The sequence below is a fragment of the Tinamus guttatus genome, unplaced genomic scaffold, assembly GCF_059628265.1.
Source record: "Tinamus guttatus ecotype Peru unplaced genomic scaffold, ASM5962826v1 Tinamus_guttatus_pri_ptg000038l, whole genome shotgun sequence".
NCBI classification, from domain to species: Eukaryota; Metazoa; Chordata; class Aves; order Tinamiformes; family Tinamidae; genus Tinamus; species Tinamus guttatus.
The window spans coordinates 4,022,305-4,153,534 of record NW_028288572.1 but is presented as its reverse complement, the minus strand read 5'-3'; the positions used below and the strand labels follow the sequence as shown (position 1 = coordinate 4,153,534).

General features: G+C 41.7%; 2 protein-coding genes across 2 annotated transcripts; one reads left to right on the top strand and one right to left on the bottom strand.

Moving 5' to 3' along the window:
- The first annotated feature begins 9,603 nt into the window (after positions 1-9,603).
- CCN4 (cellular communication network factor 4) lies at positions 9,604-41,801 on the top strand. The gene is made up of 5 exons (XM_010223931.2): positions 9,604-10,055; positions 33,909-34,188; positions 39,160-39,417; positions 40,697-40,890; positions 41,430-41,801. The coding sequence occupies exons 1-5, from the start codon at positions 10,008-10,010 to the stop codon at positions 41,727-41,729; spliced, it is 1,080 nt and encodes a 359-aa protein (XP_010222233.1). The 5' UTR covers positions 9,604-10,007; the 3' UTR covers positions 41,730-41,801.
- An 8,716-nt stretch (positions 41,802-50,517) lies between these two features.
- On the bottom strand, positions 50,518-87,785 carry NDRG1 (N-myc downstream regulated 1). Its single transcript, XM_088535120.1, has 16 exons — positions 87,748-87,785; positions 76,313-76,391; positions 73,651-73,686; positions 66,621-66,726; positions 65,000-65,120; positions 62,738-62,800; positions 60,788-60,848; positions 60,267-60,353; positions 58,665-58,721; positions 57,647-57,750; positions 57,234-57,290; positions 56,376-56,427; positions 55,579-55,626; positions 53,959-53,994; positions 52,603-52,654; positions 50,518-51,389 (listed from the first exon to the last, which is right to left on the bottom strand). The coding sequence occupies exons 2-16, from the start codon at positions 76,373-76,375 to the stop codon at positions 51,124-51,126; spliced, it is 1,209 nt and encodes a 402-aa protein (XP_088391246.1). The 5' UTR covers positions 76,376-76,391; positions 87,748-87,785; the 3' UTR covers positions 50,518-51,123.
- Between the last annotated feature and the right edge of the window lie 43,445 nt (positions 87,786-131,230).

The following is a 131,230-nucleotide window of genomic DNA, read 5'->3' as shown; positions in this document are numbered from 1 at the left end:
TGCACAATAGTATGTACCTGAGAATATTCAATATCCTATCCCAATTCAAAAATGCCTCCATTTTCAGGGAAAGTGTGTTTAAGTGACATTGGTAACTGAATACAGAGGTCTGATAGCTTTTGCCATTTGATGACAAAACAACTTTTTCTTAGGCACCCCCTTTCTTCACCCGTGCATAACACTGAGGTTACTCTTCAGTTTCCTTGCAGAGACAATATTTCTATAATATTTTCTTCTTAGTAGCCGCATCCTGGTGGAAAGGAGCTGGTAAATGATTCTGGTTTCCCCAAGCTCCAGACTGGAGGTGAAACACAACCCATGCTGGTAATGACTGGCTACAGCACACATCAGACAGCTGGTCGACGAAGACATGCAAGAAGTGGAAACTAGGTCAATTTACTAAAGATGCATATAAAAGAATTGCTGGAGCATGTAGGGACAAAATCAGAAAGGCCAAAGCGCAAAATGGGATACAAGTAGCAAGGGACGTTAAAGATAAAAAAAAAAAAGAGTTCTATTAATATTTCATCACAGGGAGGAAGACGAAGGACAAAGCTGGTCCTCTACTTAGGAAGAAAGCAGAGCTAGTAATGTCTGGAAGGCTGAAGTGCTTAATGTCTCTAACATGTTAGTGCTCACTGAAACGGCTATGATCTAATGACACTAACACCACTAGCTGGGAAGGAAGAATTCAGCCTACGTACAGGGGTAAAAGGGAAGCTAAGAGACTGTTTTGATAAGACTGATTATTGTTCAAATCAAGGTACTGGCCAGGCTCAACTAGCCACTATCTTGAATAACATGTGAGGCTTAAAAGAGGTGGTTGGCAGCAGACACAGATCTATCTATGCTGAGGCAAAGTAAGACCTAGAGAATTACAAACTAGTCAGTCTATTTTCAGCACCTAGAAAGATGCTGATACAACAAATGAAAAGATTATTTTGAAATCTCGAGTCTGGAAGAAGGATAACAACACCAAGCACATGTTTGTTAAAAATAAACAATGATTGAAAAAATGCCAAATCTACGGCAGATCTAGAGGATATGACAGATCATATACCATAAAAGGAAAAGAAGTTGCTCTTATTTGGTTTGATTCTGACTTTAGAAAGGCTTTTGGTACTATCATCTCATGTGAGATTTGCTCGAGTGAGATGAGAATTCAGTCTAGATTAAATTCTGCAGTGTGAATGGCCATCTAGTAGGAGAGTTATCCTCAAAAGGGGTTGCCCATCTCACTGTGGAGGAATACCTGGGGTAGATTTTGGGGATCTGGCCTGGCGTCATTCAAAATCTTCCTGTCTTGCGCAGCAGCATATAGAAGGTACATCTGTAGACAATATGAGTTGATGTTAAAAATCAAAACAAAACTGGCGAGGTTTTCTGAAACAGATTGCTGAGGTAACTATAGGCATGGATTTGTTCAAGCTCCCTGGTCACGAAGGGTAAAGAGAGAGGATTGAAATGCCTATGCCATAAGAGAATGAACACAGGAAAAAAAACAGAGAGGGACAGGAGTAAAGCCCTGTAGAGACAAGTTACTTCTTCTGCTAGGGGATTTCTGGGGTCTGTATCTGCTGTTCTTGGGATTTTTCTCCTGTAGTCAATCATTTTTTTCCCAACAGATTTAACTGATTTCACAGATACCCTCCGTCACCAGCATGAGTAGCACCCAGACTTGCTTTACAGGATGCTAACTGTGGGGCTGTGGTCGTTTAGGTGATTGCCTGTTTTGACTGTGCCTGACTAGGGATTTGCTTGCCTCTATAGGAATATGTGGCTTCTTGGGGACCCTGCAGGTGAAGAAGGTGATGCTCCTGGGAGGTTTCTGGACAACATGATGTGTAAAAATGAGGTCCATGCCAGAAACCAGGTTATCTTGCATATTAAAGATTAGAGAAGCGCAGGAGATGTGATCAGAGAGCTAGAAAAGATGATATCAGAGCAAAGAGGGAGAGAACCAGGGAAGAGGGGGCTGCAGGAGCTGCTCACTATTTTTAAACTGGATCAACATTGTGATGAAGAAGAAAAAAACAATTCCAGCGACATGTTCTAGGAATAGTGGACTTAAACTGTAGTGAGGGAAATTTAAAGTAAGCATGAGGTAAACTCTCCAACTCTTAAAACAGTACAGGGATGGAAAAGGTTGCTGGAGGAAGAGTAGAGGGAAGGGACTTCCCTCTGTGGAGGCTTTTGAGATAAGATTATACAAACATCTGTCAGGAAGGGTTTAGTTAGTGCTGATCCTGCCTCGGGGCAGGGGAGGGGTGAGAGGACCCCTTGAGTCTCTTCCAGCTTTCCCTGTGACTGTGCCTCAGCTGTATTCCCTTGCCTTCCTCCCCCTCACATTCCCCTTCTACAGCTCCTGGCTCTGCTTGACAGAGACTCAGAGCAATGGTCTTGCTCTCCTGCCTCAAAAATGAGCAAGCCATGGGTCCTGAGGAAGGAGGGCTGCTGTGATGTCTCCCTCACAAGGAGGTCTCTGGCCAGAAGCTCCACCCTGTCACTCATACCTAGCAGGACACAGGCTAGACACGTACCCCATCATGACACAAGCTGCACAGGTGCATCTCAAGGAGCCTGAACCAGCACACCATGAATGAATAAGGCCACAAGGCTTCCAAAATGTGAAAGCTTTCCTAAACTGGCCACTCCATAGTCTCAGCAGACACCTTGATGCCCTAATTAGGTGAGAGATTTTTTTTTTTCTTAAGATGGGGACTATAATCAACACCATGCAAAAAGAGTGGATTTTCCAGGAAACCCTTCACCTGCACAACCTGGAATAACGTGGAATAACTGAAAATAATGAGGGAAACCCACCGCCTCCAAGGTCATTGTAGTGTTTGAGACATAGCACCAAGCACCAAGTTTTCCTGTTTCTGTGCTGTATCCTGTTCTGTGAGAGGTGCTGGGAGGGCAGCCACTCAGACCAAGGATGCCATGTCAGAGAGATGCATTTGAGGATAAAAAGCCTCAAATAAGGTATATAGAAAATAGAGAGAAGAGGAGGCTTCCTTTGTTAAGCTGGAACAAGGACAGTAAGTGGTGGCTTTTGCTTCAGACTGTAGTTTTCTCCTTCAAACCTGAACACATGTGCTGCTCATTCTGGCAGTTTTCTGTGGGGTCCCCAGAGGACAAGTCTGAGATGTGTGCGCCACATTGTGAAGGACTCAGCAGAATTCAGTGAGTCAGAGTGAGTGGGAGCAATGGAAAACATCCCACGCAGAGCCTAGAGGCCCCAGAGTGCAGAGAGGCAGCTTCCCTGTGGCTGAAATCATTCCCACTGTACTGTAGCCAGAAGGCACTATTTAGAGATTGAAACCTTCTATGGTAGGCCCTAAATAAATCCTTAGCTCTGCAAACTTACCCTTTAGAAAGATTAGTTGTAGTTAGAAAAGAGTAGTTGAACTAAAAAAAATAATAAAAAAGAGTGATAAAGGTCCATGTTTCATTGGAATCTGTTCCCAAAGTCCTGAGTCTGTAACATCCAAGGTCAAGTTGGTGTCTTCTGGACTCTGAGTCAACAAATTTCTCCCTTGTCAAATTAGGAATGGGTATTATGGCAGTATTAGGGTAGGACTTGAAAATGAGTTTTTTGGACCTGGCAGAGTTTTCATTTTTGACATCTGGCTTGCAATGCTATTAACATCACAGTGATTTCCGGATAGTGAATGATAGTTGTAACATCCCAGGAAAACTAGAGGTTTTTCAGGGCTGATGAATGTACAGTTTGCATTTCTTTTAAAAAGAAAGGATGGTTGCACTTTTTAATGGCTGTGAGAGATGCTTAGTCTGATGATTAGAGACAAGAAGTACCTGAGGCAGCCTGAAGTGTCCTCTCTCACATGCGGTTTCTGTGTTGTGCCTGTCTCTCCATCACCAGTAACCTGAATCTCATGTCTTCCTCATCCAGACTCATCTTGGGAAACATATTCTGAATGTATACAGCCTAGCAATTGTTCAGGGACTTAGCAATTTTGGGAGTGATAAAAGAGATAGACTGAAGTCATACAAAGGGGAGGAAATACTGCCAGGTCCATGAACCCTCTTTGCTCCTTGATGTAAGGAGAAAACCATGTACTGCTTCCTCAGCTTCAGTTGAGTATTCCCAAGCTGGTGAAGAAGTCACTCACAGCCTCGGGGGTGCTCCCCAATTCCTGATGCCCTTGCATCAAGATAGGTATCTACTTCTGGGCTTCGTCCAGCTTTTCTTCTGTGGATGTAGGTTGGTAGCCTTGTCCAAGGCATGCCTTCTTTCTCCTTTCCCTCAGGTTGAGTCTATATTATCCCATCTGCCCCAAAATGCTGACAAGAGGAAGGAAAAATAAAAACAACCCCAGAAGGAAAGCTGTGCATATTCTTCTTACCCCAGATGAGTGCGGAAAGCCTTCAGCCTTGGTTGTACTGCTCTGTTTCCTTTCTTCACTTTGGGATTGTCCTTCTAGTTTGGCACACTATCGTGCTCCAAACAAAATCACAAAACAAAATCTAAATGCTCCCCATCTGTGACGAATGCCTTGTGGTCAGCACCATGCCTATTAGTGCTCATTTTCCTCTTATCAAAGTGCTTCAAATGCACTTATTAGTGATCATAAACACAAGTCTATCCAGAATGCTTTCCAAATGTCTCTTCTGCTGAGTTCCCTTCTAAAGCAAGTCTAAGAACTGCATTTTTACTGTCTGTATGAATTCACCTTCCTGATTCCATATACATCTGTGGGAAGGTGATTCCGTTGTTTGCACTTTGAAAGATGCCAGGGAAGAATCTATGAGAATTTTAATATTTTCCTTCCCCAGATGGCAATGTGAAAGTGGACACCTTTGTTTTCCTCTTCTTTTGCTTTTATAACTAAAACTAAATTCAGAAAAAATATTGATGTGGGCTGGGAGGGGAAGACTCTTAAGTGTTCCTTGCAAGAAGAAAAAAAAAAAAAAAACACGATAAGACCTGCAGAGCACGTGGACTGTGTGTAGCTGAAGTAGCAGTACTTCTGTGAACTCTACATCAATAAAGCCGCTTTCCCCACAGATTTCTGTCTGGTGGCTGACTGCAAACTCCAGCTGAAGTTGTTTTCTTGCAGTCAGTCGACTGAGAAGGCTGAACTGTGGCTTCTCTGGTGTCTAATAGAGCATGAATAAACACGCCACTTTTCCCAAGGGTGTCTTACTGGTCCCATCTTCCCCAGTGCCTCTTTTCACAAAATGTACAGGAAAGTAATAATCCAAGAGCCATCTCTCTGTGACAATTATTGTTTGATTTGGCCAAGAAACTCATAAATTACTACAGAGGGACACAGACAGACAAACATGAACATGTATGAAACGATTGCATAAACTCCATTTCCCCAGGAAACCAGACTGAAAGCAGCTCTGTTGAAAGAGAAACTTTTACTAACCAAATACCGAAGGAAAAATTGAATAAAAACTTACCAGAGCTAGAATGCAGAATTTGGATACTCGGGCCTTAAAGGGAAAACTGGTCCTTGAATATTTCATGCTTAAAACTGAAGTTTAAGTAAGTTCTTGGGGGTCCTATCATACCTCTTATAAACACCTTGTAAGATTTATTTCTTATTTTTCTTAATATGAAAAAGTATATGTTGTTAATAACGAAGACAAATGATAAATACTACAAAGCGACAGTTATGGGCTAGAAAGGTACAATCAGTTACTTTTGAACAGAAAAACAAGCACAGCTGAGGTGACTGGAGATGGAAATGCATTTTAGCTCTAGTTCTTTTCACTTTATGAAATTTTTTTTTTCAGCCAAAAGTTTACAAAATCTAACCGAACCTTGGAAACACACTGACATGTTTACAGCGTTGACAAGCCTTGGTGTGTGACCAAAATAGACCAGATTCTGAATTTATCTAAACCTGACTGGGAGCAATGATATTGGACACAGTGGGTTTCCAGCAGGAGAGAGGAGTTTTCCCTTCTCATGCACCCAACCCCATCTCAAAGTCTTGAGAATATTGCTGAACTAGTGGAAGAAAAAAATCGCTCAGATGAATGAACAGTTCTGCAGTTCTGTGGTCGCTGATCTAGAGAATAGAAATACCAGGGAGTGCACATAACCCACAGTGGCTGAAGTCATTTTTTTGGCACGTGTCATAAAATTGCTTGTCAAAGAGACCATGATATGAAACAGGCCAACCTATGAAGGCTGCAGCCTGTGCTTCTTCAGGAATGTCTGCTGGGATTCTTCATCCTTTCATCCTTTCTTAGGTTATTAGTGAATATATTTTCCTCTCTTTTCATGTGCATCAAGAAAATCAGCAGGAGGCAGGAGGCAAACCCAAAGGTTAGTTCCTCTTCCTGCACTTCCCACATTTGTTCAAATAGTTGAACTAATATTTATGAATAATGCATTGCACCCATGAATGCCACAAATCAATGCGCCTCCAAGGACTTCATTTTTATAACAGCTGAGGCCTAGACTCCACGTGTGTTATTAATCCAGCCCCTTTTACTGCCTAGCAAACAGTGTGGTCACCTTTATTATCAGCAAGGATTTCACAGAGCTTGCCCACATTTCTGACAGGTTCCTGATTTTCTGTAGCTTTTTCATTTTGAACAGAAAATTTTCATAGAATGTGGCATCTGAATTGTGTGCTTTTTTATTTCCGCTTTTTTTTTCTTTTTTTAGCTCTATTTTTTTCTTGAAATCTTTAATTAAGAAATCATTATTTTGAAAGTAGATATTGGGAAATACAGTTGCTCAAGGAAAACATATGATATTCTTGAATACTGTCGCCATTCTCATGCATGAATACATGGTACCTGCTTCAAAAACACTGAAACATCATTTTTGCCCACTTAACGGTCAGATAAATAGGATCCAATAGAAAACTGAAAATTTAAGACTATATGAATATAATAGGTAATTAATTTTAATTAATTTTCAGGGTAAAATACAGGAGAAAGCAAGCATGACATTATAAGAAAAAAAACCACAACCATTTAAATTATTAACATCAGTCTTTGCAGATCTAAAATTATGCATATTTGTGAATTGACATAAAGTTCTGCCGCTTTTTAAACTGGAAGCTATAAAAGCTCATATTTCAATGGTTCATGTTTTTTCTACTGTCATTCATGCACTAGATGTTTTTATTTGCAATGAATCATCCGGATTAATACTATTGAGATCAACAGAGTCCGCAGATTGACACCAGCTGAAGAGCTGCCCTAATAGGTCTGAGTCTGTTTATGGGGAATAAAACCATAGTCATATCTCCCTGAAGGCAGTATTCACTTGAGTACAAATGATTGAGCCTGCATGAATGAATTACATTTTGAAGGCTCCATTTATCAGACTTAGATAGCTGCTACTTCACCCATTTCAGTGGATCTGATTTATACCAGTTCATCAGAGAAATAATCATTCAGTCCTAGAGTGCCGACTGCAAGCTTGATTTACCTGAACTAGCAGAAATACAGCTGCTGGGTGTGTTGTCAGTCTTAGTTCTATGCCAGTGCAGGGAGTGCAAGCCATACAGCACCATACGTTCCTCCTCAGTAACGGTGTGTTTCAAGGTGCATCTCTTTGTATGTTGCTTTTTAAGGGATTTTTAACATAGACAATGAAGAAATACAGTGAGAGATTTACCACATTAGCTCGTCCTGACACACAAGTAGCAGCTGGTACCATCTGATACCATGTGCACCATGGAATGCAGGTCTCCATAAAAGCTCTTGACTCTCTATCCACTGTGTGGGCCAACTGGGCCAACTTCTTTGCTCAGACTGTTTAGAAAGCAAGAGGGGGAGTCCTCCTGCTGTATTTCTTGCTTTCCATGGTGTCAAGTCTTATCTGCAAAGCCCACAAACTCCCTTGAAATGAGATACTCACCTGGGTTGAAGTGGGGCTGGCTGAGTGCTCAGATGCTTGATGCTATCAGGAGTTGACTAAACAGATGTTTTCAAACCCCTGCTTCTCAAGTTCCTTTGATATTTCAAAGGGCCAGGCTGATGTAACTCTCCTTCCTACAACCCAGTTAACAACATCAGCAATAAGAGAAGATGGGGCAGTGTAACCAGCCCATAACATCCTTTTGGGAAGGGTGAGGCTCCCAGCCTTGCTGTGGTCGCGGGCACGGTCGTGTCCCCAGGTGCAGCAGACAAGCTCTGCAGAAAGGAGCCTCCTCTGCCAGGCTGGCTGTGCTGAGAGGCAGAACAAGGACACGGCTGATGAAAACGCAACACCGCTACTTGTTTGGCTTGTTCAAAAGCCAGGCTCATGATTCTCAGCCTTCACCTTTTATGAGTCACTAAATACCAAGATGCTCTCTTTTTTTTTCCCCTGGCCTTGCAGACAGGCTCTGATCTCACTTGCATTAGGGTAAATCCACTGCAGGCAAGGAGCTATTCCTGCCACGGAGTTATAGGCAGGATCCATCCTCCCTGAGCTCTTTGTATTCCTGCTAGGTCCTGTTTTCTTTGGCCAGCCATAGCCCCAGTGAAAGTGTCAGACACACTAAATGGCATAAAATAAATCAATCCATTTCCCAGGAAAAAAAAAAGACTGTAAAATTGAGTCAAATTGAGAAATCACTTTATGTGGCTGAGGGATCTGGAGGACCTGTTGGGGAAGGAGCGATGTTGCAGTGTTGGGCTACCATCACTGTCACTTTAGCCTTAATGAGGTAGCCTTTCTCACAGTCCCATACCTGCACCTCTAACCTGGAGCTCCTTCCTGGTCGATGCTAAGACAGTGCCACAAGGAAGAGGAGCCACAAGCAGCCAGATCTGCACATCACAGGGGCCTTCCAGACATGCTCAGCTGCAGCATCAGCACAGGAGAATGACATTCAAGGAGATGGTCTGAAGTGGGTGGAATGACCAAGGGTTTGATAGGGAAAAATAATTGTCATTTCTGGTATGACTTGCCGAAATGCTCTTTCCTTCAATTTTTCAGCCAGCCTTGAACTCTTGTTTCTTTTCTATTTGTAATGCTACTCTCAGGACCCCTTCAGCTCTTTCCAGCTCCCTCATAAGAGGCATTTGCCACCCACTTTGCCTCTGAGTAGTAACCCCAGGCTGATCTGCTTTTACCTCTCTTGTGAAGGTGAAAAGACTTCTCACATAGGTTGGGGGAAATGCACTCTCCCTTTGGGAGCACTCATTTCCCTTTTAGTATTCTAGGGAAATTGGGTATTAATGAGGAAGACTTTAAATGCTTTCCAAATTAGATTTAGAGGTGTGAGGGAAATTATTATGCCTGTGCTTAAGTAAGAAGAGGAGAATACGTCAGAGGTAATAGAGGTAAAATCCTTCTGCCAGGCAGAACAGTTATTTCAGGGCACAGGGGTCCGAGTTTGGCTCTATCTGCAGGGGTGATGCACCCCTATGTAGCCCGGCAGTGTTTCTGGTGTACATTTCTGATACAGAATAAAAACAAAATATTACACCAGGGTCCCCAAAACTGATCCATACTGTGATGCACACCACCAAAATCACAGAAGGGATATGAGCTTTCATATCAGTGGCGGGATACTCTATAAAAGCGCAGGGTCCCTTGGAAATGTGGCTAAATACCTCCATGGGACTTGCGGGACAATCTTTTTTCTGGTCTTAAATGAAGCCATTGATTTTTTGTTTTTAAAGAAGAGTATATACACTAAGCATCTGTATATGGTTGCATACACGTAAAGCATTTAAACAATCTCAGCCAGCTGGACCACTGCACTGTAACTTTCCCTTTAAGAGCCCTTTGGCTAAGGGCGATGCACTGAAATGCAGGAGGTGGGACAACAACACACACACAAAAATGAAGAAGTGAAGGCAGGAAAAGTTTCTCCAGAGGAAAAATGCAGGGCTTGTCCTTCACCCTGACGTCAGATCTGTCTTTAATAAAATCCCCAAAGAGCCAAGAGAAAAAGGCAGACTGCCTAGGATAGGTTGCCAGTTCAGGATTGCTCTGAATTCCCCACAGTGGTATTTTTGCGCAAAACGGCTTGAAATCTGGGTTCAATCAATGTATTTAATCCCGGCTTCCAGGGATGAGGTGGCTTTTGCCCTGGATTCTAGCAACAAGCAGCATTTTGCAGGTGAGTGTGGGAACGGGAGGAGAGGCTCGTCTTCTACAAACACACTCGCTGTCTGTGCAGTGTGGGCTGGGGAGCCTGGAGCTTGATGCCTGTGGTGCCCGTGGAAAACTAGGAGCAGGGAGCCCGGGGAGCTGGGAGTCAGGGAGTAGGGAAGGAAAGGTGAGCTTGAGAGGGGAAGAAAGGAAAGGAAAGGAAAAGAAAGGAAAGGAAAGGAAAGGAAAGGAAAGGAAAGGAAAGGAAAGGAAAGGAAAGGAAAGGAAAGGAAAGGAAAGGAAAGGAAAGGAAAGGAAAGGAAAGGAAAGGAAAGGAAAGGAAAGGAAAGGAAAGGAAAGGAAAGGAAAGGCAAAAGGGAAAGAAAAGCAAAAGGAAAGGAAAGGTAAAAGGAAAGGTAAAAGGGAAGAAGGGAAAAGAGAAACTGGAAAGGTGCAAACGTGTCTCTGAGTTGAATCTGTCTATGTGCAGCATCCATATGGATCTGCACAGAAAGCTGTGTTTGTTTGCTTTAATTGCATTTATCCTTATTGTGGATATCCACAAATGTCCTTATCGCGGGGCAGAACAGGGAAGAGATTGCTGCTGGGGACAGGACAGCCAGGTCCTGCTCATAGGGGAGCTGCTGTGAAATGCAGGGACAGGTCCCGGCACCAGGGACCGGGTCCGTGCTGGGACCAGGACCGGTCAATGCCAGGATTGGGGCTGGATCCGCACCGGGTCTGTACTGTGCCGGTATCAGGTCCATGCCCATCCAGAGTCCATACCGGGTCTGTGTCGGTACCGAGTCCATGCCCATCCCGGTCCATGCCTTCCTGCCAGTCCTGGGGCAGGTCACCACTCGCCCGCTGCAGCCCCAGGCACCAGCAGGGCAGGAGGGTTTCCGTGTCCCCTCTCCTCCAATTTCTCCCTGTATCTGCCCGATTCCGCAGTCCACGCAGGCAGCAGCTGTTTCCCTTCCCCTCCCCTTTGGGAAAACCTGTGTAGGAAAGGCACTATTTTGGGGGATGTGCCGTGTTTTTCTTGTCCTTTCCTCGGACATGCTTGTGGCTGGTGTAAAATGCTGGCTCCAAGCAGTCGGGATAGGGGTGATAAACAAGGCAGGGAGCAATGGGTCGAATGAAGGCTCCTTCCTCGGGCAAGAGCGGTTGAGCACCAAAATCGGGACCTCTGGTGCCCCTCACATCATCCCCATCCCCATCCTTGTCCCCAGAGGGGATGGACTCAGGGTTTGGGGAGCCCTGGGGAGCCAAACCTGTATGAAGTTGTGCCTGAGCATTGCTCCTGTTCAGAGGGCGGTAAAATCAGCTGCGTGGTGTGAAGGGGGTTTTGCTTTGCAGGGCTGCTAGCTCTGGAGGTCGGTTTATGCCTTAGGCAGATAATGTGGGGTTTTACACCAAAATGCGGCGTGCACGATGTGGTGCGCCAGGTGCACCCGGTGCATGCAGATGGCAGAGTGATAAGTGCTGCGTGGACGTGGAGATGGACTGATATGGTCCTCCTACTAGAAAAGAAAAGAAAAAAATGAAAAGAACTAACAACAAACAAGCAAAATGCACCTCTCAGCTGCTCTAAAGTAAGACTTGACTTTGGCTTTTGATAACTAAGTAAAAAGTCACACAGAGGGAAGGGTAGTTACCCCCCTCCCTACATCTCCTAGTGTTATTACCAAAGAACTGTGTGAACCCTATACATTTTATAAACATTTTATGTATATATATATAGTGGCTATCCTGGATTCCCTTGATATCACAGCTATCTGGGAAAAAAAAAAAAAAAAAAAAAAGAAGCAGCCGTAGCATGAAAGTATGCAAGTGCATGCAGACACACGCGACTGCTGTGGGGATGAGTAAGTGCACTCCAAATAACACCAGTGGTATGTTTGGGCTAATGAGTATCTAAAAGAGAGTTCAAATGAGTATATAAAAATAGTCTTAAGAGAGTCCTGGGCCTGGATTGTTTCCTATTCAAAGCTTCAAATCCTCCACTGAGTACTGCAGATGAAGCTCTGTTTTTTGGAACATCCCATGAGCATAAAGCCAGGAAAAGAATGGGAATGAAGAGTGTGACCAGGTGCACAATGGATAAAAGGAGTTATGGAGGGTAACTTGGAGAAGGGTAGTAATATTAAAAATAATTGAAGGATTTGGTAACAAGAGCAGGGTTGGTCTGGTCAGCTAAAGAGCAGGCTGTCTGCAGGAGCAAGGGATATTACTAATGGTATGGTATATTGTGAATGTTTAATGTGAGTGGCCATGGTGGTCATGAGAGATGTCTTGGGTAAATCACACAGGCTGTAACATATGAGAGCTGATAAAGCCCTGACGCAGCCTCGCCTCGCTGTGTATTTTGTTGGCTCTTTGGTAGCATCATCGCAACAGCGATGAAGATCTGCCCAGTGTCCAAGATGCAATGCATGGAGTGATGGTGCTGGGCAGACCACACCGTCTATACAAAGCCCTGTGGCTACCACAGGCACCTTCCTGCATATGTGAAGAAAGATGGAGAGGAAAAGGTGATATATGGAGTTTGACTCTCTAGTTTTAATCTGTGTAGCTGGGATGTATGAGTTCGTTCCAGAAAGAAAGGAGAGAAGTTAATATGGGATAGTCAGACAGGTCTTACAGGGCATTTAGAGCACAGCTACCAGGTCTGTAAGAGCTTTTCCATCCCACACCCCAACTCTGTATCAAGCCACAGTTACTGAGTTCTTGAACAATTTTATTGGTAATGTTCTTATTGAGGAGAATGTTCTTATTGGGGAGAATTGAGAAGAGGAAAAAAAAATGAGTATACTTAGAAATTCAGGGGCAAAAAGCAAGGATCTTCTGCCTTTAGCCCTGACAGCTCAGTAAATATGAGATCCCTTATTCAAATAAAGGAATTTCTGAAATTCCTTTAGGAATTTCTGGGGTTTCTGAAACATTTGAAGTGGGGGAATGCAATCCTGTGGACTTTTCCTTTAATGGTGCTGGTAAATAGCGGGTCAAATAGCAAAGAATGACATTGCTGGTTCCCAAATAAAACAGTAGGCAATTATTAACACTTTTATATGATGTAGATGCCCATTTCAGCACACATACTTTGGCTTTTGTCTTTAGTGGGGACAAGGAGGAAGGAGAGACATGCCCCAAAATGGCTTCAAATAAACACCATCTCCTCTATTTGATTTGATTTAGTTAGAATGTCCCTTGCAATGAGCCAACCTCAAGGCTGCCTCAGGCCATGTGGAAGGTGGCTTGAGAATTGTAATGTGTGTTTTTTCCTTCTCCTTTTTATAAGATTTATTGGTACAAGTTAGATGCCAAGAATTTCATTTGCAAAATGTTTGGATTTGGTGGCAGGAAAAACTGATTACATTTCTTTAGGCTCTTCCAGGAGAAACCACATTCTGACCAAGCTTGAAAAAAAAAAAAAAAAAGCTATGTATTTATACATTTACTTATTTCTACTGTTTACTAGCAGCTTGTCTGCTCTTTAATAATAATGGTTCCGTGTAGCTTTATCCTGGTCTGCAAAAATCCCATGGCTCTCCAGAGGAGGTGACCTGAGATGTGAAAACCAAGTACATCTCAATGTAAGGTCATAGTCTGGCAGCTCCTCATAAAGGATAATGGTGCATGGATTATTTTAGGCAACGTAGGCTGCAAGTTGATGTGATTTACCACTCCAGCCTTCCCACCAGGAATGATGGTCAGCATCATTCCTGAGGGATATGACTGCTTTACATACGTGGTTCTTGCTAAGCTAGTCTTTGATTTGTCAGTTCCCTCTCAAAATCCTCATGCCTAAAGAAAATAAAGCATTGCCATTTCGGTGGCAATGTCTTGAATGTAGCACTGAACAGTGCTTTAGAGGTCCTCCAAACCTGTTCTTGATGAACTGAGAATACACTGCAAACATAGACTCACACTGAATTTGTTGAGAGCAGCAGGATTTTATGTGTTATTTTTCCTATCTTCTGCCATCAGTCTCTGAATTTGCTTTGGTAGCCACATCTTTTTACATTCTCCTGCCTTCCCAAGCTGCTAGGCAGAGGCACTGATCAAAAATGGTCAGCAGTGCTCCACACCTTCATGGGGCATTTGGCTTCTTTTTCAGAGGCTTATGGCTCCCCTGAAGGGATGTTGTGCCATCCCTGTAGAGTTGTTCTAGCATCTCACCAGTGCTCAGCTTACTGAGAGCTGCTCTTTCTGGATGACTCAACTGTCCAATGGGCCCTGAACATTCCTGTCTGCCTGGCCCTGGCTCTCATACATGAGTGGAAATGGAGCTGTTTTGAGAGAAAAAAAAAAAAAAAAAGAAGTATTCTGCATGCGAACATTGGCAGCTGTGGCTTGGTGAAAGCTGAACTCTCACAGTTCAGGTGAAGATGCTTTTGAGAACCAAACCTGCCAGCATCCTGTGCTGTGGACCAGAAAGCAGGGTAAAATGGCATCTTCATCCTTTTGATATTTTTTGTCACTTGATATATTTAGGCACCTTTTATTAAATATCCCCCTGTCTCTCCCTTCATTTCTTACAGTATAGCTCTACCATTCTTGTTCTTGTGTTGAAAGTAGAATTTTCTATTTCTTTGAAGCTGACATCTTCACAGTGACTGGCCCCAAAACATCCCACCCATTTGTTGGATTCTGAGATCTGATGCTCACTAAGACTTCACTCCTCCAGCCCAGCTAGCTCCTTGGCCTGGGTTAGGACACTCCATTTCCCCATTGATCCCTCCTCCAGGTGCTCTCCTACCGGCAGCTTGCCAGCTTGGGCGATGAGTTCAGCCTGGCATTGCTGCATGCTGGCTTACAGGGTTTATTTTTACAGATGTGTTCTTGGGATGAGGGACTCTTGAGTGTGCTGCTTTAACAGCTCTGTGCAGATGTTCTCCATTCGGTTTCTAGCTGTGGATGCGGATCACCAGTTCTCCTGCACCCTGGTGGTCTCCCAGCTCTGTGAGATACCTCCATCGGTGCCTGTTATTTACTGCACTTAAGTTGGATCTGTACGTGTTGCCTCTTGGTTGCTGCTTATTCTGGTGTCCTAGTTGAAGCTTGAGGACTCCTCTTAATCTCTTGTGCTTTCTAGTAGATTCCTGCTGGGCTTTGGCTGTCATCCTACCACTTGGCCCAGGTATGGGAGAGCAGAAGGGGAAAAGGCAGTCCCTGGCAGTCTGGGTGCTCCATGTGCCATTTTTCTTGAGGTTGGGGAAGAAAAGGAGAGTCTTTTGGCTGAAACAGCTGTGGAAAAAGATAATATTTAAACTAAACTTTGCAGCACAACCTGAATAATGAATTTCTAGTACTGGAGTGACGCATTCCAGGACTATGCAGTCATCTCTCTGTTCCTTTCTCTTTCTCAATAGCTCTCATGTTGTTCTTTTGTTTTATTAGCCTGAGTCTGTCATTCTACTTAACCTAGAAAGCAAGTGAGAGATGAGCATATTGGAAGGCTAAGAATTGTGAACTCCAGGATGGTTTGTAATGAGCCCAAAGGGAAACCTGAGATGTTTTTGTAGAAATAATTGTGGATTCACGCATCATCCATGGAGGGTTGTGAGTCAGCCAAGCACACCTGAATCCTGATGTTGTTGGGCACATGCACTTTGCTGTTATGGAGCAATTCCATCCTTGCAAAAGGATCTTATCCTAAGAGCATGCTCACCTCCTTGCAGCTCCTTTTGAAGGGATCATAAGAAAAAATGACTCACGCTTGGTGTGGGGGGACCGTAACAAGGTCACTTGGTCCAGAATTGATTGACATTCAAATGAAAAGAACACACAGTACCTGTAATACTTTGGCAGCCCTTATACCTTTGTTTCAAAGCTGAAGCACACTCCCCTGATTCAGTTTATAATCACTGATATTTTAGGAAATTTCCCTTCTTGGGTTATTGATATTACCTTCAGTGAAATGGATCCAAGTGGAACATTGATTTTATTATTTCACCTCCAGCATGTGAGAGTCTAGCTAGACTGATTTAGTAGCTATTCTCGGTATTATCTGTGCATAATGGAAGGAAGGTAGTAAAGTCAGCTGTAGAGCAATCATGTAATTCTCTACATTACCTGACACACAACTTGCTCCCCAACGCCAGGAACAGTGCAATCTATATATACTTAACAATTTTGACCAAAATTGCTCTGGATGACTCAGAAAACCTTTTCTGTGTTAAAGGCAGCATTTTTGTTTGTTTGTTTGTTTAACATGTGCATAAGTAGCACTTTCCCCTTTCTAGCATTTACGAATACATCTCAAGCTTTAATTTTTGAGTGATTTAAAAGTTTCAGTTCCTTTCTTTGTTCTACTGACTTTCCAGAGTCTCATCCTGCTTTCAATTTTGGTGTTTTTGTACTAAAGGTGTTTGAGTAACAACAGACAGTGAGGTCAGCAAGGGCCTGTTTCTTTCTCTTGCTGAAGTTTCCTCACCCATAAACTTAGACTACAACAGGGTGATTATAGAGAAAAGAACCAGGCTGGGTTTAAACCTGTTTGGTCCCTTCTGGAGACAGCACCAATGACCTGCACAGTGGTTTTGGTGAACTCATTTTGCTTCATGGAAGAGCCAATCTTCTTGCATTGGGTGGACAGTCATGTACTAGGACTCTGCAGAGAGGTATCTTCCCTAAATTGTGCCAATGCAGTCTTAAAGCATCTCCAAACTGTGCTCTGAATACTGGTGCATTTTCCCTGCCATGCTCTGAGACAAGAGCCCTTGGCACATATTTGTAGTGCAGGAGGCTCTGCCTCGGTGTTTTGCACTTTTGAATCCTCTTTTCTGAGTTGTATATGATGTATATGATGATCAGGAAAGCTTCGTCTTGAATTTGTGATCACCAGATTATAGCTGTTGTGACAACGGCAGCCACTCCTATCTGGTTTGATAAGAAGGCAGAGACCCAGAAATCCATCTGTGGGGAATTAAGCGCCTCTCTGAGTGGCTGGCACAGCACTTGGGTGCCTGGGGGCAGCCAAGTCCCTGCTTCTAAAGTAACAGTTGGGTCATTTTAGCTATTTAGCAGGGACAGATCAAACCACAAAAACTGCAGCCAGTGCTGAGAATCTACAAGTGGATTACACTGTAAAACTCTTTGATTATGTGTTTATGAGAAAAAAAGAAAGAAAGATGGAAAATTAATTATGAAGATATCCACATTCCATTAACTAGCCTGGCCATTTAGCAGGCCATTTCTAAGTATTGCCAGCAATATTTCCTACTGGCTTTTGGTTTTGAAGGACTAGGTCATACCCATAGCATGTATGTGGGAGCCAGTGTACTGATATGAGAGACTGGGGGCAAATTCATCTGTCTTCCTTCTGTCAAGTCTTTTCCTACTTTGAACTCTAGGTATTGTAGTTACCATCATTAATTTAATATACAGTGATGTTCTTGCTGTTTAACACTGCTGCTTATTTACAGAGATCATTTGCTGTCATTATAACTGTTTTATTACTGTGAAAATTGTACTTTTAAAAATTGCATTTAATAGACCTTTTGTATAAGGCCTCACTCTCCATGGGCTTGGGGAACAAGGCAGAGCTGCAAGCTGACATCTAGGAGGTGGTAGATTGCTGGAAGTCACCTGACTTATTTTTCCAGATTTTTGCATCAAAAAACGAATAGGTGAAATCCCAACACCCAGAAGGGCACTAGGCAGAAGGGGGCTGGTTAACTTCTGAGCTCACACCATGACTACCTACCAATCTGATTTCAGGGCTCTGATGCTTCTAATTCCTTTAGATGATAGTCTAAATTCTGTATAATTTACACTTTTTAAAAAATATGTAATGTATAGATACATGTATACACTTTTTTCGCGGTTTGTGTTGGCTATTCTGTATGTATTGCATATGCAGTACACAGTTGGTGCCTGACTGATTTTTGACTGATTTATTTGCTGAAAGCCTCCTTCTGCATGCGCTTTCTGGGCACCAGGAACAGACTTAGCCTCTTGGCATGGCAAGCAGACATGGGCTGCTGCATTTGGGGACAGTCCGGGATGGTCATCCGCATCTCAGCACTGCCCTCGCGTGTCCACAGCATCACCCCAGGCTGTGGATAAGCACAGCTCCACTGCGGCGGCTGCGTGCAGGCATCCCTAAGCTGAGCAATTTGGGGATAGACAGAAACGTCAGTGCTCGTGGAGCTGGAAATGTGTTTTTATCTTCCCTGAGACGAAATGGGTAGCCCACAACAGCGTCAACTCATTGCCTCAGTGAGAAAGTGGAAGCATTAAGCATTTGAGAGCGGAGATGTTCCCTTTTACCAGTTTGAGGTTGCTTAGGATGGGGAAGTAGCAGAATTTGCACATCATGTTTTCTGGGGGGAGCCTGAAAGCTGGGGAAAGCTGAGTATGACCAAGTCTCAGCCACTTTTTCCTTGGAGTGCAGGACACAAATGCAGCAGGGTGCAGGCTGCTGATCCTGCTGACTTGCTCCATCTGAAGGTGCTGCAGAGGTGAGGGAGTCTTGCCCTCTTGTGGAGGGAAGGTACCCATGGTCTTGAGAGAGAAAACACAAAACGGGGAACTGGTAGAGCACCACAAGTCTGCTCAGTGGAATCATTTCTTCTGCGCGTCCAGGAAGAACCAAACGACGTGGTTTATTAGCTGTGTGTAGGAGGATCGTGCTACAGTCATCGTGTAGGAGCAAGAAATCTCATTGCTATTTCTGGCTCTGCCACAGACATCCTGTCTGTCATTTCATCTCTCCGGCCTCAGATTGTGCATGGATTAAAATGGGGTCATTCAACAATTTCCTCCTTGAGGGCTTGCCAGAGGTGCTGTTTTCCACAGCGAGTGATTACTCCTGAGAGCAGAATACGTTACGCTCTGGTTGCCCTTGCAAGTGCCATGTGTGCATTCCCACCTGGAGAGCTGGTGCCTCTCCGAGCGTGTCCACCTTGAATTTTATTGCTCACACCAGTTATTTGAAATTTTCTAGTTGGCATCTTTTTTCTTTTTTCTTTTTTTTTCAATATTTTAGTATTTCAGTTCTGTTTCCACTGACTTCAGAGCCAGGAGGATTTGTTCTGAAAGATACATAACTTTCCTACACTAATAACTTCACTCCTTTTCTTTTCTTCATGAATCCATGCCCGAAGGCGTTCTAGTTTCACCGTTTGTTATTTCCATTGTATTTAATTTGAAAGCAATGGTTTTGTCACAAAAACCTTGTGCAAGCCAACAGCTGATCTACTGCCCTCTTTTTTTCCTGCCTTCCCCATGTGTTTTCATTCACGTGCTGGGGATGGGAGGAAAGGCATGGTAGCTTTTGGGGGCTTTCTGTTGCATATGGAAAGAGCATCTGAGCTTCAGCCCTATCTGCAATAGTGCTTGCCCTGCAAGACCCTGGCCAGTCTAACAGCTGGCTCTGACCTTTTCCGAGGCCCCATCCTTCCTTTCCATCATACAAGGTCGCTCCTTTTGCTCCCGTTTCTGGGACAGCTGCTGAGGAACAGCCTGTTCTCTGTTCATCGCTGCCCCCTCCTCCTTTTTTATAGCGTGTTGGATTAAGATGCTGGATAAGACACTGTCTGCAGCATCTGGCTGCTGACTGCTGCCCTACAGTGGTTCCTGCAAAAAACATGTGTCCCTTAGAGGAGCCATTTGGATCAGCCTCCCGAGCAGCAGGACGTGCAGACATGGGTGGTCTGTCCCCCAAGCCCCTGCATGCTCTTTGCTCCTTCGCCTGCAACCAAAAAAGGGTCGAGAAGATACATAATGGAGGAAAGAACGGTTAGCGCTGCCCCAAGATAGCCTTTATCCCACCCAAAATCTAGCACTGAGCATGGGGGCTGTGGTGTTATCCTGGTGGCACCAAGGGCTCTATCCAGAGCTGACTGAGAAGAAAGTTGGGCAGCATCGGGGCTTCACCGGTTCTGTCTGAGTCTTGCAAGCCATTCAGCACCAGGTCCTGTGTATTTTCAGTAAGGAAAGGAGTTATGCTCTTAGCAACGAGCTAGAAATCAAAAGAGTTCAAGAATCCTCTTGTACCTTATATATAAGCTATAATATATATGTGTGTGCCAGCTTCTTTGCGTTTTAAATGTGGTGATCCAGCACAATGAGGACAAGATGCAGAGTTTTTAAATTCTCTTCCCACTGATACCAAATAAATCTATATTAGGTATCTGAATATTAATCATTCTGAATGTACATGTGGCTTCTTGGCAGTTGCCAAGGCCTTTTTGGCCTCTGCACATGGAAAGCCCCAATTCATTTGTACCTGTTTTCATTTCTGAAGTTTTTTTCTCTGGTCATCTTGTTTCATATTAGCTCCATTAATGCTCAAGTGGTGTGTACTCCCTACAGTTTTTACTCATGTTTTGCTGAGCTGCTGATACAGCTTATCGGATGCTATTTGCTATGTAAAGTTTTAGTAGATGAAACGATATATCAACATTTACCCATCATGGGGTAATCACCTAAATAAAACAAACAGGATATGGGATGAAATCACTCTTAAAAGACAAAAAATAAGGTAAAAGTGTGGCAAGTGAGCTCAAAATCCAGACAAGCTCCGTTAAGAGGCCACTAAATGTGGTTATGCTTTCTTCTGTTTTCAGATGTTAGTAGCTGCGTGCTCCCTGTATAGTGGGTGCCAGCTCTTGGTTCCCAAGGGGCAGCTCTGAAACTCCCATTGACCACAGTGCAGTTTGTAACAACTTTGAAATCATGAGTTGTTGGTAAAAAACAGAGCACACTATTAAAAAAAAAAAAGAAAGAAAAAGAAAAAAAGTTGTTTCTTCTCCTTTTGCATCTTTACCAGGAGACTGCTATTTGTAAAATGGTCTCTTGTTTGCGTTTTGTTTCTCTCCTACAAGAGGAAGCTGACAAAGAAAGAAATATACCCTGAATGTAATGAGTAACAAACCTCAGATTTGTTTGCTCACCTCGTGACTTAATGATAAAGCCAAATGCATTTTCTTCATGTGTTGATGAGCCAGAAGGCATTTAGACCATGAGCAGTGCACTAGGTTTACACAGCTTGTACAGCTTGCACAGCTTATACAGCACATTGCCTATTTATCAGCCCAACAAACAATTTTTAGTACACAAATAAAAGAAAAAAAATGGGGAAGGAGGGGAGAAGCAACTTGTGTAAACTTGTATACTACAGTTAAAATGCTGAATCCAGCTGTTTTCTTGGAAAGCTAATGGGAACTCACTAGAAGGTCAGGAACCCGAGGCCAAATCCACGCAAGCATTTTAATGCTTTTTTTTTTTTAAACTGTGTGTCTGGATCCAAACTGAAATCAATGAAACTTGGACGCTCTCTCATCTGAGGACAGGAGTTTGGCTGATAAAAGGGAGAGATGAAAAATAAAGGGGATGACTTTATCATCTTATTCAGGCATGGAGAGTAGAGAAGAAAGGAGAAAAGTGACTTAGAAACCCAGCTCTGTGCAGGGGTGTATGTTGAGTGAGATGGAGAGTCATGGGAGGTCCAGTACATTGCACTTTGGCCTTTTCTGGCTCAGCTCGACCCTGGGGCCTGGCAGCCATCCCCAAGCCAGTAAATTCCCACTATGTGACACTTCCCTGAGTCTTGCGTGGTATTTGTTTCCTAGCCGTGGCCTGGGAAGTGGATGCTCTTGCTAGTAAGTGTTGTCCAGCTGCCAGCCCCTTGGAGCCGGTGCTCTGCCTTCCCTACACATCGTTACTGCAAAACTTACGCGGCAGATCTCTGTGTTATTAGTATGAAATCTCAATGGTTAATCTTCTTGGTGGGTTTGTGGAAGAAAAGGACAAGTTAAAAAATGCGGTTTTGACTCCAGATTCCACTTTCCTGTTGATACAGCTGTATGTTTCCTACTCAGTGCCTGGCTGAAAAGGAAGGAGACCAGAGGGCAGTTTAACTCTTTAAATCTTGTGATGGTTTTGCTTTAGCATCACAGAATGCTTTCCATAGAGAAGAGTTCCCTTCTTGCCTCCCTCACAGCAGCTACCTTTTTTTTTTTTTTTTTTTTTTAATTTCACATACCCTTACACATTTTACATCCTGTTGCAGTTCGACAATTTATTCAAAAAGAAGATTTCCTCTGGTGTTTGGTGAAAACACTTCTCACCTCTATTGAGAATTTCTGCAATCTCTACTTTCTGATGTTGTGTTCACAGGAGAGAAAGCAGTTAAGCCTTTTAGCTGTACTTTAAAGTAATTAAAATTCAACCAATTACTTCCCCTGGCAAAGGGACTGTCAGACGACCAAGGCACTAAGCCAAGGATTTTGCCTCTGTGTGGTGAGAGAGTTTGTATTGGAGATCAGCCTGGGATAAATTACATCCCGAGGAAATTTCAGCCATTCATATTAGAACAAAATCTCAATCAAATTGGTGTTTCATTCTGATGTGGGAATGACTAATTGGTGGCATTGGTGGTATGCCACGTGCTGGAGGTGAACTGGTTGTGTTTGGCTACTGCGTCCTGATCTAAGCAGCTTTGCTACCTGTTGTGGCCACAACCAGGCAGAGGAGATGCAAATGCTTTGTAGCAATGCTGGCTATTATGTAGTCAAACCTCTAAAGTCAGGAAAATGGAGAAACCGTTGTGCTGCCTTTGTGCTCATATAGATGGTTCTGAGGGTTCGCTTATGGTATCCCCTTGTATTTTTGCATCCACCAGACAACTTTGAAAGTCATAACTAGCAAATGTTCACATGCTAAACACTGAATCTTGTTTTTTCTATAGGAAAGTAGAACTAGAGATAGAATATGAGATTCTGGGCCCATTACCAAAATAGCCACAGGCCCTAAGTCTTTTAGCATCCTTAGCTTTGATACTTCTCTTTGTCAACACAGATATCTTCACAAATAAATTATTTTAGCATGTCCTGATTTTCCCTGCTGGTAAAGTTTGTCTTATCAGAATCCCTCTTAGGAATAGTTTTATTGTTTGTTCAATTAACTGGAAGTAGTGGTGAGATTGGTTTCTAACATCATCTGCAGACGGAGTTCCTTCAGGTAGGGCATGGGCCAGAGATTTGGGGCAGATCATGGGCAAAGTGGCCTCTAGCTAATTGCCACAGCCCTGTTAAAATGTCTCATAGTAATTTTTGCAAGATCAGCTCTAACTTCTAGAGTTAAGAGTTAACGTCTCATATAAGCACCCAGTGATTCAGTATTTCTCAGCCGTTGGTTTGCCATGTTTTTGGTGAGATCTCTACCTGCTGTACTGGGGGACACAACAACAGGCCGTACTCTGAGCTCTTCTGTATGTCTGACTTCATCCAATGGTTGCAGCTATATTGTTACTGAACTTCATGTTTTTTTATTTAGAAGTCCATAGTGATTTTTATATTCTTGATCTGTGGATTTCTGTGTTTTTGTTGGTTTGTTTGTTTGTTTTCCCTCAAGTCAAAAGACAAAAGTCTCAGAAGAGTTTGTTTTGCATTCTACTGCTTGTTCCAGGTTTTGGACCTCAAATCTCATTGTCACAGGGGTTTCATATTTCTTTTAGAATTCCCTCATGGCACATTTTAAAACACAGTGACCAAAAAAAAAGAAAACTAATTAAATCCATTGAGGGAGATTTTAACAGGCAAGTGTTTGACATTGGTAACCAGTAATGTAGCTGTAATGTAGCTAAAGGCTTGATATCAGCCTTAGCAAGAAAATAGATCAGAAGATAATGTGTTTCCAGAGAATTCTTCATTCCCTTTCGGAAGTGATTGAAAGCAGCATCTACTCTATGACATATATTCTTTGCTACTTTTATTCAGATCCCTGAACCTGAAGAAGATTATTGGGCTCTGTTTGTGATTCTTTGTGTGCATCAGTTTATATCACACAGACAAATTTAAAGGAAATATTTACAAGGATTTTGAAAGAAGCAGATAGGATTTAATGTGCAGAGTGAAGTGAGAAAAAATGATGATTAAAAGCAACATAGGTCAGGGTGCTTTATCTGTTATGCTGCCTGTGCTGCCTCTAATACCCCCTCATCATCCAGGAACTCTCTATGCAGCAGTTCAGCTTTGGCATTTTGCTGGTGAGTGGAAATGTCTCAGTCCAGGAAAAAGAAAGAAGGGGTCACATTGGATTGCTGAAGTTCAGAAGCTGTCCCAGCATCTCCAAGGAAATCATGTTGTCTGTGTAGTGAGGAGCTAATGAGAGGATGGGGCCAGAAGCATAGCAGAGCTAAGCTGGAGACCAAAGAATATGACTGATATTCCCATCACAGCAATCACACTGAGAGGGTTTAGCATTATCTTTATGTACAACTGCAGTTTTACCATTACTCTGTGTTGCTGCCCAGCTGAACATCCAACTTGACACTACCTGCCTCTCACACTGGGTTTCAAATGGTTTCTGGTGTGGTTTTCTAGCAAATGCTTTGGGCTCTTGTGCGGTACTGGTTGCATATCTGGTTTGCGTGTTGCTACGAGGGTTCACTGCTTTCATGGCAGTAGCAAGGCTCCACTATATCCAGATCAGGTCATCAGTCTGTGTGAGATATCTGTGTGGATGCGTTTATATCAAACCTGCTAATGCTGCTTTACTGATCTCTCTGCACACACATTGCTAATAAACTTTAGATGCTACAGGAGACTTGTCATGATTTTGCTTGGCAAAGAGTAAGAGATGATATATCATTACAAGCTTGGCCATGCTGTTTGGCAGTCACACTCGGAATTAGCTTCAGGTTCTCCTGGTGTCTACAAAGTCTGATGTCTCCTGTTGGTCCTAAACATGTTGCTGATCTACATCCCTTTCATCCACATTGTCTGTGAGAACTTATGAAATTTTACGAGATTGAGGTATCCGAATATGCCACACTGGAGCACAAACTCACCATTTGGGACTCTCTGCCCAGAGAAGCTAATGTTTATTCAGTCATCTTTGTAAGCTCCATCTGTTTTTTACATAACTAGAAGAATTTGGCAATGCAATCTTACTGCTCATCTTTCATTGAGAGTCTTGAGGTGACTTTGATATAATGATATGACACTGTATTACATGATAGTTGTTTTTCTTGGATGAATCCACACATACCAGGAGTTCCAAAGAGGCCATGAAAGTTGCAGTAGTAGCAGCAGTTTCTTTTCCTTGTATTATCTTGAAAGATACTAGCTACAAAAATAGACTTCTGGTAGGTTTCCTGTTATCAGATAAAGTAATAATTATGTTTTGAATATATTTATCAGCTATGCTCATGATATGAGAGGAGATGGACCTACAAGATAAATTTCTTTTGTCTTCATTAAATGTACTGCTTAACAAAAATAAATAAATTAAAATAAAAAGTTTTTCTTTCTCTGCACAAGAACCAGACTTTAGATAACAGGACCGAGCTTGTGAAGACGTAGTGTTGGTTGTTTGGCTTTATGGACACATCCCAGAAGTGGTTTTGATTAAGGTATGCAGGCTGAGGAACCTAGAAGTGTTGGTTGTCAGTGCCCTCTGGAGGTCTTCAATCCGATATCCAAGAGGGAGATTCCACAGCCCTCTGCATGACCTGTCTCAGTTTTGCACTGCTCTCCTGCTGTTCAGGTTAAAACTCCTCAGTTACATGTCTGGCATCCCTTATTATACCCTCTGCTACCACTGAAAAGAGTTTGTCTCAGGTGTTTTTAGCTCTCAAGCAGCTGCTTTGGAACCTCCTTTAGTCTCGTCTTTGGCAGACCATACAAGTCCAGCTCCCTCAGCATCTCCTCTGAGCTCATAAGCTTTAAGTCTCTCATCAGCTTACTTGCCCTATTCCGGCCTTCCTATTTTCTCAATATCTCAAAATATTCTGGAAATATTGGTAGAAAATTGTTGACACTTGAAAATGCAGTTTTGTATTCTGAATAAAAGAAATGTGGAAACAAAGATGATTTTAAGAAAAGCCACCAAACAACACTATTTTTGTCTGTGAGGTGAATGGGGGGAAGTATGTGGGAAAAAGGTATAGAGTCTTAATTGTATTTTCTTTTTTTTTTTTTTTTTTTTTTTTGCCCAGCTGGGAACAGATTCTCCCCAAGTGAGTAATAAGAGCGGGTGAGTCATCCCCTTTGAGTTCAGGGCCATGGTTGAAAAATAAGAGACAAGTGAGTGCAGAGCATGGTTAAGCGCAAAGTAAAACATCTGCCAGAGCAATTTGGTCTTGTCCAGAAGCGGGAGCTACGATAGTGCTTTTGTTACGCGGCTCAAGTGTCAACATCCTGTTCTGCACAGTTTTGGGATGATTTGTAACCCCATGACCTTGCGCAGTACAAATACATTCTCATTTGTTCTCTCCACTTTCCTAAAATTAAAGTCTGTTTACTCCATCCTTCTGCAAGCCCTTCTCTGCTGCCCCTCCAGATGGTCCATGCTACTTTTCAAACTCTGCTTGTTTTACCAGATGAGCTCATTAGCTGCACAGATTAAGCAGGTGCAGTGCAAGGTGTTGAAACATTCTTGGAGCTCAGAGATGATGCTTTCTAATAAACAAGCGGTAAAACCCACGGTGGTGCTGTCAATTTGTCAGTGATGCCTCAATATTTTTAGGTGCATTTACTCTAAGCATGAGCTGTTTTGACTAGGGTATTTATGATACACCAGGTCACTTTCTAGTAGTAAAGTCTGTCCTTTCTGAATGTTCAAAAAGATGGGAAGGGAGAGTTTTATGGAAAAAAAAATGTGAAAAAGTGTGAGGTCACACTGAGTTTGGCAGTATAAGCAATATTTTGGCAGAGATGAATATATACAATCTTTACTTTGTAATTGTCTGAACTGAATTAGAAAAGACTATTCCAAACATCAGCTTACATTCTTCCCAGAGATGTATTTCCCAAATAGTGCTATAGGAAGTTGATTGTTCCTCACTCTCAGATGCATAGAAGTGGTTACCTAATTTTGGATATTTTATTTTCTTAGGATACTGAATTTTATGCATCAGGCATAACTTTCCTTTCTGCTGAGCATAAACAGAGCACAGAAAAAAAAATAAATCTGCCTGGCACCTGTAAGCCATAAAACTGTCTTCTATTTTCTGTGTTCAGTCTGTTATTTTGCGATATCTGGGATCTATTTTAATAGAGTACTTAGAAGATCATTTGTGTGTTGGGTAATTTGAGATCCTAACAATCATAGCTTCCTCCTACAATTGCATGTCTTGTGGAATTTGGTTTATATTTGTTTGCTGATACTACTTTGCTTGTGACTAGTATCATATTGTGACAGAGTTTCTGGGTGCTCACAGGGCCTTGGGGATTTGTAGCAAGAGTATAACAGCAAGTAAATGCTGATGGTGCTGTGATTGCTGCTGCTTTCACTGTAAGAACTGTCTTTTTGACAGCACATCCATTCTGGATGAAATAATCATACAATAATATCTAGCTCAGTCTAAAGTCAGATAGGTAAGAAACAAACTTCTACTTTGACAACCAGGTTTAATCCCTGTTTTTTGTCACTGATGTACATATCACTGACTCAGAAAGACACGTTGCTCTCTTGACTTGTAGTGGGTACAGCTCCTCTTTTCACACCTCAGCCATACGTAGTGAGATACCTTCTGTCTTGAATTACACCTAAATTCATACTGACCCATGAGTTTTCCTGACAAGATAAGCAGTTGCTCCAGTAAACTGACACATTTGCTGTAGCAGTGGTGTTCAGGTGCTAGAACATCCCTTCCCACAGAAAAACCATATCCACTCTGGACTTCTAGAGTCATTTTGTTACTTGCCAATCATGTAGTGAAATAAAAGCTATCCCCTTTCCATGTTTTTCTTTTCTTCACCTTACCTGCATGAATATTTCTTCAAGATGGAAATTCCACTAGTGCTGTGGAATGATGTTTGATGGGAGAAAAACAATATGAAGTTTTACTCTTTGTAGGTTCAAAAGCTCCAAGATTCCCAAGACCTTCCAACTAACTGGGTTATGAATACAGCTCTCACGTGTCAGTCAGGGTTGATATAAATTTGTCTTCCCTCCTGTGTCGTTATGTGGTGGCCATCCACATACTCTGTGGACAGGAGTGAAAATGCTTTGATCTACAGTATCCATAAGCCTGAGATTCACCAGCCGTAGCTGCCTTTTTAGCTAGAGATGAGATCTAAAGATTTAATATCATTAAAGCAGATGAACAGTTGAGATGATTGTGCTCTATCACTTGTTAGCATCTTTCTACTTCGGGCTGAAACCAAGTTCAGCCAGTAGGTGGACCCAAAAGAAAGCAGATGTGTTTGCCATCTTGTCGACAGTGCAAACGGACAGTGCTTTCCTGGAACATGTGTCCCTACATCTCCAAGTTCAGTTTATTACTTCAGGGTTTCAGTTTAGGGCAGCCAATCTTGGGGAAAAAAAAAAATGCATGTTTTTAAACAAAGGCTGATGTTGGCACGTCTTGGCTCCCACTGAAAGGCTGCTTGGTTCAGGCTGCAAAACAGCCGATTTGATCGGGTGATCTCCTTTTTATCGTAAGGATGACACTCTAATAAATATTTCCTCAGTGACTGCTTCTCCTTTGTGAACATGTCAGAGAAGCAGGACAGGAGATAATCCAGATCACATTGCATTCCTCTATGAATAACATCTGGAGCTTATCCTGAAAGGTAACACCGAAAACGTAGATTAAAAATGTGCCTCTCAAGTGTTTTGCTGCTTGGAAATTAAAAGAAGTCCATCCCATCATATGGGCCCTAAAAGCAGCAGCTCATCCTTGTGCAGATGAGAGGAAGATCTCAAAAGTCCTTCTTTTATACCAACCTGCAGGAACCAAGAGAAAATCAATGAAGAATGATATAGTGCTATAATTTGAATAGACCACTGCTCAGCAAATTCTCATAACGCCTTTGCCGGCTATGTCAGTAGAGGATGAATTGAATTTAGGAAAAAACACTGACCTTTCCGAATGTCAAAATTTTCCCTATCAGTAAAGCTCTGGGGTAGAAGAAAATGGTTAATTTCTCCCCAAGCCCCTTCTCCATGTATTTAATCAGGAATCACATGAAGGTCTGTTAAAGAATAATGATGCTCCCTATGAGTAGGAGCAATTCCAGCTTATGCTGGAATTTGGTCTGATAAGTAGAGAGTATCAATGTTGTTTACCCAGAGTTATCTATCTTTTCACAGACTGCACATGGAAGGAATAAATCCCATCAGTCACTAATCATGGACATAGTAGTTTAAGCTCATCTCAGTGAGAGAGATGTCTGAAAGAAAGAGAGATTTTAAGAGTAAAATCTCACAGTGCTGAGATAGTGGAATGAATGTGCTCATATATAGTTTTAAGCATGAGTAAGATCTGGAAATACAGATTTTTTTTTGAGTGTGTCTGAGACCTTCACTGCTTAAATATAAAGCTTAAGGTTTCCTTATGTATTATGTAAAAGCACAGCTATATCTTTGCTTGGTTTGCATTTGGACTATATCCACTTATTTCAGTGCTCTAACTTGCTATTTCAAGGCTTCAGCCCTAGAACAACCTTACAATTTCAGTATTTTCCAGAAGACTAGAAATATATGTTGCCAGGAGGTAGAAATTTCTGCTGAAATGTTCCCATCTATTTTATATCTTTAAGTCTTTTCTATTAAAACTCACACCTCTTTCTAATACTGAGGCTGTGGTCGTGTCAGGATGTCATTTATTATTTTCTCGTTCTCTCCCTTGGAATGTGCACACATAAATTAGCTGAAAATTGTTCCCTGAGAAATATTATTCTCCGCAGGTGCAAAGAGAAAAGCCTTTTGTTTTTTGCCAAACACAAGTCATGAGTGATTTTAATAGAGAGTTATCAGCCATGGCAGGGCATGAATAGTATCATCCTGATTTAATGAGAATTAGTTCATATCTAAAAAAAAAAAAAGAAAAAAGACAGTATTAGCGCTCATAAATAACTTGCAGTGGAATGTTTTTTTCTTTCCTTTGGCATCTAAGATAAGTAATAAAACTGCATATCTTGATTGTGAGCAGTAAGTATTCAAAACAAATTAATGAGTACTTGGAAAAAAAAATCCTTGCAGACATTTTTATTAATCTCTGTCATATTTTAAAATAAACCTGGCAAACACTCTTCACCATGGTAATTGTTTTAAAGCTTCTTTTCACTCTCATTGTGAATTTCTTAGAGAATCATTGTTGAGCTTTGTTTTATTTTTTTTTTTTTTACTTTTTTGCTTTTTTTAATAACTAAGAATGGCTGTGAATGATCATAGAATCATAGAATCCTTAAGGTTGGAAGGGACCTCTAGAGGTCATCTAGTCCAACCCCCCTGCACACTCAGGGTCACCTAGAGCACGTGACACAGGACTGCGTCCAAGCGGGTTTTGAAGATCTCCAGAGAAGGAGACTCCACAACCTCTCTGGGCAGCCTGTTCCAGTGCTCTGGCACCCTCACTGTTAAAAAATTTTCCTTAAGTTCCTGTGGAACTTTTGGTGCTTCAGTTTGTGGCCATCACCTCTAGTTCTGTCGGTGGCCACCAGTGAAAAGAGACCAGCACCATCCTCCTCACTGCCTCCCTTGAGGTACTTCTAGACACTGCTCAGGTCCCCTCTCAGCCTTCTCTTCTCCAGCTGAACAGGCTCAGCTCCCTCAGCCTCTCCTCATAGGGCAGATGTTCCAGGCCCCTGATCATCCTTGTGGCCCTGCGCTGGACTCTTTCCAGAAGTCGTGTCCTCTTCTCATGAGGAACACAGAGATCCCAGGGAAAGCCCCACTGCTTGAACACAAGAATGATGACTGTTGCAGTGATTTTTTCTTAACAGCATCTGAGGAAGAAGTTGTTTATGTTGTGTTTTTTATAGAGCATTATTGTTCATGGTGTCTTACTGTGGTAACTATTAATAGGAGAGTGTCCACATCTCAAAACATTCTGGATTATTGAAGTATTGTGCCTGAATGAATTTTCCATAGGGATTTGGATATTCAACTGGTGACAGAAGACCACAGAAGAGGATATGACAAGAATTTTATAACTCTGCAGAATTCTTTCTGTCTTGGAGAGGCTTAAAAGGGCAAAGGAAAGGAGTGAGGATGAGGTACAGGTTTTGTGCTTGTGCTGGTGCCTGGAAGATAACAGTTCACAAAGAAGTTCTGAGGGTGACAGAGCCTAGGACAGGATACTGCTTCCATCTTTCCATGTTTTGCCTCTTTGTAAAATAAGAGAATTACAATATTTCCTCACTTGTCCACTCTGATTAGTATGAAGATGCACATTTAACTCACATAAAATGTCCTTCTTATGGCTTGCATGAGTTTTATCTATACATCTGGATTGGATTATTAAGTACCTTCTTCTTTTTTTTTCATTGACAGAGCAGATGATAGGTTTATTGCATTTGAAGAGGCCTCTCTTCTCAAGTGATAGATAATTGCATCTGCTTAAATTGTTGGGAGCACCGTTAAAGGGCCTGGGTTTTTCACTGATTCAAGTATTCCTCTTTTAACAACTTTGGCACCATCAAAGAACCTTAAAAAGGGAATAAATTATACTGGTATGTGTTAGTTTAAACATGAGTTTAAATGTGATTTTTAGACAACTTTAAGGCCAACTCTATGTGAAGGATCCTTAATAGAACTGGGAATTATGCCCAGAGAAAACATACTGCGTATTTGGCAGTGATTAGCAATGTGTTAACAATTTAGTTTTTGGAATAAAGGGTAATTAATTACTAAGATACTTAAATACATTTTCAAATACTGCAGTAGCAGGTTTAGAAATGTGTTTTAATTAAATCTGAGACTGTTAACAAGGAAGCTGTAGAAGACAGTAAAAGAACAGCTCATGGGCTGTGGGATGGCAATTCTTGGGGGTACATTTCCTTATGGTGCCTTGAGTTGGGCCACTTGCTCCATGGTGATGGAAAGTTTTTTGTTTGAGGCATCTGAAAATGCAAAGAGGACGAAGATCTCAGCAATATATAGCACAAAGCAGGAGAGAAAGGATGAGTTTGACCAAGTAGTCTCTAGACCCTGACTTTCCTCCCTGTGTAGCTTTTGCAGGTGGTGCAATCATCTTTGCAGCTTGCACCTCCTTGCACCAGGAAGGGGACTCTGGACTGTGTGAGGACAGTCAGTGACGTCTTCTAGATGCTACTGATAGCCTATAAATAACTCGTGTTGCCTCAGTGCCTGGGCTACTGTGCCCTGCTCGACACACATGGACAGCTAAGCTTTTCTGTTCAGTAATCCTGGTAGAAAAGGCACATCTTCGCTCTGTCATAGGGCTGATTTTCACCCTGCCTGTGCCACAAGCATGGCTGATGGTGTTTGAAGTCACCCAGAGCTTAGTCTTCAGGGACTGGATGGGTGCAAAAGGTGATAACCTCTGCTCTCTGTGGATTTGCTCCCTGATTTTCTGTGAGCTAAGGTATCCCAGGCCTTCATTAATCTCAGTAATAGTGGCTTGAATTTGTGTATTGGAGCAGCATCACTGCCTAACACAAAATCCCTTCCCTACCTCTATGTGCAACAGCAGTTCTCAGATATTGCACTGTTTTGCAGTTTTGTTTCCTCTTTTATTTGAGAAGAAAATGGGGAATGGGAAATGGAAACTTGGCAGTATCTTCGCCATAAAACTTTTCCTTCCTGGCTCACCATGTTAGCAAAAATTTGTGTGCTGTTAATGAGAGAAACTCTAATATTATGAAGTTTCATTTATACTCATCAGAGTGCTAGCTCTCCTCCACCTAGGAAAGAGGAATCTGCCAAAAGGCAGAAAATCACTATAGAAATTGTTTGATTGGGTGGGCCAAGGCAGTATCATGGGAACTGCAGTGTGAAGCCTGGAAGAACTCATCACCAGGCAATGTACAGACCTAGAGCCTCGTGATAGCTTTAGGATTCACAAATAGCATCTCTGCTGTATCTGGCAGTCTGGACACTGCAAAAGAAGAAGGATGTTTGTTACATAGTGCATGGAGGAAATACAAGGTGGGAGGTATTTGCTTTGACTATTATAGCTTTAGGACTAGGAGCTGAGATTAGGGAACAGAATTGTTTGTGCACTGTGTTATAGCAGTGGAGAGAAGCAAAATATTTTCCACACAGAAGTGGGTGAAATTGTTCATTAATTGTTCAGTGCCAGTTAGCCAGATATTGGGTTCTCACTTTATTGGTTTTTCCCTTTCCCTCACCAAGGCTCTATCCAAGTCAAAGGGCTTGGATATTACAGGAAGGCAGTTGTTGCAGCATTAATGGTATTGCTGAAAGAGCGAAAAAGGCCAAGTCATCCTCAGGAGGTTCATAATCGAGTGTTAGGCCTGTGGGTTTCGGACGATCCTGGTACCAGCAGTTCATGCTCAGATGTCTGTGAGGAGCACTGCTGTCACTCCTGTTTCCTTGGGATTTATGAGATCCCATGTTTTGGACCCACCCAAACATGGATAAGCCTGAAGAGGAACACAAGTAGGGCACATCTCAAGTGCTTGCACACTGCGATACTGCACATGGCCCTTATCTTCCTCTGTGACTTGAAGGGCCAGTTACTGCTGGGTGGTGAAATCTTTGCGAGGAGACGTTCCTCAGCCAGCAAGCACAACAGGTTTTGCGTTGCATGATCCTCTCCCAGAGACAAGCAGCATGGGGTGGCACTGACAGGAGGCAGACACATTGCCTCATGCTGTCACGCCATGTCTTGACCCATGTGCTTGTGTTCCTGCATGGAGAAAGACCTCTTATTTAGGGAAGAGGGGCACTCAGGTCTGGAAAAGGCTGAGCACCAACAGATTGGGGTTGTGTGGTTTGGGTGCTGGACCAAGCTGCAGAGTGCTTGCCCTTGGCTGCTAGGACAGGGTGTTTGTAAGACAGCAGTGACTGCTTCCTTTCCATTGCTCTTTGACACTTATTCTTTGGGTTCTTTGAAATCTCTTAAGATATGATGGGGGATTTTATGACCACCACAGGGTTCAATGTTCCCTTTTCTCTGGACACGTTCCAAGCTCTGTTTCTTTGTTCATAGGCCATTGCCCAGACCTCCACCGACATGACTCCCACCGTCCCTGCCACGACAGAGGCTTACACGCGGACTCAGTACTGCAAGTGGCCATGCGAGTGTCCAAAGTCACCACCTCGGTGTTCAGTAGGAGTCAGCCTGGTCACAGACGGCTGTGATTGCTGCAAGACTTGTGCCAAGCAGCGTGGAGAAAGTTGCACGGAGGCCGATACCTGTGACTTCCACAGAGGCCTGTACTGTGACTACAGTGGAGACAGACCTAGGTACGAAATAGGAGTATGTGCACGTAAGTGATGTACATATATTTTTGACTTAGATATACAGCACTGGCAGCTCCACTCAGTCTAAGCACCGCTGAATTATATCTCATTAAATACATGACTGTACATTTTTCAGCTTCTCCATTCATCCTCTTCTCTATCCTTATAGCTTATCTATCTGTTTCATTCTCATGACATTTGGCTGGATGAAAAATGACCTCCGAATTCTTGCTGTTTGAGTTGGTTACAGCTAAGAATAAGAAGGAAAACAGCATTTGAAGGTCTTCAGATTTGCAACAAGATGATTCTGGAATACCCATAACAGGAGGATGTGATGTAGTGGGTTGGGGATAAAGGAAGGATAGTCAAGCAGTTGACTTTAAAGGCAAGTAATATGAATGTCTTCCAAAGGAAAAAAAAGCCATGAAGGAATGATATTTATTTCCAGATCCCAAGCAAGAAGAGAATATGGCATCCTATCAAGAGGGTCAAGTTTCTCACTTAACTAGTTGCAGCCTTAATCTTGTAATGGCTTCAGTCATGCTGAGTCGGATGAAGCAGAGGGATTTCTTCATAACAACCATAGCAAATACTTGGTGGGATAATTCATATGACTGGAATGTTCTTATTCTAGAATAATAAGGGAAAAAGGAAATGAGATGGTGTTCTGTGTGTCAAGGAGGTGTTCGCATGTTCTACGGACTATAGAGGGAATTAGACTTGATGAGAGCCTCAGAAAATGATGAAAAGAGAAAGGAAGACAAGGGCTCTTACAGAGACAGATGATCAAAAAAGGCATAGACTGTTTACTGTTACTGGAATTTACAAGTTGTAGTTTAGATTCATAAACAACATAAAGCAATTAATGGGCAGGGTCTTCTAGATCAGAATAGAACTTGGAATGAGGTAATAATTGAAAATGTGAAAGTGGAAGGAGAGCTGACTTTGAAATGATAGAAAAATTAATGCATGAAAAGGAGAAAACATTTTCTTAAAAAAAAAAAGTTAAGCTCAATAAACTTACTTAGAGAATCAGTAGAAAAAAATGTAATATGGGACTAGTCTGAGAAATAGTCTGGGAAGTTTAGGGCAGCTGGCAGTTCCTCAAATAAATTATACTAAGGGGACAAATTCTTAAAGAGGAGAAGAATAGGAAGTGTAGTAAGAAATTAACTTGGCTTTGCATTAGCTTGAATACCAAAAAAAAAACTCAAACAACCTTTCAAGAAGTTCACTCTGACCATGTTTCTGTGTGATAAATATGAAATAGCAACAAGAGAAAATATGTGTGAAAACAAAAAGGGCAATGCACAGAACTATTGGAAACTTCCAGGTAAAAAAGTCTTTTTGCAAAACACTAGCAGAAAGCAGACAAGCAAGGAAAACATTGATATGCTAAAAAGAAGAGAAAGGATGCAGTTAAAAGGTGATTCCAAAAATTTTGAAATGCAAAATGCTTTCCTTCATCAGCACCTATTAAAAAAAAATTCAACTGCAAGTAGAATGCATAATGAATGTAACATGCTAATGGTAACAAGCACCACTGTGGGGTGAAACCCACTCCAGAACAAAGAACACATTAGAGAGCTTGAAAATGTTCTTAGACTAACTTAAGTTGATAATATTTCTATGAACTGTCTTATGTACTACTCCTTATGTACTCCTACCTGCTGGGTCTTTGAGAAATTATGGAATTTAAATATGTAGAGGGTGGAAATGGTAGAAAGGAAGAAAGAGAAAGTGGAGAATAATGAATTGTCAATTCAATTTCATTTTCCAGAAAAAAAAAAGGCAAACAAAAATGAACCATAGAAATGTGGGAAATAAAAATATGTTAAATCTCACAACCAACCTTGGAAAATGTGATTTTTATAAAAATTCCCTTGTGTGGGTGCAAAATATAGTGCAATAATGGTATCCAAGGGTATTTATCAGTGTTTTACTCTCAAGATGGAGGACATAACAAGTGAGATTTGGCAGATGCATTTTGTGTGTTTTTATTCCCATTCTGGTTGGTAGAGCAGTAATTTCATTTGTTAGATTTCCATGAAGTTTAAAGAGATAGGCATTGCAGAGGTATTGGAAGTCATGAGCATATTTTGCAAATGAGAGTGATGTTTGGGAGGGAAAGGAGGAAATTCAGTGGCGAAGCGCATAGTACTACATTAAACAGGAATAAAAAATTCACATAAATATGAAATGGGAACAACTGGTTCAGAAGCAGTAATTTATAAAATCTGAGAGTGGGGGAATAAATCACAGGCTAAAGAGTAGTCAGTAGTTTGCTGCTGTTATCTATCTATCTATCTATCTATCTATCTATCTATCTATCTATCTATCTATAAAATACTGGAAGGAATAAGTGGAACAGTCGCCCACCAAATGCAGAAAGTCTTCCCACTCCACTTCACTGAAGACTTGTGGGAGAGCTGGGTCTAGTTCAGGTACGGAGCTGCAGGAAACATGGGACTGAACTGTGGAGAGTGAAGGAGAGTAATGAAAATGATCAGAGAGCAGAGAAGCATAACTGAAGAGGAAATTCTGAAAGAACCAGAGTAGCTTCAACAAGGTAAGATGGAGGGAGATTCAGAGAAGATTACAAAGGAATCTGTATAGATTTTGAAATACAAAGAAATTTCTGCGGAGACAACAGATGCTGTTCCCCATGTTTGTGGTAAACAGGGCAAAAAAAAAAGCTTAAAAAGCATTTTTCAAGATTAAAAAAGATCTAAAATTAAGCAAAGAGGATGTAAGAGCATTTAAATGACTTGTATGGGCTGTGCATGGAGCCAGCAAGGGAGGTCAGTAAGAACATTTTAAACAAGCATCTGTCAAAAGTGATATGGTTACATCTGGCCCTGCATTGGGCCAGAAACTGGATTTTGTCTCAAAACTTCCTTAGCCTTTCTAGGCTTTTTAAAATACCTTCAAATTCCTTCTCTCTCTCTCTTTCTCGCTCTCTCTTTTTATTTCCTCTATTTGGATATTTTATTTGTATTCAATATGCCTGCTGCAGCCAGCGTTGTGATGTAGGAGGATTGATCTCCAGTTTTCCCACTGAGATCTTGAAAAATTCCCGGTCCAATGCACCTTTTGGGTCCCTACTGTCATGACAACACATTCCCTACAATGTGACATTTGGGGTTATTTGGGGATGGTGTGCATTGTGCTGTGCTTGGCTGAGGGTCATTGGAAGTAGATCCTTGCCTGGCTCATTTCTGGCTACCATAGAAACCCGTGATCTTTCTCTTGCTTTCCTCAAGCAGGTGGATGCAGATGGCAGAATTTGCTGACCTGTTCTTTCTCATAAACTAGGTCATTTGCAGACTGAATCACTCCAGTCTGACCGCACAAGCTATTGCTCTGACTGCACAGTGACTCAAGACAGGGCTGTAGTGCTGGTGTAACTGTTGTGGTGAATTTACTTTTCCACTAGATGACAAAAATTGATTAAATGCCAAAAAGTAGGAACAAAATGCACATACGTTCCCTGCTTTTTAAGAGCAATATAATTCAGGGAAAATAAGGATACTGAAGAAGCTAGGAATTGGGGTTAGTGAAAGCTTTAGGGTGAAACTGGGGAAAATTCAGGTTTAGTCTGGACTGAATTGCTGAAGTATGACCCAGGTCCCAAACCACAGATGTCAAATGGGAGGTTGATGGGCTTCACCGCAGTTCTCCCTGTGGGTTCCTGGGTTTCCTCCACACTGTACCAGAGACAGCAGGGTGTTGAGTGTACTTCAAGGCAGCCATGAACACCTGGAACTGAGAGCGGGAAGTGCTTGAATCCTGAAAGTGTATGCAAACTCAGTGCAGTTCTGCACTATGGCCTTCAGTAGTATCTTTTCTCAAGATGAACCTTTTGAGTCCTGTATGAGCTCAAGGCAGCAGCAGACTAAACTTGGAGGAAAAAAAAAAAAAAACACAAGAAATAGGACACTTTCCTCAAACTCTGATATTCTATGTGCTCAAATTAACTGAATTCTCTGCTCCAGCTTCAGTGCTAATTGTTATCTATCAAACCCAAAGACTGAACCTTCTAAGAACTGAAGATGTGCATGAATGTAGGATCTGGATTTGTACTTCAGATTTCCCAAAGTCTCATTTTGTGGGTTGGAAGGGATTTGGGTTTGGTGGTTTCATTCAAACCTCTCTAAAAATAAGAAGGTTTTCTTCAGAATTATAATTGAGCATTTCAGTTTGTGTACTAGCTCTGAAGAACACTGTATTGCAGATCTATTTCTGAGCAGACTTCAAGTCTAAGAGGTTAGATCAGTGCGTACGCACTGCCTCCATGTGATCAAGTAAAAAACTGAAGCTTGAAATTTCCATCGGAAGATTCAAAACAAAAAACCTTGCTGCCTTGTACAACTTGTGTCCTATTTCGTGGATCAATGCAATTTCTTCTTGTGAGCAACAAAAAGAAAGCTCAATCTTTCACAGGTTTATTTAAAGACATACTGTAAATATTCATTTTCATGGCAATAAAATATATTACTTAATTTTCTAACCAGAGTTTTCTGTGATAAACTGGGTGAGACCTAGTCATCTATATGAACATCTAGGTGCTTTTAAGTGCTTTTTTTATACCTTGGTGTCTTGCTACTGCTGCTTCCAGAGGATACAGATGTCCTGCTTGTGCCATATTCGCAACTCCATATAGTTGTCTCGGTGTAGGAAATCTTGGATGCCACATAGTTGATGTTTTAATTACTTTGATTGTTCCTATTGCAAGTGTCCTTTGCCACAATACCATGAAATATATATGTATTTTCCAAAAAATATTATAGTTTAATTTTGCTGTGATTTAGACAGAAGACATTTTCCTCCATTATGTGACCATGTTTGGCTTAGCATTTCACTGAAAACATCACTCCATGGAGAAACAATGCTGCCATGTCTTCATGCTGGCTCTTCTAGCCCATAAAAGAAGAAACACAGTATTTTATTATTATTAGCATTATTTTAAGGATGCTCTGTGTGTGTCTTTCTTTCAGAGATTCTCGGTGTTGGATGTGTCCTCAATGGAATCAGGTATAACAACGGGGACAGCTTCCAGCCAAATTGCAAGTACAACTGCACGTGCATTAATGGGGCTGTGGGTTGCATTCCCATGTGCACAAACTCACGCCCTCCCTTAGTTTGGTGTCCGAACCCAAAGTTAATTAAGATGGCAGGAAAGTGCTGCGAGCAGTGGATTTGTGACGACTCCAAGAAAATCAGGAAGACGTCTCCACGCCACATTGCCTCTGCAGGTATCGTGGGAAGGTCACAGGCCTCTCCTCTGTTATTCAGGGACCAAAGCATCAACCCATACTGTCAAGCATCTAGTCTTTATGTGAATCAAGTGCAGAGACTCCTGTACAGCACATCTCAAAGAAAAGGACATGCCAGTGCCAGGAATGTGCTTAAATTCCTTACCAGCAACATGAGATTCACCAAAGGTCCTCATGTGACAGGGCCTGCTCTGCAACACACACCTGCACTTGGGAGATATCAGAAGTCCTTCTTACTTTACAGTTTTTCTTGGTCTGGGCCCTCTGGAAAACAAAAATGGGTGGTACCTGGTTTGGAACTAAGACTTTATTGCTTGGCTTTATTGCTGTAGTATTATAACTTAAAGCCCCAGGAGCCTCAAATTCAGATGCAGCTTGGAAATAGTTATTGTGGAAGATTCACCAGCAATTTTATAACTGGTCTAACTAGTCCTTATGTCAATGTAGCTTTTTAGCAATTCTGTTCACCTGGGCTGATGTCATTGTTGAGCAACCTACTTTGTGTATCACATGAAGTATCTTCTTCCCCTTTCCCACATTCACTGTGTTGGATCATATAGCCCTCAGCTAAAGCACAGCAGGGGTGGCCCACATGCTTCTGACATGCTCCCAAAGCCTTAGGATATGCTCACATTGCCATGTCATTAATTTATCATGAATACTGCCTGAGAGGCCAAATAGTGACATTAGCCTCACTTCACAGATAACTTCTGCAGAAGCAGAGGAGCTGAAATTTTGGTTCCAGGGTAGCTGGGTTTGTTACCCAATCACTGGATTGCATTTTTGTCATAAAAAGCAAAGGCCTCAACTCCACTTTTTGTGTTAAAAAGACCAGAACTTAGTGTTTGCTTGTATCCCTGGTAACTTTGAACTGTGAGAGCATCTGCTGAATCATCAAAGAACTGAACCTTCACGGTGAGAGCAGATCTCATCTTTTTTTTTTTTTTCTTTTTTTTTTTTTTCCATGCTGACTGGCACAGCATTTTATAATTACGTGTTTGTATTGTGGAGGCACCTGGAGGCTCCAGACAAAGGCCTGCTTGTGCCTGGCTGTAAAGAGAAATAACGAAATGAGTCCCATCCCTGAGCATTTGCAGTACTGGAATGCTGGCACAAGCAGGGTTGCAGAAATGCAGAGCCTCTGTGCTGTGATTTAATTATTTGTGTTCGCATCCTGAATGTGGCATGGTCTGGGGTAGGAGTGTTTATATGGAAATTTGCCAGTCTGAATAATGTCCTGTTAATGTGGTCTCCACAGCATATGAGGGAGAGGAGGAATCCTGGCAGAAAAACTGCATCGCTCACACCTCACCCTGGAGCCCCTGCTCGAAGACCTGTGGGCTGGGCATATCCACGAGGATTTCCAATGACAACGATCAGTGCCGACTCCTGAAGGAAAGCCGCCTGTGCAACATGCGGCCCTGCGAGGTGGATATAACCAAGCACATTAAGGTGGGGGCTGTCCCTAAATCCTTGAGTTGGCCTGGGGCATGCGGCCGTCCTTGTTTCTCAGCGTTCAGACCTCTGAGAGCTGCTCTTCTGAACTCAGAGGTCATTAGCAAGAACATACAGGCTTGCTGTGTGGCAGAGAGGTCAAAATGTCTCCTTCCTCTCCTCCAAGAAACCATCACAAAAGCCTTCCTCTGAGAACTTTAATTTTAGCCAAAAGCTCCTTAAAAGTAAAAGAAGGCCAAGTCCACTGTGTTCACTGTTAGATCAGACATATATGTGCCTCAGCTAATGGAAAAGCAATGGAGCAGTGTGGGTTATGTGTGCTAACTGTATTTTGCAGCTATTCTACTTCTACCCCAGCCAGTGGGTTCATATGTCTAGCATGTAAATCTGTTCCATCCTCTAGCTCAGAGGCTGTAAAATGCCTTCTAACAGCTTCAAACCCTTAAGCTTTCAGAAGAGGGGTTGCACATGCTACCTTTTGTCAGTGCAAGCATCCAAGAACAATAATCTATCTTTTTTTCTGTTCCCTAATTTAGCCTGGGAAGAAGTGTTTGGCTGTCTATAGGGACAACGAACCAATGAACTACACTATCTCAGGATGCGTGAGCAAAAGTCCATACAGACCCAAATATTGCGGCGTCTGCACAGACAACCGGTGCTGCACACCTTACAAGTCCAAGACTATTGAAGTGAGGTTTGAGTGCCCAGATGGAACTGAGACTTCCTGGAAAATCATGTGGATAAATGCTTGTTTTTGCAACCTGAACTGCAAGAACCCTAATGACATCTTTGCCGACTTGGCTCATTACCATGATTACTCTGAAATCGCTAATTAAATTGGCTGAATGCTGGAATTGACCCATTGCTCTGATTTTACAGAGGTTTTAAAATAAAAGGAGAATCTTTCATCCAGTGCCAATGTTCAATTTGTTTTTTTCCTGAGCTCGGAATTTAAATTCCTTTGCTTTGCCACACTGTTCTTGAAGAGGCTTTAAACAACCAAGGTTTTCAACTGTAGGAGACCGACATCCACTACTGACAGCCAGAAATTCCTCTATGCGCAATTCCAGGTCTTCAATGACAGCCTTGTTGGCACTGATATTTATTAGGCCAGCAGTTTAATTGCCCAAAGAAAAGCAAAATATGCTATTAAGATAGCAAAAGTGTGGCTGCCAGCAGTTCAGACATGAGAATATTTCAGCTTCAGAAATCTTTACTGTCACTGCTTGAGTACTGTGAGCTAAGATGGAAGATAAGCACTGAAATATGTATGTGTTTGTGCATGTATGTGTGTTTGGTGACCCTCAGGATTAGATTCCAGCCTGTGTCTCTTGGAGAGCCGTCCTAGAAACCTTTTGTGCTATCATTATCATCCAGATCCAACCCCATGGTGAAATCCATGGGAAGAACCTAAGAAGAAGAGGATTTATCATGAAAACTCTATGAAAGGGGCCCTTCTCTTACTGCACTTGGTTGGGTCAAATGTCTGTGTGTCCTCTGTTTCTTGGGCACACATTGACCTCTTGTAGTATGTTGTGCCAAGGACATTTTTGTAGGTTCTCTACCAGCTCTAATCTTGAACAGCCTGAGTTTGCCGGACTCAAAATAACCTCCTCATAGGCTATACCTTCAGGATAGATCCTATTGCCTGTGTCTTATTTATTGTTCGTAGTTTAGTTTTGCAGATCTGGAGGAGGAAATGTAGCAAGTCAGATATGAGAAGAGGGGCACTAATTTTCTGTGCTTCCTTCTTCAGCAAGAAATGATATAGCCAGAGTCCACTGCCTCCTCCCCATGCTGTTATCACAGGCAGGTCCTGCATTTACCCCTTGCCATGGGTACTTATCTGCATTTTGCATGGCCAGAGTAAACAAAAAGCAAAAGAGCAAGCAGGCCTTCACTTCCCATCAGCTCTGTGTAAAAGTGGGTGTGAAAGGACAGCCCGTGGCACAGACTCTGGTGAAACTTTTGCAGCTGCTCACAGTCAACACCAATATAAACACTTTCTGTAAGAGTGGTTTCACACCCAAATGATAGATGAGAGAAAAGAGAGAAAGAGAGAGAGGAAAAAAAAAAAAAAGCCTGTTATTACCACAGACAATACATTTCTCATTACTGAAGCATGTTGCAGCCAGTTATTCTCTAGCTCTTGCTAGAGCCTCTCAGCCCCCTGGCACATTTGCCATGGCTCCACTTGGGTGCTAGAAAGATGTTTTTTGCCTGAAGTCTGCACAGGGAACCATAGTGTCTGCTTACAGCCCCACTGGTGATGTCTTAAATGTGTCTTATTTTGCTTATGTTCTAGTTGGCAAGCAGTCTTTCTTCATTCTAAGCCAGAGGATCAGAGATTAGTTCCAAGACTATTATTTCTTGCCATAATAATTTTATGCTTCCTTGGAGTAGGTGAATTATATATATTACATATATGTTTGAGGGGGTTAGATAAAGTATATGTGAACGTATCTGTGAATATACAGGTGTATATTTACATATACGTATTCCTATGGCATGGCAGCCTGTAATACATGAAATAGAATGTATATATAATGTGTATGTTTATATATGCAATCAGTCTTTTTCACTCTTATGTGTACCCACAGGGAAACAAGAAAACAGAAACAAAGGACACCACAAAAATTGTGGCATTTAATGTGTTTGCTTAACTTTGCAATTAGCTAACACTGTCAGAACTCAAATGCTTCTGTAAGTGAAACACACAGCGTTTATTGAGAGATAAAAGAAACTATTGTACGCTAATGAATGACCAGCAGCTACAGTGCATGTCGGATCTTAGTGAATGCCTAGAAACCCCAGATCTTCCCCCCACGCACAGGAGGTGGTTCTGCTTCTCGCCTGGTTTCCTAAGGAAACAAGGCACATGCAGCCACGGCCCCTTTGATCATCTGTCAGGCCCTGTTGAGAGATTTCAGAATAGCAGGCAGACAAGGAAAGAACTCAGAAGCACTAGGATTTCTGAGTTCAACAACAACAACAACGAAAGAAATAGAGAGAGCTCTGTCTCCATCAAGCACAGGCACAACTTCCAGCCAGCACATTTGTAGTGCAGACCAAACACATCAACAGCATTAATAACTTTTGAGCAGATAGGCTAATGGGAAACAGTCAGCCATGGAGGGAGCTGAAGGCATCATGGAAGGGTCAGGGATGGACTAGGGATAGTGGTTATCACAGTGATAGAGGATTATGTAAGGACATTAGATAGATAGAAATCTATAGTAAACCAAGCATCAATAGCTGTGATTCTTGTGGAACTACTTGTCTTTCCAGTGATAACTGCGAGGGCAGGACTACTACTTGTAGACAGTGAACCTAGCTTGTAGTTTGTGGTGTATTAGCAATGTTATTGAATGCTTGCAAGAAAAATAGCCACATGACTAAGGCAATGAACTAAACTTTATTCTCAATTCTTGTAGGCTTGAGCAAATCATGTGGCTAAGAGGCATCAGGGTGCCATTTAAATTCACTGAAGGGCTAGATGCTCAGATACTTTGGCGGATCCAGCCCTTTGCTTTGCTTTTCCTCATTTCTTCATTAGTGGAGCCAGGACAACAATGCCCTACTGTTCATTGGCTCTATTTAGACTGCAAACTCCTCCAGCAGGAACTGATGTTCATTGTACATTTGTACAGTGCCTTGTACAATGTGATCAGGTCTCTGCTGGGACATGAAAATGCTATCATCCTACAAGAAAGTAACAATGATACCATTGAGGTGATGCCAGGATCCAAGTTGGTGTGAGATTTCTTTGGTGCAGTGCTCCAGGGAAGGAGAGAAAGGAGGGGAGTGGCCATGCTGAAATCCATGCTAAGCTTAGACACATTTATTAACCCAAATCCCAGTAATCCCAGTCTTGTAGGCTAGGACAAGCATAGAGGATGAGATTTTTAAGGGTTAGCTCATGCTGGTGGTAATAACAAGACTCTTGTTAACTCACGTGCCCTTAATATGGGCCTCAGCCAACACGATGGCTCGAGCTGTTGTGTTTTGGAGGACCAGAAAGCTGGGCTTATTGCAAGAAGGAAAGAATCAGGAAAGAATCAAGTATGCTACTTTAAAAGATGCTTTTGCATTCAGCATTGACTAGAACTGAAAGCACCAATTCAGTGTACATGCAGCAGAAAAACAGGATGTAGTGCAGTTGCTTTATTTCTGATGTGCTCACTAAGGTTGTGCTGCATACAAAAAGAACACCAGGGAGACTGTAACATTTTGGAACACTATGCCACCTTGCAAATTAGATGTCTGTGATTTTTTGTCTCCCTGTTTTTGGAAAAATTTTTAAGATCAACAGTTTATTGAACTGATGGGGAGAGAGTGTTCTCATTAACTACAAAAATATCTTCATCCATACACACACTTTATCAAGACATGAATTTTCTATTTAAATAGTCTTAAAGGACCATTTTTTTAAAGTTTAATATAGCAAAACATATGAAAAATTTATGGGCAAATGGGATTGATTTGGCAGCGGGAACTATCTATCAACAGTACCAAATGTGTCCTAGAAGTTACTTGTTTGGAAAGCATCATGGTGAGGTTTCATAGGTAGCATGCTGCTGTTACAGTTTATCAATATTTAATAACCCCCTGTTACTATTTTGTAAACGGTTAATGAATTTATAACTGACACTTCATTAGGAGCTTAGGCAAGGCAAAATGTTTACCATTGACATTTTGTTCTTCCTTTTCCAATCTACTTGGTTTGGCCAGTGTCCAAGTGGGAGTTTGCCATGTGTGAAAAAGCTCTGAACTGGAGGATGCATAAAGATAAAAATAAATAGGCATTAATATGGAAACAAAGGATGCCCTGGGAGCATTTCCTTTAGCATGAATATTCTGGCAGCTTAGGAAACCCAGGTGTTCCCCAGCTCACATCTTTTTGCTTGCTGATCTACTTGTGACTCTAATGTTTTTCTTAGCACTCCCCCCAGACTTGAGCTACCCAACTTAGACTCTTGAGTGAAGTCACGTGAGTTGTTCAATCTCTGTGAGAATGTCTTCTTTGTCACCTCTCTTGAGAGGTTTCAGGAATGACCTCTTTGCAGCTGCCATGTGGAAAGAAATTATCCAAGGAAGATTATAGAAGATGAGGGGAAACACACTTAGTTAAATTAGGCACTTACATACCTTCAGAACAAGCAATCCTGGTAAGGATTCTACTACTGAATTCTTGAAAAGATAAATGATCATCATATATACCAAAGTTTTTTACATTTCTTCAATAAAACAGGTTTGAATTGCAGCTTGAAGTAGGTTACCAGTCTCTCTAGTCACTTAAAGATCTACAGTGGTATCCTGTCCAGTGCACTGGCTGGTCTATGCTAGGTTTGCTTATGGCTGCTGGGGTCATTAGGTAGGAAAGCATCTTACCATAAGCCTTCTCTTTCCCTATGTTTTTTCTTGGCTGGGGAGAAGAATTTCAGCAAAGGTAACACATCTTCCTGCCATCTCTGCAGGCATCAGAAAACCCGACTGCTTCTTTCGCTTGCTCGTGTGGCAGCCTCAAGAACAACTCATCTTGCCTGTAGGGCTTTCTGCCTGCTCTCTCAGCCACTGCATTTGGACTATTCTGGGAAACCCATTCTCTGCTAAGTAGTGACCCTGCCATGGTAGTGGCAACCATGCCAGACTTTCGTCCCATCAGACCTTCCTCACTGAGCCTGTGTGAGTGGCAGACAAGGACTCACTGCTTTAGCATCGGCCACTTGTGGTAAAGAACAGTTTGGTTTTGGATTTGGTCACAGGTTTTTTTTTTTTTTAAATGTAACCACATTACTATCAGACAGTAGCTGACTATTTCCCAGGTAGCAAGAACCAGCAAAGAGGTCTATTTGGGTCAAAATAGGGTCCCACATTTGAGACATCAGGGGGAGACCTTCTGGCCCTGTTATATTGTTGATAGGATCTGTGTGCACCACAGCTGCAGACCAGACGTGGTGGTCCAGGTGCTGAGTTTGCTGGGTGCCCATGTGGTTGGCCACCTCAGTCTACTTGCCATGGTCCAGAAGATGCAGTGCGGGACGAGAGCAGCCTGAGCAGCTGGCCAAGCAATGAGCAATCCTAGCTCATAAACCAGATCTCCCTCCCGCCTCATGGTGGCTGCAGCTGCTTATGGGATTTCAGCCAAGCTGGAGCACATTTCTGTGGCTCCCTGGACTCACACGCAGTTAAGGGCTGCAAACCTTCCCAGGACAGTGGTGGCTCCCGCAGTGTTTCCAAGACCCCTGGGCAGCTCCCTGTCATGGCTGCATGGTGCAAAGCCCTTCCCTACCCCCAGCCTCTCCACGCACTGACCTTGACCTCAATACCATAATCCACCCCAGCACAAGCAATTGCAGAGTTTGGCGGGTCACCTGGGGATATATCCATTATTTTTCCCAGCTATGCTGAAATCAGTGTGATAGGGCTGACTGCTCTAAGGGTGGTCTGGGAAGGAAAAGTTGCCTGCTGGATTCTCTTCCAGCCCTGGAGATAAGCAGTCACATCCCCATCCAGTGTTTGATGGATCTCCTACATCCACAGTGCTGGAAAGATGCAGGCTCTTTTTCAATCAAGAGATGCTTCTCTGGCTGCCAGGAGGTGCTGGGTGAGCAAGCCCATCTCACACTGGCTGGACGGACACGGAGCTGTTTGACTGCAACAACCAAAAGACTTTTTTTTTTTTTTTTGGGGGGGGGGGGGGTCTAACACTGGCTAGCAGCTGTGTTGTTCATAAAATGAATGCAGCCCTTAACGAAGCTAGAGGGAAAAAACAGTGAGAGGCTGTGTCTGCCTGTCTGCTGCAAGGGGAGCGGTGGGGAGGGACTAAGCTCTTTAAAATACCCTGACATCCTTTCTCTCGGTTATTTAAACACTAGATAGTGCAGTTATCAGCTCACAACATAAAGCTTGGCTTCAGGGGGAGAACTAAATCCACATGCTGAAACAGCTGTTCATATAGGCAGACCTGCAGGGAGAGAATTGCATGAAGTATAGAATAGGGAGGAAAAGAAAGAAAATAAAAAGCAAAAATAAAAATTAAAAAATAAAGGCAGGCCCACACACATATTACACAGAGAAGGAGGAGAAAAATTTGCTGTGCTGAAAAGGAGCAAATACGCTAGCAGTGCGCCAAGGACTACGACAGAGACACTGCCCAAACAGCAAAAACAGGCGGGAAGAGGATTCCAGCACTGTAGAGAAAAATAAGCAGCTTTGCTATAAACTGTTTTTGCTCCAGTTCAGTCCGTCACTTGCAATATGTGACCTTAATCACAAATGCCCCAAACATCTGGGTTAAAGTTTCCAGCTGTTTACTCTGCAGAGACTTTTAAAAAGGAAATTACATCCTTCAGCGCAAAAGTCCCATTGCATCAGCATGCTGTTTGTCACCTCCTCTTCCACTGCAGCTCTGCAAGCATAGAGAGGGAGAAAAATATGCTGAGATTTAGGCAGATTATTTCATAGCAAATGTTGAGAAATGTTGAGGTGGAAATTACTCCAATTTCGGCAGTTAGGATGCAAGAAAGGCAGGACTGCAGATGAGGAGCTATATCTCCTTTTAAGAGCGGACCACCCATCTTCTGAACTGTCCTTGAGGCTTTCTGGACAGGTACATGCTGTTCCTCACCAAGCAAATGCTTTTTGTTTCAAAGCTGACATTTACATTGGTCCTAGCAACTGAGAGCCATCAAGAAGAGCTAGCAGACTTCTGTGCTGCAAGGATTGGATGTGTTCCTCCTTGTTAAACAAAAATTGACTGCTTAGGGCTGACAGGCACACCATGGTACCATTGCAGAAGGAATGATTTAGCCATTCTCAGAAGAGCTCAGCCAAGAACATCCCTTTACCCTTCTTTTGTAAGATGAGCTGGCACTGGTTCCTTCAGTTTTCATTGGCACAGGCTGTGGTTAACCAGATCAAGCTTTTTGCTTCCAATCTGCTGAATAAGCACATTCAGCAGAACCTGTGCCCAGGCATGCCAAATATTTGCTTTTGTCTCTTCATTTTTACATATATATATATATATTTGAGATGAGGGAAGGAAAAGCCCAAAATCATCCCAGAAAATCCACAAAGCCGCTTATCCCTGAAAGCCCCATCCCCAAGGAATGAACACCACATTCTTACCAAGGTTTCCATCCAGAAAGGAAAGTCAAGACACTTTGGTGACTGGGCTCTGTTGTTTGCTATCCTATTCCCTGTGCTGAGCAACAGTCCTCCCCAGCATCCCTTCAGCACATGGAAGGGATCTTCCCAAACCTCCCAGAGATGGTCATCAGCCAAGGGAAGCCTATGTCCTTGGGAACAATAAACACTCTTTAACAGGAAATCAACTCAAAGCAAATAACACTTAAGGTGAGCAGAAGGATCTACCAGCACTCAGACTGACATTAGAAGGGAAAACTGCACTTCTGCATAAAATAAAACAAGGCCTTAATTCTTTCTTGCAGGTATAGATTTTCCTCATATTTTGGGAGTCCTTTCAAGACTTATGTGAGAGGACTGTTACCCCTTTCTGTCTCTGAAGGTAGCAGTTCGATTCTTGCAAGAGGTCAACCAGTCTTTAGAAATGTAGTAACAGAGATAGTGACAAGAAAATAAAATTAATTGCAACAAAGGGTGAGAAGGAATATATTCCTGTGGAAAAAGGCCACTATATTCATACTGGGAATGACACAAGACTTTGCAAAGTTACAAATTTATTTGTTTTGAAATAAATACAAATACTTCATTAAGAAACTTTTCTTGATAGACTTTACACAATAGCTTTATTCTTTCTGAAAATTGTCTGTTCTTCCCACAAGTCATTATGGATATTCTACACAAGAGCTGAAGTTAGTAGTAAAGTAATGGAGATGGTGTTCTTCTGAATAAGCAAACCCAAAGTACTAACATTTGCTATTTAACTGCTCGGTGTTTGTGTTTTCATGTTTGTGAGAGGACTGCAATGCTGCAAGTATGCACTGGAGCCCAGGACAACCTGTCCCACTACATATAGAAGGACAAACTGAAGACCACCCAGCTGTGACAATCTGACTGGTAGAGAGGTATCAAGCCACTAGCATCCAAAATAAAAGTAGACCAGGATAGCAGGAGGCCACATAAAGATGAAGAACTATTAAACACAATATTTCTCAGTTACAACTTTGTTGGTTCCATCACTTTTGAGAAACACACTGCTCAGCACCAGCAAGTCTAATCAGAGTCCCCAATCTGGTAATTAGTGGCAGTTGAATTTACAATATCTAATTACACACCATCCTACAGTTACTCATCTCTCTTGTCGAAGAACAGCTGGATCTGGCTTTGCTTACTGAATTCTAGATTTATGATTACAATTGTGCTGGACACAAGTCGCAAAGATAAGAAGCTGTCTGAAGTAGAAATCAAGCCGCTCCTGCTTTGCTGGCATGTTACAGCTACTCTATTTGTTAAAACTACGCCAACACTCGCGATGTTGTAAATCCTTTGGCCCAAGATCCCCAGAAGGAAGTGCTACCTCGCTTACAACACTTAAATCTTGCCCTCTTTCGTCTAAGCAGGTGTTTTTGTTTGGGGAGGGGAAAAGGAGGATTGGAACTAAATCTCCAGAAAGTGAAATAAAAAAAGCATAAAGATTTAGTTCGTCTCAAAGTCACATTGAAATTGCCTATTTTAGTATTATATTATTGTACATAGGAAAACAGGCTTGAATACTAATTAATTAGAAGGCCTATAAATGCACGATACATTAACTTCTCTATCATTTGAAGTCAAGCTATATACAGTGAATTCAACTCCTTCAACATGAGGCCATAACATATTTTTGTCTCCCTTTTAAAAGAAGCCATCCACAATAGTGATTTTTCTCCCCCCTCTAAAACTCATCTCAAATTGTGCCAGTTTACTTCAAGAGAATAAGAGATAAAGGGGCATGTAATGGTTTTGATTTTAAAGGAGGATATTAAACGAGTCTGCTTTGACTCTGAAGTGTTTACAACCACATCAACTTTTGGCAAGTATCCCTTAGAATTTGGCATCCATTGAAGGAGGGTACAATAGCAGCAACTGTCTGAGTTAGGAGATAGAGCAAATGAGATGCCTCTTTTCTTTGGTCCCTGTCAGACCCTGGTGAACAGAGTTCATCCTACGGAAAAAGCTCAAGATTAATACCAGTTATGCTTTGTGATACACGGGGGGTATCCGTTAATATTCCCAAGTGCGATCAGTTTAACCACCCGCACACGCTTAACACGAGACCTCCATGGACTTGGGGCTTGATTGTTCGGCGTTGCTCGCGGAGTTCGGCGTCAGCTCGATGCGCGTGTCTGTGTGCGAGCGGTTCCTGGCCCCGTCGCCAGTGTGGGACCGGCTCCTCGTGCCCTCCCCAGTGTGAGACCGGCTCCTTGTGCCTTCCCCAGTGTGAGACCGGCTCCTGGTGCCTTCCAAAGAGGTTACGCTGGAGCCGGACGCCGTACGGGACCTCATCAGCCTAGTCATGCTGGCAGAGGGGACTGAAAGGAGGGCCTTTTATTAACATCTTGTTTCATAAGCATGAAAGGAAGCCCCACCATTGCCTCCAACCCTAACCACCCTTGGAGAAGCCTTTGGGGTAAAATGTAGTTTTCGGGCTAGCCTGATGTGTAGACGCACTCCTGCTCCAGGCAGTCAAGGAGGTCAAATCACTCTGGCAGAGGGATCCGGGACAGAACTATGGTATGTCACTGAGGCTTCAACAAGCCAGAAGACCAAACTCATTAGAAAGTGACTCATTAGACTTTGCCTTACTCTCAGGAGCTTAATCTTTTCTGGCAGTGCAGGCAGGAATGCGCCTATACAACAGCAGAGGTCACAAGCACACATATGAAATATAGACAGCTACAGGTTAAAGAGGTCTCACAGCTAATGAGGCCTGCAATGAGCAGTGTATGAATCATCCCCCTTGATGCAATATGGAGATAGTCTTACAAATATCCACTCAGAGTGTGGAGACAAAGTAACACAGATATTTGTGGGCATAGGACAACATGCATGGTTTTCATGACATATAAAAACCCACATAAGCGCCTGACTTTTGTAGAGCCCAGTCTGGTTAGCAAGCTAGTCTAAGTTTGGCACAGAAAGGGACAATTATTTCTAGATTCAGCTTGAAAGTGGTCAACATTGTGCAAAATTAACTTCCAAACTCTACAGAGCAAAATGGAACATGCCAAATGGGGACACACTGCAGCTCAGAAATAATACAATACTATCCATGTTGCAGGCTCAAGTCAGGCTACACACCTAGAGACAGATATTCTGTGACTTTAACAAGTCCTGCCTACTGCACTCTTTGAAATAAAGCAGTTTTATTTCATGACATCTTCATAGGAACTTTACCTTCCATGGTCATTAAAGAATTTACAGGCTAGGATGTATATTATGTGCACCAGAAAACACAAATTTAACTAAGTGCCTGGAAATCACACACACAAGAATATCTTCAGTCTCACATTAGAGAGCTACTTGCTGATATAAGACTATCTACAAAGCTCTCCATTATTTAATAACACCACCTGGCCTGCAAACTCTTTCTTCACACACCATAGGTATTTTGTCCTATTGCAACCACATAGCTGTCAGGGAAAAGAAAAATAGGGTATGCCTGGGATCAGAATTTCTGATTAGATTAGATTCACATAAAGTTTTGACAGCTGTATGAAAAAAATACACAAAACTCATACTTACTGTAGCCCATTCCCTGAACAAAATATTTGAAGGCTTCTGCAAGTTTTGCAGGCTGCAAAAGAGAAGTATTTTTTAATATATGCAGCACTCAGCAAGTTACATTGCCACCTAAGAGAGACCACATATGCCTATGGTACCTTAAACAGTCTCTGAATTTTGCTGAATTTTTCTAAAATTTCATTTACAAAGAAGAAAATTCCAAGGAAATTTTGGAGAATAAGATTACTTGGAGAAACAACTGCAAGTGGCCTAAGCCCAGCCCAAGTTTTGCTAATGCAGTTACTGAGGCAGAAGAGCCAAAGTAAAACAACCGACCTCACAAAATATACAAGGCAGTTTGTACGGGTCAGTAATTTGGCAATTCCTAATCAGTAGAGAACAAATTCAGCTATTCCAAGCTGATAGTTATGTTTTTAGGGCAACAAAAAGCTGCGCAGTAATACGCAAGCACAATTACATGACTGATGTTCTTGAAATGCACCCTTTTTTGGTCCTACTCTCACAGCAGCCAAATAACTCCCAATTTCAATTACTGAACTTGCAAATGGTGCTTATATTTTGGTATAATTTTATGTGAACCACTACAAGGAATGGAATATCTAGAGCAGAGATGCAATGCACATTCTTGCATGTTTTTTAAAAAGCCCTTCCTCCAGTGCTAACACTCTAAGAGAGCAGATAGCTGGCACAAACACTTCTGCTGCAGGAATATGCAAACTTTTTTCCTTAAATTCTAGAATTCCCACTCTATTGCTTATAAGTCAGATTATAAAATTCTACATACAGTTACCTAAAGTTAATTTTCATATCAGATATTTTGGTGAAGAAACACTAGAGCACAGGTAAGTTTAACTCCCCTCTACAGTTTTTTTTTTTGCTACCAGCCTGGCAATTTATGTTTAAACATATTTCAGAAACTCCAGTTCATTCTCAGCCAAGCCAGGTTAGTGCATGCAAAAACATAGTGCAGTTATTTCCTGCCTCCGACTTTCCTAACCTATCCTAAAAATAGCCCAAATAAGAATATGTTTTTAAAATGCTTGTGCACAAACCTTAATTTGTGTTAGCATAGTAGATAAGCATAAAATAGTATCTACATGTTCCCACCTCAGATCTTTACTTAGTTAATGCTTAATTAGATGGAAATTTTATTCCTTTGGAATCTAAATTTTGTGCTTCATTGGTTTTAAAGAAAAGGAGCTCAAATGACCAACTGACATCATGATTGGTGAAATCATAACTATTCTTTTGGCTGACTTTTGGGAACAGCAAGTACCCCAGAGGAAAACACCCATTTGCTGGAGGCCGACAAGCTGCGGCACAGGATTGGGAGGATTTCCGTGGGTCAAATTGTACCTGGGAAACTTGAGGGAGCCCACCACAGTCAGCCATCTGAAACGGGAAGAAGAACAGCAGGTTAGTGCAATGCCAGAAGAACTCATTTAAGCTCAGGATATATTCAAATGACCTTTCTGGATATCTGGCACAAGAATGTTTCCTTTAGTTGTCTGAATAACATACATAGATCAAAGCACCTAACCAAGTAGTGAAAGGTCTAAAAAAGCGAGGACTACACCCCAGAAATCCCAGAAGTCTTTCAACCCTCAGGCAGAGCCAGTCAGAGCTACAAATAAATGTTTTTGCTAGGAATTGATTACCAGTTTCTTAGAAACCAAACTATTAGTCCTGGCTAGGGGTTTCAATTCTGAATTGCAATAGTGTGATAAGGTATTGAATAACCCGACAAACTGGTGAGAGAACAAACACCTAAGTGCTGGACGTGAGAGGGAAAGAGATTTGCTGAGATTGTGGACGGCAAGCAACAGTCAGAGCTGCCAAGAGAAGCAGGGAAAGCCGAATTAGAAAAGCCAACTTGAGTGCATGCAATATTTTTGGAGCATTTCACTTTTCCTGCCACCCCACCCCACAAAGTCAACCCAACAAAAACAGTTCTGTTCCAAGGGACACCACAAGCTGAAAACAGTAGACTTGAGAATTACAGGAAACCCCAAATCCTATCTAGGATTAGCTAGCAGCAAAACAGTCCTGTAGCAATGTCTGGCATCTGCTATATCCTCAGATTGAGCAAAGGCTGGCCACCACAAGAGCATGTGAAATAGTGTCATATCCTTTTTCCATGGGGCGAGTCTGCCATTTCTGTGTTGTAGGTAACTTCTCAGCGTTAGGACCATAAAAGCATTCAAAAAGCCCATTGCTTATTAACATTTAACAGTTTAATAACTGAATCCTAGAGGCATGCACTAGACATTCCCAGGGGAAGCATGAGCAAAGTAGTTTCACCATTTGTGGGGTATTACACTCATTACATCTTACTTCATTAGTAATGAACTGAAGACTGGATCCACACTCTGAATATCAAGTGTCAGCTAAAGCATTTGCAGGGCACTTTGCTGTTTTGAAAACCATTTTATCAACTTTACAGAAAATATTTTACTTATCTTGGAGTGTATTTGTGTCAGAGACATGAGATGAAAAAGCCACAGTTGATGTATCAGCTATCTATTCATCTTACCCTCTTGTTGAGAGAAAGGCAGGCACAGAAACAGAATGATTTGGTTTGCATTTCCAGTCTGCTGAAGGCTTTTTCAAACCTTTCCAAATACCTCGAGATCAACTTTGCCAGCTCTAGTCAAATTCATTATGGGTATGTGAAATAGCCAGCATTTCATGTCTCACTTCTAGTGTTTTAAAATGATGGAGCTGGAAAATTCCCTGTTGTTAAACAGGGACAAAAAGCCCCCAGATTAGGTAAGAGTATTCTAGTGGGATGAACCAAAGGAATTACCCTTCCAAATCACAATAGTTCAGACTAAGCTCCCATACTTCCCTTAATCTCCAACTTCTCTGACCAGTTTACTGGTACTTGGTGACATTAGCCTGCTTCTGCTCTTACTTGATCTGACTGATTTTAAACAAGGGGAACATTTTACTGTAAAAACCAGCTTTTGCTATTACCTTCAGAAGTGTAGTCTTTGTTGGGTCCAGCTTTGAGTTGCATTCAACCTGCATTGGAGAAAAGCAGCATGAGGCATCAAACACAGATGATATTTATCAGTTATTAGATTAAAATGGAAGAAATATCATATTTTCAGGCTTAGTATGAACTAAACTGTCGACATTAGGCTTGTCAATAAAGATTCTTTAAGCATACATATATACAGATGGAAAACCAAGTTCAGATATCTGACCATATTCTTTTTCATATGAAAAGACACTATATGGGAATTAGAGGGGTTTTTAGTGTGTTGGTGAGCTCTCCTGGCAAAACGTGTTTCTTATCTCATGATTTGAGCTTATATGATAGACTGCCAAGTGGTTAAGCAGCCATATGGCCAGTGACGAGGAGCCTGGCCATGCCCATTCAGGCATAGCATCTGAAGTCATCACATCCAAGGCTGGTTATAATGGTCAAAAAGAAGCTTCTCGCTTCCACAGAGACCCTGGGCAGAACTCCAACACCACAGAACAAGCTAAAATGCCAGCAACAGATCCCTCTCTAAAGGAAAATATTTGCGGTTCAGTGGAACTGCTGGGGCGATTGCTCCTAACACGGCAGCTATTAAATAGTGGCAGGCAGGCGAAGGGTACAAAATGCTCAGAATAATGGCATCTCTCCCATGGTCTGAGAGAGCAGAGTCATCTGGGCTGGATCCATAGCCTCAGTCTGCCAGGCTCATGCAGCCTCCTGGGTTGTATACAGGTTAAACTCAACAGTGAAGAGTACACTGCTATGGATTGCTCCATGTACACACCACAGCATCCACAGCCGGGGAGCTGTCACCAACCACCAGAAGCACAGGGCACCTGCAAGGAAATAACAAAATGGGTGTTATTTCTGTGAACCAGCCCAAAGTTTTACTAACCTTCATTCCAGAGCTTTTCACAGTCTACTGACACTCTTGTACCCTATACTAGGACCTGCTCTTTTCCTGACTTCTTGGCAATCATGCCTTCTTGTGCCCATATGCCTTGTTTCATAAGTAAATGAATGTAGGTAGGCATCAGCATCAAAATCTCATTCGCCCGTTGCCTTCAACTTTTGGACCTGCTAGATGAGTTGATCCAGTTTGGCAGAAAAGCAGAGTCAATGTCCCGTGTGGGCAGAGGGAAAGTGGGACTTGAAAGTGGTTTTGTGGTGAGAGTGCAGCAAAAGTGAAAGGTTAGATACCAGAAAACCTGATAGGTAACTATTCCATATCTGCTTAATCTGCATTAAATTTGGGGGTTTTCTGTAGTTCATATTACATTTCTTGGTTGCATAGATATAGCTACAGGCACTCAAGGCTATAAGTTTCCTTAACTAGGACAGATCTCCAGGTTAAGCTAAGTGTATCTACTTTTCAAACAGTAAGTTCTCCAAGCCCAAATTTGCAGACACACAGCAAGTGACAGGCACTATTTAACTTCATGTTTGCAGAGGGAAAGTCTTCCTAACAGAGTCCATGACTTACAGGAACCTCTATTTCCTAGAGTAAATTTCAAGAGCTTTTGCTAGTACATAAGCACAGTAATTCAGCTACAGTTCTGGAGTGTGCATGTAATACATCCACAGGTTGAGACTCTTAGATAATATCACATACAGGTGAACAGGCAGAAAACATAGTACTTACTGCAGGGTGACAACATTTATACCAGGAACAGGCCTCTCAATCTCTAGATCTCGACGACTTAAAAAAAATAGAAGAAAAGTTTTTGGTACACTTAAAATTTAGAAATACTTCCATATTCATCCATTTCAGAGAAAGCAAACATTCACATGTTAATCTCATATTAGCCTCCAGAGCTGATGGATAACCAGTTTTAGCCTGAAACTAATATCATTTTCTTCATCCAGTCCAAGTCTACCTCTTCCCTCACACTGCACAAGGACGTTCTCCCACAAGCAAACACCCAAGATGCCTAAGGTACTGTCAGGTCAGACTTATGTTGGAGGAAAACAACTCCATCACAAGCAATATTGAATCAAAGGTCTGGACAACATCTTCAAACAGTTTTCAGTTAATAATCAGATAAATGTATTTACCTGTTGTAGGAATTGACAAAGAGATGAAGGTTGTTTTGATTCATGTCATTAATAATATGTTGACGGTAAGTATGGATCAGGTCATGGTTGCTGTGAATCTCATCCTACAGTGGAGACAGAATGGTTCAGAATAGGTTCTATTTTCTGCAAGGACCTGAAGACATGGCAAGCAGTTATCTATCAGACTCATATCTATTCAGCAGGAGTGTATCTTTAAGGAAGTGACAATTCACACTCTGTGGCATTACCCAGAATTAACATTTTTCCCAATTTCCATACTGCTTTTTTTGGTTCATGGCTTCAGTACATTGTAACATCAAGACCTTACAATTGCAAAACATGGAGCTGTAGTGCAGATGTTTGCATTCAAGTACATGTGAGGTTTTAAAAGCAGAAAAAGTTCAGAGAAACAAGTTCAATACCCGCTTTTAGGATGAATCAGATGCTTAAAGCTTATGAACACATGTGGAACTCAGTTTCACAATAGTAAATAACTAAGCTTCAAGGACTTAAATCACTGACATTTTCAAGAAGCTTGTTACTACAGCCTTTATAGATTAGTTCCTTGTTCTGTTGTGTTATTTTCCATTACATCCACTAACAGTTTCAAGCAAAGCAATGTAGCCTTAGGAAATAGTAGAGCACTTCCTATTGAAGTAGACTTATGCTAAAAAGCATAATTTATGAATAACTAGTTCTTCCAGAGTTACAAGTATATTACACTATAAAACTTGGTGGGCATATTCTCCCTAGAACCTGAGGACATATCATGCCTATTGTTGTCTATGTATCAGCTATCTAAACAGGTTATCTCTACTAGGGTTGCCATGACTGAGGTGCACAACAAACCCCACTGCAACACACCAGTTCTGAAGTACTGGGAACACTATCACTAACCCAAACTTCAAGTCTAACTTTGTGTTTTAGTGCTAAAGGGAAGCTCTCTCCCCTTCTCCCAGCTTCAGGAGGTAAATATAGATGATTGAATATGCAAGAGGAACATTTTGAATGTGCTTACCTTTCCAAAAAGATGTGAAATGACCATGTCTGGTAAAGCATTTGTCCAACCTGAAATCTGAACAGTGAGATTTAAGTATTTGATATGAAAACAATCCTTGAGCAAGAGAAGACTTACTATCTATAATTAAACAAATAGATGTTCTTACATGTGCAATATACTGGATTGACAATTCCCTCCCTAATCTAGCTGTAGTATTAGGCATTGCTTATGTCTGAGTTGTTCTCATAGGATGTATTTACTACTGCAGCTATGCAGGGAACACATTATTAGCAGTATATACACAAATGAAATTTCTCCCTGCGAGAACACTGGGTAATCCAGCCAGATACATATAATTTACTCAAATGTTCCATTTCCTCCCTACAACCCATATGGACAATATTTTGGAGACAGTACCTAAGGGACATGGAGCTCATGTCCCAAAACACGTTCTGGTTTTGTAAGGACAGAAGGATACAAGACACCAGTTTTAGACTTAGGGTTGGCAGTGCCTAAGTGCCTGCATAGATGAAAGGCAGAAGCAGGGATATGAAAGAATTTAAATAAATTGGAAGAGGTAACCAAAACAAGCCTCATGAGAGGCTCATTGTAGAAGACTTACTAAATATACTTCTGGATGAACTAAACTTACCAAAACAATCTGGTATGCAAGATTGTTAAAGAGGTTTGAAACAATTCTGCATCCCTGCTCTGGAAAGTTTCTCTTACTGTTATGAGGTTTTCATAATAAATATCATTCTATACACTTTCAGTGTGTTTTCTCTCAGTGTGTGTGTGGTGGGGGGCTTAAAAAGATGACCATGTAATTTGGGGCTTTTTTTTTTTTTTAATCTATCACAACTGCTATTCACTTGGACATGAGCCAGAGTGTCACAAAGTCTTCCATTACCTTATTCTGATATATCTAGCCTATCAAAGCACTTAAGTGACATTTAATGTATTAAAACACTTAAATGACAAGTAATATAACACATTCACACACAGGTTCCAAGGATTTTTTTTTAAGTGCTTTACCACATTGTAGGATTACAACTGCAAATAAATGTAGTTAACAGGAACCTTTTTGTACATTAGCTTTCATTTAATTCTAGGCAGACTGTTCATAGCTGCTGCAGCCAATGCTGTTTTCAGTCTTTTAGCATCTAAGGCTCAGATGGATCAGTAAAACCTGGACTAATTTGTTTTGAACATTTTTCAGTGCTCCAGTTCACATTTTGAACTGTGTTGATAAACAAAGCCACAGCAAAGAATTGAAAGCTTTAAATTTACTTGAAAGAAGGCTATTTCCAAATCTATATTGTGTTCTGGGTCAAATTAGGTTTTCCCCCCTGCCCCCCGGCAAAGTCACAAGCTCCTATAAATTGTAGCCATACCCTGTAGTCTCATTGTACCATGGATATCCATTTCTTAGAAGTACTTAATTTCATGGCTAGCCCTACTAGCTAGTGATGCAGGTAGATGTGTAAATACAAGAGTAGACTCAAAAGGAATTGGCAATATTTTCCATCTGCAGCCATTCCTTAATGCACAAACTTGCCCAGCTTCTCATGCTCAGCAGGTTCATGGTATGACTGACTTCTTTAGCTTAAAAGTGTTTACCTTAGTTGCTGCCCAGTCCATCCAGCCCTCAGCACAGGGGTTTACATTAATGAGAACTAATCCTTCCACCATATCCGAGTGGTTTAACTGGAGCGGCGGGGGAGGGGAGGAAGAAAAGAAGAAAAAAAATTAAGATCTATCACATATCCTCTGCAATCTGCCAGTCAGCATAAAGTTTAAATTAGCAAATCATCTCCTAGGAACAGAGGTGGCAGGTTTAGTTGTCTTGTATAAAACAAGCATATGTATGGGGAAAAAAATCTTCATTAAAGCAATTCAGCCAGCAGCTGGAGAACATTAAGATTTAACTTCTCCACCCTCAGTTTAAATAGAGAACTCCCATTAAAAAAACCTTCTGCAGATGAACTGGGCAGAGCCCAGGCCTTAAAATGGAAAGTCTAGATCTCCCGGATGAGCTATCCCGCAGCTCATGGTATTTCACTCAAAGTCCAAACAGCATAAGCTAGGGGGGCCGCAGCGCATCCGGTAAACTAAATTTGAGAAAGCTCAAGGAAGCTTACAGCAAATCGAGTTAAGATGTAGGCACCTGCTCCTGTTCCCATTCCAATAATGCTCTTCAGCCTGCACAGAAATACAAGAGAAGCGAGAAATCCTTAAGAGCACTGAAAACAAATACATCTCCCACCATTGTCAGCCTTCCTCTTTCAAGTTTATCTTGCAACAGGCCACTTCAGTGGCTGGGTGGCTTCATGGGATGCAGACTCTCATGCAGTGCTGTGCAGCAGTAATTTTAGCTTATCTTAAGGAAAATACACTGAGCAACTCTAGTGGAAGGGTTAGGGTTCCCTGAGTGCTGCTTGCCTGCAAAATGTAGAAGACACTTGTGAAATCTTGACTGTAAATACAAAGCCCCCATCCCCAGCCTGCCCCTGCCCTCCACGGTGCAGACACCAACTGCTGTCTCCGATCCCTAGAGAGGAGAGCTGGCATGGAAAGCTCTCACCCCATCCAGCCACCATGCTGATTAAGTTTAAACTGCATAACTAAACAGGGCAGAGACAAGGCAAACATTTGCATTAACTATGATTGGTTTTAAAGCATCAGCTCCAAGGCTTTAGAAAATAAATGGAAGACTGGACAAAACTGCTGAGATGGGAAAAAAGTCTACACAATGCTTTTAGGAAAATATCTGAAGATAGATTTCGTGTCTATAAGTACCTCAAGGGAGGCAGCAAGGAAGATGGTGCTGGCCTCTTTTCACTAGTGGCCACCAACAGAACTAGAGGTAATGACCACAAACTGAAACACCAAAAGTTCCACAGGAACCTAAGAAAAAATTTCTTAACAGTGAGGGTGACAAAGCACTGGAACAGGCTGCCCAGAGAGGCTGTGGAGTCTCCTTCTCTGGAGATCTTCAAAACCCCCTTGGATGCCACCCTGTGCCACGTGATCTAGGTGACCCTGCTTGTGCAGGGGGGTTGGACTAGATGATCTCTAGAGGTCCCTTCCAACCTTAAGCATTCTATGATTCTGTGATTCTCATTAGCAGTATTAAAGCTAGGTTTTGGAAGCTCCCTTCAGTTAAACAGATTTTCTGTTTAGGTACTGACATTATTATAGCATTTTTCCCCCACCAAACAAGAAAATAATTTGTAGTATCATTGACCTTATACTAAGTAGTAAAAATATAAACAAACAAAAATAAAACCTGTTTTGAGAAGATAGTGCAAATGCTGGGTGGCACAGAGTATATCTAGATCTGGCCTTAACTCAGACACTAGTCTGAAAGTAAAACCACAGTCAACAAGCCTATCTAGGCTGCCTTGCCTTGAATTCCAGGTTTTCTCTGCTTAACCTGAAAACTCCTTGGGTGCTATTGGGAACATTTATTCTGGGCACACAGGCACCTTTCTCACCTCCTGCTCAAGCTAAGCTTTAAAGCAGGATCTACCTAAACTTGTTGTGAACCTCTCACCTTTGACACCAGGGCAGACCACAATCTAGCATCTGCTGTTGGGTCCCTCCACTTCGGGAGGCAGGAGTGGCCTCTGAGGACACTCAAACAATACACTAAGTGTCTTTGGATGGGAACAGTTTGCTGACCGCACAGGAAAAGCAGGCTGCCAAAGCAGGAGGAACAGACTGCCAGGGCACGGCCTGTCAGGGCTACACACAGAAAATGCTGGAGGAAGCCCCTAAACTAGGCACATGGGATTCCAACCTAAATTGCTTCCTGTTTAAAAATAAACAGACATCTCTGGGGGGGGAAAAAAATAACCCTGTTGGATGCACAGGCAAAAGCAGTCCAACCATACTGGGGAAAGATGGGGAGAGCTGGAAAAACAACAGTAGCTAATTCTATTGAACAAAATGCTGGGCAGCCAGAACAAAGCTGCAGGTACTTAAGAGCACCAGCTATTCCCTGATCTCTGCTGTGCCACACTTTTTGATGCTGTTTTAGAACTGCATCAAGACAAGAAAACTCAGTAAAATAAGAATTCTGCACTCACCCAAACTGTTTCAGGATTCCAGGAAGCATTTCAGCCAGCTGATCCATGGAGGGGTATACATACCTACAACAAATACGTATTTTTGAGTTTGCTACACCACTTTCAGTGGACTGGTACATTTAGGGACATACTGGTCACCCTAAATTTAATACCAAATGTGTTCCTTATCAGAGCAGTAACAGTATGAACTAAATTCAAATCAAGAGCAAATCCTAATGAGTGATTTAGCAGAAGTGTGACTGTATTCAAGATGGGTACTTTATGTGCATTACAGGATGGCAGATGTCTGTTCCAGCTGAAGGCAAAAGAGACTAAAATGAGCCTCTTCCAAAAAACGTTAACCCTTCACAACTTATGAACAAATTCGGATATGTGAATAATATAGACTTCAGAGGATCATTCCCAGCCCCATGCACCATATTTATACTTCTGATCCACCATAGAAAAAGTTTAATGAGATTGGAGAATGACAGACTTGAAAGATCTTTTGTAAATAACTTGCGTGCTTGTTTTCAGGCACAGACAAGGTCCTATAGCTTTAAAATGAGGAGAGCTTTCCATTAGCATTGCTGGAGAAAATTAAGTCATAGGCAAAGCTATGAAGCTGTTGAAGTTCTACAAAAACAGCCGTAAATCAATGCTTCTGCTCATCTGCAGAGCAGAAAATTTTCATGGGAGGAATTTTGAACAAAATCCCAATGGAGCAGCAAAAGGGAAAAAGAAAATCACCCTGAAGTACTTGGAGAACATCTGCTCAGGAGGTATCAATCTGTTTCACATCAAGATTTGGATAAAAGCAGTCTTTTTTTCCTCCCTACACCTACTTAAACACCCTAGCCTTAAACTTTTATCATGAGTAAGTATTTTTACAGAATTCCTGACTTGAATGAAAACTAAGTTCAGAGAGAAACCAGCTCTGAAGCTTTGGAGTTAATTCTTCATTGGGAACCAATTCCAAAGCAGTGGCTAGAGAAGAGTATGTCAAAAAATGATGTCAGCTTCACAGTCAATCATCTTTATTTTCTACACTTTGTCTTTCAGGACTAATTTACTACTATCTCTGACAATCTTCAAACAGAAAAAGAGACAGAGCTGGGGGAAAAGGAGATCAAAAGTACAGAGAAATTTTAGGTATAGTCTACACATTCCAAGAAAGAGCAGCAAATTATTTTAAGCTCTTCTCTTAGTATTCGCTGTTAGAAAACTAAACTCTGTCCTGACAAAAGCCCAGATAGCTCAGGGAGAGCACAACTCTGTGATACCATGATGCTGCCATTAAGTGATGGACTTTACTAGAACAGACCATAATAGTTGCTCTAGAATGTGGTAACACAGAAGTGTTAATATCCATATTTTGGACAGGTGTTCTGACATTTAATTCAAACAAATTCAAAGGGGAGTGACAGAAAAAGCTTTGCCTGCCCTGCTAGTAGAAAACTGGGCCACTCTTGTTAACACAAGCCAAGAACCTGGCCCATGGTGACCTCCGTAGCATCAGACCAGCTTAGAAATTAAGGAGGGAAATAGAATAGCACATGCCATAGGAGTACCTATAAGCTCCTTAATACCTAGTCCTTATAGAACAACTGTTCCTTGCCTTGGCTCACTGGCTGCTCCCTTCGTCAGGGGACATGAACCTATCCAAGGGTCATCTTACGGCAAACCTGTCACATTTGACTAAACAGGGCATGCATTTTGGCCAGGCTCATGGCCATGACACAAAACTTCCAAGATGTGGCATCATATGTTACATGCACTCAGGAGCGTGCAGATATTTATGATAGGTGGAGGAACATGACTTTGTTATAATTAGGTGACTTGGACTTCCCACGTAACTTATCAGTTTTATTCCTCAGTGTCTTCCATTCTGCCCTTTAATAAAAATTCCAGACTTACAAAAGACGCTGTTTAGCGGCTAATGATCCACTTGCTTTTTGGGTCAATTTAACTCTGTATTTGCACTAAAAAATCAAATCATTAAAACAAGGTGACCTTATTTAAAGTGGCACCTGTCAAGGAATTGTTTTTTAAGCAGTCTAGCCAGAGATTAAACATGAAATTATAGCCTCAGAGTCTACTGTGAACTGCCAAAACACAACAGGGCTCCAGTAACTTAGAAATGTGGAGCCTCAGGATTTAAGTTCAGAGCCAACTTGTGTTTTCTTTCAAGTGCTTTTTAATTAAACTGCAGATCGAGACTCTTCTTCCAACCACAGCAAGGGGATAGCTGTGAAAGCAGAGGCTGTTTCCCTGTCAACTCACCCAGCTGGGAAGGATGCTGCTCCATCCTGCTGCCCAGGTGCATCCACGTGGCAAACTGCAAAGTGCTGGGTGATCTCCTGCATATCCTCAAAGTTGAAGAGAGGATTGAAGCAAGTTTTATCTTAAAAAAGAAAAAAGAACAATTAAGCTCTTTCCTCATGGCCAGTTGACCTTTACTTAATAGTTCTTTTGGCATTTCCCAAAAGTATTTGCACGGTGTACCGAAGTCCCTAGGAATTCTTCTTTGTTCAAAGTTAAAACAGCAATAAGCCCAGTAAGGAGAATTCGCCCCAGGATTTGGCTTCGGTAATTTTTTTCTATTGACTTATCTCGTCATTTTTTCTTTGAGTTATGTCAAAACAGACGGAGAAAAACGTATTCATCTCCAAGATGGAGACTTGTACTTTTGCCCAAGTATTACAAGATAAATATTACATTAGCAGCTGCTGCAGACAGCTCAAGACAAAAATGTCCAAATGTGATATTTAAGGCTTTAGGCCCAAAACTGAGATGATTTGATTTCTGGTGTTTAAGGAATATTAATGTGGGAGAGCATTATCACATTTTCTTCATGTAGAAGACATGAATTCTGTAGCACTTTAACAGACCTAGAAAACTGTTTAATATTGAGTATATGTTTCTGAATTGCCTCATGCTATGCAAGTACAAGAAAAAATTATTAGAAATTATAGAACATTTTTAGCTAAAATTCCACACTAGTGGAACATGCAATTTCTTCCCATTTCAAAGAAGAACTTTTATTCATCATACCATTCACCAGATAGGCTTTGTATGTCTAAAGAAAAAAGTCTTAATGAAAGATTAGATCTAGATTAAGCCCTGCCCTAATCCACTGAAAATCCAAAATAAAGCAGGTCTAAAAATAGACAAGAAAACAGAGTCTGTCTTATGAATAATATCTTTTTTCTTCTCCAACAACTGAAATTCAGAGATCTGCAGGTGTTTTAAAGTTTTAATAACTGATTAAGGAACAGTGAATTATGAAAAGTAAGAAGTACCAGTGAAAAGAACAAACTGGAACAGATCTGGATACTAAGTTATTACTTTCTTGGATGAAGCAAAGCATAAAAAAAAAAGACAAGTTAAGTAGTGACTGAGGATGCAATGCCCACATTCATTTAGTTTTTCCAATCTGCACGAGACAGACACCTAACTGTGGCATCTCCCTTGCAGCACAAGATTAATTATCTGAAGAACTGCAAGCCAAGAACCAGCATCTTGATCAGTCCTGCTGGAAACAGCCTCAGCCATCTCTTGTGGGCATTTTTACAGCATTTTTAAGGTCACTAAAGACTGCCATGGATCCCTTTGCATCTTTAAGGGAAATTTTCTAATTAGTTACTTTGGAAAGGGGAGTTGGATAGGACGAGAAAAAAAATTCAGAGAATTCAACCAGCTCTAAAAGGAGGATTAGGCTGGGAATGTCTCTATAGAAAAGACAGAAGTATCCAATATTTTGTACTGCACATTCATGAGCAAGGATCTATGAAAAAAATTAACCATAGTTGCTTCCATAGCTTACTTTGTTGTTGATTACAACAGTGGTTATAAATACCCCAATAAAAATGAAGACCAAGACCTAACCAAGAAGTCTACTTACGGTTCAGCCCAATGTCATGGTATGTGAGGATGGCAGGTCTGTTGCCCTTGGGAGTCCCACACATGGTGACATGGACAGAGCCATGCACAGTCTCCACATCTTGTTCCTGAAAAAAGGAAGAGGAAGCTGTCAGCTTCTGCCACAAGTGCTCAATTCAACCCTCACTGGAGACCTTTGATCTTCACTGTTGCTCACAGTGAGTATTGCAGCGCAGCTCAAAGAACGAAAAAATAAGCTCAGAAAATGTCAGGCTGCTGCAGCAGTTCAGAGAGGTTTTCTTGTGAGTATCAGTGTTGGATAGTTTCAAGATGTACTGGAGAGTCTGAGCAACTGGGGAATCACATCAAGGAGCTCAACTCAGCATGCATCTCACTCCTGTCTCTACCAGCTGTCCCCATAGTGCTGTGTTCCCACCTGGGGTCAGCTCAGCGACTTCTCAGTTCCAGGGATTTCGGCAATTTCCCACCATGATGTGGGCTCCCTACACTCCCTCTATACATTCGCACCCTGATGCCCAGATGCTTTTTTATTTTTCCAGGATACCACCACCTTTAAACCACCCTGGGAAGCATTTTCCACACACCTCTCCTACTCCAAACCCCTGGCAGCTACAAAAGCACTTAAACTGCTAGCTCTGATCAGATGCAGAAAAAACAGTTTTAACCCTTGGTAAAGTCAGAATAAGACTGACCAGCTCTGTGTATTAACACCTACAACAAGGACAGCTCAGAACTACAGTATATGGTATCTGCAGAGGTACAAGCTGCTTCACAATAGAAAAAGCTTTGTTCTCCAGTATAAAGCCTTTAATTCAGCAAATAAATACTATTCCCCTAAAGAAGCCACTATTAAATAGCATGCATTTGTCACAGTTTTCACACTGTGGAGCCTTGCGTTAAATTTAGGGATGGCTGTTATGTAGGGCTAAGTGCAAAGGAGCAGTACAATCACAGTGTTTTTGGGATGACTGAGAAACAGCAAAAAAGCTACAGATTATGTTTGTTATAGTTAACGTTTGTTTTCTTGTTTAATGAATGTTAAATGTAAGAACACATGCGTTATTAAAGAACCCCTGACTAGTTTTATTTGTTGGATGTGTAAGCAAGTCAGGCGCTATTCAGCTGGTACCAACATCTAGAACATACAGAACAGTGCTCAATTCTTTTGTATATGTAAATTAAGCAACCTGCTGGACTGTCACGGGCGTGAAGGGAATCACAGCAGATGTGTTAGGCCCTTTTCTACCTTATTGTTACATTTACATGCAGTCAACTCAGAAGTCAAAGCAGTGCTAAGTCTTGGCAGTGTAGCAAGTCTTGGCACTTTGTGAGAACATTTCCATCCATGCATGACATTAAGTACAGCACTGTCTTCTACTGCTGGGCTTGCCTGGCTCGCCTCATGCTCTATTGTCCAGGGAGAAAGTCTAGGTTAGCTCCAAATCTTCAGAGATTCTGCAGAAGCCATGAGTATGCAACTCTGAACACCTTCACAGCAAAAAGACAGGAGTCCTTCTGGGCTCTGATCTAACTCCCAGCTTAGGGATTTGATACTTAAAATAGACCACCGATTTTGTTGTAAATAAGAATGTTAGGCAACACCATTCCACAATACACCTATTTTTCTTGCAATTGCACATTTACATCTGTTTTAAGGTATAATCACACCCATGAAGCAAATATTTTCCCCACCTCACCCCCAGGTAGGTTTAAGTATCATTATCTGAACTCTATTATGCCAAAAGAGTAATGTTTAGCTATTAAATCTCTTCAGAGATTCAGTCTTTTGCATACTTACTGCATTGCTTAACAAGTAAGCTGTATCCTCCATATCCAACACCATCTTTAGGCACAACAGCGTGATAAATCCAGTAAACCAGACAGAGGAGCAAATAGCAGGTTTTCTACTTCACTCAAGTAGGAAACTAGGTTATATATACAAGCTGTTATTCTGCATAGGCTTATGGCTCCCATAATGCCCAGCTCGAAAAACCAAACCAGACTAACTCAGGACGTCATTCTTAAATAGGATTTGAGTCAGGTTTGACCAGAAGTGCTTATTTAATATAGCTCAGACATCAAAGATCAACTAAGTCTATGCCACACAGCATGGGAAGTGTCAGCTTTCAAACCTGGGAATTAGTCATTTCTGTTCCCATTAGGTTCTGTTTAGTTCAGGTGCCTTTGGGATCTTGATTTCACAAATGCTAAAATATCCCAAACTGATTCTAAATTAAATCAGAAGCAAGTTCATTTCTAAAAGCCAGGAGTAAAGATTACCGTATGTGTACAAAAGACTTTGAAACTCAAGAAACCTCACTTGATCTCCACTTCAGCAAATCCCACAGCAAATAAACCAGCATTTAATCTAAATTCTTCCTGCCCAGTCATACTGATTTTATTGTAGGTAACATTTCTGTCAAGCAATTAGCTTTTCTAGGAATTAGTTATACTATACAGCGAAAGAGATTTGTAATAGCTCTAGGATAACTAGTACTGTTTTCTACCTTAATTCTGCATTTACAAGGCATAAGATGCAGCATCAGCAGGTTGGCAAACCTTAGCAAGAGTAATGAAAGCAAACGATATTATATAATTCTTCTCCCGATAAACGCTGAATTTTAAATTACTTCCTCTTTAAAGAAAAGCCTTTTATATCATCACAGTGATAAGCCTTTTGTATCATCACATATTTCTTGCTGTGAATGCCACATCTCTTCAGTAATGGCCCCGAAAAACCCAGAATAATCATTCTTAGAAGAGACAACCTTTCACAATTGAGTATCCTCCTCCTCTATGCATGAAAAAAGATCTGTTCAGGATAGACCAACCAAGGCACTTGAACCTGCATATCCCACTGACCTCTGAAGCTAATTTTTCTGGATCTGGAAGCCTGGTTCCAGTTCACACTCAGTATCAACTAAAAATAGGAGCATCTCTGGACTAATGACTGGTATAAATAACAGTCAGTTTAGCAGCTGGTTTAATTCTTCATCTTTACAATGAGACTCACGTCATCAAGTGGGTTGCGCTATTTTCACTAGCTTAACTACAAATAGTGAAAAGGTTCTTCTAAAAAACCCTTCCGATTCAATCTTTTTTAGGGAGGGGAGTGGGTGTGTATGTGTGTGATGTCAAACCAACTATTTCACGTCTCTACTGATCCTATCAAAAATCAAGAGATTTGGCTACGTGATGTGCGGACGAATGTTTTCAAAATGTAGAGCACTGAAAACAGATGGCAGCACATCCCAATCAACATCAGCGTTGCAGTAAGAGGCTCTTCACCAACTGATTTGTATTAAAACACTATCTTAGAAAAAAAATCCAAGATACACTAATCCGATAGAAGGATAAAGACAACTCACCATCTGTTCACATCTCTCACTTTAGGAGAGGTACAATCTTTTCTTAGCGCTCTAAAAACACACAAAAATGCTTTTGATACATGCAATTTAAGAGAGGTTGTCTTAGTTTGAAAATAACTGATCCCTTTTAAAGTAGTTTTGAGTTAGTTTGTGTACATTTTTTTTCTCGTCAAGTGACATTTTCTATCATTTTGTCATGAGATTAGAGGGTTGAAGCAATCTGTAAATTGATACCACAGGAAAGCTCATTTATTCTCTCCATTCTAGCATAGCTAAGGGAGATATGAATCGTGGAATATGTTTACAAACAGCTTGTTATTCATTTTCTTGAATAGGGGATATGCAGTGAAAATATTTTAAACATTTCAAAAGAAAACATATGCATTGCATGTTTTGCTAAATACACTGCATTTTCTATTTTAATTCAAAACTATGCATCCCATCAAGCTTATTTTAAAGCTTTCAAATACATTTAATCCTCAAAGCCCATTTCATGCTTTTATTTAATTTATAATATTATGTCTGTTAAATATAATTCCCTTCTCCTGCACAGAACTGAAGGAAAAGCTTTAAAAAAAGCTAGGAGACAGTATGTTTTAAGTTCATAAAATTTTGGATACTTTGGCTAAATTCAAATCAGAAATTTAATTTACTAGCTGTCCACTTATGCTGTTTTTCATTTTTTTATCGCCAATATCTTGAAGATCAAAAGTGTTTGAGCTCTTAATATAACACTTCAATAGCAGGTACCAAATCCCCTTTACCCTGAAGTTATTTAACAGCATCTGCTGTAGCTTTCTCTACCCTGAAATTGTTCATTTCACCTATATTAGATTATTAGATATTAGATTTTAATACGGAAATAAGCATCATAGATGCAGCCAATACCCAATGCCAGTGGGAAACCCACCTGCTCCGTCACACAACAGGGAGAGGCTGAGCTGAGCTGTCTCCTGTTGCAAGGGGACTCCCCCTTGCCCACCTCCAAGGCAGGAGGACAAAAGTGGTACCAGTGCATTGGTGGCTGCAGGTGACCAAGCATCACCCGTTGCAGGGGACCAACTCAGCTCTGCCACCTAGAGCTGCTGCATGGCTCAAAGCTTTGCCTCACTCTGGAGAGAGCAGTTTCCTGCACTGCTCACTTGCAAAATGCAAAGTTAAGGGCAAATATACACACCTGCTCCATTACTATCAAGTTAGAGAGCTGACACATATTAAACTGCAAATGCAACTGAAGTGTTTTTGCTGAACCAGCATAAATTAGGACAGGGCACACTGTCCTGCAGCAGTTTGTCATTAATTGTGCCAAAACAGGTATGTTTGGGCAGGAATGTTCCCTTACTGGGTGGACTAGGTAACTTTATACCTGAATTACTTCAATTACCTTAAATACTTAAACTTTCAGGTAGCTGCTGCAGATCCATACCTACAGCACCAATGGGAAGAAGATATTGGTTCTTCCACTCTGCTTATCTTGGCTACTCCCTAATAATTCCATGAAAGAGTAGCCATAACTGAGCCTTGCCATGTGAACTTTCAGGAGGAAGGAGATAGGATGACTTAAACCAAAAACAGGAAAACAAACAAAAAAGAACCCTGCTGTAGTCAAATCTAAAATAGCATGTGAATAAGACTTTCTTTCCAAATCTGAATATACACACAAAGTTCTTTCTTGGAGCCAGAACACCTCTGGGGCAGTCCTGCAAGGCAGAAACAGTGGCCAGTGATAGGCAAAGTTGCTAACTCAACCTGACCTGACCCCAAAAGGGCCAAGCAAATTGCAAGCTATATGATGGACGTCCATGTCCACATAGAGGTGCTAGAACAGCTCCATACTCTCAAATGCTGAACACTTACTTTCCTGACCAGATTCGCCCTCTCCTAAGTAGGCAGCATGTGGGTCAGGGTGCTTGTTCAGCACACCCATGGAGCTTCACTGACAAGGACCTCCTGAGCCACATGAGGACTCCTGCACTTCCACAAGCCAAGCTCTCATAACAGCTTTAAACAGAACTTCAGGATGCACAGGGAGGTTATGTGCAGCTTTCGGCACAGATAAGCCTGTATCCTTTCCAGTGCTGGTTCTTAACATAATGGACTGAGACTGTTTTTCCACATTTTTCCTTCTTGAACTAGAACAGCTAAGGATTAAGTTCTAAGAAAGGAAGATAACTTAAAAAAAGAGCTGGCACAGCAAGGCTAAATGACAAGAATCATTGGTCTGGATTAACGACAGTTAATCCAAAACAAAACAAAAACTAAACAAAACAAAAAGGTTTACACAATTTGATCTCACAAGTTAAAAATCTCTATATAGACAGAGTTCAGAAACCAAGCAAATTCACTCCAAGAATAGTAATGAAATACAGGTCACCTCTAATCATATTTAATCAAAATATTGCTGTATTCCCTATCGAAAACTTAATCTGGGATTCAGATTAATTTAGAAAAAGTGATCAGTCTGGACCCTGACAGAAATAATCTCACATGTTGTGCAGAGTCTTGCAGGAAGCCACACAGAGATGAGTAACTTATATCAAGATTTCAGAGAGTGGATCATTAGAAAGACAAGGGTGAAGCTGTAGTATTAATAAAAGCTAAAATTTTGCTATAAAAAAGCCACTGAAAGATTCCCAGTGAAAATAAGTGAAACCACCATCTCCCCTGTTTTCCAACAGAAAAAAAATGCTTAGTTTGTGCTCTATTTTATTACCTACTTGCACAGTACCAAATCAAAGATACATAAATGTTCAAATAATAAAAAAAAGATAAGATGTACTTTATCCCACGTACAACCATCTGCAGGTACAAGAACTAAATAAAAATGCAATAGCTTGCCTTATTCCTGCAAACTATACCTCCCTCTTTACACTCCCTCAATAAAATAAAGTTATCCGGTAAGCATCTCTTTCCCCAGCATGCACATTCTAACCTCAGAGAGGGGATTTCATCATCTATTTTTTTTCAAGGCAAGTGAGAGTTCATTGCTCTCTCCTAATTCAGTTCACCTCGACTCAGAGCACAGTGCATTGCCTGAGTTGCATCTTAACTTCCCAACCAAGAAACCAACATCAAGAAGATAATGTAGATGGGGGGCTAAAAGACTCACAAAGCCAACTCTTCAAAGCATAACAAATGAGGAAGGTAGGATACCACCATTTTACCCAACTGTATATTTTATGAATATTCCATCTGAGGATAAACATATGGAAGTTACTGTCCTGGATAAAAGTGATTGCTTAGCATCGTTACCACTCCACAGCCTTCAGCATCTCTTGAGAAACTTTAGTAGGATACATTAAGAGGGACGTACCCTTAAAAGAAAGGCATGCCCACTGCTAATGAAAGAAAATTAATTGGGGAAAGTGCATGCATGTGCACAGGGAGGGATATTTTGCTTTTACTAATGCTACACAAAAATCTCATGCAGCAAGAATAGAGCTGCCTGCATCTATTCACCTCTTTTCGATGAAACTTTCTCAGCGTCAGTTTGAAAAGGCCTCCTGCAATCCCCTTCACATCATTATGTAAAAATCCATTGAGCCCTGTCCCACAGTATTTTTCATGAGCAGTCAGTCATTTCTGATCACTTCTTTTTTTGATTTTTTTAATATCAATTCAGTTTCTCTTTTACCCAAATTGAAAAAGAAGAGCTTTACTTGCCTGAACATCAAAGTCTGGAAGAAGGCGAGTGATAGCCTGTGAATAGATCAAGACATTAATGTAAGTAACTTTTGAAGCTACAGAAATCTGCTTTTACATAAGCATTCAGGCTTGTGTGCTCTAAGCCACAAATACAAAAATTCACCTTAGAGCTTTTACCCACTTATCTTCACAGCAGATGTCAAAGCAGGAAAATACTGGCTTATAGACCAGCAAAATAAAGCACAAAACCTAGTACACCTTAAGTTATCGCTAAAGTTATTGGACAAGTCAGCACAGTAAACACTGAACTTTTTTCCATTGCTTATTCCAGCCACGAGACAGCTAACAGCCCACTTCAATCCTCCCTAGGATGGAAGGTCTCTTTGTTAGGGCATGCAAAGGGCACTTGAAACTCACTTACACAGCCATTACTGGAATTTGGTTATACAATGTGGAAGGTGGGAAAGATTTTATCCTGGGCAAAAACAGGCTTTGTTACGTTTGGGAAGCTGGCCAAATATAGAGAGGTCCATTCCAACCTGTGACTGGCCATCAGCATTACTGACAGCCTCCCACCACTATCCAGTATCTCTGCCGTCATCCTCCCCATTTCTGATAGTGTAAAATACTTCACAACTTCAACAGGAGAAACACCTTAAAACCACCTCCAACTAGTAAGAGACACAAAGCATGTGAACTGTCTTTCCATTAGAGTGGTTAAATATGAAGAGAAGAGCAATTTGGCCAAGCCTACACTTGCTGTGAAGCCAAAACCTGGAAAAGAAATACAGACCTAAAAAAGGCTAGCAACCTGTTGAGGAAGTTATGCAGTGCAAAAAGCCCACGTAAATTAAGGACAGAAGACACCCAAAGCACAACTGCTGTCTTAGATGATGAACTTACAGCACTGGAGTACAACTTGCAGTTACGAGCAGCGATCTTCATGTAAGTAGGCAATGGCTTGTACATTTAAAGAGCTGACTCAGCTTTGTGGAAGTCAGTTTGCAAAGTCTTGGCACAAGATGAGAGTTCACTCTGTACAAGCTACATTTTTAACCTTGAGCAACTTGCTGGATTTTAATCTTACCGCACTGTTGATCTCTAGTTGTACTTTTCTTAAAAAAAGATGTGGTCTGTTCTAGTGCGGTCTAAAGTTGAACATAATATAAGTGGATGTGACAGCTACTAGACATCCATGTAGATATCCTATGACTAAATTTGCACCACTGTTCAGTAAAAAAGACCCACCTATACACAAAAAACTTATGTACAATAGGCCAAGATGTGATTTCAGGTTGTGTCACCCACTCAACACCAGCTTCTCCTAATTTTAGTATGTGCTGAGTATCTTTCAGGGTAATCGTTTTTTCATTTTCTCAAAATACATAAAACTCATTTACTCCATGGTAAGAATGATCACGCGGAGTGACTGTGTGCCAATTTCTATGTATAAACAAATCTTAAGGTAGCATCATTAAATAAAAGCATACAGAGTTTGTTGTGAAGATGCAGCTTCTCATCTACATGCTGTAGAAACCCCGAAAGTTCTTCAATGTTAAGATATTTCTTTGAAGAACTTTGAAGCAAAGACATTTCAGTAACTATGGCACTTCTGCTTAATACCTGCTTCACTTTGCAACTACTAAACAATATTGGCATTAAAAAGGGGATCTTAGTTTGAGTGCTGCTTTTACTGCTATCCAAACAAGCTCTGCTTTTATGCAATGTCCTTGGCAAAGGAACTGTGTTTAAAGTTTGTCCAGCCATTTCACTGCAGTCTTAAGTGGAAATGATTTTCTGAAGTGTTTATGCAACAGAGGTAGGGGATAAAAGAGAAAGGAGCAGATAGAGCAATGAATAGTTCTAGTATGAAGGAAAAAAAAAGTAGATTCATTATTGTCAAGAGTTACAAACACTGTGAAGAAAAATCTAATTTTTGATTCAAGGGAAAAGCCGATGGGTCCATTCATGTACTGCAGTTAAGTATTTGCCAAGAACACACTGAAGCACAGAGCACTATTATCATGGAGCAAGGTCAGACAGGCACTGAACTCAGACACTGTGGGCAGAGAATTGCTGAAAATTGCGGATGAAAGAAAGAAAATGAGAAAAAGAAAAAGAAACACAGCACATTTAAGTAAAAAGGCGTAAGATATGCTGCAGCCTACGAGGCATGCCTACAGCTTGTGTACACACAGCTGGCTGCAGTCCTGAGAACAGTTTTGCCATGGTAAGGCAGAGCTCAGGGCAGCTAAGGAGATGGGATGGTCACGCTCAGACCTCAGCACAGAGGCATGAAGGCTCTCTGCATAGTTGTGCCTCCATTACAGGTTCCTGTAAAGCAAAGTTTGTAACCCTACATTAGTTAGTTTACAGATATAGAAGATCTACATGGAGTGTCTAATTGGAACCATCCAAAATAGCTAGAACTGCCATTATTCAAAAAAATGAAAAAAGGAAAAAAAATCTAAAAATTGTCACCACTAAATGAATATTCAAAGAACAAAATCAAAGACTGAGGCAGAACAGAGAATTAATAAGGCTCAATTTTGCCTTACTTTCAAAAAAGGAAGTTGCCCTTCTGCTGTCTCCATTTTCTCACACATGTTTTGCTAGAGTTAATCTACATATAAGTGCAGTTCCAACAATAACCTGGAAATAAAAAGCTTTAAAAACTCACCTCCTCCTTTTCCACAAGAGGTTTCACCTCTGCAAGGTGAGCATCCTGGTACTCTGCTGACATGGTCAGTAGCTGGTATCTGCAAAGATGGAAAAAAGCATTTATTCTCAACTTGTGTCAAAAATGGGAAGAAATAAAGCTCCCCCCAATGACCCACTGTCTCGAAATATAATTTAGAAGATTTTTATATGAATGTTATAAATCTCTTGGAGGAATCTCTTCACTTATGTGCATGCAAAATGGACTTGATTTTGCCTATTAAAAACTTTCGGCTTGAGCACACAAAATCCCAACACAGCTGCACCACGTTAACTGCACACACCTCCCATTCTATCCTCCACCTCCAGTCTGGAGGGACGATGCTTATTTGTCCTTAACATTTGACTATTTAAACTCAGCTGGTGTTACAACAACCTTTATGAAGGCCGACATTAACTTAAGCACTTCAGCACTTTTCTGCCAAAACACTTCCTACATCCCCAACACTAGTTTTCTGTCAAGACAAACGGTGCAGCAGACCCTCCTGCAGATCCGTGGGACCCTTCTGCCTGTCCAGTGGGAGTTTGCAGCTCAGTGAACCATTCTCCCCAAATCGGGAGTTGCAGAACTGCACGTTTTCATTCTCACAGCAGAGGACAAGGTGCATGAGGCAGAGGGCTGCTCCCTGAGAGGTTCTGCAGAACAGCTACTGAGCCTATTCCAACAGCAAGATGAGCAACATGAAAAGTCAAAGCAGGTTGAAAACACCTGCTGGAGAAGTCCGTGTCATACTGTCATGCATTTGGGGCAAAACTGGAATTCCATTGACTACATCATGATAAAATGCATTAGTTCAGTTATTTCTTGGGAAAAATCTTAGAATTGTCTCAACTGAAGCATGTCAGCATGTTCACAATGAAAAACAAAAAGGCTGCAACGTTTAGCACTTACTAAGCACAATCACAAAGAAACATTTTAATCATAGGCAGTTTTTCTGAACAGGGGAAACAATAAGCATAAAAATACGAAACAATATTTTTAAAAAAGAAAAAAAAAATCATTTTTTAAACCACAGTTTCTAAACCACAGTTTCCTGCCTCCTGATTTAAATCAATACTCCCAGCCTACCACCAATAACCTCATGATCAAGTCAGGGGCAGCCGTGGTATTTGGACTCAGCCCTACGGGTTCACTTGATGCATTTTTGGCTGGACAAAGTCATGCAAGTGAGAACGTTTGTAAGACGTCAGGATGCCGCAGGAAGCTATGAAGTGGTGGGCACTGATGAAGAGAGCTAACGTTGAACATCCTCTACAGAGGTGCCGCATGCGAAAGCTGTTTCGGAAAGTTTATTATGAGCTATGCAACCAGATGGATTTTTTTTTCTGGCAAATATTTATACTAGGAATTTTAAGCTTAGTGAAACGTTTCATGAATATTTAACCCTGCCACTTGAGATGCGTGATAGTAACAAACTGTCCCCAACCAAGTAATTTATAATCCAAATTTATTACAGAGCACCGGAACTATTTAAAAAGCCAGAAAAGTCAAGACAGTTAATTCCCCATCAGTCACTCTGATGCACCCTTTTACTTCAAGTTTTCCAGAAAGTTTAGCCTGTTCAAGACTTTTGGTCAAGCTTGCCAAAGATGACAGTGGCATTTTAGGAATAGTTTCACATACCCTTAGAATTACAGCCATCTCTAATCCGCTATTCTACAGTGAGCTATTGTATACAGCAGAAGGGGCAAACAAGTGCTGCAGCAATATTTCAAGCTTGAGAATGTTTCCATGCAGATGCCGCTAACTCAAGAGGTTCTTTTTGTACAGCAGCAGATTCTGCCAAGACAGAAAAAGCACCTTAATGCCTCCTGCATTTTACAATGTTGGCCAGAAGCAAACAAGGTTTTTGCATATTTTGTCTACAGAGGAGGAGAGGATGAAGCTGGACTGCCCACAGTTTTCCAGGCAAAAGCAACTGGGGGATCAATGCCACCACTTGTGTTTGTGGAATAAAAGTTGTTGATGTGGGACAGCATCAGATTTGCAGGGAGCCAGAACTTTGACCACAAACGATGCAAAAAGTGGCACCTAAAAGAACTGCACTGCTACCTTTTATGGCTCTAAAAACAAAACAACAACAACAACAAACACCCACCCCATTTTCATAATAGTTCAAGATTGTTGCTCGACATTTCCGAAAGCACCAGCACTAGACAGTGCTGACACAGAGACCACACTACTTCCACAAAGTCCTGCTGAACAAAAGCTCAGCGTGCAACAAGGGCTCACTTCTGGAGCCAAAACGGCTCTTTAAACCACATTATGCTCTCAGGTCAGGCATTTCCATGTTTTGGGTTTTCCTTTTCTCTGCTGGCAACACCTGAAACTTTCCCACCGACAAGCAACCCTGCTCACCAGGCATGACAACCTGCTGTTAGTTTGCCAGAGCTGGCGAATGCAGCCCTGGCATCTGGCCCTGCTGTAAGAAAAGATCCTATTTTTGGAAGTTGTTGGGGAAGCGGTTTTGTGTCATCCATACTCAGCATAAGTTTTATAGTATATAAATGGGTGCTTTTGTGTTTCCCTTTTATGTGGCACCATAGCTTGAAGCAGGACTGTCCTAAATAGATAACTGTTCGAGCACCAGTTTATACATATCTCAAATCCCTTGCCTCACAAAACTGTTCAAAATTCAAAGTTCACTTGTATTTGCAAGCACTTATGCAAAGTTGCCAACACTGAGAAAAACAATTTGGGGGTATTTTTCCTTCTCCATTTCACTTTGTCCACACAGCATGCTCAGAGACCCCAAGTTCTCCTTCCCAGGACCAGCTGCCTCCTCTGAGCAAGACCCCACCAACCTATGCTCATTTGTGAGCCACACAGGTAGGGTGAAGGTGTCTGCAACACTGGTCATTAAGGTCATTGAAAAAGGCTTTTCGGAATCAAGTCCAGCCCAAATCCACTGCTCCCAAACCATGAGTTTCCTAAAACAGGCCCAGGAACCATTTCACTGGCCCTGATTATTAGCAGTTCAGACTATATCCCAGGATATTCCCCGTGGGAATATAAGCAGGTGGAGGGGTGGGGCTCTGCAGTTTTATAATTCTGCAGCTGGTCAAAGCACTATCAAAACAAGCAGATTTGGGCGAGGAGAAATGGAGCTAAAATGCCTCCAGAGCTTTGCTGAAATAGATTGGTAGTGATTGCCGTAGGTCACAGGTCTGAACCAGCTGTGCATCGCTGGAGAGCAAATCAACAGCTCAGACCTCCACCAGCAAAGCAAAACAATGCCCCTCAAAAAACATATCTCACCTAAAAAGAAAGGAGTGGAGATCAATTAAAAACATGGGTGTGGTTATCCCAAGACATAGCTATGCTCTACTAGGCATACTCCCATTAAGAGCAGTTTACATTTCAGATAGTTCATAATAAACAGCACAAATTTAATCTTCTTATTTATGATTCATTGGAAAATTATTTCTTTTGCAGTTCATGCACAAGTATCAGCCTACTCCATTCCCTGGTTAAACTATGCTTTGTTGTACACATTCATATCTAGGAATGTCTTTAGGAGTCATGAGCTCCTTTGTGTAGTGGTTCTTTGCAACATAGTTCCATAAAATAAATCAAAAAGAAGTTTTAATATGAATGATTTTTCCACAGTTCTTCCCTCAAGGAACAAAAATCTCTCTTTTCAGTTAAGTATCAGCTTGATACTTAACTTAATGATCAGTTTTAGAAGCAAGTGTCAGGAGCCAGAGGAGCTGAAAATACTTGGGACTTGTTTCCCTTAGCCTCTGGTGACTTCCACATAATCTCAATTTGCAATTAAAAGTTAATAACCTAAAACCAAGGAAGCTTGGAATAAGCAAGCCTTAAATTGCCTCAAGTTTCAGACCAAAAGGATAAGGAACCAGTGTATTTCTAAACTAAGGAAAAGATCTGGGGAAACTGAAACTATTACAGTGTCTGCTGATGTTGAATATTTGGGGCTGGCATCCTGTGAGCCTCAGTGTAACAGTAAATCCCCATCCACAGATGTCACTCAGCCCACATAGCCTAGCAGAATGCAGGCATTTAACTTTTACATTTTACATTTAACTTTTGTTTCTCACCAATTTGCTTTCATTCCCTTTCAAACTCTTTTCCTCCCCCCAGCACTCATGCTTTTGTGAGTGCCATAGTCAAAAAACAAGAGCTTTGGCTGCTGCCTGCTTCAAAGCCAGAAACTAAGGACTTAAAGTTTTACCCATTTCTAAGGTTAGACTTTTGCAAGGTGAGCTGATAAGCAAGCTGAAATGTTTTGACCTTGAGCACTGTGCCAAAGAGCCAAATTAAGTCACAAGGAGACAACTTTGGGTCAAACACAGCCTTTAAACCAGCAAACTGTCAGACCAGGGACTAGTTACTCCTCATGTGTAGATATCTTCTGGCAGCTGTAGATCCATAGTAGCCTTAAAACAAGCTGCACTGGAAGTAACTCCTGTATCTATTCCACAGATGGTCGGAAACACTTGAGGGGACTGTTGCAACACAGTTTGCACAATACTTTCGCTGCGGGATGAGCTGAAGAATGTGCCTTAGAAAGTTTGGGTTCCTCCCCTGCTTCACAGCAGTAGAAATCTGGCTCACACTTGCCCTCTCCGCAGCAGTGTGAGCTGCTGTGTGTTCCTAATCTGCTGGGAAATGGGGAGCATGCAGCAGTCTGAGCTGGGCTTTTTACTTCAGCAGATGCCAATATTGCCAGGAGGGCCATGTTACAACTCCTGGAGGAAGAGATGACAAACCCTGGCAAAGTTCTGAAATTCATGTTTCTTCAGCATCTGGTATCTGAAAGTACTTCCAGTCACACTTCCATGAAACAGAAGTTTCCAGTGGTCAGAAGTTTCTTTAAGGAGCTTAAAAAACAGGGCTTGCACAGTCCTTTCTGGCCACAGAACTATGAACCCAACCTGCTTCCCCAAGCAGCAGTTTTCAGCTGACAGGATTGTGAGCAGTTCTTGCTCAGGGCAATGGCCTGGCACAGCACATGGGCCAGGGGAACCCACCGCTTGCATGGGAAGAAGCCAACATCTCACTGGCAACCTCAGTTGATTTAGAAACACTTTGTGCTCATTTGCTCCAGTGCCAATATTGTCCTTTAACTGTAAAGGACTCCACACTGTGGGTGGCAGTGCCGCAGGGTGGAAAGACAGAACAAGAGTCATCAGTTGCCTTCCCAGGCTTTGTTTTCTTGCATGACCAAGCCAAACCATCTCCTTTCCCTCCCCAAACATCCTCCTTAAGGTTATTTGCATCTGTCTCACTCTTTCCTGAATTGTCAGGCAAAACTAAAGGTCTTTGCTTAAGTAAAGACTGAAGGCAATGCCTTGCTATGGACACTCACACCTCCTCTGCTTCTGGGTGTTAGGCAGAACACTGGGAGCAGAATGAAGTGAACACTGCCAAAACTCACTAGGCATTTCATAACATGGAAGAGATGTTTTTGCCACAAAAGATTGCAGTCTAAAGAGACTAGAAACAAGCTATTGTTCCTACAGCTCACCAGTGTCAGGCCATGCTTCCCACCCCCTCCTATTTGCAATCTGCCATGGCTTAATAGTTCATAGCTTCTGCCCAGCTGCAACTACTTCAAAAAGTGGGTGGTTCCTGCAAGTTGGAGGCAAAAGCATACTGAGATTATTCCAGAAGGAACAGGCTTGTAGTACACTCAGAAATGAAGAATGTCACTTGGCTGTAAGTACATAGTGGTTTCTTTTCGTGTGTTTTACATTTTCATGTGCATATTGCAAAGTTAAGTACTCAAATTGCAAAGCATCACAGCCAAGGCTGATGGTGTGTCTTTATATTTGTTTATTAGGTCATACTATACAGATTATAGCTTCTGAGCTCAAACATTACTTGTCCTACCACCTATTAAAATTTCTTGCTCATTGCTACTACAAGTTCTCTTTTAAAAAACCCTTGTCAGCATGTCTGGACTGACATTTTCCATGACAAGTGTGTAAGTTTGTCTGTTTTCAAGAATGAAAATAAAATTTATTGATGCTAATTTGCTCCTGTGAGCTCCCAGTCCCCTCTTCTGCAAAGAGCTCTAAAACTCTTGATTTTAATCAGGACTCCAAACTTGGCACAAGTGGCTAAATTGCCAAGGTCACACCTTTCATTTTCCTTTAGAAAATCCCATTATAAAGTCTGCCAAGTTTAAACATTTGCTCAAGCTGAAATACTCAAGACTAGATTTAGTCATGGCCTTCTATTGCCTGCAAGTCTTAGCACCTTGAGGCACGTTATGATATTCGCAGGTGCTGAGCGCACTCTGGCACAGAAGGAGGGTCTGGTGAATGAGTGCCTAAGTTAAGGCTACCCAGGGCCACAATATTCCTTGCTTCTCAAAATAAGGCTTTCAGATTCCTTCAGGATGGACAACAAGCAGGTTGGCAGCCTTGGATGACTTTTCAAAGTCTAAAACCCCCATACTCCAGGTCAGCGCACATTACATCAAGTAGAATACTTCAAAAGTTTCAAGTTCTCTTTCAAGACTTCATACACAAAAGGGCTTAGAATTATCCATGCCTAGCTTGCTATTTAATATTGGGATTTTCTACACAATTTCATAAAATGCAGTATGCACTACCTAAGGAAATATGAGATGCTGTTAAATTACATCACCTATGGGAGAAAAAAGAAAGTATTTTGAATTTGCCAGAGTATAAAGCATCATTATAAAACCGCACTGCCTCCATTTCACATTATAAGAATGCAACCCAGCACATTGTGATTTTACCCAAGGATGCAAACACATCCTAAGACCTACCAGGCACAAAATGCTTAGAGCACTCTGCAACAGTAACAGCAGGAAAATGACATCATCACTTGACAATATGCACAGGAACATCCTGAAGGAAGCAAACTTGTGACCTGCAGCAAGAGCAATCCTTCCTTCCTCCACTACTGCCTTTCCTGTCTGGATGTCTGCATGCTCTCCAAGCAAAGAAATTCCTCTTTATCAGTCTTTTAACTTATCCATTACACCTTCTGCCTGTCATTAAATACCTTCATATGTGTAGGCACAGTGTGGCTCTGCTGCACTGAACACCAGCGCCTCCTCCCACAGGATCTCCCTCCAAGGCATTATAGATTAAAATCCTTATCACTCGATATTTTACTTCCTTAAAAATCAGAATTTTTGTAAAGGTATAAAAGGTGACCCCATAAGAATGGTGAAAAGATTTGTCTGAAAGTCAGGTAGGTTTTTATGGTGTACTAATGGCCTGATTCTTTCTACTAATCTTTGTATCATCCATACAGTGCTAGCAGGCTGCCCATACACATCCGTGGTAGAAAAGCAGCTGAAAGAGCTATACTTTTGAAGCTGTACTTAGTTCAGACAGGAAGTAGACCGTCCAAGGCTTGGAAAAGCAGCAAATATCCAATTTTAAAACAGGGCTCAAAAAGGAAGATCTGCATCAACCAAATTCCAGCTTGTAAAGAGGAAACAAAACTGACTGATAGATGAAAGAGCTGCATAAAAACTGTGGCAATTAACTGAAAGGAAGCAGCGCAAACCCCAAAAGAAACATAGGAAACCTGATCAGCCACACAAAATAAGAGCAGTAAAATCAGCATACATCCCTTGCACAAGCAGATGTAGCTGTGGAAAACTCTGCTGGTGGGGACAGTGCAGTGCTCCCCTCTATGGGGACACTGTCCCGTTAGACTCCATGCCACTGAGCATCATGCAAGGACAACATGCTCGAGCCAAGTATGGAACTAAACAGGCCTGATCCTGCACCAGCCCCTTAGCTGGCACTAAATCAATCTCCTCCTTTCCCTAACATAGGAGCTGGCACGCTTGAGTTTGAAACACAGGCAACGGCAATCTCAATCCTCTGAGCACCTGCTGCTCCTCATTAAATGGCAAATAATGGCACCGATTCTTAGCAGCTCTGAGTACTGAGATAAATTATACCGTCATCATGCTTTAGTGATACACGATCGCTGTATTCAGGAGCAGCTTTGAATGGTTTCTTACTGCTACTCTAACTCTGCAGCCAAAGGAATTAGCAGTCGGATTACCTCCTGCTGGCTGGCCCTGCCAAAGTTACCCAGAGTGCTGGAAGCGACAGATAAAAAAAACACTCCACCATTTGAGAGAAATATCAGGTTCAATAGCCATTATACTCATGGCCATTGATTTCCAAGAGGCTTAACCCAGATGTTAGGCAACTGTACCAACATACAAAATCTGAAAATGGTGTTGCCTTCTTTTAAGCCACCAGTGAAGTTACAGAGTATTTCCCATGACTTTCCAGTGCTTAAAAGTAATTTATTTGTAACTTATGAGGCTGAGATTTGTACAGACAGTCCAAAGATACCATTTCCCTGATCTACCAAAGGCTAGAGATAGTCTAGGAAGTTCTTCAGCAAGAAGGCTGAAGAGACATTTGAGTACTAGGTACACTTAAAAATGGATACCTAGAAGGTGAAGTGCAGTCTGTATAGGCTATCTCCTTACTTGGTTGAAACAAGGCTACAGTCAAGAAAGCAGGCACCTCAACCCTTTCTGAAATATTTAGGTACTGTACACAATATGCAAGTTACATGGAAAGAAGAAAAGCTGTTGGTGAGAAAGTAGTCTCTGCTCCTAAGAATCAGCATGTAATGATTATTAAGATCAAGTAGTGGCTGCATTAATGAGCGTCTCCTGGTTTCTGCAGGCTTTTTTTTTTTTTTTTTTTTAAGTTGCTAAACCTGACCAACCAGAGAGACTCAGCGGTGCAGCATACAGCTCTGTCCTAGGACTGAACTGATCCAGGCCGCTGGTTTGCCAGGTTGTGCTCTCCCTGCTAGTAAAAGGGTTTGTGCTACTCCAAGCTTCCAGCTGTATGTATGCTGAAAACATAGTTGATCTACCATAATTAGAATTCTTATTTTTGAGAATTTCAGTTTCTGGTCGTATTTCTGAGAAACTTCCACCAGTTCTGTATCTTTTCTTTCGCTTTGTCTATTTAGGCAATAAAATCAGGTAGTGTCCGATTTCCTACACATTCAGCACTTAGTGCAACAGGTTCACAGGTTTTTAATAAGGTTAAGTGTAAAAACGGTATTTTCTATGGAAAGCTGGAAGTCTGAAGAAATCCTTTAATTTGGTGAACAGAAGCTATTTTAATTACTCTTAATCAAACCAAGCCAATCATTTAGGTTTATGAATCCAAGACTGAGAATTTATCACATCCGCTCATCATTATTCTATCTGAATTGCCAGAACAGACAGGAGTTATTCAACTGCCTTATAACTACTTTTGGGGACCAGGCTCCCATGCCATACTGTCTCCCAAGATGCACTGTGATTTCTCGTTTAACTGTCATAATGCAATAAGGCATATTCAAAGAACACAATATCTGCCCACTGGAATAAAGAAAATTGGGAAATCCTGCTGTTCTTACTGAGCTTCCATTTAATCTACCCAAATGATCTGTCACGGTTCTAGCATTCCTTTTGCTTTTGGCAAGAACAAAAAAGCCATTGTCCGACCCAGAAACAGCAGCGCTGGAGGAGTCTGCTTGTCGGTGGTGCTGGTGCCAGCTCCCATGCAGCAGCGCTCTCTCAGCAGGAGCACGCACAGCACTTCATCTACAGTCAAATCCCGCAGGACCGTGACGCTTCTAACATCTCTATCCTGTGGTCACCTTGGGTGACGCGGCCAGCAAATACAAAGACGACAATCAGTGCATAAAACTTTTTGAGTAAGGTGAGGTGAAAAACCTCACTCACCAGGACCCTCCAGATGCTTCTCCACCAGTTTGGTTTGAGGCCAACCACTTTGTAGTGTGCTCAAGGGAATGAATTCATCTCCTGGCTCACATGCTTCTTATAGAAATTTTGGTTCAAAGTTGTCAAGAGTCCAGTCTGTCCAGGTATGTGTTGTACTGCACTGCAAGGAACACTGACTGAGAAGTTGTGGCCTCCAACTCCCCAGACCCTCATCCCATGCAATCTGTTCCATTTGTGCTACAAAACACCAGGTACACAAACCATACACATCCTACGTAGTGTCTCATTACAACATTAAAAACTGGTTTCATTATATCAGTATTTTCCAGAAATCTCTGCATGTCAGAACACAAATGTTATGTTCTCCTGAACATAAATCACCTCTGCAAGGGCAGAGAACTTATTACTGCTCAAGGGACTGTGCAGTCTTTTAAGAAGTACTGTTTTTGCTGCACCAGCTCCTCAGTTTCTGCCTATCATCTGCAGTCACAAAATGCTAGCTGTTGCTCTCACTGTGTTAGACTACAGATAAGTTAAAAGAGCACAATACTTTTAAAAACCTACTCCCAGCACTAAGTTCAACAGGCCATCAACTTAATGCCACTCACTGAAGTTCTGCAGCAAGTTATTCCCATGATAAGCCTCAAATTGTCAGGACTAAAATAAATAACACAGACTTTTCCCATGTTTATTTGAAGCATTTGACAGCTCCTGTTTACAGAATATGTCCCGTGTTTGCTCTGAATAGTTGGTTTTCTGCAGCTTTTTGACAGTTGTGCCGACCTCCACCCTCCCCCCCCCAAAATAAAAAGAAAAACACCACAGATCAAAATCCGTAAGAGGTCGAACACTGCAACAACTACCAGCAAACTTGTCCCATGCTCCTATTACTACATTTTCTATGTTCAAAATATCAAAACACAATTCCTATTAGACAGCTCAGGAGGAAAAAAAAAAGATTGAATAGCATAGTAATAGTAAGTAGAGATAGTAAGTATTTATCTGGAGCCATAGAGGAGTCTTCTTCTGGAGAAGTGCAAAAGCAGGCTACATGGGCCACCTAAAACAGTGGGCAAAACAGTGGAGAATGCAGTTTTCAAGTGTTTCGTAGGCAATCAGTAATGCAACGGAAACGCTAACCAAAACATCCTCAGTGGCAGAAGTCAAGTGACACGTTAGGTCACCAGCTGCGGGCCGCGAATGGCACCGCTCTGCAAACACCCGAATCCGAGCCGCCCCGGGGCTGCCTACCGAGAAACCGCGGGTCTCGCCACGCACGGACACCACGGTCCCACCAAGGGGAGCGGACACATCGCGAGCGGCAAAGCCCGAGCAGAGCTGCGAAAGCGGGACACCACAAGTGCCAGGAGCTCGGTGTCGTCAGTAAAAGTCTCGGCACTGCTTTTAGAGCTTATTTTCTCCCGGCCGTGTGCAACAGGAGGGGGACCGATGCACGGAAGCGGCACCACCTCGCCAGCAAACACCACCTCCTGCCTTTCCCGCCGCCTCCCCGGACAGAGAAAAAGGGAAAAATAAATACATTAAAATATGTATAATTTAAAAAATAAGGAGGGGAGGAGAGAGAAGGATGCTCAGGGACCTCTTCCTGCCCACTCTAAGCGCAGCGAGACTCGGGGCATGGAGGGAGCCCGCAGCATAGGTTTTGCCTTACCCGCCGCGGGAGCCGCTCTCCGTGCGTCGCTGCCACCGCGCTCCTACCGGAGCCGCCCTGCCCCGAGCAGCGCATTTATAGCCCGCGCCCCGCCCGCCGGGCGGCGCTGCCCGCCGCGGCCGCCGCCCCGCTGCCCCGCGGCGGCGCCGCGCCCGCGCCGCCACCCGATCCGCGCTCCGGCTGCCCCGCCGCGCCGCGTCGGAGCAGAGCACATGGCCGCGGCCGCCCGGGCCGCCCCGTCGGCATCGCCCCCTGAGCAGGCTGCGGAGCACCGAGTGCCGGAGCCGCCGAGAACCCGGGAAGAGGGCGGCGTCACACCCTTAGGCGAGAAAGGGCGAGTGTAGGCAAGTGGCTGGCCAGAGGACCCCGCGAGCAGCGATGATGGGGAAATTGGTGGTCAAAACCGAGGGGATGTGCGTGCTGCTATGTCACGCTGTGTTTACCAGATCCTGAACTGCAATATCCTGTACTCACTGGGGAACGTGACTGCTAGAAACAAACTCCAGTTTCAGTGGAAGGAAAATCATGCCTTCGTGAATTTCTAGTGAAGTTCAGAGAGTTCAGCGGGTGCCGCAAATTGCTCTGTGAGTTTCTCAGAGTGGCATCGTCGGCAGGAAGCACAGCTCATTGTTTATGCCGAAAAGGGGCAGGAGCCTGATGACTAAAGGATGCTCCTAAACACACACTTCCACGTCTAAGTGCCTGCAAAGGGGCGGGTCAGATGGTGACAGCCTGAACATTTTTCTCTGATTTCTGTGAGACACACTTACCCACCGCTGTGATTTCACTTACCGGCTTCACTGTTAGGACAGGTTACTGTGACCCTAATTGATGAAATCCACAGCATGCTGTCACACTCCCTCATGCAGTGGCTTCGAAAGGAAATCAGAGATTCCCGAAACACTGTCACTGTCTCAGTTATAACTCTGCCTCTGTTTTCTCAGCTATGCATAAACTTACTCTGGTCTATAACAGCTTATACTGTTCAAATGCATATTGGCTTCTCTACTCCTAAACAAATTTCTGTACCTGTGTCAGAAGTGTTGCCTTAGGAGGAAAAGCGCTAGAAATCTTGTTACTTTTCTACTAGGAAATTGTGTTACTTTTCTACTAGTTAATGTGCTGCATTAATTCTGAGATATTAGTAAGCCTATATAAAAAAGCAAATTTGATATCATATTTTCTGAGATTCAGTATTGCCTGCAAGGCAATGAAAAGGATGAAAAGTATTTCTAAAACTACAAAAGATAAGCATTTGTCATTCTAAGGCACAGACAACTCTGCTTTTTATGTGTTTTCTTTGTTTTTTTGGACATAAAAGATCTAACCATGTTTATATTCATTTTAATCTCTGTGTCCAGGAAACCAATGAGACCAAAAAATGCAATTTCATTAATAACTGAACCAATTTTGGAGTCAAATCTTCAAGATTAAGTCATTAACTCACTGACTTGCTATGTTTGTTATGGATGATCTATTAGCTCAGTGGTTCCTAAAGTTATGGAACAAGTACAAATACTGGAACAAGAAAATGGGCTTGACTAATTTTCCAGGGGATTAATCCTCCTTTCTGGTATCTGATCATGAAATAAAATCCCAGCTCAGAAACATTCAGTCCTTCAGAAAACAGATCTGGGTCAGTGTCTGAGCTGTGTGGTTTGGCCCATCCTCAAGCAGTTCTGCTGTCTGCTGTGCTTGGCTGCTTTTTGGGGAAGGGGCCATCAGCCCTGGAGATTCAGATGGAATGAACTGGGAGTCTGACTTCTGCCGTAAAAACAGAAATATTTGCTCTGAGATGGGAGTCAACTTAGCAATTTATTTTCCTTTGACCTTTCTTTTTTCTTTCTTTTTTTTTTTTTTTTTTTTTTTGTGTAGACCATATGTAGTGTTTGGACCCTCCCAAATATTTGTGACAAAAAGGTGGACAGAAATGCCCAGAAACCAGCAGTTGCTAGCCCATGTGACATGTGGATAGGAAGGCCTGCGAATCTGCATCTGAACTGAGTGCTCACTACCTCAAGCACTTTTCCTAGCTATTTTGCTAGTTATAAGGCTGAGAATAATGCAGTAATTTACAGTGTCTTTTGAGAGTAGATGGTCAATTGCAAAGGAAATTGAAGTGAGTCCAAAAATCCAAGTGAGGAAGTGTTTTACTACATGAAGATATAATCACTAAAGTTTTTACTCAGAGAGCCAAACTTACTTGGTGCCAGAAAGGATCACAGATGAAAACTGAGGCTGCATCTTTCCATTCTGCTTCAGAAAGTCTTCTTAGAAGATAGGTTGGAAGAGGTGGGATGTCCACACTGAATTTACTGGAGTGGCATCACTGACAATGCAAGAGCAGCTGTCTCAGGTTGCTCTTGCCCCGTGTGGGCTTGCATGCGGCTCACAGTGCACCCCTGTCCGAACTGAGTGGCTCACATGCTAGGAGCAGGATGCATTCATATGTGCATCATTTAGGAACCACTGGGCTAGAGAGATGGGCGAGCTGCTACTTACATGGGCTCTCTGAAAACTAATGAGTATTTCTAATACACATATTGTATTTTTCTAATAAGACAGTGTATTATGGCTGGCAAGAGCTTTTCCTTTTCTAAAGACCACCTCTACAGAGAGTGGCAGCCCAGACAACATCTGTTCCTGGACCAGAAAATGCGCTCTTCAAATTGGTCCTGAAGTCCTGCCCAACCCCAGTGCTATCCATGACTTCAACTTGTCCTCGGGGTCTTGAGAAATGGAGTAAGGTCCTTGATTTACTGCTTTGCTTTGCATTACTAAACTGGGTTGTTGCAGGTATGCTCCCACACATGCTAGACACGTATGCACAAGGAAGGGAAATGGTGTATTTCCGCACTAGAGAAACGCTAACCATATGATGTTGAGCAGAAACCTGCCTATGTGTTTCAATACCTGGAAATAACAATATTTCAGCATTTAAATAGCACTTTAAAGCCATTAATTAATCAATGCTTACAGGGCTCCAGGGGAAAGAGGATGCTGGAAATTAGGAACCAACAGACTAAAGACCTGATCCAAAGTCCACTGAAGGGTAGCAATTCCATCTTTCTCAATGCTGTGGAAACAGATTTTAATTGTGAGACTGTTCTTCTTTCCTTTGACTTTGTATTTCTTGCCATGATAACATTAGTATGTGCAGTAGTGCTGCAGCAGCACAGAATGGGAAAGACTTGAATAAAGCAGGAGCACAGCACTATTTTTATTTTAAAAAATAATAGTCATACATTGCTTTAGGATGATCTCTGCACACTGTTTACATTTAAGCAATGTTAATTATTAGTCACTGCAGGAGTAAAGGGGTGTTCCCTTGTTCTCACTAACAATACATCAGGGATAATTTTGGATTAAGCTACATATTTTATGAAAATATACTTGAAGTTTGCTGGTTCATGTCAAAAGAATTCCCTGTGTGACCCATCAAATATCACACCCCATCCTCTGGGAATTTTATTCTACTACTGCCTTTTGTTGTTGTTTTTGGACTCCTTGATGATGCTGATACATGATGCTGATACATATGGTGATGTAGCCACATGGATGGGTTGTCCTTCCAAAAATTACCCAATGCAACTTTGAACCAAGGGAGTTGACCTCAATAAAACCATAAATAAATAACACTACAGATCACAGATTCACATACCCTTGTTTGATTTGCCTGATGTTATTCATATCCCCACATAAGTATTTATTTCCAGTTTGGAAGCTGCTTTTGGCAGATTTATCTGGTTTGGTAAGAACATAGATATGGGTGAATCATCATCAGTTGATCCTGCAATATGAACTTCCTCTTTTTTGTAAAGTGAGGAGTCTTTTTGGTACATTTGTTTAGAAGTCCTGGGTCTGTCTATATGTTCACTGAGGGACTTTTTTTTTTTTAATAGCTATGTCCCATGAAGTGTTTTTTGCTGGAGCATTTTACAAAGAGGAACATTTTGCAGGAAGTCCTGTTAATTAGGGTGGAATCTGTGACGTAAATTCACAGCAGGACTTTGATGTGAAGCCACAGAGTTGCGGGTCCCAAATTAGAGACTCAAACTTTCAGTCCAACACGTGCAGACAGATAAGTGCCTAAGAACTGGGTTTCAGAGCTCAACATGCTGAGTAGGAAATACTAAAACTAGCCAAGACTAAATGCCAAGAGTGACAAGGTCAAAAATAGATTTTGTATTTATTTCCACATAAAATTTTCAGCTCCAAATTCTCTCCTAGAGATAAATAGTTATGGTCAGTCAACGCTTTCTCCAGTGTTACCTTACAGTCCATAACCCATGGAAAATACAGGTACCTAGGACATTGATTTCAAATATTTTTCTCAGTCAGTTGGGTCTGAGCACAGCTCTCCTGCTTACCGGGAAAAGGATTAAACTACTGGTCTACTGGGTGGTTATATTCTGATTGCACAATATTTTATTTGCAATGTCCCTTGTTGAACCTCCTGTGTTTTGTAAAAATAATTATAATTCATCAAGTCAGTCAGGAAAAAAAAAGAAGAATTTGATTCTGTAGCTCACAGAAGTAATTTGCAATGGAAGGAGGTAGTTTCATATCCTTGCTACAGTTAGAAGGGGAATTGGGACTTGTAATAGTCTGACACTTCTACCCCTCCTCCAAACAGTACAGTTTCACATTACAGTATTTAGATTAAAAGTTGCCAAGGTTTTACAAAACATGGAGAACTCATGAAAAAAATCTCTATTTTCAAAGCTATCTTTTGTGCAAAGATTCAGCCAGCAAGCACTCTACGAAAACTTGCATAGGGTGAGAGAAAGGGAGGAGATCCCAGCTGGAGTTTGGGTTAGGATCTAGAACAACTCACCTTGCCAGAGGGACATCTCACATCAAATGCTAAAAACTTCTTGGATTTTATGGCATCCCAGCAGGGTTTTTAAGGGTCTCAGTGGTATCTGCAATTTGGACTAAGAAGGTTCAGTTAACGTTAGCTTCCGTGCTCATCATGTGCAATGCACTGCTGCTGGTGTGCCTGCTTTCTTGCCTGATTTAGTCAGGTTTTCTACTCAGGCTGGTTCTGTCTGCGTTTACTCCTCCTTGTCTCCTGGTTGCCTCTGGGAAGCACCACGGGTCTCTTGTGTTTGCCCAGTGGGCTAAACAGAGGAGCTGCGGGGAGATCAGCACTTTGGTTTTCTGGATACCTGCTAGCTCCATTCACAAGGTTGTTTAGGCCTATTGAAGGAATACTGTACTCCAGATATGTTAACCATCTGTTAAATAGATTTATGTACACCCATAGACACAATCGTATAAAGTTTGTTTCTCCAGAGATCTAGGCTAAACATACAGATAAACACAGTAAGTTCCCTTACACGTGTAACTTTACTGAGCTGGCATGACGTATCATTCTTTTTCATTCATGTTGGTTCTTTCATGGCCAACTATGAGAAGACAGAAACCTATTTTAACTGTGAACTCAAAGCCGTAAAGTAACGCTACCTATAAGCCAGAGGTAGGAGAAATGAAACACTTCAAGGTTATAAATGAGTAGGAATTTTTATTAATTCTCTCAGAGGTAAAGAGGTAAGCGGCCTTCTTCACCCCATTCCCAATAAGAAACTTTGAATTAATTAAAAAAAAAAAAAGTTGACTCTGGCTAAAGGAATTCAGTCAGAGAGTACTCCCATGTTAACTCCTCCTCTGTCCCATCTCCCCTGCTTGAAAATCTTTACTTCTCTCCCCCAAATGACCTCCAAGAATACAAACTGCACAGGTCATTAATTCATTTTCAAGTATTAGACAGGTAGAGCTCAACTTATGCCCACAGTTATCTGACTACAGCTTGTCATGGCTATAACACTCCCTCCATCTGTTTGGCCAAAGTCTTGGGACGCCAGGGACCACTGTACCCACTCACTGGGTGAGGAGAATTTGGCCATCAGTTGAGACTGCTGCCCTCTCAAATTCAATGCCAAGTTTAAAGATGTACCTCTGAGCTGTAAATGTCCTTTCCTTAAAGCTGCTTTCATATATGAGGAGATGCTGGTTCTGTATGCCTGCCTTAAGAGGAAAACCCAGAGCCAACTCATCCCAGAAGCATGGCATTGACGATGACGTTCAATTTGAATTCATTAAGGGACTGCACAAGCACCATGTACCCAGCCTGAAATCTTCAACTCATTATATAAAACAGAATTTGCAATAACCTCTTCTTCTGCAGAGCAGTGTGATTAGGGAGGTGCTGGGTATGAATGTGTGCTTTAGTAAGTTAGGCCACTCAGAGCAGAGATCATAGGACTTGCAAACCATCAAAGAACCTCCTGATTCAAAATATGCTGGTGCCGGTAGAGCCTGTGTATCTGGCTGGTCATGTCCTGCATTGCCAGAGCCAGGCAGAAGGCACCAAATGCCATTTGATGCCTTTTTCATTCTCTGTGGTCAGTATTTGACCTGGTAAAATTGTTCTAAAACTGCAGTGCAGGTGCTCCCCTGTTTTCTTTTAGCCTTCACCTCTCTTTCTTTTTACATTGAAAAATACTTCTCTAGTAGCTAGAAATCTGGAAAATAATTCCTTCCTCGTCACCTCTCCTTCCCACCCCATCTTGCCAAAGCACTACTGTATTCACAGACATATAGGCATGAATACCTACATGTGTAACAAAAAGCTCCCCGCTCCCCACTTCACAGGCTCAACAACCACAGACTCCTTAAAGCAGTGTCCAAATCACATCTTGGATGAACTTTTGAACCCACCAGAAATGAGATGGCTTGAAATCAAGCAAAACAGGCTGGCCCATTCCTATGGGTTTAAGGAGCATCTAAGTAAGTACAAGTTAGAATTCTGTCCTCACTTAGATCTGATAAGGGAGAGCTGGTAAAAGGACATGATTGCTGCCTAATCTTCCTAACTTAGTCACAGCATGTGCCCTCCGCCTGAAAATGCACTTAAAAGTAAATGTGCTTTTGGCCTGAGCACACATTTACATAGCAATACCACAATCAAGCAATTAACTAAAAGAAAAGACTGGTTTTGCAAGATTCAGTCCTAAATGACCTGTTAGCACTGCTTGTAATCAGTTAGATGACTAGAGCTGTGTTATTTTTTTTCTTAAAAAAAAGAAAAGGTTGGTTTATAAATGCTACCCTGACAGCTCTGAATACACGCTGGAAGAGGCACAAGGCACTGGAAGTGAGGACTCAGGGCTGACCGCACCAATATACCTGGGACAATGCGATTTACACTGGAAACAGATTCATGGTCTCTGGCATCTGAATGAAAAAAAGAAACATCTACAAAACAAATACTTCGAGTTTCTTCTCTATCCTGCATTCAGTCAGGGGGGACGGAGATTGGTCTCCCAAGAGAGAGTCATTGTTTGAAAGCAGAAACTGCTGCAGAGGAGATGGGACACAAACAGCAGTTTTCCATTGCTGGCAGTACAGAGAACAAAGACTTGGGCTTGAGACCACCTACGCCAGAGGCAGTTAGAGTCACACTCTGCTTAGGGTATCATTCTACTTAGGCATCATTTCACAAAGACTGGGCGTGCAATCCTAAGAAGAACTGATGGAGGTAATAGAGGAGAAGAGGGGAACAGACAGGCTGATTGCAGCTTCTGCAGGAAAATCAGACCTGCCTTTTTTGCCAGCCATTTCAAGGCAGTTGTTCAGAATTAAACAGCCAGCTCTAAATCAGCAATTCATTCATTTAACAGCTTTAAGGACTGTTCCCTATAAAACAAGACATGGCAAATCTGTTTCAGATTAGCAAATCAAATGACTCACAAAAATAAAAATTCCCACTTTGGTATTAAGTTTTGGCCTTTAACAGCTGCATGTCAAACAGATGCTATGTCCATACCACTACATAGAAAAGGGCCAAAATCCATTCTCTGGCTGTGAGACTGAGTAACATAGACTCATAGACCTCCATGTTACAGGAGCAACCCTCTTCATCAGAACAACCATACACACATTGCATCACTTGGCCATGGCTCTTGAACTGCTGCAAGTTGTTTCCCAATGGTTCTAAGACATTAGGATCATTATTTTTACGTGTTTCTGAGTTCCAAGTTGCTGAAAGAATCTGAGGGTGGTGTTGAAACCCACCAAAGTGACATTTTGTGGTCTGAAGTTACAGGGATGTATTGTATACCCTGGGGTGTGCATGAGGACACTCTGGCATGTAGAAGAGTGCAAAATCTGATGGGACAGCCCTGGAGAACAGCATAGGATGAAGTGCGGTCCGGTCCATTATGCCTTCTCAAAGGTGCTAGGGAAGGTTCCGACAAGAGTAGGCAGCAAAATAACAATTAAGTGGTGTGGACAATTAAGGGTCTATGGCTCAATCTCACACCTGGTCCCCTTTTAGCTTAGACATATACAGAGGAACTGAGCAGGCTCCTCCGTAGGTTTTACCATCACATGTATCCAGCTTGACTTAAACATTGAACATGTCTGAATTTCTGAGTAGTCCCCAAATACTTCTCACTAATAAAGAATTGCCAGGGAAATAGCTAAAGTGGAAGAAGGCAACAGGCAAAAGCATCGCCACAGCTAGCAGACTCTAGGTATGTAGAAGTGAACAGGAAATTTCAGCAGCACTTCAGTCTCTATCTGCCTGAAATTGAGTGCAAAAAGGAAGATTATGTTCTTGGTATGTAAAATAGGTTAAATTAAATCAAGAGTAATTCTGAAAGGATATTTAAGAAATACACAAATATTACCCAAAAATAAAACGTATTGTATTTTCAACAGAAAATACAGGAAGAAAATGAAAGAATTCTCAAGGTATAATGTCAAGAGAGAGCATCTGTAATTCAGATCATACTCTTGAGAAAGTCTTCCTCAGCCTAAAGCAAAAAGAGATAGAGAGGTTCTTTGCTCTAGGAATCATCCATCTAATGAAACCAGCAGAGATGAGTGATTTCAAGGTCCCTGCCTATCATCTGCAAAATATCATGTCAATTAGTGAAGTTCCTAAGAATTGAATCTAGGTTGATGATGAGCCTGACTATGTGAATGAGATATAATTGACTTTGGTGAGGCCCACATTATAGCCCGCTGTATTCTTATGTGGAAGTTGAGATAGTATGATGGGTTGGTGGAGTCCTAAGTCAGGTGATAAATGATCATATTGACAGGATCAAAATGGGCAGCAATTGATAGCTAAATGTCCTACTGAAGGCCAGTACAACTGAAGTGCTGCAATGGTTCAGTATCTTCATCAATGACTTAGATGGTCTGATAAAGTGTACCTTGCAGCAAATTGGGGAAGATACTCAATTAAGGAAAGTGAGTGAAATACCAAATGGCACAGCTTTAGCCCTGATGGACTCTGAGAAATTTGAAGATTATGACAAGAAAAACTTCTTGAAATTCAACAGGAGTAAGTGCAACATTCTGCACCTGGGGTAGAATAACTCCATTCATGAGCACAGGGTGGAGAACTGAATGGCTGAACTTTGATGAAAGGAGATTTGCGGGTTGTGGTAGATATCAAGATGGAGTAGAACACAAAGTCTGCTCTCATTGCAGATAAGATAAGCTTCACACTGGGGTACATAAGAAGAAGTGTGCCCAGCAGATTAGAGAAAATGCGTGCTCTCATTACCCAACTCTAGTTAGACCACTTTTGGACCTACTCATTCAAGAAGGATGTCAAGAAATTTGAGATGATGCAGTAAAGAGTTGCAAAGATACTCAGGGGCCTAGGACACATGACTTGAAAGGTGAGGGATCTGGGCTTTTTAGTCTTTAAAATAGGAGATTAAGGGGTGGTCTAATGGCAGCTTTAAACTGCTCGAATGGACACTGCAAGGAAGATGAAGCCAAACTCTTCAGCAGTGGCAGAAAATATAATGAGGTAAATAGCTACAAGTTGTTTGGGAGGCTGAGGCCAGTCACTGTTTTAGGAAACAATCTCAGAGCTAAAAAAAAAAACAAAAATAAATTCTGCTCAATGGAAACAGTAGATTAAAAGAAAAGCTGTAATGCGAGGGTAAAAGGTAGATCATAGCAAGATTGAGGCTATCACCATAAAGTCATGATTGAACACAAAGGGATGCCAAGACTGCTTAGAAAGGCTAATTCTAGAGGTTTCGTCTAACCACCAGCAAAATAACCAGCAACCACTCAGTGGCCTGGAATGCTACAGGGCAGCATGTCCTATGGATATGGGATGCAGGCCAAGTGTCTAAAAAAAAAAAAAAAAAAACAAAAAAAAAACACAAAGGCAGAAATTAAAGAAGCAGTAGGTCTGGGATACTATAGTATGGCAGTTAGCAGTAAATGATGTTATCCCATACCTGAAGGACAGATTGACCCCCTGCTCTTCTAAAAACAGATGTAAGATGTAACTTGTAAGCACAAATAGAGTTTTAGTGGTAACAGAGAAAAATGATTTGGCTTGCTTTAGCTCTGGATGTGGAAAATTCCAAGATTTTGTCTACAGGAAACAAGAACATGCAATGTTTATTGTCATTGCTAAACTGAACAAACTAGCTGCAATCAAAACAATTCAGAGAATACTTTTTAGAAGTTGAAGACAGTGCAGACCTATGTCTGTTCTGGTCATTGTAGAAACAAGTCTTAAAGCTCAAAACAAGTATCTGATAGAGCAAATACCTCAAGTTTAATATGAATAGGTCAATATCATTGTTTCTTGATTTCAACAAAGCAGGGATCCGCACTGGTAGAACTACAGCTAAATATGAGATTTACACTGAAAAACTCTCATTAAGGTTATTGATAAAAATAGCCCCAATTGTAGCTGGAAAAGGAAGAACTCACTTGGTGAACAGTACAGTACCCAGACACTGGCCTGGGGAGAACTAATTTGAGCAGGAAGGAATTCAGATAAATGTGCTAAAAAGAATAGGGAAGTGACACAAACACTCAAGACTGTATTGAGGAGCATCCAATGAGCAGTGATAGCAAAAAGCCTAGGGCTTGTCACATTTACCAAAAATACAGTCCACACAGAGCCAAATCCCTGTTGGCAGTAACACCAGGGGGGGAGGGGGGGAGAAGCCTCCTACATGCCCAGTAGGCAAAATTGTGTTTATTGGCAAGAATATATAAGCACTTCTCATTTATATTCTACCATTACCTTGATAGAAAATACATCAATGGGGAATATCAGATTTCTGTTTGCTAAACGGCACACTGGGCAGCTGGTAGGGTCCAGCAGCGATCACTGCGCTGTGAGCAGGATTTCCCCCTGTTTGCAGGGAAATACATATACAGATAGTTTTCAGCCAGATCCCATGTACTCAGTTCAGTGGGTTGTCCACCAGTAATATCAACTTGAAAAGGCAGGGCAGCAAGGCCGTATTTAGCCCTGGTGTTGTGTTGAACTCTGTGTAAGTGCTTGCCAGCATAACTGATTATCTCATTTTAACTTTTCATCACCCAGCACTGAGATAAAACATCTGTAGAGGCAAGGCCACAGGTGTTTAATAGCATGTAGCAAAGCTCTACAAAAGTGGTGCTATTCATTATCATTACGTTGCTGGGTAGAGGTCCCAGCTAAGATAAAGGACCCTGCATTGCTCTGGTGTGCTATAAATTGATCTCGAGAGATAGTTCCTGACAAAAGTGCTTAATATTGAAATAGCAAGGACATTCCCTATTGCTTTCTAGCTAGGAGGCTGAGGCCATAGTTTAAGATTTGCATATTTCAAGGTTATTAGTAATTACGAGTATTAGAGCTAAAAGAAACATTAGCTTGCAGGACGAGTAGACTTTAACTGCAAGAATTTACACTTTGTAGGAGGGCCTGATTTCCCTCCTTATTGAAGAACTATATCTCTCAGAAATGCCCCACACAGAACACCCTGAAATAGGAGTTCTCAGAATAATTAATCTGAGCTGAATCATAATCTGAGTCTCGATCCTTTCAACTCATCTTTGAGGATGAATACATTTCTATCCGCAAGACCAGAATTCCTAGTAGGATGATTAATAGAGACTTCACCCTGGGAGAATAGTATGAATGTACTGAAACAAAATGTTTTGAGCTTTGAAGCCACATATCTAAAAAAGATTGCCTGTACAACACTTTGTGTGCCTTGAGCTCACAAAGACCCTGAGCAAACTGATAAGGACTGACATGAGGAACATTTGTTACTGAATGCAAGATTTCCTGCTTAGCTTTCCCTGGTGGAACGCATTCAGTGCTTTGCTTGTCCTACGCATCATAGGTTGTTTTTCTTCTTACAGGAAACTCTTTAAAATTATCAGAATAGAAAAGGGGACAACAAATCTGTAACAGTTTTTATGAAAAATATTCAAACATGATGTTTGTAAGCATATTTGGACAGACCTCCATTTTGTTTGAATCTTAGCTAAGGTGCTGAAAAAAAAAATCTTAAAGTGAAAGCGGAGACTTGAGCATAACTAGTTAACCCATTTTGAAAAGCATCTACAGTCACATTTTAAACTGAGTGAATTGCAAACCATTGGGGAACATTCTTTAAAAAATAATACTATGTATAACATTATGTAGCACATTTACTGGATTCTTTGTCTATAAAACCATTGACATATCTGATTCTCTCTACTGGGTTATCACTACCATTAGGTTCAAGATACAAAAGCCCACAGGGGCCAAATTCAATCTCACAGTCTAGCGAGATCATCTGATGTAGCCTTGCAGAGGTTGTAAGAAGGACTGGATTTTCACCCCTGGGCTACTGTGGATTTTTACAGCTGCTTGTGTTCAGTGGTGAAAGGAGTCTCCCTGGGTCCTTTTTATTCCTATATATTACAAAAGCTAGGCAAAAGTTGAAAATAGTCTTGAGCTGATTGAATCCCGTAATTTATTTGCCCTTCATCATGTCAGTGTTTAAAGCTTAACCCAGGTCTTGGTCAAGCACAGATCTCTGTATTCAAACATGAAAGGCAACCCTTAGCCTTTTTTTCCATAGGTGCAATGATTTTCCAGGAGCAGTCTCTAGGGCTATTTGCAGTAAGCCCATCCATGTCTCATCCATCAACTCCTCATGGACTCAGCAGAAACCTTGTGTTACAACAAATTTGTGTGTCGACAGGAAATGAGAGAGCCTAGTCTGTTCTTCCCTGGAGAGATGAGAACCTCTTCTGCTGCAAAGTAGCCTCACAATGAGGCTTAAATCCTTCATGGTTCCCTTGCTCTGGGAGACAATCCACAGCCTTGATTTCAACCCTCTTTTATGGAGATTGATGGGTCCATCTTACTGGAGGTCCTATTCCAGGGAACCCATTTCTCACATAATATCCAAGCTGCAAAGGAGTGCCTGGAGGTTGGGGAACAGCCCTGTCAGTGCTGCACCAGAGTCTGTGCTCCATGCCCTTTCATGCACAAATGATCACACAGCTGGCAGCAGGCTAACAGCCCCAAGGAAAAACAGCGGCTCCTGATAACTGCTGGTACCAAGAGCGTCCTGGGTTCAGCAGCTGCCCACCCCTCTTCTTAGAAGGCTATCAAAACAGAACTTTCCTCACCAAAAAGGAAAGTATCCCCTTTCCAGCAACTGCAGAGAATTGGACATTTTTAGAGTCACATCCTCCACATGCCCATTGCCAAATGTTTATTTGGTAACTGTGTACTGAAGTGTTATCCTGGCTAAATTTCAAATCTCCCTGTAATAATTGTAATAGGCCTCAGTTATTAATGTTCCCTGGTGCTACAGAAACACTGGCCAGGCCACGGGGGTGTCATACTGAGTGTGCAGATCTGACAAAAACATAAGATAAGGACTAACCACTGCATTAAATACCTTTATTTCATAAACAAATCTCTCTCATGCTGTGACACCCAAAATCATTCCCAGTAATGATACATTATTGTTAGTTGCATATCTTAGGTGTTCTTAAATAATTAACGTGTAGATCAATACGGAAGGTTTGTTCATAACAGTGGAAAGGGAAAAAAGAGAAAAAACACATGGATCCTAGCCTGAACGGTTAATCAAAGATTGTAGATTCTTCCACACTGAGGAAGAAAATCTCAAGACTATCTCAGGGACTTTTGAGAACTTTGGTATAATCCCTTTTTTTTTTTTTCCTTGAACAGAGCATAGATAATACCCTGTTTTCATGACCACAGGAGGGATTTAGTAGCAGGAACAAGGCAAAAGTAAGCAAGCAAACAAAACTGTGATATAGCAAGTGATGTCAAGTGATATAGCACTTGACATAAAGGCCTCTTTCTGGCCCATATTGTTTTTCACTTAGAGGATCATTGCAACAGCGGCATTTAAGAGAGTTTTTAATCAGGAAACTCTGCTGAGAAAGATGACAACAACTTTGGGCTCAAGAGAGTACAAAGCAAAGAAACAAACTGAGTAACTCTGGAATCTGAAATATGGGTGTTTTTCTGTTTATTGTTTTGGACACCATCTACTGATGGTGTAAATATTTGGAGAAGAAAAGCAGCTTAAGACCTCACAGAAGCCTGTGGAGAAGGGAGTCTCAGACATCTCCAAGGGACAAGCAAAGAACATTTATGAGCCAGTTTCCTGGCTCATTTGAGGATTTTAAAAGAGGATTAGTGCTGTGAACAGAGAAGTTCAGGTAGTTTCTTGTATTTGTAACCACTTAAACAGCAAAAGACTTCACGCTGTAGACTTCACCTAACGCACTGCCCTGTTGACTAAAACGGGATCAAAAAAGATATTAGATGAAAGCGTAATTGAAAGTATAGGTCTACCATATGCATTTTCAAAAAAAGAAAAACAGATTAGTGGCTTCTGGACTTTAAGAATCAAGATTCTACTGTATTGACAGGAACCTTGAATTGGAAAGAAATTCCCCACATTTTCCAAACATTTTTTTTTCCTTAGAGCAAGAAGGATGCCAGCAGGTTCTAAAGGAGAGAGACCCTCTATTTTCTGATCAGATTTTAGTAGATCAATGTTGATTTTAGTAGATCAATGTTGAAGGGAACTCCAAGTAGAATTTCTTGTTCTGAAAAAGAAACAGGTAAATCTAGATGTCCCTTGTCGAGTTGTTTGAGCTTCTTTTAAAATCTCTCATCAACAGAGCTCAGTGTTCCTCTAAGTTCTATCTTCTGAGACATGAATATTATTGTAAAATAAGAAATTGTTTTCTATATTTTTATTTCTACAAGTTATTTCTTGTCATAGACTCAGGGCACCTAGAGAACAAGGTGATAACAGTTTTCATTCTAACTGTAACAATCTTGATAACATTTTCATGTACGTTAGAGCGAGTTTATGGACCCTCCTTCTCTGATTCTGTGATGTTGGTGTTAACTGTCTTCCCCTTACAGTGTTTTAAAAGCAAACAAAGCTTATTTTTAAAACCTTCCCTCATACATCATGCTTTCTAAAGTGCTTGTCTGGTTCATATTTCTCCTCTTAAGTCTCTCTATGCTGTTTTAACATGTTTTTTAGCATGCTGTGTCCAAAACTGGCACTAAACGCTAGAAGATGAAAGCTCTGTAGGATCTCTGTATAGATTTGCTAGCCAAAGGAGCTAAACAAATTGCAGAATTTACATCCTGTGTCTGACTCATAGCGCTCTCCCAGGATGTCCCAGGATGGCACATGCTCTGTTGCACAGTATCACTTTGTCTTTTTCATATTCGGTTAGTAGATCCTTTTCTGTACTCTTGCTGTCTGGTTAGCTTTTCTTATTTGGGCTGTGTCATCCCTGTTGAGTAGCAATTTTGCGGTGACTTCATAGTAATTTTCTCTAGACCCTATATCCCTGCTTTCCTTATGGAGATGTTATATGGAATTCATACCCAGAGTTTTATTACAAATGCAACAACTCATGCCAGTTGTTTCCCTCTCACCAGCTATGTGAATTTTCATGACAGAGAAGAAACTGAATTCCTTTGACATTGTTTATTCTTCAGAGAGCCATACTGGACATTTCTTAGCACTGCATAATCTTCCAAGTGCTTTCAGGCTATTTCATAATTTGTTCCAGTAGCTTGCCAAGTTCAGCTGAATTCCTTGGGTTTGTTGCTCTTCCTCTTTTCCACCTCCTTGAAACGCAAATACGGTGTTGATCCTTTGCAAGTCCTCAGAGCTCCCCTCCCTGCTGCTAAATTTTAAAGACTCTCTTTTAGTCTTTTTCTAGCAAAAAGACTTAAATGCACTTCATGGCACAGTGGATGGTTCCAGGTGCCCACCTCTGTTTTTCTCTGTCTTCCTACATTTTGTCTGTTTGTCTTATATGAGCAGTCTCTTTCTTTAGTCTAGGTCATTCTTCATTCCATTTCTGTGCAAGGCGTTGGGAGTTTTTGACATGCTCTCGATTGACTTTTGATAACATGGTTCCTACTTTAACAATCATCTGCCACTTGTCATGACCATGTAGTTAGCAACAAAAAGTCTCTGTTTAGTGTTTAATGCCAAACAGTCCCAACAATCATTACTGATGTACAGAGAAGAAGCCATAGGAAAATAAGGGAAAAACAAATTGGAGTTCTTGTCTGGGTTCTGCATAAACACAGTTGGATGTTTTATTGTCTTTAACACTGCAGGCTTTGCCTTTGATAATAGAAATCATAAATCTCCTAATGAGTGGGAATGTTTCATTTAATAAAATAAGGATTACAAATCCCATATCTTTAGTTTAACTCTCCAGCAAGACCTTTGTTTTTCAAAAAAATTGGCAATGACCTAGAACAGTTCATTCTAACAAGAACCAATTATAATAATCTGATTAATCAGAATTAACTTTTGTTACTTTGAAGAAAGTTTTGTAACAATATTGACACATCTTCCTACTGCCCTGTTGCTTTACAGAGCAGAATAACACTATGCGGCAGCCCAGGTTCATTTGCTGTCCTTTTTCATATATATTGGCCTTGGCTTTTTTTTGTAAAGTCATTATAAAGAAACTTTTATTTGTAAACATTTCATATTTTTTGGTATATATTGCAGCCTAAATCCAGGAAATAATACCATTAGTTTCCCAAAGAAGGCCATCTTTTGTACAAGTGGGAAAAATATCAAGGGTATTTTGGATTACTGTGAAGAAGCCTTTTAAAGCTGCAGCGTGTCTAATATTGATAACTTGTAAGTAACAGGAAATAAAATCCTTAAATTAAAGCTAAGGTAAAGATCTTCAAAATACAAGTCTTAAAAATAGAGTGATAGCATAATTTTATGTTTGTGATTGTGTTACTGAATTGTGTAACCAAGGAAAGATCCCCTGTTTTCAGCAACTGATGGCCACTTTTATGGTCCAACACAAAGAAATGTTCCCTTCTGGATGGTATCATTCATTAATCAAGCCTTATTTAAAGGAATTCTTTAAATTCCCAAGGGGAAAGATTTGGGTGACCTTTTTAGAGCATCACGTTGAAGCACATTTTGTTTGCTTAGCACTTCTGAAACAGCTTGGACCAAAAGGCATTTTGACTTCATAAAGCATAACTGGACCAGTTTCATTACTCCCACTCACTGAAGCCCACAGGATTAAATGGGTGTAACAAAAAGAATTTGGCTATCCACTTGCAAGTCCAATGACTCATAGTGGGTCACAAAAAATTGGCTGCCTGCTAATAGATTATAATGTAGCACTGCTGCTAATGTTCAGATTTCCTGCTACCACACACCGTGAAGGCAGCTTCCTCAGGAGGGGAATTTCCAGTGGATTCTCTGCAGAATTGAGGGAAACACTGGCCTGGAGAAAAGACAGGCCGTGTTATATTGTCAGATGTCTTCTCTGTGAAGCCAAATATTCAGACAGCAAAAATTTCTTCCATATTTTTTCCCCATGAAAAAGTCACCAAGGGATAGGAAAGGCCATGGGAGTTTTGGTCGGAAGATCTCCAGGCTTATCACACTGGACTGATGTGGGGCTAAGTCAGACACTCAGATCACCACTGCTACAGGTGCTCACCTCAATGGGAAGATGTACCGAAAAATTCCCACAGACCACTTGGTCCAGAAAACTCAGAGATTTTGTACTCTTGGCCCTAGTGGTCCTACAGAACCCCGAGCAGGAAGGGAACAGGGAAGGAATGCATTTATGAAGGAATATGTCCATCTCTTTATCTGCTTGAGTTTTGACACTGATCCTCTCAGCTGGGATCCATGGAAGCACAGCCCTTTTCCATTCATAAAAAGGGAGAATATAGTGGAATACAGTGGAGCTCCATGCATTTGATATTAGGATATTAGAGTTACATTACCTATAAGGATTGCCCAATTGAACACATTATCCAGACAAACAGGCCAACAATATTACAAAACAAAAACATTTTTTTTTATTCCTCAATGGGGAAACTAAGCACTCTTTCTGCCTGAAAATCTTTTTTTTTTTTTTTTCCCAGAGAAAATGCTTTGGAAGCATCCTTCCAAGTGGGAATTAGACTTGTTTTAACTAGGGTAATCTGGAATTGAAAAGCTGCAGACGCTTCTGAGAGCAACTGGTGACATGTGAAAGTGTATAGGTGAGACTGACTCATAAAAGTGCACTTGGGGATGTTTTACAACAGTAATTCATAATGTATCTGATCCAAAACAAAGCAGGATTTGCTTGCCCTCAGGGATCACTGTGTACATACAGAGGAAACAAAGGGCTTACATCTTTCAACACAAAATATTTCAGTATAAATAGCTCACAGAAATGCAGCTAATCTCTGCGGCCTTCTGTCAACCAGCTGCAGAAGGCTGAGGGACAGAAAAGCTTTTGGTGAAGGGCATCTTTCACATTCAAAGTGGGCTTTTGCTGGAACCTAAAAGCTCCATGACAGGCACTTACTTTCAGCTTCCGAAAAAAGATGAGGGGTGATTTTTTCCGAGCAGAACAGCCTCTTCCAAAAACCAAGAACTATGTTTTCTCTGTCCCTGAGAGCGAGGACTATGGACAAGGTTACATGAAGTGGGATCTATACTCTGATGGTATATCTATCCTGTAAATAAAGCTATCCAGGGAAGAAAGAGACAATGAACCCCTGACTGCCCATAATTGCTGTTTCTTTCCCTGGATCTGTTTGGGAGCAATCTGACTAGTTCTGCACAAAACAAACACCCAGCAAGGCATGGGTGACAGACCCCCTGCCCTTCTTGTCTTCCCCATGGGCAATGGGAGTGAGACTCAGCAAGATTAGACTCCTTCTGCCTTGCATTGCCTTTACCTTCCCCTGAGGGTGTGATGTATGCTCGCAGGTTCATCCTATAAAATCACCACCCTGTTGGAGCTTGCCCTAGGGGCATGGCATCATATCCTTGATGGGGTGAATATTTACCAGTGTAAGTACAGCCCTGCAAGTCTATATTGCTGGTTGCTGGGTCACTTTTCAGTGTAACTGCAGCTTTTTAAGGGCAGAAATACATTTTCTGTCAACCTACTGTCACACACAGCAGTAGGAGCCTTCAAGTAAGGACCTTGAGGCCTTACCAGCCAAGCTTGTCTACTCAGGAAGTGCAGAATCTGATAAGAACAGGCTAAAACTTCTCTCAGAGTAAAATTTCAAGCTTATGAAAAACATCTAAGCACCTCTAAACCTCAGAAGACTAACTTTTTGATTTCCAAAGGTTTGTGAGAAAACTAATAAAAATTAGGGACACATTTTCAAAGACACAGGGGAGAAGGCAGAACAATGTGGAATTTATTTGCTTATTTGTTAGATACACATGCAGAACATATGTTTGTTTGTTTGTTTTTTCCTCAGCCTTGCTTCAGGATGGTTTAATTGACAACATATTAGCCTAGGAATGAAGAATGGATACTGCAGGGTCCAAATACACCCTTTCCCATGTAAACCTTAGCTGCCAGTATAGCTATTGAGCAACCCTAAGGTTGGGGCCATCGTCTACTGGATCATCTTTCCTTTCACCAGGGCTAACATTAATCCATGCAATGCTTAGGGAACTAGGCACATTTCCAAGGTGGACAGAAAATGGAAGGATGGGCTGTTGTCCTCCAGCTCCTTTAGCAACCCCAGCTGCATGACTGCTCCAGTGGTGGTTGCAAGAAAGTAGAATTGTTCAGGAAAATTATGAAAGAGTTTCTACCAGTCTAGCTTATCTTTCTTTCCACATGCACAAATTTCACCCCTACAAATAAGATTCCATAATTCTGGGAGATTGGTAAGAGCCAGGCCTACCCACTGGTACACTCCCTGGGAGAGGGCAGAGAAACTTCAATGGTTACTTGCTGGGACCTATGTGTAAGGAAGGGCCGCAAATGGCTCACCGGTTTGTTTAATATTTCATCTGCACAAGGACAAAGATGGCTCCATTCACAGCAGAAATAACATGGAAAGTAACCAACTAATCACCCTCTGAGACTTGCTCTACTTTTAGTTGAATCCACTGTTTTCACCATCTGAAACATGACACTCCATAGTAGGACCAGTGTTTAAAACCTCCAGTGTTAAACAGAAGGCAGCAAAACCACATTTCATCATGCACCGAGAGATAATCCTGTAACAAAACAAACTGATCTCAGAGGACCTGTGGCCAGACTTTGGCCAGATTTCAAGAACTTCTGCCCCCAGGCTTTACATCCACAGTCATGAGAGTGAAACCTGGAGATAAGACTTCCTAAACAGTGCAGAAATACGGTCTAAACATGCAGAAAAAGGACTGCCTAGAGCTATGCAACAGGAAAAAATAGGCCCTAGCGTCTGTCAAACTGCCATTCTGCTCTGTAATTATGTACCTGAAGAATAAAAAGGGTCCATCACCATCTGCTGGGGATCACGAGCCACCTTCTGACCACCAGATGACTATTTCGTAGGGCAGACCTGGGCCTATGCACCTTCCACTCTTGGCTATACAGTGACCCAGCTTCCAGCAGAAAACTGGATCAGGGGCCTAGTCAGAAGCGTCTGTTACTAATTCAAGATACTCTCCTGAGATATAGATGTGGTTTACTAAATGTGTTTCCATGTAACAGATGCCTACCATTGCTCTTAGTTCCTGAGTACTGCTGCTGCAAGGAAGAACTATACAGAAAAGTTACAAAATTATAAATGACAATTTCCTTTTGCATATCCCATCTCGTGTGGCCCAAGGGGAGCTTGGGTGCTAATTTTCTTGCTACATCCTTCTGTCTCCACCTTTCTTGACATGGTGTCCTGACTGTCAAACTTCTTGTTGGAAGGACAATTTATGAGAGCACTCATTGGTCAGCTGCTGATGAAAATCAGCTCAGACCAACAAGCTGAACAATGAAAATGATCCACCTAGTTTTGCATGAAGAAGATAAAGTGCAGTCCCATAAGCAGAGACAGCATGACAAGCAGCTGGAAAGGGCAACTCCTGACACAAGGGGGACAAGGATGAGGAAGGGGTCTGGCCAGGTGAACACCTCACTTTTCTGTTTGGGTTCCTAAGGGAACGCCTTTGGATTTGGGCCATTAGCAGAATTTACCTGTTTAAATTTATTGCTCCTTTATTATTTTGTATGCATGGCTCACCTCTGTTCTTTGACTGTCAACCTTTTCTCTGTCTACAAGTGTTTCCAGATGAATAAAAAATTTTAAAAAGTCTTTTTTGTTTTCCTGTTTATGCTTTAGTTTTTAAAACCCACTTTAAAAAGAGATCCATTTGAGTCAGGATCTGTTTAATTTGCCTGCCCAGGACAGGCCTCCATTTGCTCTGTGTGTTGATCTTGACCGTCTCCTAATTGCTGTCATGCCATTACACTCACTTAGGAAACTGATCCATAAACATCCCGGTTCCTGGGCGGTTGTCGAAGCATTTGTTTTCAGTTCCCGTTTAAATAGGCACATATGGTCTTCTCCTTGGAATACGTACAAAGCCCCGTATTGTGTACTGCACCCAGTACTAAAACTAGCAGAGCTGGCTTAAACTTGCCTTTAAAAAAAAAAAAAAAAAGTTTTTTTTTCTCTCTCTCTGCAAAACAAAGCCTTTTGTATCCTCCCAGCCAAAACAATTTGAGAAGGGGAACCACAAGGAATAAGGAACCCCCAGGTCTTCTCCCAGTGCAATTTGGAGTCAATTTCTAGGCTCAGTATGAACACAAGAGACAATCGTATAGCACTAGCCTGTATAATTTGCTTTTCAAAAGCATTCCTGAGGGAGTGTCTGTGAACAGAGATGAATGCTCATGCCATTTTCTTTGCAAATCTTCAGAGTAGATTTCCTTCCCCCTCCTGTGACAAAGTGTTTCTGCAACATCAGCATTTTGTTTTGGGTTCCCTCTGAAGCCGCAGTACGTCCATGATTTACATGATAATTTCTGGCAGTTAGCAAGGTACCAGTACTAGAGAGGTACCCTTTAATTCAAGATGTGAGAGATTGCATTTCTCTGGAAATGAAACAATAGCGGTTTTAGAGGGAGAGGACAGGACAGGAGCAATGAAATAGAATAAACAAATAAATAAGGCGTAAGTAAAAGAGAGTCTGGGAGGCCTCGAAGCTGTATCAAGTACAGACACAGGCTGTGCATAATAGCAATATTTAGCTTCCTGAATCAGTCTAACTGCAGAACTTGTTCAGTGACTGGTGATTGTGAAATATCAGCAAAGCTCAGAGGCTATAAATAACAAGTCCAGTATCTGCACTGAAGCGATATCAACAACAATACACACACACCCCACATTGGGAAACCTGAGAGTGGCAGTGGCAGGTAGTGAAGGTTGAACATGGACATATAAGGGAAATTCTTATCACAGTTATGAGCAAGAAAGCGTAAGGTTTGACCTGTGCCCTCCTAGACACCTGGCAAGCTATTCTGAAGTCACTCCTTCCAACCTGTCCAGCATACAGCTAAACACAACAGCAACTTGAGGGTCTTTCAATATTGAAAATCACTAGCATAGAGCGCCTTGCCCCTCTGTAGCAGGAGGTGACATGTCCCACTGACCAGTGCAGTCATTACAAGGCTAGGTGCTGCATAAAAGATAATGGCACCAAGTCATGGGTTGATATCCCCATGATAACAAATCTACTGTGTATAAGAAGAATTCCACAAAAGGCACAAAATGTAGGAGACTCTACTAGGGTCTGGGCAGGAGACATTCTCCAAAATGTGGTTTAAAGTCTGCCTCTATTCCCCATTGGTGAATGCTTGCAACACCATGACATTGCATGGAGGTGTGGAGAGGTCTAGCTAGCCATGTCCTTCAAGGCAAATTTTGGGGAGACGGGGTAAAGAAGAGCCCACGGATTTAACTTCTGGACTGATGAGGATGGGCTTTGTGCCAGTGCTTCTGGAAAAAAAAAAAAAGAGGAGAGCTGCAGAAAGTCAGCAGCAAGTGCCTGTGAGGCAGTGGAGCTGTGAGGGCAGTCACAGGAACTCACTGTCACAGGTTTGCTGCCCACCTTCTTGCAAAGTGGTCTCCATGCTGCTGCTACATATTTGGGATATGGGTGACAGGGGTCCAGAGCAGAACTAGAAGCGAGGTCTGGTCTAAATAACAGTTGTGAGGCTCTGGGCTAAGCCATAGCTGTCCCCTATACAGAGGCAAACAGATGGGTTTGGACAACACATGGAGTTGTCCTGTCAGCAGGAATTTTCCAAAGTTCAGTGACTTTTCATGCTAGCTGATAAATATGGTTCAAAGTTACCTTTGTCTACAGAAGATGGAATCAGCTATGCAGGACCATTCAGTCACTCCCTTGTTGTAGATGGGGCTAAAAAATGCAGAATATACTGAAGAAGCTGAACCACCAATTGTTTTCCTTACAGATTCTTGTAGCAAGTCCTTTATTCAAAAACAAGTTATACATATATATTTTTTTTTCTTAAATCCATTCTATATTTGGCCTCCAAGTAGTGATACTGTGACAGAGGGCCAATTTTCTCACATTGGGCTATTAAAGTTATATTCTAACTTGAACATAACAAATTCACTATAATAACGAAAGTCACATGATGAAGAGTCACATTACAGAGTACATGAGAGTGACAAAAACACTCTTCTCAAAACAGTTTGCCATATCAGTTAACATTTCAGTTAGAAGAATTTACCCCTTTTGTAGTTAGATAACTTGGCTCTTAGGCACCAGTCAACTCTGAACCAACTGGAATGGAAATGGAAACAGTGCAGCCTCATAAAACAGTCTAATTTACCCTAATTAGACAGTGACAAACTCTCTGGTGCTTTGCTTAAATTGCTTCTTGCGTCTGAGCTTCCTTTCCGTTCATGTTACGCATAGTATAGACATTCATTTTTAGTGAATCAGTGACTGAACTGTAAGTGATCCAAGACTACTGACTCATAGCCCCATGATTTTTAGCAACAGACATAATGGATGTTCTTAAATATGTAGTAACACCATTTCACCAAAATCAGCCATTTGGAGGGAAAAAAAAAAAAAAAAGGCAGAGCAACTCCTCAGAGACACTCCACACATCAATCAGTTTAATGCAGAATAAAGCTACTACCCCACAGAGTTTTCTGAATCAGTTTGATTCAGAAGGTAGGTCAGTTCTAAACATCCTTAATTAAACTAAATAATTTCACTCTAAGCCCTTTGCTTGAAAGAGTTTTAAAATGCCAGGTACAATTCCTACTAGACCATCCTGGGAGAAAGTAAACACGCTATGAATGATTAGCCAGCTTGACCTCAGAATCCAAATGTGGCAATGTCTTTTTTATATGGAAAGTTGGTAAGCACCAATGAAAGCTGATGTGTGACTGCAATTAACATTGCTGATTGCTGTCGCTGCTTTGCCACCCACATTCTTTAACAGGCCTCTAGAACATGTTCTTTTTCAAAGCTCATTTAGCAATACTGTCACATGGTCACAGGTCATGATTTTCATGGCATACTGAACTTTCATTTTATGCAGTGTTTTGTACCCAGGCCTATCTTTCTTTATTATTATTATTATTTTCCATTTGTGCATGATCATGCTAGAGTTAGAGTTACTCCTGATTTACCCTAGGGAAAGGAGATTTATCCACTTTTCTCACAAGCCATTTTCTGGAGTGAATACAATCTAAGCAAGAGTCAAAATGTCAGGAAAGGGTCAAGGTCAATGAACTAAGCTGGAGCAAGAATCTTGAGCACAGGAACGTAAGAAAAGTTTGAACGAAGAACACTTTGGGACTTTGTCAGCTGGGATTACTGGAGGATGAGGATCATCTGCCTGTGATCCTGGGAATGCACTGCTAGTGATATCTTATATGTGGAGGAACCTGGGCAGATGATGCCCACAGGAAACACAATCACATGTTTTCCCTGGCAGAAGAGGCACTAGTAAGTGAACTTTGGAAGGGCTTAGAGGAGATGGACTTATGAACATGGATTTCAGAATGGATGGAGATGTCACACACAGTAACTTTTAGATCAAGCAAGTGCTTAAAATGCTTAGTCCTGCTACAGTAGCAAGGCTGCTATGTAAGCAGAGGACAAGTGATCAAGTCCGGGCAGATGCAGTTTGCTCTGTGAAGAGCTAGACATTAAGGCAGGAGCTTGTAAAGCAGGGACTGTTTGAGCCATTCTTGAAGGACAGCTTTAGGGGTGACCTATGAGTACAGACCTCACAACATCCAACCATCTCATTGTCCTCAGAACTGACTGCAGAGCCCAGATTTCAGCTCAGCTGACAGAATCCAGGCTGCCTGCAGCTGCATTAAACCTTTTCTAGTCCCCTTCACATGTTTGCAGACCCTAGTGATTCAGAGATGCTCCCTGACTCCTGCTGGAGTTCTTCACTTACAGACTGGATGGCTGCGTAGCATCCCCAGTGAAGGCAGCTGCCGTTCCTAGAGAAACAAGCCAGGCTCAGCTAGGCTATGACCAGCATGAACTGGCCTGGGAAGGTCCAACAATATAACTCTAAAGGCAAACACCAAGAGGGAGGACATAGAGTCTTTGCCAGCAGAAAGGAGATGCTCTGTAGCACGGCCAGGGAATTAGGAATTCTTTAGTGATAGGAAAGTCTATATAGATGGGAAACCATCAAAGGCTTGCTAACATTTTTTTTCCTCTCTCTCTTACAACTTGAAAGAGAGAAAATATCTGAAATCCTCCCTTGTGAAGGACAAGACTGAAGAAAGGTCATGATTTAGCATAGTGGAGATAGGCAGAAAAAGAGATCCTCAGAGATGTAAGTATGTGAATAAAGTAATTTCTCGGGCTGAAAACACTACATTTAATAAGAAAAAAACAACTATGCAGTTCCCATCTTGCATGGTTGCCAGCGAGATCTGTAGCAAAAAATAATAAGGCAAACATTTACCTTTAATCATTCATCGAGACCTCTTTCGGGAAGCTGCTCTTTACCATATAGAGGCTTTCTCAGCACAAAGTAGAGGAGTGCTGGCTCACACTTCAAGTAGCCAAAATTTTGCCAGTGAGATGTCTTTTTAATATGACATGCTCATTGCTCAGCTGTTTCCAAACACTTAGTAATGAATAATTAGTTAAAGAGAGATACTGTTGTTTGAGCTGATAACTTGGAGACATGAGATCCAAAGTCTTTCTCCAGACCTGCCTTTTTTTTTCAGTAATTTTTGGCAAGCAATTCAGTCTTTATGGGTTTCAGTTTCCCTATCAGTAAATAGAGATAATATCTATGTGTGAATACTATGTTAAACAAACTTAGCTCCTCCTTCTATTCACAAACTACCTGTGAGCAACCTAATTTGGTTAGTGACTAATCTACTAGTCAGTAGATTACCTAGAGTATGCTGGTGACAAGCACTTAATAGTGACACAGTTTTAGTATCTAACACTGAAGCTCTGATATCTAGAACTACCGTGGCTCAGGAGTCTAATATCTTCTGTAGTTAAAAAACATAAATCCAAATGTATCTTTCCTTGGAGGAAAGGGAAAAAGTGAAGACATATAAAAATTGAAAAGGAGAATTTAGCATGGGGCTGAGAGAAAACAAGCTGTAAATGCTTTGAAGGGTAATTATTAAAAAATCTCACAGAGAGCCAATGTTTTTTTTTTTCTTCCTGTGTGGCAGCACAGGGTGAGCAGTGGCAAACAGATTCTGCTCATTCCTCCACATCAGCTAGGGACTTTCCAAATCCAGTGCTTAACAGAGTGGTAAACAGAACATCAATTAAAGAGGACGCGGGCGCTGTTGGTACACGGTGACCGGGGGAGGTCGAGCTCCCAGCTGCCCACTGAATCCCAGCAGCTCGTCTTGCTGCTTGCTCCATTGGCACTGCCCCTTTGCCAATTTATGTTTGTGCCTCATCTTGCTAGTCAAAATTAAGGGTATTTCAGGCCATATTGTGGGAACAGCAAAAAGTAGACAGCAGAGCATGTGTTTATTTGCTGTCTGTGGGATAAAAGATGAAACTAACTTTATTCCTTCTGTAGGCAGGATATTTTGCCACATGTTAAAATCTCTAAAATTGTCAAAGACTTGATCTTGAAAGAGGATGTTTTTAAAGAAACCTGTAGAGCTTTAGCAGCCTCAGCACCGTACCTGTTCTCTTTTACTGCACTTCATAAAGATGCATCTGCTCAGTCTATTGCATTTAGGTCAGGAGTGTCTTTAGAAGTCTTTAGACTCAAGATAATTGGGTCCTGGTCCATTTATCTAAAATGTCTAAAAGATTCACTTCACCTGATTTTGAGTGCAATAGATATATGTATCATCATGATGACATTAGGCTGGAAAATATTATCTCCAATGTGCAGTTCAGGAAACTGAGCCAAAGGCAGTCTAAGAGCAATAGTCCAAATTAGCTCTTGGCACTCCAATATACAACTTAGACAGAAATTGGGAGCCCCTGAGCGCCACAGCTACAAGCACTTTACACCACCCACCGCTGTTTCACACAGTGTGACACATGCTGAGAGCCTGGGACATCACTTCTTCTCCAGCCTGGAAGGGCTCCAGCCTCTCTGACAGGAGGGCATCCTTGAGGGAGGTACAGTTAAAGCAGGAGCCAGAGAGGAATAGGGGAAGAGACTAAAACAGTCTTTCTTATCCCCTTGAAGGTGTGCAAGATTCAGGGAACAGCAAGATGCATTAGAGGAATTAGGATTCTCAATCCAGTAAGGAGACCTGTTATCCCTGAGGAGGGAGAACAGTCTTCTGCTTCCTTTTCGGACTGTTTATGTTTATGTTTTTTTTTTTTTTTTTTGCTTTTTTGCTTTTTTTTAAAGGAAAAAAAAAACCCATTGGAGAAAAGAAAACAAAGCAGAGCAGCAGACCCTTACAAGGGGATTTCTAAGGAAAAAGCCTCATGTTGACTTGGAGCACAATCCAGTAAGACGACAAAAACACCAACAAACAAACTCAGTAGAACTTTATCATTAAAAGCACTAAACCTCCCACTCTATATTCAGCTGCAAAGAATAGTGCAGCAAGGAGACGCTGTCCAAAAGTGCTGCCTCCAGAGCCTGCCTGTGCCGCAGCCCAGCAACAGCCCACCCCGTGTCCGAAGGATTCCCACTTTCCCTAGGTGGTGGTGGCAATGTCCCAGGCAAACAAGACACTTTCAAGTTTTAAATCAAAGCAGTCAATTGCTTCCCAGAGAGTTTCTTCCCATCAAGGATTTTTGTGAGGTATCCAGCCTCTCCTGAGAGATTCGGCAATCGAAATGCAGAGAATAAATGTCTAAGAGCTTTGGCTGTTACGGAGCAGAGGCTGATTTGCTGTGTCCAGGGAGACTTGCTGTCTGTGGAGGGCTCTGATCGCCCCTCTTTGATTGACCCTGGCCATTGGGGTCATTCATTGACCTCTTTTGGCTGGGGGAAGGAAACTTTGACATAGCTGAAGGGTCTCAGCTTTGGTCCAGCAGAGCCTGCAGCCCAGACTCTGTCACTGGCTACAGATATCCAGCCTGAGACTCTCTCCTCTTTTATATCTTACTTCTTGCTAGCAGCTGAACACCCTGATCTTAAGGAACAGCTAAAGAGCTCAGTCCCTGCAAATTCATGGACTGAGCATCCCTGAAGATTCATGAATGGAGCATACAGGAGTTGGCCAGCATCTGAAGCTTGGTTGACAGCTCACTTGAAGGCATGAAGAGAAGGGACAAACCTCTCTTCTGTTTAAAACAGGAGGAGAACTGACTTCCTTTCTCCACCTCCAAAAGTTATTTGGGGTTTTTAAGTCATGATACAGCCTTGGAGCTGCAACAAACTGGCCTCCACTCAGAGGGATGGGCTTCCCTTCCTCTGCCCCAAGAGTGGAGCCACACTATGATGCCATCGCATTCTTCCAACTCCTATCCCTTTCCCAAACTCCCTGCAAAACACTTCCCACCTCCAGCCTTTCCCTTTGCCTCCCTGTTAGCCACCTCTACTTTGCCATAGCTCATAGCAACTTCCATAACCTGCGTTCCTCAAGCCCAGCACCACTGTTTGACTGAACATGGACATGGCTTCCACCATGGACCAAGGGCAGCCACCCTGCCCAGTGAGGGCTTTGCCAGGGGAATGGCAGGTCTGCTTCCACGTCCGCCCCACTGACGAGCCCTGAGATGGCCACCATGCTGAGCAAAGGGAAACATTGCTGGTTGCAGCTCCAAAATCACTAGGACTGTAATAAACTGAAATACTTGACATCACTGAAGTTGCAGTATGCCACAAACACAATCTGCTTTTAGCACCTTTTTTTTTTTTTTTGATTTTCATTTGCACCACAATTTTGATTTTGGTTTGCAGATTTAGCCACTTCCTGCTCATAGCAATAACAACAGGCATGGGTGAAATCCTGGTCCCAGCTTCCTCCAATGTCAGAAGAAAAAGATCTCACAAGTCATCTTGCAGATCTTAGAGAATTTTGCAAGAACTTGTAAGGACACTCATCCTGACATTTGTCTTACAGTGTGATCAACAGAGCTGTATAAAACTGTCCAAGTTTTGTCAATGCAGTAAAAGAACAAATCCTGGAGGGACCTGTATTAATAGAGCACCAGCCCTCCTTCTTCCTCTGCTTTTGCAGGTTCCCTGCAAGCCCACCGCTTTTCCATTTTTGTATTTAGGAACATGGCACCCCAGAGCACTTACCATTTTTACCAACATCTTTTACCATCTTGTGTACAAAAATCAGCTGGTTTAACCTCATCAGTCTGGCTGCTTAAAAGGTCAAATGTGTTGGAATGATTTGAAGTTAAAGATAGAAGAAATTGAAAAGTTACCAACATAATAAAGGCATTTTTAAAACTACATATATTTGTATATTGGAGAATATATATGTATATATTTTACATGCATGTATTTTACATGTGCATGTGCATGTGAATAAATATAAATGTATCTATGCATAAGTTATATTTTATAGCGTGCAGAAAGCAAGTCTATCTGCTGACGTTAAGCATTGCTGGCATTCTGCGTTGGCGTGGACCTGGTTATTTCAGTGAACTTTGTGTGGACATAGTTTCTGCCATTGCCGATTTTCTGAAGAACTAAAACTCAAAGTCTCCTCTTGCAGATTATAGTTTTGTGGTCCACTTATGCAAGGGTCTGTGGTACCACAGTTTAGATCTTAACATTGAATTTGATGTACATTCTTCTGCATTCACAGACATTCTGCAGCCAAGTCTATATACCAAAATGCACGTAGCTGAAACTCTTGCAAACACAGTGGACCTTAGCCAAACCGCAAGCCTATCCACAACGTCTATCTTGTCTATCTACTGTGCTTGTAGTAGTATTAGACAATCATCTCCATATTCATGGAAGAGGCAATATGAAGAAAGTTTAAATTCTTTGAAGAAAAATATGCCTTTTAAGAGATTTTTGTTTGGCTTGCAGTCTGGTATTATTTTATTTAAAAGTTCTGTTCTCTCTGTTATAGAGATGTTTATTTAATAAGATCTATCCTCTCTTTTTCTGAAGTTTTAATTATGTTAGCATTGCAGAATGAAGAATTTAATCCAAAACATATTTTATTTAGACAAAGCTGTATTCAAATATTAATTCCTGGCTTCAAATGCAGCTTTCTTTAATCCCCGGGTCAAATTGCAGCAGCTATTTTATATGATTTACACCTGCTGACAAACAGGCCATCACATCTAACAAGCTGAGGCCTAAACTAATTGTCAGGCTCTCATTAGACAGCTGTAAAGAGATCCAGTCCTCATGTACTGACATGTTTGTACAGGGAAAAAAGAGCAGGGGAGATATATCATGATTCCTTATGATTACTATTTACTGCTACAGATGCTACAACATTTTTTCATGTTAAAAATAGCCCACTTCAGTGATACAACATAATTATTAGTTACAGAACCTGGTTCTTTAGACACAAGTAATGGGACGGATGCTGTATATGACACAGACATTCCCTGCCCTTAAGATCTCAACAAGACAGTCACAGAGCAGACAGTGATAAAAACATGAAGAAGGAGCTGTCTTAAGGGTCAAATATCTATAAATTATTATAATAGTTATTATAATAATTTGCTATAACTACACAAGAGACTGTTACCTGTTTGACGATACAGCAAGCATTGGTTTGGTTTGTTCTCTGGCCACAAAATAAGTTAGTGATAAAAGAATATCCTAGCTGCCTTTCCTGGGTTGTAATGTAAATGGTAGCTATTCTGTGGCCGTCTCTAATAAGTCATCCGGCTTTTTTAAAAAAAGCAAGAAGGGAGGGCAGCAGCTTGATGGTGACCTCAATTCTCTGAGCTGCCAGGACATTTTTAGACTGTCCCTTTTTTTATATATATAAACACTGTAATTATCTGCTGTACATAATTCCAGTTACAATTCTGATTGGAAAATGGAGCTGCTTAGGAGAGCTTACAGGATGACATCTGTTCAATAACAGACATCTGTGCCAGAACAGCAAAACAGGGCTGCCCAGCACAGGGCGGCCAAGTTAGATGTGTGCATGGGTCCACATCTGTATGTGCTGCCATGGGTGAATATTCCTCCTGCTGGCAGGAAAGCATTGTAGCCCGGACCAGGTTCACTTATGCTGTTTGCCACATCTGTCTGCATTCCAACTTCAGTTGCTGAACACCACTTTTAAAAAATCTTGTAACAGGAACTTCCTTGTCTGTGATGTCCAGCAATGCTTTAAACTAACGACAGCCACAACTAGCCGTTCCTTACCCAGGACACAGAAGCAGTAAAAGGCTGATTCATCTTGTTGCCCAATACGTTTTCCTGAATCTTTGCCCAGAGACTGTTTCACCCCTTTCTGTTAGCAGATGACTACTGAATTAGTCCTAATCTTCTCTGCCTGTATTCTGTATTTTTCTGCTTGTTGACTAGAGTCAGCGCAGTCACACTGTGGCTGCTCTGCTGTTTGCTGCCCATAGCAAGATGTTTTAGTAGGAAAGGTGGCTCCTTCTGTCAATGCTGCCTCTTCTAACCTCCACCTCCGTCCCACTGTGCCAGCATTCACCCTCAGTCCCTGGGTCCCTCAGACCCTCGGCCACTGAGCAGGAATGGAAGACTCACATGTGGGTCTACTTGTCTCCTATTAAGAGAAGAATCTGGAGCAAGCAGACCCTCTGAACTAGTCTTGGGAGACAGCCCAAGCCCTTGCATTGTGCACTGAGCTACCTTGTGAACTGCAGTCAACTTGTGGCTAGTTTTATCAGACCTCTGCTTGTTCCTCAGGAGTATCCCAACAGGACCGCCCAACATCTGTCCCTTGCTCCCTCTTCCAGGGGGAAGTGCTAGTTAGCAGATGTGGATTTGGTCTATGACAAGTGAGTCATACGTGCCAATAAACTGGCCAACTCTGCCCACAAATGGGTATTTCAAATTAGTGTAGTATGTAGTGTAGTATGTGGCCTAAGACAAATGGAAAAGATTTTGTTTTCCCAACCTTTCCTCCTCCATTCCCTCATTGCTAGCAGAGTAATGATGTGACTGTTGGTGTTTGTTTAGCTGAAAGTTTCAGGATCTTAAGCGAGCTCTCAGTTGATGAGTTTCTGTTTCAAAATTAGTGAAAAGATGCAGTCTGGATAGCACTATAGCATACCGAGCATCCCTGGCTATAGATGATAATAAGAAAAACAGAAAAACAATTAGAAAAACAATTACAAACACTCTCTGATAGGAGTCCCAAGTCACATCATAGCACACATCTTGTCATACCTGTCCTACCTTCCCTGCTTTGTATATATGGCTGGTTGGAGGCAAATAGGTAATTTTACATATTGGAGAAAGCTAAAGTATGAAGGAGGATCTCTGGACTCACTCCTGTATTACCTGCTCATATGAACTTTCCCTGAAGGTAATTTGACAGATCAGAATATATGTCTATGTAGGCTGTCAGGAATTGCAGCTGGTCTGTGAAATCCCTGGCTCCCTTAGCAGAGAACGTTAACCTTGAAAAGATTAGAGTCTATCTATGAGATAGGGAGTTCACACAGAGACAGCAGAAAGTTATTAACAAGTTTAAGGAGGTTTGGCCACGGAGCAGAAACTGGCCAAGCTAAGAATTGTCCAATCATAACTCTGCCACTAGCTACTGTCCTTTGTAGTCCTCACCAATAAGCAGCAGCCACGACGAGGAGAGCTCGGTATAAATAATGTACCTAAAAAGCAATAAAGTGTAGTTTGCATTGCATCTACCCCAGTTGTTTGTGTTTTTGGCCACCACGACTGCGACAGTAGGCCTTTCACTGGACTCAGAGAAAGAAGAAAATATGTATGTAAGGAAGGAATTATTCCATTTCATTTATTTTCAGCCCCCTTTGCTGCCTGTATGGTGATTCCCCAACTGTATAAGGACAGGGATGCTGGACCATGCTTTGCCTCTATGTTCATGTTGTCTGCATGCTGCCATTTTCACTTTAGTGGCTATCCAAAATGGTGCCAAAGTGGCAGATCTATTTTCCTAAGCACCCACCCATGAAGGCAGGCTGTCTCTGAATCTTTTTTCTCCCAATGGACTAGAAGAGTTCATGTGTGGACCTGAACATCAGAAGAAGGAGATGTCAGAAAGCAGACTCACTGTGCTTCTTTGCCTGGAGCATTTCCCAGCTGCCTGAGATTATAGCCTGCAAGAAACTAGTTATTATATTATCCCTAGCAAAGTCTAAAAAGTTTGGAGTGGAAGCGATCAGACATGTGATCCTCGGTTTGGGAGACATTCTTGCTGCCTGCCAAGCGACGTGCAGACAAGCACGTAAAGCAGAAACGCACACACTCACTCAGGGTCACTGCTGGAGAGATGAGCCTCCTATTGCAGAAGCAGTGACTCAGAGCAGCATTTGCATATCCTTGATCAAGAAAAAAAAAAAAAAAGAAAAAGGACGAGCTGAAGGAGGGCGGGAAGATAGGGAGCAGCCAAGAAGAAGAAAGGTGGGTAAGTCTTTCCTCTCTGGGGACGTGCCACTTTGCACCTGGATATGCCTGCCCGGGCGCAGCCCACTCACCACCCTGCTTGCAATGCTCCCTTGCAGGCTTATACAAGCTAGCAGGGGTGGTGGGACCTGGCTCTGCCTTGCCTGGGCTAGGTAAAACTTTTGGGCTCTGTGCTTCAGGAGGGGCGACTGTGCACAGAATGGCAGGGTTATCTGTATGCATACTTTTACACCAGTGAACTAAGAGAGATGGATGTTTAATCTTCCCTTAGCCTAGTTCCCAGGAGTCAAGTATTATGAGGCTATTGAATTTTGAGATTTTTCCATTAAAGGAACAACTGCTGAAACCCTGTGACGTTTGAAATAAGATACAGTGTTGTTTTCACACACCCACATGCCCACAAAGCAATTTTGCTAACTGAAATTAAGACTATTCTCCTTAATTAACAGAGACCATAAAAAGAAAGCTACTGTTTAGAGTGTAAACTGAGAAAGAGATGGAAAGAAGCCCTTACAGTGACACAAATAAATGTTGTAGCACTTCAAAAAGGCAGCTTAGTCCTTCAACAATTAGATTAGGATAAAAGAGAGCATCCGCATCAGTGGAAATGCTTTTCTCCTCTACCGTGGTGACAGACACATGTGTCCAGCTACATAAACACGGAAGGGGAGATACGCACGTTGAAAGGATTCATAAGGCACAATGGAGCGTGTTAAGTTTCTGCTACTGACAAAGGCTTGATTCCCACTTGCAGCTGGAAATCCCATCACTGGCAATGCCTTTGGAAGGAAGGGCTGGCTCTGCGTTGATGGGGAAGGAACCGGCAGCCATCCCAAAAGGGCTTTAGCTAAAGCAGAAGGAAATGCACTTGTGAACGGAGGGTGTTTGCAATACTCCTTTACACTCCCTTGAGATACTGAAGTGGTTTTTTTTTGTTTGTTTGTTTTTTCCTTTTTTTTTCAGCCTGGCTTTCTCAGGATTATTTTATACATCTATGGCAGAGCAGACAATAGACTTTTATTATTCCCATGTTCTCCCTTTTGCGGTAAGCCTGAGATGCATATTTTATTTGCTGCCCATATGACACAGGTGAGTTTTATTTCCTAATGTTAATGCAAACTCTGCTGTGAGGATGTGTTGCAACTGGATATTTATCTGATTGAAAGAAACAGGACGGGCAGTTTATAATCTTCACGAGCCTCATCTTTCCTGTTGTACCAGCAGTGCTGGAGGATGCAATCACAGAATCATAGGAGCATTGAGGTTGGAAAGCACCTGAGATCATCTAGTCCAACCTTCCTGCTCAAGCATTGCCTGGGATTGTGTCCAAACAGTGTTTGAATATCAACAAGGATGAAGTCTCCTTCCTCTGACTCCCTGCACTGTATATTTCTTGCCTCTTATGCTCCACTGTACTGGCCTTTCCAATGTTTGTTTGCTCGATGGTCTCTTCCCTTTCTGTGTGTAGCAAGCTTATCCCTCCCTGTTCTCTTACTATTCCTTTCTTTCCTTCCCTGTTTTGAGGCCTTTGAAAATAATTTTGGAAACACAGGAAACTCAAAAGAACCTAAAACCACAAGAAAATAAAAAATGTCTTCAGTTTCAAACCCCCAGGTTCAGACTCATGTCAGGCAAAGAAACAGCATGGAAATTGCATCCCAGCTCCCCAAAGTTTAGCGACATTTCCAGCATTTAGAAAGCAGGTTATAGAGCTGAAATGCTGGGTTCCATCTCAACCCATCACTGTTCCAGTTCAGTGTGATAGAAATGCCTACTTTCTTGCATCTGATCACCCAGTGCATGAGCCTAATTTTATTTGGGAGAAGCAGGAAGTGGGTCAGTTCATTTCACCACCTTATCATTCTCAACATATACTTACCATTTCCCGGGTTATTTCATGTATAACTGTCCTTTCCGTAAGACTTCACTGTTTTTCATGTAGATATTTATTAACCAGTCAAAGGTAATCATCTGGACATCAGTGTCTTAGCTTCTTATCTTGAACATATATGATTGCATTTCACACATATGCACAAATACACACAACAAAAAAGCAACCTCCCTACTTTTGAACATTTTCAGAACAATTCACTAAGAAGAGAAAATATAGATTGGAGGCTGTTTTATTTTTAAATCCACAGATCCTATGAAAGACTGCCTCAGGGACACAGAGCAGGAGCTCTCAGTCTCAAACGCAGCTGTGGTATGTTAGCAAATGCCTATGTCCATGCAAAATACACATTGTCCAAAAAAATGAGCTATATGCATGGAGTTTTACCAGCAGGTGCACTCCACTGTAACTGTTTGCATGTAGATAGTACTCAAAACAAAGCCATTCTCCATCAAAATTATCAGATTACTGTTTTGGTCTTAGATTATAGGCCTCCTCCCTTATGCTGTCCTGTATTACACAGCGTAGTGCAGCATCACAGCCCTGTTCTCTGCCAAGCTAATGGATCCTGCAATCGAGTAGTCAGCAACCCACTGGGAGCTGTACCTGATCCGTCATGCAGGGGGGTATTTCTTTGGGCACAAGGGAGACCAGGGCAGTGCACTGAAGGTCTATACCTTCCAGCCATGCTCTACAAGCAAGACTCTTGTCCATCCATTTCATCAGCCAACCCTTCGCACATGTATCACATGCCTCTATGATCCATCATAGGGGTCCATGGACACTCACCATTAGCACTTCTGCGAAGAACAGAACACAACAGAGAAAACAGATGATTAAAAGGGACCCATCTTGAAAAAGACGGGGGGACACCAAACAGAACACCCCAGACAACACCCACCAGTACTGGGAGGCATCCAGAGAACTGGTGGACCTGAGTAGAAGCCAGTCCTTGGCTGCTGTGACCACAGTTCCACCTCCTGATGGCAAAGATGGCAAGGGGCTTGCTGAAGAGGTTGTGAGTTAGTAGGACAATTCCAACTCTCCAATTCCCTGTGCAGCTGCTCTTACCACGTTGCTGTAAGTGTGGCCTATCCAGACATTGCTGCAAACTCGCAGTCACAAGGAAATCTTTCCCCTAAGGCAAGAGAAATCCGGTTATGCTCCTATGCTATTATTCCATTCTTCCTTTGTCATGAGTTCCTGAAGAGGGATCACATGTATGTGGAGGTATTATTATTAGTAAAGCTGCCTACATTTTTTTTTCCAATTAAAAAATTCCATTTAGTCCTCTTTCTGCACATCATTGATTAAATTTTTTTGGTGCTTTTGTCTTCTTAAATACAAAAATGCTTCATTTTCAACTCCAGAATCCTGAAGAGCAATCTTCATGACATTATTAAAACAAACATAATAATAAATACATTGGGGGCAGTTCTGCTCATAAGGATTATGTTAAATCTGTCCTGCAATGGCACATTTATGAGCTGAGGAAAGAAAAAATATAGTCTGAGGATATCTTTGGAAGTTGTAACTGGTGGTCCACTTATGGTCTTTCGCAGATGACTGTGGCGGTGATACTGAATGCAGAACTGCAGAGGTTTAAGCTAATGAGACTCATTTGAGTAAAGGAGAAAAGTATAAAGAGCAGCATTACACAGAGGCTGCTGTTTATTGCCAGGGCTGTTGAGGGTAGTCAAGCATGCACATTGGATTTACATGATAGATGCCACAAAGACAATAGATCCCTTCAACCCACAAACTGGAGCAGAGCAGGCAGGGCCAGCTGCTGCCGGCAGGTTGAGGCTATGAGGTCCTTGGATGAACACCCACCTCCGTTTAACCTTCAGAGAGTCAAAGAGAAGGAAAAGTGAGCAAAAAAAATATATTGTCTGTGCAGAAACGCAACTAGCAAAAAGAATACCAGTTTTGAACCTCGAGATTCAAACCACACAGGAAAAACTTCAGTTCTTGTACAAGGATAGTTAAATTCTTAACATTTACTAACAGAACAGTTAGTCAAGTACCAATATTAACCACTTTAAACCTAAAAAGGCATATCATGTGCTGTTGCAAAGGCACAGAGCTGGCATGTTTGAGATTCATGCTGTCAAGATACTGGCCTCAGAAGAAGACCAGCCTATCCACAAACTCTCGGTTCATTTAGTCATTTAGCCAGACACAGCTCATGTTGTCAAAAAAAATTAGTTCAAATCTCCTCCCAGATTACATCAGCTATATAAAAATATATAAATGGGTTCCTAAACAATTGTCCATCTTGCCTCTCCATGGAAAGTTTTTCTGGTGATATTGCTATTTTGGTTCACATTATGATTCTTACCCCCTGTAAATCAATGCAGCAAAGTCAGCATATCTTTGTCTTGCAGATCTGCTATAACCTGGAAGTGCTGGGGAGCATGGAGATGTCTCCTGATGTGTTGGGATGAAAGTGAGGTGTGGTCTGACATCAGTTTAGATAGTGCCAGCTGAGACCTCGCTGGATGGTGCCCTGTGTTTCAGAGGTGGACCTCCTTATGCACAGAGGCTGCTGCTGTAGAAGATGGGGAAGATAAGGGATCTCTGCGCAAGGAATTTGCCTGATGTGTGCTTGTGTTTGGAGGATCAGGACTTTGTGTGTCCATTGAAAATAAACAAGAACAGGGCAAGAAATATCCACCTCTTGACAATTTCTTTTCATGTGAGAAGAAAAATGCTCAAGCTGCTGCTAAGGGATGTGGAACACAGGACTGCAGCCTTGTGAGTGCTTTGTTCGCATGGTTTGAACATATCTCATTCACCAGGACATAACTGTAAGAGGGAACAAACTGGACTGGACAATATCCAGGTTTGACCAAAAGACCGCCTTCTGTGCAACAATCTCACGACTTGGAAGCACTCACTCAAATCCATTTGTCACATGAAGAGTCAGTATATAATTCTGTTTCTTTTGGATTTTGCTCCTCATACCGTTTATAATGAAGACTAAGAAAAGAATATTGTTTTAGCCAGGCCACAAGGAATATGAGACACTTATTTTTATTATATTCTTCCTACAGGTTTGCAATTATTTTTGCTGGCAAAATGCAATTTGATTTTTTCATCTTTTCTAATAAAAGAAGGAAACTTTATATTTTTTTCTCTGGAAAGTGTAAAAGGCCCATTATTCTGTTCTACCTTCCTGTTACATGCTGAGCATTGGCAGTGAATAGAAGATGTAGCATATCAGATTTCAGAGAGAAAGTGAAATTCCAGTGCTTAGATACATTTTTCTCTGTTCTACTATTAATTCAAAGCATAAAACTGTCCTCTGATATATCACTCCTCATAAGAGGATCAGAAGGTTTTTAAACATGCCTGTGCAACACCTTGGCTTCTACCTTATGGTTTGTCAAACATCAATTCATTGGCTGATGGACGGAAAAACACTCTATACGCATAGCTCATGTCCTGCGTAGGCTGTGGACTTCTCCTACAGGCACAAAAGAAACAGAGTTCATTGCATTGTCTCAGGTTAAGTGATATGATGTGTAAAAGTGGCCTGCATTTGGGTATTCTTTCTCTGACATGCTATACATTAGATGCAAATAATTTCTTCTTGGGGAGGACAAGTGTGTGGGTTATGTGGTGGTGAGACGCTGCTGGGCCGTATCCTGTGGTTTCTCTGATTTCCTCCTGAGGAGCTGGTGACGTTCTCACTTGGCAAACCTCACCTCTCCTTCAGAATTTAGTTATTCGACCTGACGACCGCAATGTACACTGTCAACATCTACCCAAGACAAACTCATACTTGGCTTCAGCAGCCAGTGATGACCTGGGATGCTAGTAAATGAAGATCTTAGATGTTAAAGAGTTTCTTCTAAACCTAATCTAAGCACTGGTGATACTCATACAGAACCTCATATTCCTGACAACTCAAACCAGCTTCCTCAAAGGATTAACTGCACAGAATATAGGACATAAAATAGTGAAATAGTCTGAGGACCAGAAGCTGTGAAACTAATAAACCATAATATCAAAGTTTATCTGATTTAATGTTGATTAATTATTTCATGTACAATGTTACAGATTAAACATAATTGGAATAGTTGTACAAAAAAATTACCCTGTAGACTACCAACTAAAATATTCTCCGGACAGAGGAGAAAATAGGGACATTGAACCTATGTTTCCAAGGCTGTAGATTACACTAATCACTGAGCTACTGGATAAAGATCAATGGTGGTTTGGATGTGATCATTTAATCAGTGTTTGACAACTTTTTAACTGAACGAGCCAATGGGGAGGGCAACACTTCGATGGTTCACGCTTTTTCTAAGGAAAGCAAACAAAGAAATAAGGGGTGGAGGATCAAAACAGTGTAGTATAAAAGGGAATGCCTATCAGGAAAAAGGACTTAGTAAAGCCAGAGCAAGTTTTAAGGTTCCAAAAAAGTCACAGGACAAGGTACAAACATCAGTGATGGAAAGAACAGGAAGCAGAGACCTGCAGGGAGGCAAGTCTCATTGCAAACGGCCTATGTCTGCATGCCTGCTCCATGACCAAACCCCATAGCTGAGAAAAGAGCTGCCAACATCATGGATCATGGCTTAGGTCTGAGATGTCACTGGACCCTTCTGAGCAGGCATTTAGTTGGAAGAGCAGGTAATGCCATGGAAAGCATAAAATGCCAGTAGTTATATTTGTCTTCAGAATTAGACAGTGATTTGTAGTGGCTCTTTGGTTGTGTTTTCCCCCTGTGTTTGTAATTGATAAATGAAAAGGAAGCCTATGCTTTTAAAAAAGTCAGCAGCCACCCTCAGTTGCACTTGCACAATCACAGCGAATGCCAGCTTTGACTGTAAATGAAATAAACAGCTTTGCTAACTATAAACCCTGCCTTTACAAAACAGTATCAGGAATGAGCTGTTTGTGGCAGACCTCTGGTCAGGTGAACCTATTTAATGAATAACAGCCGTGATCAGGCACTCAGCAAAATTTCACGTAAAGACAAAGGCTTGGCCCTTCCCAGGACAGAGTCAATGGGGGAGTTGTCGTGTTGACAACTGACACAGGGTCAGATGCCTTTCCCGTGCATTGCTGAGACAGCTGCACTGTACTACTCTGTTGGGAGAAACAAGAATAGTTGGCCTTGGTTGTCTTTTTGTTTTGTTTTATTTTTTAAAAAACTTATTGTAAAGTTAAGTAAATTTTACTTTATGAAGTAAAAGTGGAATTAGCCTCCACCAGAAGGCAGGTCAGTCACCTACAAGCAACGCAAAAGCACCTAGGCAAGATAACCCATCCTGTCCTTAAAGGAGTGTCCAGAATAGTTGAATCACCTTCCAAAAGTGTTTACTTTCTCTGCTGATCACACAGGGAGACTAGAAAATTAGTTTGTAGTAGATACCTAGTGTTTAGGTAGTTAAATCCCATCCTTGAAAGTCCTCTATTAACTGCAGTGGTAGATAATCAGAGCCCTTTTTATGAGAGCAGATATTATAGTGAAACCTAGCAGCTAGCTTAGAAGAAGCACTTGAAAAGCCTCTTCCTGACCCATCTTAAAAATCCCTATCATGCCACATGGGGAGAGGAGCACGTAGCCCACCAGGCTGGTGTGTCCGTGGCAAGGAGCCACGCGGTGCAGGCCCGTGAGGGCCAAGTTCATCCTCCAGTGTTCTCACTATGAGGAGCAAAGCCAGGTCCTGGGCAGCGGCCAGGACCACGAGGCAGAACCTCAGTACAAATTATAAATCAGGATCCAATTAGCCAAAGGCTCTGAGGAGCTCATACAGAAACCAAGCATCGCTTTCATTAAGTTAGAAAAATAAAGAAAAACGCCAGTGATGATACTAATACTTGTTGGTGCTTGTGTTGCTCCTGGCCAGGAAGACAGGATCTGCCTGGCTGAAGCTGCCAGGAGCTCTGCTGAAGCAGTTTTTTGTCCCTCTGGTTTGGAGGGAGAGCAGAACTCCCTCTCCTCTCTGATCTCTCTCCATAGCAGTTGCACTGGTACTGGAGGTGAAAGGTTTTTTTAGATGTCACCCCTGCAAGACAGACACCCAATACATTACTCGTAAAGTCAACAAGGTTTAAAAAATAAAATAAAATAAAATAAAATAAAATAAAATAAAATAAAATAAAATAAAATTCCTTTTTCATGGATAAAATTAGAGCAAGACATTCTCATGTCTTATCTCCATTTGCAGATAAACAAGAAGCATCTTAATACTTTTAGCAAGATGAGCAAATATGAACAAAAAAGAATGGTAGTTTGGTAACATGAAATATGCAGTGTTTTAGGAGCAGTCTCTATAAAGATTTACTATCAAAAACAATTGTTTTTATAATAGTTTTAATGTTTTAAGTACATTTTGCTTTAATACCTAATTTGTTTCATTAATTAATTCATCTAATTTAAAATATGTTAAACAGAAGGTTTCACAGTCCGCTTAAAAAAAGAGTGAAATTAAAGCACGATAGGAATGTACATGGCTAAATTAAGAAAAGAGATGGATATAAACTGCAATCTCAGATCAGTATGTAGTGAGCTGAGGTTATAATTCTGACTCCTTATTTCAACAGAGAAAATTCAAAGGAAATGCTCTACATTTGAATTCCTTGATCTAAATATACCTGAATAACCTTGCATAATACCTAGAGTAATACTCCTGAAACCGAGACTGAAGAAAATTTGGATCTGAGTGAGACTTTGAAGCTTCAAAACTTACTCCCACAGCAGAACTTCATAAATGAGTCCCATGTCTCCTTGTGGTTGCTGCTTAGGACTCAGTCCAGTTTATATTAAAATAAATGAAGAGTTTCCTGTTGATTCTATCTGGTAGAGGACATAAAGGCCAGTACATAGCTAAGACTCCAAAATCAATCAAAAATTCTTTCCACTTTCAGAATCTTTCAAATCTTTCAAAAATCTTTTTATGATACTTAAATGCGTCAGAGTTGTCAAGCATGATTTCTTGGCCACTAAAGGCCCCAGTGGGCTGGCAGGTCTGATTTGGCTGAGGTGATATGGGTGAAACCACATCCTCCAACGTCACCTTCAGGCTATATGCACTCTTACGACTACTCTTGTGGCCAAGAACTGCCCAAGCTGAGTCATCAGTGCTCAGCTCCTATATTCATCAGGATCCAGGAGCGCAGCAAAGGTTTGCATGCAAGACCCAGTTCCTTAGACCCCGTTCCTACTCTCAAAGTAGCAAGTCTCACATCAAATACAACTGGGATTCCTTTTCTGAAGGTGGTGGTCTTTGCGGTTTTGACCAGAACACAGAACAATGTCCTCTACTGGAGGACTGCAACCAAAATGGAGTTAGACATGCTTCTTTGGCCCTAAGGCCCTGCCTCAAGATCCTGTAGAGCAACACAGCTCTTTCTGGGAGCTGGGGGGATAAGTCCCACCCCACAATAGTCTTGTAGCTTGGTACATCACATTGCTTAGCATTTTCTGGTTTGAACCATTCTAGGTCAAACCTTAGTTTGGACTTG

Coding starts and splice junctions, on each gene's coding strand:
- CCN4 (XM_010223931.2), top strand. CDS start 10,008: ATGAGGTGGCTTTTGCCCTGGATTCTAGCAACAAGCAGCATTTTGCAG. Junction 10,056..33,908: donor CAACAAGCAGCATTTTGCAG/GTGAGTGTGGGA, acceptor CTTTGTTCATAG/GCCATTGCCCAGACCTCCAC. Junction 40,891..41,429: donor ATATAACCAAGCACATTAAG/GTGGGGGCTGTC, acceptor TCCCTAATTTAG/CCTGGGAAGAAGTGTTTGGC.
- NDRG1 (XM_088535120.1), bottom strand. CDS start 76,375: ATGTCAGCAGAGTACCAGGATGCTCACCTTGCAGAGGTGAAACCTCTT. Junction 58,722..60,266: donor TGGACTGGGCAGCAACTAAG/GTAAACACTTTT, acceptor CTCACTGTTCAG/ATTTCAGGTTGGACAAATGC. Junction 55,627..56,375: donor CCCCGGCTGTGGATGCTGTG/GTGTGTACATGG, acceptor TCTCCAATGCAG/GTTGAATGCAACTCAAAGCT.